This window comes from Neophocaena asiaeorientalis, unplaced genomic scaffold (genome assembly GCF_003031525.2).
Source record: "Neophocaena asiaeorientalis asiaeorientalis breed wild unplaced genomic scaffold, Neophocaena_asiaeorientalis_V1.1 scaffold67, whole genome shotgun sequence".
NCBI lineage: Eukaryota > Metazoa > Chordata > Mammalia > Artiodactyla > Phocoenidae > Neophocaena > Neophocaena asiaeorientalis.
Genome location: NW_020173731.1, coordinates 2230110 through 2374288, shown reverse-complemented (window position 1 = coordinate 2374288; position 144179 = coordinate 2230110). Strand labels below are relative to the sequence as shown.

General features: G+C 37.1%; 1 pseudogene; it reads right to left on the bottom strand.

Moving 5' to 3' along the window:
- Window positions 1-95365: 95365 nt before the first annotated feature.
- Window positions 95366-143899, bottom strand: LOC112403433 (microtubule-associated protein 1S-like; annotated as a pseudogene).
- Between the last annotated feature and the right edge of the window lie 280 nt (window positions 143900-144179).

Genomic DNA, 144179 nt, shown 5'->3' with positions numbered 1-144179 from the left:
CAGGAGTATGAAAGAACACAGCATGCCAGATTCTGGAATCCAGAATGTATTATAGTTAGGTGTAGATGGAATTATTGTGGGAAACAGAGGCTGAGATGAAGTTTGGCATACAGGGTGTTTGTTAGGCATCAATACCTATAGATGAGAGAAGTAAGAATGAGGATTGGGTAGAAAAGTTGAACCTCAAAGTTTTGACCAGACCCACGGGAAGCTTTGGCTGAAAAGCCTAGGCTTTTATACTCCCACTGCAATTATTCATTGGATAAGGGCCACGGTGGGAAGGGTATATCCTTGGGCAAGAGTATTTTCTGCAGCTGAGGTAAATCCTGAAGGAGCTGACAGCATCCCTAGCCATGTTGTCAACAAACTCTTCCTTGAATGGGGATCTGGGTAATACACATTTGTGTCTTTCAAAGGGACAAAGAGATGACAATAAAGAGAAAATAAAGAGAGAACATTTCTCTTCATAAGGTACCTCATATATTATGCTATGGATCTTGGCCTTTATTCTGTATTAGAAATCCATTGAAAGAGTTCAGCTGGGAAGTACAAAGATTATATATATATACATTTTTTAGAGAAGTACTTTTTGTAACTATGAAAGGAGAGAATCTGGAAGTGGGAAGACCATTAGGAAACTCACGACAATCCAGGAAGGAAAGGATGTGAATGTGAACTAATAGAATAGCAAAGAAAATGAGTGGGAAAGAATTATTTCAGGGATAGGGGCAAAATCCACAGGTTTTACAATCTATGCCTTTAGTATATGGCATATGCATCCAAGTAAAATGCATGGACTTGGTAAAATAAGTAGATTTGAAGAAATGGAAGGGGCCAAGGATGCATGAATAGAAAATCATATTGTTAACTGAGAAAAGAAACAGAAAAAGATATGATGGTTAATTTCATGTGTCAAGTAGACTAAGCCACAGTAGTCAGATTTTGATCAAATATGTGTGGATGTTGCTGTGAAGATATTTTTAGATGGAATTAACATTGAAATACTTGAGTAAAGCAGACTACATTCCATAATGTGTTTCGGTCTCATCCAATCATCCAATCAGTTAAAGGTCTGGGAAAAAGGAATTATTCTAGACAGTGGCCTTCAGACTCGAATTGCAACGTATACTCTTCTCTGGGTCTTCAGTCAGCCTGCCTACCCTGCAGATTTTGGAGTTGCCAGCCTCCACAACTGGGTAAGCCAATTCCTCAAAATAAATATCTTTATCTTTCTATCTACATCCCTATATACACACACATTCTATTGGCTCTGTTTCTCTGGAGAACCCTGGATTAGATACAGGAATAGATACAGATTTGGGTAGAAAATCATTTATTCAGTCAATCTGAATAAATCTCCTATGCCAGGCACTATTCTAGGTATTTGAGATAAATCACTGAAAACAAACAAATAAAAATTCTCTTTCTCCTGAAGTTTATACTTTAGAAAAAGATGAACAATAAATAATCATGACCCATCAGCAAATTATAGACTATATTAGAGTGATCAGAGCTATGGAAAAAAATAGAGCAAAGCAAGAAGGATGAAAAGTGCTGAGGAAAAAGTTACAGATTGCAGTTTTAAATAGGATGATTTAAACAGGAGTGAGCCATGTGAATATCTGGGGGCAAGCACGCCAGGTAGGAAAGAATAGCCAGTGAAAGAGCCCTAAGGCAAGTGCTTATTTGGAAGAATGGGGAGAGAGGTCAGAAGTACCTCCAGAAAATTGTCAAACTGAATGGACAAGAGCAGTGTTTCTTAAATCTTTTCCTTCATTTTCATACTCCTCCCCTCGCAGAATCAAATTTTGTTGCCTGGGGGCTTCCCTGGTGGTGCAGTGGTTGAGAGTCCGCCTGCCGATGCAGGGGACACGGGTTCGTGCCCCGGTGTGGGAGGATCCCACGTGCCGCGGAGCGGCTGGGCCCGTGAGCCATGGCCGCTGAGCCTGCGCGTCCGGAGCCTGTGCTCCGCAACGGGAGAGGCCACAACAGTGAGAGGCCCGCGTACCGCGCCAAAAAAAAAAAAAAAAAATTTGTTGCCTGGAGCAATATCACCCCCACTGAGAAAGTATGAACTAGAGAAATATAGCATTATTGCCAGGCAGGCAGCATTTATGAATGTCCTTTCTGTCATTAGCTTCATGGTCATGAACTTAAAGGATAACCAATCAGGCATGTTTTTTCCACTCTCATTCAGCTGTGTGGAGCAAGGCATGAGTAGGCAGAGAGTTCTTTTTAACCCATGTTGTTGCTTTACCAAACAAGCAAAACAAAGTTGAGAGGAACAAAAGAATTAAAGTTATAGGCAAAGAAGGGATTATAATGACTGGCCATGAAATACAAGCTGGATGAGCAAGAAGAAAGAATGTCAAGGGGATGAAAGTGTTTGAATCAATAAATTGAAGGCACTGGTAGGGCAAAGGATATCTGGGGTTTTCCTTCTAGAAGGGTTGAGAGGAGTGGTCTACTCTATTCTCTGGTGGTCTGAGAATAGAATATATGAAATTGAATGTAAGGACAGGTTACAGAATTGACAACATCAAGCTTTGGGGCATGACCAGAGTGCTAAGAAACAGAGGCAAGGACAGGGACAGGTCAATCCTCATCACTGGGCCCCCTCTGACATCAACCCAGGGAAGGGAGGGAGAGGAGACACTGTTACTTGGGGGTGAAGGTGGATGTCCAGGCTCCCCAAGTGGTCTCCAATGACACCTTGGGTTTGAGACTTGTTAGCGCTCTGTGAGGATTAGAGTCTTGCTCCCCACTCAGCCTTTAATGACACCACCCCAGGGGCAGGGAAAGTGTGGTTTGGAGTCTTTTTACAGCCTGGTGAGTGTGGAAGTCTAGGTTCCCCACTTGGCTTTTACTGATCTGGGTAGGGATAAGACCACAGTTTTTTTCTGATATGTAGGCTGGAGTACAGTGGTTATTTTCTAAAAGCTTTAACTTGGCTAAGCTGCCCATTTTCTATTCCTTCTATTCCTTTCTATTCTAGGTTAGTGCTAGAAGGCTTTGTTGGGCTGATTTTTTTGGAGGGGTGGGTGGTTGTACCCACTGGCATTTTCTGATTGCTATCTTCTACACTACCCATTCTGGGATACATGAGTCAAAAAGAAAATCTAGGGAACTCATCACTGTGTCGTTCCTTGGGTCCCAAATTTCCTCAACTGTCTGCCTTTTCTCCATCTGTGTTTGTTTTATATATAATGTCCAGGGGCTATAGTTGTACTTAGTGGGAGGAATAAGAAAAAGTATTTTTATTTCATTTTCCCAGAATTAGATGTCTACTAGATTTTTTAAAACATAAAATGCGTTACAAAATAGAGAAAACACAAAGAAAAGAAAAAAATGCATATAAGAAATACCATCACATGTAATGATAGCTTGTCATGACTATTTAAACTTTTTATTATGGAAAATTTCAAACACATGTAAAAGTAGACAAAGTAGTTGAGTGAACAACTGTGTATGCCTCAACCAGCTACAACAATCAACTCATGCTTCCAGTTTATCCCCCTCCCTTTTCCCCTTGGTAACCATAAGTTTGTTTTCTATGTCTGTGACTCTATTTCTGTTTTGTAAATAAGTTCATTTGTATCATTTTTTTAGATTCCACATATAAGTGATACCATATGATATTTGGGATTGACATATACATACTATATATAAAATAGGTAACTAATAAGGATCTACTGTATAGTACAGGGAACTCTACTCAATACTCTGTTAATGAACTGTATGGGAAAAGAATCTAAAAAAGAGAGTGGATATATCTGTATGTATAACTGATTCACTTTGCTGTACAGCAGAAACTAACACAATATTGTAAATCAACTGTACTCCAATAAAAATTAATTTTAAAAAATCATCAACTCATGTACAATCTTATTTCATCTATACTGCCACTCCATCTCCCCACACCAAACTATTTTGATGAAAATCTCAGACATCTTATCATTTTCATAAGATTTTAGTAATAACATTAAGCTAATTATTTTAATAAAGTCATAACCAGATAATGAAATCCTTAATATAATGCTTCATTTATTTATTACCTAATAAGATGAGAACATTTTCTATCACAGTGTATTTTTCAGAAATACCTACAACACAGTCTCCCAACTTACATGCTCTTATGATTCTATAACTTTGACACTCCTCTTATGGAGAAGTAGGCTTTGTATTCTCTCCATTTATACCTGAGTGACACAGAAGTCTAACTGTGAAACTTCCAAGGATAAATGATACAAAGCAATACAGCTTAAGGCTGGTTCTCTTGGGGTGATTTCTCATGGAATTTAGTTGCCATGCTTTGAGAATCCCAGGCTTTTTGAGGAAAGATTACACGTAGGTGTTCCTGTTAACAGCCCCAGCTAAGATCCCAGCTGACAGCATCAACTGTCAGATGTGTGAATGGCTGAGCCTTCAGATGATTCTAGCCCCCAGCCATTCAGTCACACCCAGCTTTTGCATTTTCCCAACTGAGGTCCCAAATATTGTGGAGCAGAGACAAGCTATCCTCACTGAGCTCTGCCCAAATTGCAGTTTCACATGCTAAATAATTGATTGTTGTTTTAACTTTTTGGATGGTTTGTTAAACAGCAATAGATAACTGCTACACTGCTCTTAGAACATCTATTTTAGAGGTTATCTTCTATTTCTTCTCTTCAGATAATCCCAGAATATCCTTTTGTTTGGTCAGTTAGATACATTTTTATTTTCGCATTTATTACTAAAACAAAACTTCTAAGTTTAGTAGATAACATAGTTAGCTGGGTAGAAGAGAATTGCTGGAAGAGATAATGGCAACAAAGCTGTATATGGGTGACCATTTGAGCAGACACCTGTGGTTCAGAACTAAAGTGAATAATAGAATCAGAAGGGAGAGCTTATCTGTCAGCAAAGTCTAGAAATTAAAGTACAATGGTTGAGGGACTTCCCTGGTGGTCCAGTGGTTAAGAATCTGCCTTCCAATGCAATGGACACAGGTTCAAACACTGGTCAGGGAACTAAGATCCCACATGCCACAGGGCAACTAAGCCTGCGCTCTACAACTAGAGAGAAGCCTGTGCACCACAACGAAGAGCCCGCACGCCACAACTAAGACCTGACGCAGCCAAAAATAATAAACATTTTTTAAGTACAATGGTTGAATATACGTCATAAATCTGTCATATAGACTAACGATCTAGTTACATTAAGTACAATGGTTGATTATAAGTCATAAATCTGTCATACAGACGAACGATCTAGTTACATTAAAGTATTCATGGCACAACAGTAATTGTTTTTATTCCGAGGAAGAAATGATGTGGAATTAACTACATGGTAATCATTTAACTGCAACAAATAACTTCCCTCAAAATAGACACAACTCAAATTGAGACAACTGATTTCTCCCAGGTCTACACCACCACCACCACCTGTCCTGCCTAACACACACCACTGTCTATTAACTGGTTGAGACTTTCTACCCCACCACAATCTATCATTGGATGTGGGCTGCTACAGGGAGGATGAGAATCTGGTCATGTGACTCTCAGGTGAGAGATAAACCCCATGAGTTGGGGTGAGATAAACCCCATGAGTTTACAGCTGGGCCAATAAGTCCTTTCTTGAACGGGACTGGGGCAGTGAATCTATCTCTATGTTCACCAAAACAGGATATTTAATAAAGGCTGGTTGAATGAATGAAACTAGTAAAATATCAAATAACTCCGTGACAATTCAAGCAAAATATTTGGCTTTGTTTCAGTGTTTGTTCATTTTTCAGGAAACATTACCAAATATTTGTAAAATACCCATTTTCCTCAGTTTAATTATTTTATCTTTCCATAGACAACTAACATTGTTTATTAATCACTTTGTTCGTAAGTTTAAGAACTATGGGAAATATTGAATACAAAGAGAAATAGAGAATGTGGTCTTACCATTCAAGCGTGTTAAAGTCTTATTTACTTGCCAGACTATATCCAGACTGCATATACATATCACAGAATGTTAGAACCTTATGGTCTAAAAATCTTAGAACAGAGACATCACTAACTTGGATTAGGACACTTTTATCTTACTACTAAGGGAATAGAGTATCCAGATATACAACTAAAACACCAAGGTTAATAGTCATGCTGGTTCAAAATTATATCTGAATTGATTCATAGCTCTTTATGAGTTGAGTATCAAAGGAGAAATCTATGATTTACAATTTCATAAGGTATAGCAACTCAGGAAACATGGCTACCTAAAGTGACATGCTAATATTAAATGTTAAACTGATTTTAGGTGGTAAAACTGAAATTAGAATTCAATTCTCTTTATTTTCCATTGTTATATATTTTTACTTTTTTCTATTCCCTACCATTATATAGTAACTTTGAGCTATTTATGTTGATTCTTTATGTTCACTTTCTTCTGTGACTTTAGTTAATATATACTACTACACAAAAATCTTCAGTTAATATGACTTATGAGAACAGGATAACACCTCACTTATCCAGGACTTCTTGGTAATAGAATAAAAAGAGCATCAGGAGAACTATATGCTTGCTCCCAGATCTTTCAGGAACTGGGTTACCCTGAACAAGACTCACCATTTTTTCAATTTTTTTCACCTGTTGGACTAAAGGAACATTAAAACTCCTGTGAATTCCCACTTGTCTTCTTTTGCTTTTGTTGCCTGTGCTTTGATGCCATATCCCAAAAAATCACTGCCGAGGCCAATATCAAGAAGCTTTCTCCCTGTTTTCTTCCAGGAGTTTTACAGTTCAGGTTTTACATTTAAATCTTTAAGCCATTTTGAGTTTACTTTTGTATGGTGTAAGATAAGGATCCAATTTCATTCTTTTGCATATGCATATCCAGCTTTCCCAACACTATTTGCTGAAAAGGCTATCCTTTCCGCATTGTGTATTCTTGGCACCCTTGTCAGAGATCAGTTTACCATATAAGACACATATATTTATTTGGGGGTCTCTCTATTCTGTCCCATCAGTCTATATGTCTATCTTTATGCCAGTACCATACTGTCTTAATTACTGTAGTTTTGTAATATATTTTGAAATCAGGAAGTGTGTCTGGTTTCTTTTGTATATCAATTATACCTCAATAAAGTTGTTTATAAAACTCCTGTAGAGTAGAACTTTTTGGAACTCTAAGAAATATTTGATGGGCTTTCATTTACAAAGCAGTTTAAACAATCTGTGCACTTCTAAGGGACACAGTTAGGATCAAAGTTATAAGAAGGCTGGTTTTAGCTCATTAAAGGAAAACTTTTCTAATACATAAAATTGTCCAACAGTAGGCCTTTCTATGGAAAGTAAATTGTTCTCTGTAGAGCAATTTACATTACCTACCCCTTCCTTCCTCCTTCCCTTCCTTCCTTCCTTTTTTTCTTTCTTTCCTTTTTACTTTCTTCTTCCTACCTCTCTTTTCTCCTCCTCCTTTTCCTCCTCCTTCTTAACATGATGTTCAATGTGTAACAGACAGATGAGACAATTTGTTGACCTGGTCCTTATTTTTAAAAATTTGTCTTTAAGCCATTCTTCAATACCTCCATTAAAAGCTATCTACATAGTTTTCAGGACCGTGTGAAAAATAATATTTTTTTTGTGGGAAATCCTTATATATTATAATTTTGACAACAGTGCAACCATTTTTTCCTACTTGAAAGTGCTAGTGCACAATCCCATAAACAAGGCTTATTTTAAGTAAAAACAGATTTTTATGATAGGCTCAAATTATTCAGGTGACTCCATGTGTTAAAATATTTCCAGAACTGAATTTTTTTTTTCAGCTTGACTAATGGTACCAAGTAAACCAGCACTCTACCAAAATGATTATTTAAAGAAAATCTCATTTTGGGCTGCATAATTTTTTTTAACTTCCAAGTGCTCAACGACTTCAAATAGATATTTTTTGAGAACTGAATCTAAAAAGTGAGACTACATATACCTACTGAGTTAGACTGATTAGTTGTTAGGCTGAATATAATGGGCAATTAGACAAAACAATAATTTTAGATTGTCAGTGCAGTGCCAAATGTGGAATGAAAGAAAAGAAGTCCCTACTTTTCATTTTCTGCTTAATTATCAAAGAAACTATTAAAATTAAGTAAGTACAATTAGCTAAGAAAGTCTACTAGAAAAATAAATGGTAAAATCAAAAGATATAAACCAAGATAAAAGTGCAAAGTAAACAATAGAAAAATAAATATAATGTGAAAAAATAAAATAAAAATTAGAATAGCAAATAACAATGAAGAATTTTTAATAACATAAAATATTTATATACAAGATAAAAAAGCAAGGAAACTGCATTATCAATAAAGGTTAACTAAAAGAATGTAGAAGAATAAATAAATAAATTCTAAGGATAAATGGTCAATAAAATTTAAGAAAAAATGTAGACCAAAGCAAAAATAAACTAAAAGATTTTACTTTTGTGAGGAAGTAATTTAAAGTGACCTTCCAAAGTAGAATAAACAAGAGGTGTAACATTCAAACAGACCCTGATCAAACCCATTTTCTTGGTCTGAGGCAGAAGCAGGAACAAGGCAGGCTTTTTATTTAATTTCAAAACTGTCATCAGGATTTCTCTCAAATGATTCCTAAGAATGAAAGTCGCCAGCAGATAACTCCATTGTATAGAAGAACCCTATTCCTCTGGTTCATGAACTTGAAGACGTATTTTTATCTAAAAATAAGGCAATCTCTAATTGGTATGGATTCTCCAGAATCATGCAAGAGGTACATCCAGAGAGACAGTTTGGACTATTTCTCTCATCAAACTGGTAGACTACATTGTAGCCTACTTCAGAACAAATGCAGTAGAAACAATTTTTACAGAACCTAAGCCATCCATGTTACAAATGCATTACACCACACCATACCCCTAAAACTATGCTTAGCCCAAATCTTTTAGAGTTCAAAGACACAGCCCTATTCCTTATCAAGACTAATATAATTTCCAGTGTGCATTTTTTAAACCATAGAGTAGAGAAGGAGTAGCCAAGATGGCAGAATAGGAAGACCCTGAGCTCACCTCCTCCCATGGGCACACCAAAATTACAACTATTTACAGAGCAACTGTCTATAAGAACAACCTGAAGACTAGCAGAAAGGATCTTCTATAACTAAAGTTATATAGAAGAAACCACACAAGATAGGAGGGGTGGAGATGATGTATGCTCTAACCCATATCCCCAGGAAGGCAACCCACAAACAGGATAATTACAATTGCAAAGGTTCTCCCCAAGAAGCAAGGGGTCCAGGAGCCTGTAGGTCCTGCAACAGGAAGAAGAGCCCCCAGAATGTTTGGCTTTGAAGGCCAATGGGGCTTACTTTCAGGAAACCCAGAGGGCTGTGGGAAATAGAGACTCCACTGTTAAAGGATGCACACATAATTTCATATGCACTGAGATGCAGGGCAGAAGCAGGAATTTGAAAAGAGCTTGGGTCAAACCCACCTGCTTATACTGGAGAGCCTCCTGGAGAGGCAGGAGACAAATGGGACTCGCCCTGGGGACACAGGTGCTGGCAGTAGCCAAAACAATCTTAAGAAAGAAGAACAAAGCTGGAGGTATCACAGTCCCTGATTTCAAACTATACTACAAAGCTACAGTAATCAAAGCAGAATGATACTGGCATAAAAATAGAAGCATAGACCAATGGAACAGAAATGAGAGCCCAGAAATGAACCCATGCTTATATGGGTAATTAATTTAAGACAAAGGAGGCAAGAATATATAATGGAGAAAAGACAGCCTCTTCAATAAATTGTGTTGGGAAAACTGGACAGGAACATGTAAAAGAATGAAATTAGAATATTGCCTCATACCATATACAAAAGTAAACTCAAAATGAATTCAAAACTTAAATGTAAGACCTGAAACCATATAAATTCTAGAAGAAAACATAGGCTGTATACTCTTTGACACCTGTCTTCATAATACGTTTTTAGATACCTTTCCTAAGGCAAGGAAAACAAAAGCAAAAATAAACAAATGGAACTATATTAAACTAAGAAGCTTTTGCACAGTGAAGAAAATTATCAACAAAACAAAAAGACAGCCTACCAAATGGGAAAAGATATTTGCAAATGATATATCTGATAAGAAGTTAATATCCAAAATATACAAGGAACACATACAACTCAACATCAAAAAACAAAAACAAAACAGCAACCCAATTTAAAAATGGGCAGAAGACATGAATAGATATTTTTCCAGAGAAGACAAACAGCCAACAGGCATGTGCAAAGATGCTCAACATTACTAATCATCAGGAAAATGCAAATCAAAACCAGAATGAGGTATCTCCTCATACCTGTCAGAATGGCTATTATCAAAAAGACAACAAATAACAAATCTTGGTGAGGATATGGAGAAAAGGGAACACTTGTGCACTGTTGACAGGAATGTAAATTGGTGTTGTCACTATGGAAAACAGAATGGAGGTTCCTTAAAATACTAAAAATAGAACTACCATATGATCCAGTAATTCCAATACTAACTTAAAAAGATATATGCACCCCTATGTTCACTGCAGCATTATTTACAATAACCAAGGTATGGAAGCAACCTAATTGCCCTTCAGTAGATGAATGGATAAAGAAGATGTGGTATATCTATACAATAGAATATTACCCAGTCATAAAAAATGAATGAAATCTTGCCATTTGCAACAACATGGATGGACCTGAGGGTATTACAAAAAGTGAATTAAGTCAGGCAGAGAAAGAAAAACACTGTATGATTTCATTTATATGTGGAATTAAAAAACAAAATAAATGAACAAACATAACTAAACAGAAATAGAGTCATAGATACAGAGAATAGGTGGTTTTTAGAGGAGGGGGTTTTGGGGGGAAGGGGAGAAATAGATAAGGGAGATTAAGAAGTACTAACTTTCAGTTACAAAATGAGTCACGGTATGAAATGTATAGTGTGGGAAATATAGCCAATAATTATGTAATATTTTTGTACAGTGATACATGACAACCAGATTTACCATGTTGATCATTTTTAAATGTACAGAAATATCTAATCACTATGTTGTGTATCAGGAACTAACATAGTGTTGTAGGTCAATTATACTTCAAAAGCAAATAAATGAACAAACTCATAGAAAAATAGGTCAGATTTATGGTTAACAGATGTAGGGGATGATGAGAGGGGGAATTGGATGAAGGTAGTCAAAAGGTACAAACTTGCAGTTGTAAGATAAATAAGTACTGGGGGTGCAATGTACAACATGATAAATATAATTAATACTGCTGTACATTATCTGTGAAAGATTTTAAGAGAGTAATCCTAAGCATCCTCATCACAAGGAAAATTTTTTTTCTGTTTCTTTCATTTTGTATCTATATGAGTTGGTGAATGTTCACTAAAATTATGTGGTAATCATTTTATGATATATGTAAATTAAATCATTATGCTGTATACCTTAAACTTATACAGTGCTGTTTTGCAAATTATATCTCAAAAAAAGGAAGAGAAAAAGGAATCACCTAAAACAACACAAAAAAATTATAGAGTAGAAATGGCTATAGCTTCCTTATTTTAAGGTCTCATACTGTACAGTTTTCACAATGTCTAAAGTTGACCTCATTATATGCTTCTAATTATACTTGATTATTAAACATTATAATAACATAATGGACATATGATAAAATCAGTTACAGCGACTGACTTTACTGCCAATATTTAGTAATTTCCTGTCATCCTGTTAAGTCAGTTATTTCCAACTGTGTGATGGCATTAAGAAGACAATGTTTTTATAAAGATCTTTTCTTTATGAAAATAAAGAAATATCTTCTTTTCTTTATTTCCAATGGGATAAGACATTTTCTACCTCTGCAGTACTTTTTTCTCTCCTATACTCCTAAAGCAACAGCTCGATGAAACATGTTAGAAAAGACAGCGGGAGTTATGTAAGCATACAAGCCAGCTTGTCTGAATTCAGTTAAAAACTGGTTAAGCTTCAGGAGTTACTTGGGGATAAGGAGGAGCTAGAAACTGGGCAAAGGGGGAAGGGTACATCACTCTATACCATTTATATTTTTGGTTTTAAAATAAACATTTATTAACCATTCATTAAATTAATGAATGATTTCAAATGATTTAAATTTAATCTAATAATCTATTTAAAAATAACTGAGATTTCGAGTTTTCTGAATTGTAGCAGCAAATACATAGCCAAAGTGACAGTAGCTAGGACACATCAACCAATACTTCAGACACCTAGAGTTTAGTGTTCCACTGGAGAAGCCACCCAACTGATGCTACTTCACTGTGAATGTTGATGCTAGTACCTAGCAATTGGCTTAAATAAACATCAAGGAATATATTGCTGGATAGAACACAACCTGTTCAGGAATTTGTTCTTGGTCTTGTTTATAAGTGATTTTATTGGTCAGCATTTCTTTTCATTAATTGTTACTAGTACATTTTATAACTGTCTTCTTTTATCATTTGTATGAAGCATATAATTTCTGTATTTTCATTTTATGGAGGAAGATGGTAACAAAACCCAAGAATATTTTGCTACACTTATAAGTTGAGACTAACTTTAGGGAGGCAATAAAGATGTTACAGTTTTTGTTCCCTGGTATTTAATTGGAGCTAGCTCAAAGCCCATTAAAAACAAATATTTTGGGATTTCCCTGTTACTCCAGTGGTTAAGAGACCCTGCTTCCAATGCTGGAGGTGTGGATTCGATCCCTGGTTGGGGAACTAAGATCCTGTATGGCCTGCAGCGTGGCCAGAATAAAAATTAATAGAAAAAAGGATTTTTTTAAACATCTTTATTGGAGTATAATTGCTTTACAATGGTGTGTTAGTTTCTGCTTTATAACAAAGTGAATCAGCTATACATATACATATAGCCCCATATCTCCTCCCTCTTGCATCTCCCTCCCACCCTCCCTATCCCACCCCTCTAGGTAGACACAAAGCACCAAGCTGATCTCCCTGTTCTATGCGGCTGCTTCCCGCTAGCTATCTACTTTACATTTGATGGTGTATATAGGTCCATGCCACTCTCACTTCATCCCAGCTTACCCTTCCCCCTCCCCATGTCCTTAAGTCCATTCTCTACTTCTGCATCTTTATTCCTGTCCTGCCCCTAGGTTCTTCAGAACCCCCTTTTTTTTTTAGATTCCATATATATGTGTTAGCATACAGTATTTGTTTTTCTCTTTCTGACTTACTTCTCTCTGTATGACAGACTCTAGGTCCATCCACCTCACTACAAATAACTCAATTTTGTTTATTTTTATGGCTGAGTAATATTCCACTGTATATATGTGCCACATCTTCTTTATCCATTCATCTGTCGATGGACACTTAGGTTGCTTCCATGTCTGGCTATTGTAAATAGAGCTGCAATAAACACTGTGGTACATGACTCTTTTTGAATTATGGTTTTCTCAGAGTATATGCCCAGTAGTGGGATTGCTGGGTCGTATGGTAGCTCTATTTTTAGTTTCTTAAGGAACCTGCATACTGTTCTCCATAGTGACTGTATCAACTTACATTGCCACCAACAGTGCAAGAGGGTTCCCTTTTCTCCACACCCTCTCCAGCATTTATTGTTTGTAGATATTTTGATGATGGCCATTCTGACAGGTGTGTGGTGATACCTCATTGTAGTTTTGATTTGCGTTTCTCTAATGATTAGTGATGTTGAGCATCCTTTCACGTGTTTGTGGCAATCTGTATATCTTCTTTGGAGAAATGTCTATTTAGGTCTTCTGGCCATTTTTGGATTGGATTGTTTGTTTTTTTTGACATTGAACTGCATAAGCTGCTTGTAAATTTTGTCAGTTGCTTCATTTGCAAATATTTTCTCCCATTCTGAGGGGAGTCTTTTCGTCTTGTTTATGGCTTCCTTTGCTGTGCAAAAGCTTTTAAGTTTCATTAGGTCCCATTTGTTTATTTTTGTTTATATTTCCATTTCTCTAAGAGATGGCTCAAAAACGATCTTGCTGTGATTTATGTGAGTTATGTCATAGAGTGTTCTGCCCATGTTTTCCTCTAAGAGTTTTATAGTGTCTGCCCTTAAATTTAGGTCTTTAATCCATTTTGAGTTTATTTTTGTATATGGTGTTAGGGAGTGTTCTAATTTTATTCTTTTACATGTAGCTGTCCAGTTTTCTCAGCACCACTTATTGAAGAGGCTGTCTTTTCTCCATTGTATATTCTTGCCTCCTTTATCAAAAGTAAGGTGACCATATGTGCATGGGTTTGTCTCTTGCCTTTCTATCCTGTTCTATTGATCTGTATTTCTGTTTTCCTACCAGTACCATACTGTCTTGAGTACTGTAGCTTTGTAGCATAGTCTGAAGTCCAGGAGCCTGATTCGTCCAGCTCCATTTTTCTTTCTCAAGATTGCTTTGGCTCTTTGGGGTCTTTTGTGTTTCCACACATATTGTGAAATTTTTTGTTCTAGTTCTGTCAAAAATGCCATTGGTAGTTTGATAGGGATTGCACTGAATATGTAGATTGCTTTGGGTAGTATAGTCATTTTCATAATGTTGATTCTTCCAATCCAATAACATGGTATATCTCTCCATCTGTTTGTATCATCTTTAATATCTTTCATCAGCGTCTTATATTTCTGTATACAGGTCATTGTCTCCTTAGGTAGGTTTTTGAAAAAAGTATTTTTAAAAATAAACTTATGAGCATAGATTTTTTTTTTATCCCCCTTCTAAAACAGAGTAGCCCCCAGTAAATGTAGAGCTCCATCATTTTTTTCTTTTCCCACTTGTGGTTTGTTTTGGTTCCTTGCGTCACATTTTCCACCAGTTTATTCACAATTACCACTGAGCTAAAAATAAGTAAATAAAGATTTTCTAAATTGCTATAATTAGTAATGCCATTTTATAATGAATTCAGCTCTTGCTTGAGTAAACAACTGATTTACTTAAATGTTTGTCACAGATAGAAAAGCTGAAGTTTTTCTTAATGATAACAGTAAGTCAGTTTTCAGATAAAGCATATGATTCTGACAGAGCAATTAGAAAACAATGTAGCAGGTTTATTAAAAATTATGCTATATTGTTTGAGCCTCCTCTTTATAACTGTGCTTCTATTGAGACACAGAGAGCATGTTAAATAGTACCCAACTGGAGCAAATTGCAAGCCCTCTGTTTGGGATCCTAGGTCCCCTCTTTCCAGATCTTCTACTCTTTTAGGTACCTATAGGACACTATGGAAAATTTCAAATAATATCTTCAGAACAAATATGTATATTAAGTGAGTCTGTTTTCTGGGGCTTTCTTGTTATCTAGAAAGAAATAAAGTCATAGCATTTTAGAACTAGAACATCCTTTTAAAATTACGTAGTCGAAATCTTCCATTTTACAGAGTTCATAATAAGAGCCAGAGACATGAATGGACTTGCCTGGCATCTGGTCAATAGCACTGAGAAATTACTGTAAGTGCCCAACTTCTGCTCACTACTCTTTCCACCACTCTTCAACTCTAGCTCCATACATTTTCTGTCCATTGCTCCCCTTCCCCCACAACAAAATATTCTATAATGAGGTAGGATGCTGCAACTCAGAACCCTCTGGAGGAGAGATTGATCCTGGTTTGCAACAATACTAGAGAAAGCAAATCCTGATGCACCAAGCTAACAACCAAAGAGAGTTGGAGCCACCTCCTTGCAGAGGCCTCACATCTGAGAAAACAATGGCTCATTCATATTGAAAGAAGACAGGATTATATCAGTAACTTCTCCAATTATACTGGCTGAATTCCTGGTAGTGAGTGAGATCACTGGGGAGGAAGGAAAGAAAAAGCTCATTCTGATGACACAGAGCCCCTAAATAATATTCAGAATAATTTCCTCCTAGATAAGAGGAACACACTCCACAGAAGCAGGTGAAAATGCAATTTTACAGCTTTTGATAATGGTTCTGTCTCTGACATGCATTCCTTCCAAAAGAACTGAGCATCTGTTTGGTTATTTTGCAGACAGTGTGTGATAGCAGTAAGGGGATGCAGGGCTGGCAGGGCCCTGATAATGGTAGACAGTCTCTCCTGGAGTCAGCTATAAGAGAAAACCATTACGGTGCTTTGCAAAGGGCAAACAAACAAAACTAATTGAGAAGCGTGGCTGTGAAATGAGGTCATTGTACTGCTGCCTAAAAGTCAGGAATGATACAGGAGTGCTGTGCACAAGGAATGAGGGAGTTCTGTCTGGCTTAGAAAATTTCTTATATTTTTCCAAATGACTTAGCAATGCCCGAAATTTACCTTAAGGTTGTATTCATCCTTAATCTAATTTAAGGGCAATGTCTCTGTAGTCGCAATGTCTATTCAACCCGATCTCTTACTGTCTTCAACATGTTCTGTTCCAGTGACACTCCTCTGCCAGTCATCTTCTACATGCGATGTCCCTGGTGTGCCTTTTCACATAAAATGCCTCTCCCAGCAAAACAACGTCCCTTTTCTTTCCTAATTCATGCCCCTGACCTCTTCAAAATAATATCCACAGGATATCTGTACCAGTAATTCTTTTGATCACTATAGGTTATTTACTATGAAGCTTCCTGACATGCAAGTACATGGATTATACTGCATTGTTTTTGATCTGTAAATACTTTGTAAAATGCTTAAATTTTTGTTATGGATTTTAGATGTATTGTCTCAGGAAATCTGAAAACTCCTTGAAGCTCTTGCTTATTTGCTTTCCACTTTTGCCAGAGAATTTAGCTTATTGCCTTGCATGCAATGGATACCCAATACTAGTTTTTATTGACTGCTTCCAAAGGAAAGCAATCGAATTCTCTAATTTCACTCCTTTTTTCACCATTTCACCACTAGGTATGTTAATGAATCATATTAAGAAAGAAGACAAACCAAGGATAAAAACAGCCAATATACTTTATCTCATTAATTTTTCAAAAATAAAATCTTAACTCTTCATAAACATACTGACTACAAGAGAAGATTAAATATCACCTGCCTCCAACTTAATTTAGAGAGAAACTGATATTATACTATACTATACATGAAAAAGCTACATCAGAGGGCCTTAGAGCAATTTTCTGGTGTCCTCTGAGCTGGTCTGTACCTTCCAAGGCTGGAGACATGGAAGACAGAAATGGAAACTGACCTCTCTCTACCCTACACCTTTTAGAAGGATACTCTGATTTTCATTCCTATTGAAACTCTAGTTTTTATAAAGCATCCTCAAATTTCTAACCTGTAGGTAATGGGCAGGTAAAGCCACTTTAGGCACTTTTTAAATAACCTGCTGCTCTTCAGGTGCCATTAATATGACAGAGTCCCTATTGTTGAAGCTTTTGGGTAATTACTGTTCCAGGGCTTTGTTTTTCAGTCTAGTTACTGCAAAACAGCATTTTGGTAAAAACAAGATGGCAGAATAGGAGGATACTGTGTTCACCTCCCCCTATGAAAACGTCAGAAATAGATCTACATGTGGAAAATTCTCACCAAAAATGAACTGGAGACTGGCAGAAAGATTCTTCCACAACCAGGGCTGTAAAGAAAGATCCACATAGAGTTGAGTAGGAAGGGAGGGGAAGTGATCAGGTTGGGACCTGTGGCCCCAGGAGGAGACACAGAAGAGGAGGGGGTACCACAGGCTGGGAGAACCTCTGTAGAGAGTGAGGGGTTTGAACCACATATTGTGTACCCCAGCCCTGGGGTCTGACACTGGAAAGATGAGTCTCTATAGCTGGTTGGTGGGATTTAAAGAAACCGACACTGCCCTTGAAGAGAACACACACACTTGCTTACTTCTGGGAACAAAGGGAAGTAGATTGAAATTGCCAGGGGTTCTTGCCAGTTTCCTGTGACTGTCCCAGCACAGCCCAGGCCCCTCCAGCTCTGGTGCAGCTCCCCACTAGGGTGAAGGCTGCCATTGCCAAGGAGAGTGCACATTTGGGGCACAGAGCCTTCTGGGAACTGGCACTGCATCTGAATGGGGCAAGGGCAGCCATTACTGACATCACAGAGGTGGTGGATCGGGAGCTGTGTTAAACTTTGACATGCTGGGACTGTTCTCGCATTTGCCTTAGCCCACGCCAAACACTTGCTCTGACCCCTCCTGCTTCAGCACTGTTCCCCTCTGGGGTGAAGGTGCCATTGCTAGGAGGGGGAGAATGCACACTTAGAGGGAACAAAACCAGCTTGGACCCGACGTGCCTCTGATAGGTTGGTGTTGGCCACTGAGCAGAGAAGAAGCCTTGGCTTACACCTCGCTCTGGCTCTACCCCCTCCATCTCTAGCCCCACCTCCCACCAAGGTGACAGCTGCCAGCACACCCTGAGGGGAGGAAAGGCATGAATTGTGTTCACTTCAGATCCAGCTGTCCCACCAAAGCCAGTGGGCACATGCAGATTGTATAGGGATGCTCCCACACAAGGGCACCCACTCAAGACTGGGATAGGTAACTTTCACCTACTTTCATAGAGACAGAGAAAGTTTTAAAAAAATACGAGAAGACAGAGGAATTTGTTTCAAATAAAAGGTCAAGAAAAAAGCCCTGAAAAAACAACTAATTAAACAGAGATAAATAATTTACCAGATAAAGAGTTCAAGGCATTAGTAATAAGAATGCTAATTGAACTTGGGAAAAGAATAGACGAACACAGTGAGAATTTTAACAAGGAACTAGTAAATATAATAAAGAATCATCCAGAGCTGAAGAATACAAAAGCTGAAGTGAAAAACACACTAGAAGGAGATAAAAGCAGACTAGATACAGAAGAACACATAAGTGATCTGGAAGACCTAATAATGGAAATCACCCAATCAGAACAGAAAAAGAAAAACAAATTTTAAAAAATGAGGACAGTTTAAGGGACCTCTGAGACAACATCAAGCATACTAACATCCACATTGTTGGGGTCCCAGAAGGAGAAGAGTGAGAGAAAGGATTCAAAAATGTATTTGATAAAATTATAACTGAAACCTCCTGAACTTGAAGAAGGGAACAGATATCCAAGTACAGGAAGCACAGAGAGTACCAAACAAGATGAACCTTAAGAAACTCACACCAAGACAGATCATAATTAAAATGGCAAAAATTAAAGATTAAGAGAGAATTCTAAAGGGAGCAAGAGAAAAGCAAAGAGCCACATACAAGGGAAACTCCATAAGGCTATGAGCTGATTTTCTGCAGAAACTTTGCAGGCCAGAAGGGAGTGGCATGATATATTTAAAGTGCTGAAAGTGAAAAACCTAAAACCTAGGATACTCTACACAGCAAGGTAATCATTCCGAATTCAAGGAGAGATAAAGAAATTCTCAGACAAGCAAAAACTAAGAGTTCATCAATGTTAAGTTGACCCTAAGTGTTAAATGATCTTCTCTAAGTGGAAAAAAAGGCTACACAGGAGTAATAATTTATAAGAAAGGAAAAATCCCACTAGTAAAGGCAAATATAAAATAAAGGCTGTGGATCAACCACTTAACTAAGCTAGTACAAAGATTAAAAGACAAAAATTATAAAATCAGCTATAATTACAATAAACAGTTAAGGGATAAACATGAAGATGTAAAATATGATATAAAAATATAAAACATGGGAGAAGGGATTAAAAATTTAGATCTTTTAGAATGTGTCTGAATTTAATGACTACCAGTTTAAAACAAGCAGATATATTTACAGGTCAACATATACAAACACCATGGAAACCACAAATCAAAAACCTACAAGAGATACCCAAAACTAGAGAGAAATGACATTACTAAAGAAAATCATCAAATTACAAGGGAAGAAACTAAAAGAAGAACAGAGAAGAAGTGCAAAAACAACCAGAAAACAAATAACAAAGTGGCAATAAGTACATACTTGTCAATAATCACTTTAAATGTCAATGGACTAAATGCTCCAGTCAAAAGACATAAGGTGGCTAATTAGATAAAACAATAAGACCCCTAGATGTGCTGCTTATGAGAGATTCACTTCAGAGTTAACGGCACACAAAGTGAAAGGATGAAAAAAGATATTTCATGCAAATGGAAAAGACAATAAAGCTGAGGTAGCAATATTCACATCACACAAAGTAGACTTTAAAACAAAATCTATAACAAGACACAAAGGAAGGCATTATATAATGATAAAAGGATCAATACAAGAAGATATAAAGTTCATTAACATATATGCACCTAATACAATAGCATATAAACATGTAAAGCAAATATTAACAGGTATAAAGGGAGACACTGACAATAATACAATAATAGTAAGGCACTTTAACACCCCCCTTACATCAGTGGACAGGTTATCCAGACAGGAAATCAATAAGGCAACATGGTTCTTAAATGACACATCAGACCAGCTGAACTTAATAGATACCTACAGGACATTACATCCAAACACAGCAGAATACACATTCTTTTCAAGTGCACATGGAATGTTCTCCAAGATAGATCACATGCTAGGCCACAAAATAAGTCACAACAAATTTAAGAGGACAGAAATTACATCAAGTATTTTTTCCAATTGCAACAGTATGAAACTAGAAATCAATTACAGGAAGAAAAATGGGAAAAACACAAACACATGGAGACTGAACAACATGCTAATAAAACCCCAGTGGGCCAGTGAAGAAATCAAAGAGGGAATCAGTAAATACCTAGAGACAAATGAAAATAAAAATACAACTTTCCAAAATCTATGGGATGCAACAAAAGCAGTTCTAAGAGGGAAGTTTATAGCAATAGAAGTCCACCTCAAGAAATAAGAAAAATCTCAAATAAACAACTAACTTACCATCTAAAGAAATTAGAAAAAGAGAAACAAAGCCCAAGGTCAGCAGAAGGAAATATTAAAGAGCAGAGAAGAAATAAATAAAATAGAGACAAAAAAAGCCAGTAGAATATAAAACAGATAACCAACAGGGACCTACTGTAGAGCACAGGGAACTATATTCAATAGTTTGTAATAACCTATAAGGGAAAAGAACCTGAAAAAGAATATGTGTGTGTGTGCGTGTGTGTGTGCATGTGTGTGTATAACTGAATCACTATGCTGTGTACCTGAAACTAACACGACATTGTAAATCAACTATACTTCATTTTTTTTTAAAAAAAGAGCTTACTACATTAAAAAAAAAAGCCAATAGAAAAGATCAATGAAACCAAGAGCTGATATTTTAAAAGATAAACAAAACTGATAAGCCTTTAGCTAGGCTCATCAAGAAAAAAAAAGGACTCAAATAAGAAATGAAAAAAAAAGCAATGAAAGAAGAGTAAATAGAATATCACAGAGATACAAAAAGCACAAGAGAATACTATGAACAGTTACATGCCAACAAATTGGACAAACTGGAAGAAATGGACAAATTTCTAGAAACAAAGAAACTAATGAATATAACAAAACAGAAACAGACTTACAGATACAGAGAACAAACTTGTGCTTACCAGTGGGGAGAGGGAAGGGAAGAGGGGCAAGTTAGGGGTAAGGAATTTACAGGTATAAACTACTATGTATAAAATAGACAAACTATAAGGTATTATACTGTACAGCGAAAATAGCCAATATTTTATAATAACTTTAAACAGAGTATAATCTATAAAATATTGGATTACTATGTTGTACACCTGAAACTAATATAATATTGTATGTTGACTATACTTCAATAAAAACAAAACAGTAAAAATTTTAAAAAACACACAGCACTTTGACGAAATGCTTACATGGATCTCTCTGGATTCAAATCATTGATCCTACAATAATAATATACCACAGGACTATTTATTTTAAATCTTTGGAACAAAGGATTTGTTTAAGAAAAATCAATCACACCATGGGTAAATATAAAAATTTACTAAGAAAAAAAATAAGATCATTATAATCATCATTCTGGGTTTAGTCAATCACTCATTATTTACTATTTCATTTAACAAATATATCTAAGTACCTGTTTTGTGCCCAAACTGCTCTAAACATTTGGAGGAGGATAAGGGTAAATATGATATGGCCCCCAACTCAAGGAGCTTTTTTTGTAAGACTGATACACAAACAGATGATGTATTCAAGGCTCTCTGGGAACTCACAGAAGATAACCTTTTGGTAGGAGAACTCTAACCACGCAGATTGTCAGTGTTTTATCGCTTCATTACAGGTGAGCTACATCATAAATGGATGAAAAGTTCATATGTTCAAAATTACCCTCAAGGGTCATGAGGATGTTGCCATGTTGGAGATCATCTTACTATTTTCTTGACAGGTCTAACATATTTGTTCTCCTCAAGCTTTGAGCACCAGATGAAGTAGGAATTATGTATTAAAATAAATGTACCTTTAAACTGTACAATCACCCCCAGGATGGCAAAATTTTTGCACTGAGAGGCAGTTACTGCAATAAAAAATTAGATCTGAAGAGAGGTCATGCTTCCCATCTCAGGCTTACTTTAGGGCTTTTGCTCTTTGAGCCCAAAGGAGAACTGAAATTTCTAGTACTCATTGTTTAAATGAGTGTATATAGTTGAATTCTCAATTAAATATAACTTGCTGCAACCCCACCATCCTCTGTCACTCATGTTTTTTACTCATTGCTGTCCTCCGTACTCACATGTCAGTCTTCTCCTTCCTTCCCCGCCCCACCCCCACCTGCCTCTTTCTCTCAGCTATATGTTGCATGGGCTTGCTATTCATTCTAGTCTTTAAATATGGAGCTGCAGAAATATTATGCCATCTCAAGAGTCCAGCTTGTTTCAGCTCTTGTTACTTTTGCTACAACTGTAACTGTTGCTCTTCACCTTGGCTTTAATTCTGCAAATATTAACTGAGCATTTTTGCTTCATGCACTGTGCAAGAACAAAAAGATAAAATAAAACCTCTGAGTTCAAGGGATTTACAGTCCAGAGGCACTATTTTTATTGTGATCATTTTATCTTGCTTTCTTTTATCTCTTCAAAATTCACAGTTTGCATCTCACTATGTTATTCTGAGCTCAGCTCCCCCTCAGGTCACAAAGTTGCCATATTCGTTGCATTGAATTTACACTTTCTAATACAGAGCTCACTCAGAATTCTAAAATACATCTACCCCCTCCCCAACCACGTGGCAGCAGGATCAGTAACTTCCTTGCATTCTTCCTTTCTAGTCATGTCACCATCCTTGCTACCTTGACTGCTGGTGTCAAGTAATTCAATTCAACTTGCTTTATAATGAGGTTACCCTTGCCACCTGGCTTGCCTTCTGCATAATAGAAATGACCATTTCTTTGTTTCTATGGATTTGAGGGCAGCAGGACCAGCTTTCCATGTGAGAAACAGTAGGAGGACTGTCCTTATGGGATATTTTAAAACTCTGAGTCTTAGATGCTTAATTTTCCCATTTCTACTTCAAAGCTTTTCCCCTCCTGTAGCTAAAACACAACATGACTCTTCTTCAAAATATGCCTATACACATTTAACTGCAAGGGTTCCAGAATTTTTTTTTAAAGTCTTACAGATATTTAACTTACATAAATATAATTTAAAGTGACGCCATTTCTAGGAAAACACTTTCTGGAAATTTATTTCTCCTGAAAGATCTGTCTGTGTATTTGAAATTACAGAAGTCAGGCTGAGCAGACCTAGATGGATCCTCTCTGCCTATAGACTCATTGGCTGTGGGTGGATGGGAGGCAACCTGAGAGTGACTCTTGCACAAGCCTCACCAAGGAATCTCTGTCTTCCTTAGTCAAGGAACAAAACAAAGAGTTTTCTGATTAAAAAAAAGAAAAAAACACACATAACCTATTCAGGAGCAACTCCGGTGGGATTTTTCTCAAGGTAGCTACAGAATGTACAAACCTATTTAAAGTGTTACATATGCCAATCAAATAATTTAAAAAATTAATAGAGAAGATGGCAGAGTAGAAGGACATGCATTCACTCCCTCTTGCAAGAGCACCAGAATCACAAATAACTGCTGAACAATCATCAACAGGAAGACACTGGAACTCACCAAAAAAGACACCTCACATCCAAAGACAAAGAAGAAGCCACAATGAGACGGTAGGAGGGGTGCAATCACAGTAAAATCAAATCCCATAACTGCTGGGTGTGTGACTCACAAACTGGAGAACAATTATATCACAGAGCTCCACCCACTGGAGTGAAGGTTCTGAGCCCCACATCAGGCTTCCCAACCTGGGGGTCTGGCAACGGCAGGAGGAATTCCTAGAGAATCAGACTTTGAAGGCTAGTGGGATTTGAATGCAGCACTTCAACAGGACTGGGTGAAACATAGACTCCACTCTTGGAGGGCACACACAAAGTAGTGGGTGCACCAGGATGTAGGGGGAAGGAACAGTGACCCCATAGGAGACTGAACCAGACCTACCTGCTAGTGTTGGAGAGTCTCCTGCAGAGGCGGGGGGCAGCTGTGACTCACCATGGGGACAGGTACACTGGCAGCAGTGGTTCTGGGAAGTACTCCTTGGCATAAGCCCTCCCAAAGTCCACGACTAGTCCCACTGAAGAGCCTGTGGCCTCCAGTGGTGGGTTGCCTCAGGCCAAAAAACGAACAGGGAGGGAACCCAGCCCCACCCATCAGCAGACAAGCAGATTAAAGTTTTACTGAGCTCTGCCAACCAGAGCAACACCCAGCTCCACCCACCACCAGGCCCACCTATCAGGAAGCTTGCACAAGCCTCTTAGATAGCCTCATCCACCAGAGGGGAGACAGGAGAAGCAAGAAGAACTACAATCCTGCAGGCTGTGGAATGAAAACCACATTCACAGAAAGACAGACAAAATGAAAAGGCAGAGGACTTCATACCAGATGAAGGAACAAGATACAACCCCAAAAAACAACAAAGTGAAGTGGAGATAGGTATCCTTCCAGAAAAAGAATTCAGAATAATGAGAGGGAAGATGATCCAGGACCTTGGAAAAAGAATGTAGGCAAAGATCGAGAAGATGCAAGAAATGTTTAACAAAGGCCTCGAAGAAAGGACAAACACCTAGAAGAATTACGGAACAAACAAACAGAGATGAACATTACAATAACTGAAATGAAAAATACACTAGAAGGAGTCAATAGCAGAATAACTCAGGCGGAAGAACAGATAAGTGACCTGGAAGACAGAATGGTGGAATTCACTGCCACAGAACAGAATAAAGAAAAAAGAATGAAAAGAAATGAAGACAGCCTAAGAGACCTCTGGAACAACATTAAATGCACCAACATGCACATTATAGGGGTCCTGGAAGGAGAAGAGAGAGAGAAAGGACCTGAGAAAATATTTGAAGAGATTATAGCTGAAAACTTCCCTAACATGGGAAAGGAAATAGCCACCCAAGTCCAGGAAGTGCAGAGAGTCCCAGGCAGGATAAACCCAAGGAGAAACAGGCCTAGACACATAGTAATCAAATTGACAAGAATTAAAGGCAAAGAAAAATTATTAAAAGCAACAAGGGAAAAACAACAAATAACATACAAAGGAACTCTGATAAGGTTAACAGCTGATTCCTTAGCAGAAACTCTATAAGCCAGAAAGGAGTGGCATGATATATTTAAAGTGATGAAAGGGAAGAAACTACAACCAAGATTACTCTACCTGGCAAAGATCTCATTCAGATTAGATGGAGAAATCAAAAGCTTTACAGACAAGCAAAAGCTAAGAGAATTCAGCACCACCAAACCAGCTCTACAACAAATGCTACAGGAACTTCTCTAAGTGGGAAACACAAGAAAAAAAAAGGACCTACAAAAACAATCCCACAGAACTAAGATGGTAATAGGAACACAGATATCGATAATTACCTTAAATGTGAATGGATTAAATGCTCCAACCAAAAGACCCAGGCTCACTGAATGGATACAAAAATGAGACCTGTATATATGCTGCTTACAAGAGACCCACTTCAGACCTAGGGACACATACAGACTGAAAGTGAGGGGATGAAAAAAGATATTCCATGCAAATGGGAATCAAAAGAAACCTGGAGGAGCAGTACTCATATCAGATAAAATAGACTTTAAAATAAAGAATGTTACAAAAGACATGGAAGGACACTACATAATGATCAAGGAATCAATCCAAGAAGAAGATATAACAATTATAAATATATATGCACCCAACATAGGAGCACCTCAATACATAAGGCAAACGTTAACAGCTCTAACACAGGAAATCAACAGTAACAGAGTAATAATGGGGGACCTTAACACCTCACTCACACCAATGGACAGATCATCTGGACAGAAAATTAACAAAGAAACACAAGCTTTAAATGACACAATAGACCAGAAAGATTTAATTGATAATTACAGGACATTCCATCTGAAAATACCAGATTACACTTTCTCCACAAGTGCACATGGAACATTCTCCAGGATAGATCACATCTTGGGTCACAAATCAAGCCTTGGTAAATTTAATAAAATTGAAATCATATTAAGCATCTTTTCTGACCAGAAGGCTATGAGATCAGAAATCAATTATGGGGAAAAAACGTAAAAATCACAAACACATGGAGGCTAAACAATACATTACTAAATAACCAAGAGATCACTGAAGAAGTCAAAGAGGAAATCAAAAAATGCCTAGAGACAAATGACAATGAAAACACGACAATCCAAAACCTATGGGATGCAGCAAAAGCAGTTCTAAGAGGGAAGTTTATGGCAATACAATCCTACCTCAAGAAACATCTCAAATAAACAATCTAACCTTACACCTAAAGGAACTAGAGAAAGAAGAACAAACAAAATCCAAAGTTATAGTAGGAAAGAAATCATAAAGATCAGAGCAGAAATAAATGAAATAGAAACAAAGAAAACAATAGCAAAGATCAGTAAAACTAAAATCTGGTTCTTTGAGAAGATAAACAAAATTGATAAACCTTCAGCCAGACTCATCAAGAAAAAGAGGGACAGTACTCAAATCGATAAAATTAGAAATGAAAAAGAAGAAGTTAGGATGGACACCTCAGAAATACAAAGCATCATAAGAGACTGCTACAAGCAACTCTATGCCAATAAAATGGACAACCTGGAAGAAATGGGCAAATTCTTAGAAAGGTATAACCTTCCAAGACTGAACCAGGAAGAAATAGAAAATACGAACAGACCAATCACAAGTAATGAAATTGAAACTGGGATTAAAGATCTTCCAACAAGGGCTTCCCTGGTGGCGCAGTGGTTGAGAGTCCGCCTGCTGATGCAGGGGACACGGGTTTGTGCCCTGGTCTGGGAAGATCCCACATGACGCAGAGCAGCTGGGCCCGTGAGCCATGGCCGCTGAGCCTGCGCGTCCGAAGCCTGTGCTCTGCAACGGGAGAGGCCACAACAGTGAGAAGCCCGCGTACTGCAAAAAAAAAAAAAAATCTTCCAAAAAACAAAAGTCCAGGACCAGATCACTTCACAGGTGAATTCTATCAAATGTTTAGAGAAGAGGTAATGCCCATCCTTCTCAAAGTCTTCCAAAAAATTGCAGAGGAAGAACACTCCCAAACTCATTCTATGAGGCCACCATCACCCTGATGCCAAAGCCAGACAAAGATACTCCAAAAAAAGAAAATTACAGACCAATATCACTGATGGATATACATACAAAAACCCTCAACAAAATACTAGCAAACAGAATCCAACAACACAAGGATCATACACCATGATCGAGCGGGATTTACCGCAGGGGTGCAAAAATTCTTCAACATATGCAAATCAATCAATGTGATACACCATATTAACAAACTAAAGAATAAAAACCCTATGATCATCTCAATAGATGCAGAAAAAGCTTTTGACAAAATTCAACACCGATTTATAATAAAAACTCTCCAGAAAGCAGGCATAGAGGAAATCTACCTCAACATGATAAAGGCCATATATGACAACCCGCAGCAAACATCTTTCTCAATGGTGAAACACTGAAAGCATTTCCTCTAAGATCACATACAAAACAAGGACGTCCACTCTCACCACTCTTATTCAACATAGTTTTGCAAGTCCTAGACATGGCAATCAGAGAAGAAAAAGAAATAAAAGGAATGCAAATTGGAAAAAAAGTAAAACTGTCACTGTTTGCAGACGACATGATACTATACATAGACAATCCTAAAGATGCCGCCAGAAAACCACTAGGGCAAATCAATGAATTTGGTAAAGTTTCAGGATACAAAATTAATGAACAGAAATCTCTTGCATTCCTATACACTAACAACAAAAGATCAGAAAGAGAAATTAAGGGAACAATTCCATTCACCACTGAAACAAAAAGAATAAAATACCTAGGAATAAACCTACCTAAGAAGGTAAAAGACCTGTACTCTGAAAACTATAAGAAACTGATGAAGGAAATCATAGATGACACAAACAGATGGAGAGATATACCATGTTCTTGGACTGGAAGAATTAATATTGTGAAAATGACTGCACTACCCAAAGCAATCTACAGATTCAATGCAATCCCCATCAAACTACCAATGGCATTTTTTACAGAGCTAGAATAAAAAATCTTAAAATTTGTATGGAGACACAAAAGACCCCGAATAGCCTAAGCAATATTGTGGGAAAAAAACAGAGCTGGAGGAATCAGACTCCCGGACTTCAGGCTATACTATAAAGCTACAGTAATCAACACAATATGGTACCGGCACAAAACAGAATTATAGATCAATGGAACAGGATAGAAAGCCCAGAGGTAAACCTACACACCTATGGTCAACTAATCTATGACAAAGGAGGCAAGGATATACAATGGAGAAAAGACAGTCTCTACAATCAGTGGTGCTGGGAAAACTGGACAGCTACATGTAAAATAATGAAATTAGTTAGAACACTCCCTAACACCACACACAAAAATAAACTCAAAATGGATTAAAGACCTAAATATAAGACCGGACACTATAAAACTCTTAAGAGGAAAACACATGAAGAACACTCTGACATAAATCACAGCAAGATCTATTTTTGATCCACCTCCTAGAGTAATGGAAATAAAAACAAAAATAAACAAATAGGACCTAATGAAACTTAAATGCTTTTGCACAGCAAAGGAAATGATAAACAAGACGAAAAGACAACTCTCAGAATGGGAGAAGATATTTGCAAATGAATCAACAAAGGATTGATCTCCAAAATTTATAAACAGCTCATGCAGCTCAGTATTATAAAACCAAACAACCCAATCAAAAAATGGGCAAAAGACCTAAAGAGACATTTCTCCAAAGAAGACATACAGATGGCCCAGAGGCACATGAAAAGCTGCTCAACATCACTATTTATTAGAGAAATGCAAATCAAAACTACAATGAGGTACCACCTCACACCAGTTAGAATGGGCATCATTAAAAAGTCTACAAATAATAAATGCTGGAGAGAGTGTGGAGAAAAGAGAACCCTCTTGCACTGTTGGTGGGAATGTAAATTGATACAGCTACTATGGAGAATAGTATGGCGGTTCCTTAAAAAACTAAAAATAGAACTACCACATGACGCAGCATTCTCACTATTGGGCATATACCCAGCGCAAACCATAATTCAAAGACACATGCACCCCAATGTTCACTGCAGCACTATTTACTATAGCCAGGTCACAAAACCACCTAAATGACCACTGACAGACTAATGGATAAAGATGTGGTATATATATACAATGGAATATTACTCAGCCATAAAAAGGAATGAACTTTCGTCATTTGTAGAGATGTGGATGGCCCTGTAGACTGTCATAGAGTGTGAAATAAGTCAGAAAGAGAAAAACAAATATCGTATATTAACGCATATATGTGGAATCTAGAAAAAGGGTACAGATGAACTGGTTTGCAAGGCAGAAATACAGACACAGATATAGGGAACAAACGTATGGACACCAAAGGGGGAAAGTGGTGGGGGTGTGGTAAGATGAATTGGGAGACTGGGATTGACATATATACAGTAATATGTATATAACAGATAACTAATAAAAAAATAGCATCAAAAAGAATAAAATACCTCGGAATAAAGTTAACAAAAGGAAAGTAAGGCATACACACTGAAAACTAAAAAAATTGTTTAAAAGAAATGTATCCCATGTTTATGGATCAGTAGACTTAATTCTGTTAAGATGGCAATATTCCCAAACTGTTCTACAGATTCAGTGCTATACCTATAAAATTTCCAGCTGATGTTTATGGATAAATTTACAAGCTGATTCTAAAATTCATATGGAAATGAAAGGGACCCAGAATAGCTAAAACAATCTTGAAAAAGAAGAACAAAGTTGGAGGACTTAGACTTCGTAAATTCAAAATTTACCACGAATATACACTAATGAAGATGACATGAAGCTGGCATAAGTATACACATATAGATCAGTGGAATATAGTTGAGTCTGAAAATAAACCCTCATATTTATGCTAAATTGATTTTTGACAAGGGTGCCAAACAATTCACTAAGGAAAGAATGGTGCTAGAACACCTGGATAGCCGCAGGCAAACGAATGAAGTTGGACACATCTCACACAGTATGTAAAAATCAACTCAAAATGGATTATAGGTTTAAATGTAAGGGTTAAAACTATAAAAATTGTAGAGAAAAACATAATATAAAACCTTAGTGTTCATGAATTAGGAAATAATTTCTTAGATAAGACACCAGAAGCACAAACAGAAAAAGAACAAATACATAAATTGGACTTAAGCAAAATTAAAAACTTTTGTTCTTCCCAAGACACCATCAAGAAAGTGTAAAGACAACTCAAAAGTGTAAAGACAACACAGAATGGGCTAAAATATTATATAAATATATATATCAGATATAAATCATGTATCTGATAAGGGACTGGTATCCAGAATATATAAAGAACACTTACAACTCAACAGTAAAAGGACAAACAACCCAATGGAAAAATGGAAAAGAGATATGAATAGACATTTCTCCAAAGAAAATATAAACATGTCCAATAAGCATATGAAAAGATGCTCAATGTCATTAATCATCAGGGGAAAGCAATGAGACGCCACAGCAGTGAGACACCACTTCACACTCACTAGGATGGATAGAACAAAAATGATGAACAGTAACAAATGTTGATGAGGATGTAGAGATATTTAAATCCTCAAATATGGAGGAATTGTAAAATTGTGCAGTCACTTTGAAAAACAATTTGGAGTTCCGCAAAATGTTAAACATAGTGTTACCATATGACCCAGACCCAGCCTGAATATACATATTCAACCTCCACACGTATAACTAAGAGAGCTGAAAACTTGTGTCTACAAAAGACCCATAAACGAATGTAGCAGCATTATTCATAATAAACAGAAATGGAAATTACCCAAACATCTATGAACTGATAAATGGATAAATGCAATGTAGTTATCCATACAATGGAATATTATTTGGCCATAACCAGGAATGGAGTATTGACACATGCTACAACACGGATGAATATTAGAAACATTATGTTATGTGAAAAAAGCCAGTCACCAAAGGCCACATATTGAATGATCTCATTCATATGAAATATCTAGCAGAGGCAAATCTATAGAAACAGAAAGTATGTTAGTGGTTGTGAGGGGTTGGAGAGAGAGCGAATGGGGAGTGACAACTAATGGATACAGGGTTTCCTTTACAGGTAATGAAAATATTCCAAAATAAGATAGTGGTGATGGATGCACAATTTTGTAAACATTCTAAATGGTGAGTTTTAAATTATATGAATTATAGATTAATAAAGCTACTATTAAAAAAAGAATTAATAGAATGTAAGTGCTACAACAGTACTATTCAAAAAAATTTTATCGAAGTATAGTTGATTTACAATGTTGTGTTAATTTCTGCTGTACAGCAAAGTGACTCAGTTATACATATATATATTCTTTTTCATATTCTTTTCCATTATAGTTTATCACAGGATATTGAATATAGTTCCCTGTGCTTTACAGTAGGACCCTGTTATTCATCCATCCTATATATAATAGTTTGCATCTACTAATCCCAAACTCCCAATCCTTCCCTCCCCCAGCCCCCTCCCCATTGGCAACTGCAAGTCTATTTCTCTATGTCTGTGAGTCTGTTTCTGTTTTGTAGATATGTTCATTTGTGTCGTATTTTAAATTCCACATATAAGGGATATGATATGGTATTTGTCTTTGTCTGACTTACTTCACTTATGAAGTATGATAATCTCTAGGTCCATCCATGTTGCTGCAAATGACATTATTTCCATTCTTTTTAATGGCTGAGTAATATTCCATTGTGTATCCATATTCCAATGGAATATATATACATAGACCATTATATATGTATGTGTGTATGTATATATATATATATATATATATACACCACATCTTCTTTATTCATTCATCTATTGATGGACATTTAGGTTGTTTCCATTTCTTGGCTATTGTAAATAGTGCTGCTATGAGCATAGAGGTGCCTGTATCTTTTCAAATTATAGCTTTGGGTATATGACCAGGAGTGGGATTGCTGGATCATATGGCAAATCTATTTTTAGTTTTTTGAGGAACCTCCATACTGTTTTCCATAGTGGCTGCACCAATTTACATTCCCACCAACAGTGTAAGAGGGGTCCCTTTTCTCCATACCCTCTCCAGCAATTATTATTTCTAGACTTTTTAATGATGGCCACTCTGACTGCTGTGAGGTGGTACCTCATTGTAGTTTTGATTTGCATTTCTCTAATTAGCAGTGATGAGCATCTTTTCATACAACATAGTTCTTTTTGTCTATGGTATACCTCAACATTTAGAAGCACTCATTAAATATTTGATAAGTGAATGAAACTTTTTATTCAGCAAAGCTAAAGGTAATAGGTGCCCAAATAAAGCAATAATGATCTATGAATGACACTCTAAACTGAATATCAAAGGAAAGCAGGGGAAAATCCTGTATCTGGGCTAAGGGTGTTAAAGGGAAAAATGCCTGGAAAGGGGAGGAGAACCATGCTGTTGTGAATAAAAAAGGAGGTGGCTTTGGGGTATACTCTCAAAGCATTAAACAATTCACTGTCCCCTGATAGCTCCACAGAGCCTGTTCAGGTGCTCAAGACCTTTTAGTTTCACTGTCTGGTGAGGAAAAATAAGAGATCTTGTAAAATCTAGAGAGGAATTCAGTGCTTCTCTTGAGATTAAGATAGGCCCATTTTTACCCTTCCATTTGAGGAATGAGTTGCTATTCTTTCATTTCAAGCCCTCACATTTTCATGTTCCTTTTTATGGTCCTACTCTGGTAGCTTTCGGCCCTGGTAGCACATCAGAATCACCTGTGGAAATTTTTGGAAACACCAATTTCCAGATGCCCAAGTCCTAGCCCAGCCCCATTTTGATTTACTTGGGGTGGGGTGGAGCTCAGGCATTGGTATTTTTAAAAAGCTCCCCAGATGATTCTAATGTGTGTCTAGGACTGAGAAGTTTTGCCCTACCCCAGGTTTTAACCAAGATATATTTTTCTACTTTATCACAGAGAATATATAATAATTTTTCTTACCTCAACAATTATATGTATCTATCCCCTTCCCCTTTTCCTGTGTTGATTTCTGCAGTCTTTAGTGGTCTTCATGAATACACCATCTGATCACTAACTTTCCTTCCTGACCATTCTTACTTCTTGCAAAACATTTAAAAACAGCCTTTTCAAAAGGACTCTAAGATGTTACTTACACACATAAGTACATGCAACGTAGATACCCAATTTTATTCTATTTTGGTTCAGAAGATAACTATCTCAACAAAGAAAAAATGTCAACAAGTGAGCCTTTAAACAATAAACACTGCTGAGTTCACTCAGCTGGAATGTTAGCAAATCTGGAAGAGTAGAGACAAAATAGCTTCATCTTCAAATATATAGTTTTTTCAATCCCCCCCCCTTTTTTAAAAGAAATTAGCTTTGTAGACTCAAAAAAGGTTCTTAAGCCAAAGCAAGGTAGGGGCCTAATTCACTGACTATTAAGCACAGATAGAGTTCTATTAAGAAAATAGATCTTGGATATATCCGGAAAAGATGAAAACTCTAGTTCAAAAAGATACGTGCCCCCCAATGTTCATAGCAGCACTATTTACAATAGCCAAGACATGGAACGGATGAATGGATAAAGAAGATGTGGTATATACATATACAGTGGAAGATTACTCAACCATAAAAAGGAATGAAGTAATGCCATTTGCAGCAACATAGATGGTCTCAGAGACTATCATACTAAGTAAGCCAGAGAAGTATCATATGATATCACTTATATGTGGAATCTAAAAAAAAATAATACAAATGAACTTATTTACAAAACAGAAATAGACTCACAGACATAGAAAACAAACTTATGGTTACCAAAGGGGAAAGGGAGGGAGGAGAGATAAATTGGGGTCTGGGATAAACAGATACACACTACTATATATAAAATAGATAAATAACAAGGACCTACTGTATAACACAGGGAACTATATTGTAATAACCTGTATGTAATAACCTATATCTTGTAATAACCTATAATGGAAAAGAATCTGAGAAAGAACAAATATATATATATATATATATATATATATACACATATACATATATGTGTGTGGCTGAATCACTTTGCTGTACACCCGAAACTAACATAGCATTGTAAATCAACTATACTTCAATTAAATAAACAAGTAAAAAAGAAAATTGTTCTCTTTTAAACAAATAATTTAATTGATCTGTTGCTTGCCTTTCACATCTATGAAATAAAGATCATAGGATATTTCATCCCTAATATTCATAAAATATGATTGATGACTGGTACCCTGATAGAATTCTTTGTTTTGCCAAGTAGTGCAGAATTAAATAGAAATTTTCAAAACCAGAATTTGCTTTTAGACCAGGTACTCTAACTAAAATAAATCCATGTCCCACCTTCTCCTTGGAACTCTACAGCTGGCTCCAGGGTGACATTTATCTTTTGAAGGACACTTTTGATCTTCGGTTCCTTGGTCTTCAACTGTCACTCAAAGCATCTGTTTAATAGGCACACATTTATGAGATATGAATGACTTCCTTCATATTTTGGAGCAAAATGTGCTCTGAAATAGTTAGGACACATTTTGGAATATAAGAGCCTACAGAATTTTTTCAAGAAAATAATTTTGAATCAATCATATTTTGAAGTACAACTAAAATTAAAGTCTAAGGAACAAAAGAAGCAGTTGGCAAAACTTCTGGGACTTGACCTGAGATGGAATTATTAATAGGTATTATTAAGAAAGAGAACCATCCCAAAACACATTGGAAATTCAACAATATAAAAACTCAAAATCTGGCAAGAGTACTCCTACCATTTTCAAGAGACAATAAATGCTTTTATGACATGAGTTAGTTCCACAGTCCAGGACTAAGGAATGAAACTGTTCTTTCTCTGTTTTTCAAAATAAGTATTATCCATATGTCTAAGAAGAAAATGTTTATAAGAGAAACCTGAAGAATTGAGTCCTTGGGCTAAGCGGTGGGGTGGAGAGTGGAGTTGATGAATACCACATGAAGACCATTTTGGTAAACCTAGCACAGTGCAATGAATACCGAGTACTTTCCAATAAAATGCTTTGCTAGTATCCGGTAGCCACAGGAGTATGACATGAAATACACCCACAACTGTACATTCGGTTGTATATAAAAAGCCTTCCTTTAACAGTAAATTGTGTTTTAAATGTGCTTTCCTATATATTACTGAAGAACAAAGGAGGTAAAATTAAAAATTTGGCAAGCTTAAATGAATATGCACCAGTTTTAAAACTTCATTTATTATTGATCACACATAAACTCCAGTCTCATGTTCAACTCTTTATTCAACATTTTCACTTGAATGCCTAATAGCATCTCAAAATTTACATGTCCTAAAACTCAACTTCTGATCTTCCCTCATAACTTGTTAATCCAGTCTTCTCAATTTCAGTTAATGGCAATTACATCTTTCCAGCTGCTCAGGACAAAACCTTGGAGTCATTCTACTTCTCACCCTGCATCCAATCAGACAGTAAACCTTCGAAACTACCACTTCTCACCACCTTCACTCACACCAGAGCCGTAGCTATTCTAATCTCTCACCAAATTATTGCTATAGTTTTCTAACTGTTCCTTCTGCTTTTGCCCTGCCCTTCCCCTCATATAACATACTCTCAACACAGCAGCCAGAGTGATCCTATTAACCTGTAGGTCAAGAATGCCTCCCTGAGGCTCAACAACTTTGAATGGCTTCCCACTGCAGTCAGAATTTATGCTGACTCAGAGGCTCTACAAAATCTAGTCTCAAGCTGCCTTCTGACTTTGTGTCTTACAACTGTCCCCCTTGTTCTCCCCTCTTTGGCCACACTGGCCCCCTGAAGTTCCTCAAATATGTTAAGTACTTCTGTGTTTCAGACAGTTTGCATTTGCTGTTGCTTCTGTCAGGGAAGCTCTTCATCCTGTCTGCATTCTTTATTCCCTCACTTCTTTTAGGATTTTTTTTCTAAAGTCATCCTCCCAGGAAGGCCTTCCCTGACCACCCTATATAAAAATTATGTACATACCAATATGGAGGACTTAACCCTCTTCACAGTTTTATTTTCTCCATAGCACTTATCACATGATGAACTGTATATGGATATATATGTGTGCATGTGTATTTGTTTATTGTCTGTCTCCCCCAATTAGAGTGCAAACTCCATGAGGGCAGGGACTTTCAACTCTTTGAGTCCCTGCCAGATGCCCTAGAATATGTGCCTAGAATAGTGCCTAGACAGAACCTTTACATGGGAGGTTCTCAATCGATGAACTCGTTACATCCAATTTTATACTTTTTGTGATTATTTTATTCTACTTCTTTTCTGGGCCATACAAACTCACATGTCCTTTTCTTTTGTTGTCCTATCATATCTGCCTTAAGATCTAGATCTCTCCCTTAAACTCTTGTTTTTTAGGATGTATTATTTTTCATTAAGTTTTTTGTTTAAATTCATAGTGATACATTTAGTCAAATTTTTCTTCTACTCCATGCCAACATTCTTCTCATAAATATTCTCTACCATTTTGTCTTCTGCTCTTGGCCTACTTTTATCTTGTATTATCTTTGTATGTAGATCCTACACTGGCTTATGTTAATGACTCATCTTCAAATGAATTAGGTCTCCTTGGACCTGCTATTTGCAGGAGGGTCCTGTGGAGGGCAGACCAGGCTATAAGAGTTTTCCTTATAGCACAGGGACCACAGGGATTTATATGTGAGAGTCTTTGCTTCTCTCTCAACCACTGTGACTTTCAGAACTGACCACAATGCCCTCTCTCCTGCATTTCTGCTTCTCCAAACAATGCTTCCTGCAAATAATGAGTGCTCCTCTGATTCCTCACTTACCTTCCCAAGATTATGCAACTCATCACCACGTCCAGGGAAGAACCCATCATGAACCCTCTTATTCTCTCTCAGTATCGTTAGTGTAAGTTGTCAGTTTTGTGACCCAGGGGCTTCATTTCTTTGGAAAAATGCTCTCTGTAAGCTTTTTCTGAGACCTGCAACCATGGACATTCTCTCTTCCCATCTTCATACACCTCACCTTCACTGATTTTGGCAAATCTTCCCTCATAGTGTGATTTGGAGTTTCATATTTTTCTTAGTTTTGTTAAAAATGTAATTCTAAAGTACACGTCTATATGTTAACGTTTGTTAAGCCTAATAATGGAAACACAGGATATATTGTTTTGCTAATTTTTGAGTGTTTGAAGTATTTCATAACTAAATGTATTAATTTTACTTTTGACAGATTTATATAAAGCATGTAAATTAAATGTACTAATTAAAAGTCCTTCAACTCTAGGGACTTCCCTGGTGGTCTAGGGGTTAGGACTCCATGCTTCTGCTACAAGGGGCATGGGTTCGATCCCTGGTTGGGGAACTAAGATCCTGCATGCTGTGTGGTGTGGCCTAAAAAAAAAAAGTCTTTCAACTCTAATTCAAAGCATCCATAATATTTTGGCTTGGTGTCATTAGAATGACTAATTTAGGTAATGTGTAGTAGGTATTCTAATAAGTAAATTTTAATATTTATTGTTGTGTTTGGATAATGGATAAGACCATAGACTCTAGAACCAGATTGCCAGGCCTTAAACTCTCTATTTCTGCCACTATATGAGGTATGTGACCTTAGGCAAGTTATTCAACATCTCTGTGCCTCAGTTTTTCAGTGATGAAATGAGGATAATAATAAGGTTGTTGTGAGAATTAGACAAATTAATATTTATAAAGAATGTAGAACAGTGCTTGACACATAGTACTACACACTTATTCCACATGTAATGGGATTCAAATACAATTTAAGTAGTTTATATAAATATAAAAATTTAATATACATTATTAGAATAGTTCTTTTGGTTATTTTTATTTGGCATGTTAAATAGATGGGGACTCAAGTTTGTATTTTGAAAGTTAGTGAAATTATGGATGTGACAATGATTTAACACCTGGACCTTACGGCCAAGCCATTTAAATAGGCCATTCTCACTGGAAACATTATGATACTGTGTGCCTATTAATTATTAAGTTCCATGGGTCTTTTCCTATGGCTGTATCTGTAGTTCCATAGTTCTGGAGGCTCTAGCATGAAGGGATAAGGTCAATATCATTTATAATGTCTTCTCTCAAGTGAAGCACAGGAAATGGTGAACTAGTGCTTTTCTTCTTCTAATGGCTTCCAACTGTGCATGTAGTAACTTAAGGATGAAGGCAAAATGCCTGTCTTCACCCTTTCATTCACTGAATATATTCACTAAAAATAAGTCTCTATGGAAAGTGGGAACTACAGAGATACATTAAGTAGAATTTCTGCTATTCAATAGCTTCCATCTAGTGGGAGAGATAACATGAGCATATGTTCCTCAGGTACAGTGACTTGTTTAGCTAGTGAAGTAAAAAAAGGGATGGAAGAGCTAATTCTCCTTGGATGCTTCATTGTAGAGCAAATATTTTTTTCTTGTTGATTAATCGTGGTTCTAAGGTAGCCTTCAATTTTGCAGGTTTAGAAAGTTGAGAGCATCTTAAGGATGGTTACATTTCTCAAGTCAGAAGTAGATGAATAGAAAGCTGGTTTTTAATTCTTGTATAGAACTAGAATTTAAATTTATTAATTTATAATTTTATTATTACATATTATATTATTAGTATATTATAATTTCAACATATTAATTTATAATTGTTTATGGGATATGGATTGTTTGTGCCCATTTGATCATTAAGAACTTTTTGGGCCAAGTCTTCTTCTACCTCTACACCTTACTTTTATCAACCCTACCAATGTTTAACCTCTGAATATCCATTTTGTAATGTGGATAAATTCACCTGCTGATTGAATCTTTATTTAGAAGTACTGATCAGGTTGTAACTGAATCTTACAGTTATTGGAGCTCTTCTACCTTTTTAATGTGACTTTGTACATCTCTGCCAATTAATATGAGGTAATCTTACTGTTTAAATGTCAGTCTGAAAATTTAATATCACTTATATTGTGAGAGAACATATTGAAATGAATAATTTATATGCCTTAATTATCTGGTTAAGCCAGTAACTCCAAATAATGGACTTAATAGAGTGGATAAGTGAAATGAATTATAATGACCCATGAATAAACCAGAAAATTATTTTCTTATCTATCAGATATGTCTTAAATATTGCATTTAAATTTGGGTTTCTCTAATGTTGCAGAGTTTCACAAAAATCAAATGAATCAAGATAATTTAACCAAATTCAACATTTAGTTTAAAATGTTAAAAGCAATGTATTCTATGCCCATACTTACAACACTTAAGTCAAAGAGAGAGAGAATGGAATAACAAAGTAGTTGCAATTATCCCATGGGTACAAGGAATTAGGATAATAGTCTTACAGATTATTGACCCTCCAACCCAAAGTCCAACTAGCGGCCTAAAGTTACACAGCATGCCACTATAAAGCATCCTGTCAGGTCTGACCAGATGGACAATTTCCCATTGATACTACAAACAGCCAGTAATCTGACCTACTAATCATTTGGAGACAAAACAGCATAAACGATTTTGACTTTGTTTCAACTCAAGAACCCTTGCCTCTCAAGGGCACCATTCATCAGCTACAGCCTGGCCAGAACTCTAGGAGAAGGAGCCTGGCTAACCAACAACACACTTATAATTTTTTCTTATCTCTGCTTCTCCCCTATCCTTTAACTCTTCCTCTGACACCTCTCCATCTCTGTCTTGTCCAGTCTCAGTTTACTGTTTACCCTAGTGTGCTTCATTAATATCTAAGCACAAGGGGCAAGGTCACCCAGAACCATCATCTCCTGGAAGGTGGAGGCTGCACAGTTAGATTATCTCTTGAAACTTCTGAATAGTCAGTCATGTTACAGTATAATTTTCATCCGGCTATCGAATGTGACCATCAATGCAGATTAGTTCTCCCTCTCACGATAGAAGTCCGAAATATCTGACTCACTTTGAATTCCGTGTATCCACTATTCCCTACTAAATATAATGGAAAATTTATATTTATAATTTAGAGACACATTTAGTAGAGGAAACAGGATGCCCACATAGGTCAACTCAAATCACTGAATACTGACATCACAGTATGATTGTAACTACACTTAAAATTAATTGAAAGGACACAATAAAATAATTTATTACAGAATAAAATAAATCCACTTTGAATCATAATATATTATGTGCTAGATTAAATCTTAATTCAACCAGGTTTTCAGGTACCGAAAACATTCAGCACTGCTTATTTGCAAATCCTTCTTTTCTTGACTATGTCTATTCACTGTCACAAAACTGTCATTGTTTCTATCATTTCAGTTTAAAATTCAATAAATAACTTAAGAAAATCTGTCAAACCAGTTTTATTCTGTGATATGCACAATCAGAAAATGGATTAAATGCTGATTTCACTTTTCTTAGGTGTTACATTTCCTTCCTCTGTCTCCTTTTTTTCTTTCTTTAATGCCTGCTTTGAGATGTTGGGATACTGCAAGTTTTCATCTGTCATCCTCTCATATTCTCATTAAAATTTTTTTCCACACTGCTTAGCTCTTTCCAGACATAGCCTGTCGAATTAAATTTTTTTTTCTGTCTTTATGTCTTTTTTGTCCACCAAACCAAGGATCATCTGAAGGCAAGAAGATGTCTTCTTTATGTTTATACCTCCAGAGTCTATCACGATATCTAGAATTTATCAGGGACTCATATTTTTTCTAGGAACAGATTTTGTTTTTATGTAAGTATTGCAATTAATATGACAAATGTGAATATAGTTTCAATTTCATGACTATCTTCTTGCTTGGCCTGGAACATTAAACACCCAATGTCTGAAAAAAAGTTCTTCTGATTTCTCATACTTTGGTTTACATTAAACTACATTAACCTACAAAAGACATTCAAGATAAGTCTTTTTATACATTACCAGTAACATATGTTTATAATAATTAAAGCCTATATCTTTCTAATATTAAATTTTCTATGCTTGCTCTGTAATGGATTAAAATAATAGTTTAAAAAAGTCTATGAAAATTAGCCCAAAGATCAGCAGAGATGGTGTAAACAGTAATTGGTTACATACAAAAAGGCTGTTTCACTAAAGAAGTTAGCCAATAAAAATTCTTTATGGAGAAATGTCTAATGTTATTAGCCTCAATTCCAATGCTGGCATATGGATATATATAGCATATAATTTTCCTTTGTCTTCATTTTAATAACATTGCTCCAGCTGCCTTCCATGAATTATATTAAATGTGAATATACTACTCATGAATATAATAAACCACAATCACATTTCTACGTATTAGTATTAAGCTTATTCTATTACGTTACAGATATGATGGCTAATTTTTAGATCTCATTCTTACTCATGTTATAATTAGGATAAGCTTCTACTTATTTGAAGTGATATAGTCTTATTTATAGTTCACATATCATTAAGTATCTAATTTTTATTGATCTCCCTTTAGTTTAATAAATTAACATTCTATGCTATTTTCAATACAGAGTAATTAAGAAAGGTAATTTTTTGATTAGAAGAACTCAATATGCAAGGTAAAGCATTTGCTATTTTTCATTTATTCAATTGCACATCTCAAAAATGACATTAAATTTCAATTACAAAAACAAGTTGATTTAATTTTCAATGAATATTAAACCAGACATACTTTTTAAATGCCTGAGGTTTAGACTGTTTTAAGGATGAAATTATGTCGATATTTTCCTTTAACAGACATTAAATTTATGCTCAGAACTATCCTGTTGTAACTTCAGAGAGAAGTTACACCCATGTTCATTGTAGCATTATTCATAGTAGCTAAAGTAAGAGGTGGAAGTAACATAAATATCTACTGAAGGATGAAGGGATAAAGAAAATGTGGTATGTACTTCCAATAACATATCATTCAACCTTAAAAATAAGGAGATCCTTTATGTATAACTGATTCACTTTGTTATAAAGCAGAAACTAACACACCATTGTAAGGCAATTATACTCCAATAAAGATGTAAAAAAATAATAATAAGGAAATCCTCTTGTATGCTACAACTTGAAGATGGAGGACATTGTGCTAAGTGAAATAAGTCAATCACAAAGAGACCAACAATTCCATGATTCCACTTATATGAGGTACCTAAAGTAGTCAAACTCTTAGAAACAAAACTTAGAATGGTGGCTTCCAGGGAAAAGGGGCAGGAAAAGTGGAGTTGTTGCACAATGGGTATAGAGTTCCAGTTCTGCAAGATAAAAAATTCTAGAGATCTGCTGTACAATATTGTGATTATAGATAACACTGTTGAACTGGATATTTAAAAATGGTTAAGATGGTAAATTTTATGTTATGTGTTTATTTTACCACAATGTTTAAAAAAAACCCAAACTAAGCACCCTGATTAATACAATTTTTTAAAGTTAAAAACAAACAAACTATCCTGTTGTAGACCCCTAGAACTTAAAGAATGTTCTTAACTAACTGGGGATAGATGAGCTCTCTTAGAGTGGGATACTTCTCCTTGGACATCCTGTAAACTTCAGTGCCTTTGTGTGGAAGAGGAGTCTTTCCTATAAGCTCGCTTAGTTTTCCCTCTGTAGGTTAGTGTCTCCCAGGCACCCGTCTTTTTAGAACCTGGTTGAGCTGCCTGAAGGAATCAGAACAGCGCCCCCAACTCTTCAGTATCAGAAGCCTCAATCTCAGAGATCTAGTTGCCTTCTGGGGCTGGTCTTAGATCAATTTTAAGCACTTCTCTTTGTTTCTTCTGTTGGTTACTTCCAGGTTTCCAGTAATGAAAGTAATGCTTTCATTACTATTTCTCGTTTATTTAATTTCTGATTATCTCTCAACTCCCTATCTTAAAAGATTTAGGCTACTTAAAATCCTCCCTCATACATACATCAGAATTATACACTTTATCCCTTAACTTAATTATTTTTTGCTCCATTAGTCATATCCCTTACAGAATCATAGCATTTTCCACACAAAATTATTTTTGCCATTTTCTTATACAAGCCTTTCATTCAGTATACTGAGACTCAGAGTGATTCAAATTAATTGAGAATTACAATAGGGAAGAAGTTTGAAACTTAGAGTTTGTGTCAAGCCCTGTGTAATTGTAAAGAGGGAGTTGTGAAGAGTGAATCTTACTTCTTTCATCACTTGGGTAAAAAGACTTCAGTACATAGATATGCATGAGTTTTCTTCTTTCCATACCCTCTGTTAACCTCATAGTCTAGTCCATTAATATCTTTTACTGAGAAAACTACACAGAGTTGCTAGTGTTAATTACCCCAAAACACAAATCCGATTATATCATTTTCTTACTTAAATGTTTCAGCAAAACTTAGCATGGCTTACAAGCTATTGTATTTTTCATTTTATAGAGGAGAAAACTAAGAACACGACTCTAATAACTTTCCTAAAAAGAAATGACTAATAAAAGGCCAGAACCAGATTCAAACTTAGCTTTGTCAGTATTGACATGTTGAGGGCTAGTGAAATGATCTGAGACAGCTGAAAGAAAAAAACCGGAACTTTCAAATTTTTATCTGGTACCTGCCACACAACAGGCACTTTGTTAATTTCTGATGCTACAAAAATAAGTAAAATATTAGTCCCAGTGCAAGGTAAGGAAGGAGTAAAGGAAAGTATTAGCCTTTATGTCATTTAGTTTTCTTTCCTGTTAATCAAGGAGACTATACCGTGAGTAATTTATTAAGTTTCCTATGATATGACTGTGGACTCTAGCCCAGCTCCATACAGTGTAGCTGTGGAGATTAAAAGTGATAATTCATGCAAAATTATTAGTCCAGTCCTGGTAAATAATACGTTTTCAGTCCATAGCAGCTATCGTTAAATGAGTTTTTACTTATCTGTCTTCCTCCTGAACAGCAGGATTCAGAAAGGGACTGTATCTTTAATAATAGAATTTTTAGCGTCTGACAATGCATAGACTATATATAGTACCAATTCGATAAACATTACTTGGACAAATGGCATGAATTATGGCACATAATTCTTTGCATGTACAAAAACAAAGACTCCCGAGAGGGTAAAACTGTTTCGAGTAGCTTAGTATGGATGGAGGCAGTGGAAGAAGCATGGGCTGTAAAGGTAGACAGATATACCTTGAACAGCTTTATAAGCCACATAAAGAAGAATGAGCTTCATTCTGAACAGGGGAACATGTAAAGCATTTTATGCTTAAACAGCACAATCCAATTTCAAAATTTTAAGCACAAACACTTTGACTGCTAAATGAAGGCATTACTGGAGAGGAGGCTGATGGGAAGCATGGAGAACAGTTAAGAGGACACTGATATAATTCAGGTAAGAATGCAAGGAAAGCCTTATGCAAGGCAGTGGCAATACAGGCATCCTTGTGAACTACTTGAAGGAAAAAATTCACAGAACTCTTTTGTGAATTATTGGGGTGCTAAAAAATAGGAAGAAGTCTATATAGTAATTCTTGAATACCAGTGTTTAGACTTGCAAAATCAAAACCACTCTGAGGAGCTTTTTAAGAAGGCAGTTTCCTGGGCTCATCCACAGAGACTTAATTCAGTATATCAAAGGTACTCCTAAGTTACAGCTTTTATGCATTGTTTAAACTTGAACTGCACAATGTTCTAGGTTTTATTTTATTGCCGTAATACATGAATGGCAAAATTATCAATTTCATGCAGCCAATGGCTAGCTCTGTTCTAGGTGAAGTGGTGCATACAAGAGAAATGAAGACAATTCTTAATTCAAGTACTTTGCAATTTGACTGAGAGGACAAAGAGAACATACATTATACAACTAGAGACCTAACTGCTAAACCATAAACCACTGGTGATGGATGGTATAAATGTTTTAGAGACACGAGATCATCATGGGAATTGGAGCAGATGTAAATTGAATGGACCCATAACAGGGAGAGTATTAGAAAATTAAAGGAGGAAACATGACAGCCCAACTACAACATGACCAGCACAAATTGAGCCACTCGTGGAGAAGAATGAGAAGAAAGCCATGAATGGAGTGAAGGGAGAGTCAGAGAGTAAATGGAAATCAGTATGATTTGATAGGCTGGGTAAGATAATGGGAAACTTCAAGGAAATAATATTCTAGGAAAACTGAATGGAAGAATGGAGAAACTGGGAGGAGGCAGACTAGCCTGGGGTGGGGGTGGGTATGTTTCAATAATTTCAAGCATGAGGTGATGAAAGCTTAGGTCTAAGTTAAATATATAAATTGAAAGGAAAGTGTGATCATTAATTTTATGTGTTAACTTGGCAAACCTGTGGTACACAATTGTTTGGTCAAACAGCAGTCTAGGTGTTGCTGTTAAGGAATTTTTAGATATGATTAACATTTAGAACATTAACATTGGGCTTCCCTGGTAGCGCAGTGGTTGAGAGTCTGCCTGCCGATGCAGGGGACACGGGTTCGTGCCCTGGTCCAGGAAGATCCCACATGCCGCAGAGCCGCTGGGCCTGCGTGTTCGGAGCCTGTGCTCCACAACGGGAGAGGCCGCAACAGTGAGAGGCCCGCATACCGCAAAAACAAACAAACAAACAAAAAAAAACATTAACATTGTCAGGCTTTGAGTAAAGCAGATTACCCTCCAGAATGTGGATAAGCCTCATCCAAACAGTTGAAGGCCTTAAGAGCAAAGACTGAGCTTTCTCAAAGAAGAAGGAATTCTCCTCAAGAATGCAACATAGAAACCCTGCCTCAGTCTCAAGCCTGGTGCCCTATGGAATTCAGACTCAAGACTGTAACATCAACTCTGACTTGAATTTCCAGCCTGCTGGTCTGCCCTACAGACTTTGGAGTTGCCAGTCCCCACCATCGTATGAGCCAATTTCTTAAACTCTCTTTCTCTATGTATATATTCTATTAATTCTGTTTCTCTAGAGAACCCTACTAAACAGAAAGAATGAATACCAGAGAGATACTATGAAGGGAAAAAAACTGAGAATAAAAAGAACACTAAAAAAAAAATCAAAGGTAACTTCAAAGTTTCTAGAAGACTGATAACAGCTGCAGCTTCAGGAGCTGGCTACAATCTATTGCCTTCATGTGCTTCCCTCAAAGGAGTTTTGCTCCCCTGAGTATTTAATGATGCTGGGTAGATGAGCTGTATTATATCACTGTGCTGTCAGCAATCCCATTGACCTTTTAAGAATCTGGTTTCTTTTATTGTCAGTACTACACAATTTGGAATTTTCTTCTAAATTTTTAATGTTTTCTAATTTTAGTATGTTTCAAATATCCCGTTCAACTTAAATATAAGCTTAATTGCCTTGGAATTTAAATTTTGAGTTCCCCTTTATAAATATTTAAAAGAACTAGCAGAAGCTATTCCCCCTGGATTACAGAACAGGGAAGTAGACCCAGAAGGCAATATAATATCTCTGCTTTGATGTCAATGAGAGGGTGAGCACAAATGTAATGCTGGAGTAACCAATTATTCTTACTTGAAATTATGATTCAGTTCTTGTATAATATCATTCTGCCTCAGATCCATCAAGTACATTTTTCAATTCTCTCCTGTTCATACCAACCTCTGATGAATGTTTCCTATAATGGAAAGCCAAGGGGGAAAAAAATCTCAAAAGCCTTGTGTGGTGCTGTAATTTTCCTTACATATGGCACTATATGCCAGTAAAGTACTCTGTTGAGTGCTTGTTCAATCTAATTCACCACTCCTGCCAATTTCAGCGCATTTCAGCTAAACATCTAGTCTCATTATGCACCTTATAATTCCCAATGTGCTTAGAGAATTCAACAAAAGTTTTTGAATTAATCAACTATAATTTTTAATAATACCATCAACAAAATTATATCTTAGTCACCTGCAATAGATGTAATAACTATGGTTCTTTTCAGCTTAGGAGATGACTGCAGCAGAGTACTCTATTTGTTAATCTACATGCAAACACGTATTTTATAAACTGCTTGCTGTAGAAGCACATGTAGCAGACACCACTTCCCTTGAAAACCAATCCACCCCTTTTTTGGAAACTCCAATTTTACTTAGGTATCTAGTCTCAGCTATTTGCTTCAGGGAAGGCTGGTAAGTCTAAAACACTTCTGCCCAAAAGAACATTCTGTAATGATGAAAGTATTCTATATCCATGTTGTCCAATATGGTAGCCTCATGTCACATGTGACTATCGAGCATTTGAAATGTGGCTAAATGCAACTGAAGAACTAAACAGCCACATGTGGAGGGTGGTTATCATGTTGGACAGCATAAGAAAGCAATGATGATGGTATTCTTTTAATAATCTTGCAAGTGCTGGGTTTAAATATACATGGTTATAAGACAATGCTGACCAATAATGTGAAATGGAAAGTCTGAAGGGGGATTTATGAGAATATTTTAGCATATATACTAGAAATACAAGTCAACTAATACTAAGTGAGCAAGAATGTGGATCACCTAGAATTCTCATGTAAAATTTTCATAGGAGACTAAATAAATACAACAACTTTGGAGGAAATAAGTTTTATCTTGTAAAAGCTGTACTTCTTTATACCTAATGATCAAGCAATACTTTAGGTTTATACTTTAGAGAAATGTTTGTGCATATTCATGAGAAACAAAAAAAGAATAATCAAAGCATCACTGTTTGAAATTGCAAAAATTAGAAACAGCCATATCAATCAAGAGAGAACTAAAGAAAGGCATCGAAGAATCCTACATATCAGTGAAAATGAGTAAAGGACAACCGAATATGCCAACAGAGATAAAATTTAGAATCATAATTTTTTACCTGAGAAAAAAGATAGTTACAGATGACAATATAAATCATGACAGTATTTTTATAAAGTAAAAATAAAACAAAATTAAAAGGTATACATTTTATGGATGCATACATATATGGCAAAACTAAAGAAAATCAAGGAAATCTTTTATTTAATTGAAGACACCTGAGGAGTTAGGGGTGAATAGGGCTAGAATCTGGGTGAAGTAAACATACAGGTTCTGCAGGGTTGTAAATATTCTAAGTTGTCACTGTGCTTCATAAATCCCATGTATATTACATACATTGTTTTGAATGTATGAAATCTTTCTTGCTTAAAAGAAAAAAGGAGACAAACAAGAGACAGGTATTTTACTGCATCAAAAATCAACAAGGGAAAACATCCAGAATCGAGATGATACAATACATTGCCTAAAATTTCTAGGTTTTAGTAAAAACTTTATGAGAGAAGCAAATAAATGGGAAAGTGTGACCAATACTGAGGGGAGAAAGCAGTGAATAGAAATTTACTCCAAGCTGTTCCAGATCATGGATGGAGCAGACATCAAAGCAGCTGTTATAAATTTATTCAAATAATTAAACTATATGAAGAATGAAAGGAAACTATGATGACAATAACTCATCTCATTGCGTTAAAGTAATCTCAAAAAAAGAAATACAAACTATTAAAAGTTGAAAATTACAATAACTGAGCTCAACAGTAGATTTGAACTGAAAAATGAATCATCGAGCTTGAAGATAGATCATAAAAATTATCAATTAGAAGAACACAAAGAGAAAGACTGAAAAACAAAAAGAACTCAGTCTCAGTTATTTATGGGACAATATCAGGTATATCACCATATATATAATGGAAGTTTCAGAGTAGACGAGATAGAGAAAATGGTATACACAAAAAAATTAAAGAAATATGGCCAAAAACCTCCTAAATGTTATGAAAAAACATTACATCTTGAACATTTAGATCCAAGGAAGTCAGTGACATTCAAGTAGGAGAAACACCAAGAGATTCACTCCTAAACACATCACAGTCAAATTTTTGAAAGTCAAAAACAAAGAGAAAATCTTGAAAACAAAGAGAAAAGCAAATGAAAACTGACTTCTTATCAGAAATAACAGAAGCAGTGGAATCATATATTCAAAGTGCTGAGAGGACACACTTCTGGAATATAGTTTGCAGTTTCTCAAAAAGCTAAGCATAAAGTTATCATATGACCCAGCATTCCACTCCCAGGTATATACCCAAGAAAAATGAAAGCATATGTCCACACAAAAACTTTTGTATGAATATTCACGGCAGCATTATTCATACTATTCAAAAGTCAGAAACAACCAAATTTCCATCAGTTGATAGATAAACATGTGTTATACTCAAACAATTGAATATTATTCAGCTATGAGAAAGAAATGAAATTCTTATATATGCCACAAGATGAATAAAACCTGAAAACATTATGGTAAGTGAAAGAACCCAGTCACAAAAGGCCATATGTTGTACTTTTACATTTACTGAAATAACCAGAATAGGAAAACCTATAGAAAAAGAAAGATTAGTGGTTTCTAGGTTCGAAATAGAACCTAACAGAAGCTGGGTAACTTATGAAAACAAGTTCAAAGACTTTTTTTGGTATGATAGAATGTTATAAAATTGGATTGTGATGATGAATGCACAACTCTATAAATTTACTAAATGTCATTGAATTGTATACTTATACAATGGGCAATTTACAGTTTGCAAATTATACTCCAATAAAGCTGTTAAAACACATATGCAAAAATATTCAACCAAATTCAGTATTCCTTCCATTTCAGTTTTAACTGTAACTTGTCAATTCAAAAGTTATCTAAGTTTCAGCAAACTGCTAAGGGAGTTCAATCATAAATAAATAAGCTGCCTGAAAAACCTAAAGTTAATTAACTAATTATTCATTTTTAACTCAGGTTTTGTATTGACAAAAATACTCTTTGAAAGCACTGAAATTAAACTGTGATTAAAAATGTTCCAAAAAACAAAAGCCCAGGACCAGATGGCTTCACAGGCGAATTCTATTAAACATTTAGAGAAGACCTAACACCTATCCTTCTCAAACTCTTCCAAAATAAAGCAGAGGGAGGATCACTCCCAAACTCATTCTACGAGGCCACCATCACCCTGATATCAAAACCAGACAAAGATGTCACAAAGAAAGAAAACTACAGGCCAATACCACTGATGAACATAGATGCAAAAATGCTCAACAAAATACTAGCAAACAGAATCCAACAGCACAGTAAAAGGATCATACACCATGATCAAGTGGGGTTTATCCCAGGAATGCAAGGATTCTGCAATATACGCAAATCAATGTGATACACCATATTAACGAACTGAAGGAGAAAAACCATATGATCATCTCAAGTCATGCAGAGAAAGCTTTTGACAAAACTGAACACCAATTTATGATAAAAACCCTCCAGAAAGTAGGCATAGAGGGAACTTGCCTCAACATAATAAACGCCATATATGACAAACCCACAGCCAACATCGTCCTCAATGGTGAAAAACTGAAAGCATTTCCATGAAGAACAGGAACAAGACAAGGCTGCCCACTATCATCACTATTACTCAACACAGTTTTGGATTACAAGCAGCTCATTCAGCTCAATAACAAAAAAAAAAACAACCCAATCCAAAAATGCGCAGAAGACCTAAATAGACATTTCTCCAAAGAAGACATACAGATTGCCAACAATCACATGAAAGGATGCTCAACCCCATTAATCATCAGAGAAATGCAAAATAAAACTACAATGAAATATCATCTCACACTGTGAAGTAAGTCAGAAAGAGAAAAACAAATACTGTATGCTAACACATATATATGGAATCTAAGAAAAAAAAAGGTCATGAAGAACCTAAGGGCAAGATGGGAAATAAAGACACAGACCTACTACAGAATGGACTTGAGGATATGGGGAGGCGGAAAGGTAAGCTGTGACAAAGTGAGAGTGGCATGGACATATATACACTACCAAATGTAAAACAGATAGCCAGTGGGAAGCAGCCACATAGCACAGGGAGATCAGCTCGGTGCTTTGTGACCACCTAGAGGGGTGGGATAGGGAGGGTGGGAGGGAGGGAGACGCAAGAGGGAAGAGATATGGGAACATATGTATATGTATAACTGATTCACTTTGTTATAAAGCGGAAACTAACACACCACTGTAAAGCAATTATACTCCAATAATGATGTTAAAAAAAAAAACTCTTTGAAAGATCCATCATTATTGACAAATTGATTTAATGTGAAATTGCCTAATTACGATTTCTTTCTGCATTGTACATGTACAATTATCCTAGGTATGTATTCAAATTCTATGCAAGAATAATAACATGAAATCACGTTGTAATTTACAAAATAAAATATAGTTAAAAAATAGATATTATCTAGCTATCTTTTTGAATGGCTTCAATTAACTCCCTACTTTTATACAGCCTATCTCTGTTATTTGCAGGAAATTTAACCTTAAATGCTTTTCTAAAATGAACTTTCCACATTAATTAATTCTAATTGTTCATGGCTCCAACATCAGATCAGCATTACTGACTTTTAAAGATAATTGTATGTTAATATAATCAGAAGTTTACTACTTAAATACCTTGATCCTATCTAGAATTTGGAACTGGAAAGGGTATATAAGTGTATGCAGTCTGGAACGGATTACTGGCAAATATTTAACAACTGGATCTTCAGAGAAAAAATTCTGATTTATAAGATTGCCCAATTTTCATAAATAATATCACCAAAGCCAATTTCAAGCTGGTGATGTCAACCAACTTGCAAAATTCCTGCACATTTAATAATTGTCTCTTACAAGCTAGTACAAATAAATTCCAGCATTCCACTTCCAGAATGTCTCTTTTTGCTTTACTAAAATGGGAACTGTCTTGATTTGCACTTATTTTCAGAATCTTTGATTCATGATGCTGTATTATGTTTCCCCAGTAGAAGGGTAAGTTCATTGAGGGTAGGAATTCACACAGAACTCTTCACAGAGAGCATTTTTTTTCCTGACCATTTGCATTCCTGAAGGGTATGTTTAAGGATGTAGAGATAGTTGATATGATCATCAGAACCCTGATTGAATTCACTCTGTTAGAATTCTTGTCCCAGCTCCCAGGTGTGATTAGATTCTGAAGCTGGAAGCCTTCTATGAAGAGAGGTCTAAAGACCCTGATACATCTCCAAAGGAAAAGTTGAACCTCTTACCAAGGTCATACAAGAGACTGTTAACAGTCGCACTTCCGCTGCTAGCCAATTCTTATACCTATATTTCCCAGAATCACCTTCCTTGAGTGGTTCAAGATTAAAGTTTACCAATGAAAGAAACTGGTGTAAGATTAAAATGTAGAAGGGAAGTGAAAGCCATTAGTCTTAGGAGACTGTGGTGGTCTCTCATGATGACATCAGACAGCGAAGTACAGACTGATGTGGTAGCTTTATAGACCTCCCCACTGCCCACCTCTCTAACACCTACATTATGGTCCCACTTTGGTGACCAAATACTGTGACCTCTCAGACTGCCCCCACATATTCCGGCTTTTACACCTGCTCCAGTACTTCAAGATGTAGCAATTAATGATTTGTATCATCCTCCAACACCCCCTTCCAAATCTTCAATTCCACAATTCCTCTCACATTTATGTAAGTCCTAATTCTTAAACCCCTCATTCTTGTAAAACATGTGTTATTGTTGCTAATTATTGCTATTATTACTCTTCCTTGGCTGAATCTAGACTGATACTGTCTTTAGTACCAGTAGCAGTCCTAGGAGGACAAAATTTAAAAGATGGGAATCTAGAATTAGTTATCTGCTATGATCAGATTTAAAGGCATCATCATTGGTAATGATAAATGGGACACTGATTGTTCATTAACTGAAGTGGCAAATCAGTTACTTAAATTATAACCTTTAATCACTTTAGAAAAAAGAATATAAAGTTGTGGGATGTGATAGCTATTAACTGTGATGGAGAGCTTAGAGAAAGAAAAGGATGAGCTCATGTTTTTCAGGACTTCTATGTATGCCCAGAAACAGTCCCGTATATTTTGTATCTGCAGATTGAGATTTCTGAAAACCAAACCAAAGTCGAATCCTGCAATTGGTTGAATTATAATACAAGTTAAATTCAAACTCTTGAGTCTCTTATGTTAAAGTTTTGGTATTGATTAAGAATGAGAGGGACCCTTAAAACTGAAATGGAGACGTTTGGATAGATACCAACTTTGTTGAAGACTTTTAGCTCCCAGATTCTACTGAGCCTCCCTTGCTAGTAGAAACAACTTTTCCCTTTCTAAGGATATCCATTTTCCTGGGCGGGGGGAGAAAAAAGCAACTGTAATTACCTATCCTGAGAGAAATGCCTTATAGAGAGTCTACCTATACTATCTGCCATTGCTTCTAAGCCTATAACTAGATTCAAATCCCAGCAGCCCCAGAAGAATAGGTACAAAGTCTGACCTGAAAGGAAATGCAAAATTGCAAAATGTTACCAATTTCTATCAATAAAAACAGAGAGAATTTGTATGGCATTCAGTCAAGGTAGAATGGACATAATATTGAATGAAGCCAACTTTACTGACATGAATACTACTAGTAAAAGATTCTAGATTTAATGTATTGTCTCAAGCAGCTGGGAGTAGATTTTAGAGGTTAGTTTTGCTGGTTGATTAAAACCTGTACTTAATGATGGCTTACATTAAATCAAGTTTATATATCAGAACTTCTTCGTTGTACTTGGTTGTACTTGGTTGTACTGCAGCAGCTTCCCACAGGCCATCCATTTTATATTTGGTAGTGTATATATGTCAATGCTACTCTCTCAATCGTTCCAGCTTCCCCTTCCCCACTGTGCCCTCAAGTCCGTTCTCTACATCTGCGTCTTTATTCCTGCCTTGCCACTAGGTTCTTCATGACCTTTTTTTTAGATTCCATATATGTGCACTAACATCCGGTATTTGTTTTTCTCTCTCTGACTTACTTCACTCTGTATGACAGACTCTAGGTCCATCCACTTCACTACAAATAACTAAATTTTGTTTCTTTTTATGGCTGAGTAATATTCCATTGTATATATGTGTCACATCTTCTTTATCCATTCATCTGTCAATGGGCATTTAGGTTGCTTCCATGACTTGGCTATTGTTAATAGAGCTGCAATGAACATTGGGGTACATGTATCTTTTTGAATTATGGTTTTCTCAGGGTATATGCCCATAGTGGGATTGATGGGTCATATGGTAGTTCTATCTTTAGTGTTTTAAGGAAGCTCCATACTGTTTTCCATAGTGGCTGTATCAATTTACATTCCCACCAACAATGCAAGAGGGTCCCTTTTCTCCACACCCTCTCCAGCACTTATTGTTTGTAGATTTTTTGATGATGGCCATTCTGACCGGTGTGAGGTGATACCTCATTGTGGTTTTGATTTGGATTTCTCTAATGATTAGTGATGTTGAGCATCCTTTCATGTGTTTGTTGGCAATCTGTATGTCTTCTTGGGAGAAATGTCTATTTAGGTCTTCTGCCCATTTTTGGACTGGATTGTTTTTTTGATATTGAGCTGCATGAGCTGCTTGTATATTTTGGAGATTAATCCTTTGTCAGTTGCTTCATTTGCAAATATTTTCTCCCATTCTGAGGGTTCTCTTTTCATCTTGTTTATGGTTTCCTCTGCTGTGCAAAACCTTTAAGTTTCATTAGGACCCATTTGTTTATTTTATTTCCATTACTCTAGGAGGTGGGTCAAAAAAGATCTTGCTGTGATTTATGTCAAAGAGTGCTCTGCCTATGTTTTCCTCTAAGAGTTTTATAGTGTCTGGTTTTACATTTAGGTCTTTAATCCATTTTGAGTTTCTTTTTTTGTATGGTGTTAGGAAGTGTTCTAATTTCATTCTTTTACATGTAGCTGTCCACTTTTCCCAGCTCCACTTATTGAAGAGGCTGTCTTTTCTCCATTGTATATTCTTGCCTCCTTTGTCAAAGATAAGGTGACCATATGTGCATGGGTTTATCTCTGGGCTTTCTATCCTGTTCCACTGATCTGTATTTCTGTTTGTGCCAGTACCATACTGTCTTGATTACTGTAGCTTTGTAGTATAGTCTGAAGTCAGGGAGCCTGATTCCTCCAGCTGCGTTTTTCTTTGTCAAGATTGCTCTGACTATTCTTGGTCTTTTGTGTTTCCATACAAATTATAAAATTTTTTGTTCTAGTTCTGTGGAAAACGTCAGTGGTAATTTTATAGGAATTGCATTGAATCTGTAGATTGCTTTGGGTAGTATAGTCATTTTCACAACGTTGATTCTTCCAATCCAAGAATATTCATTTCATTTAAAATGTCTAATTTGTGGGCATGTAAATTGTTCAGAATAGTCTCTTATGGTCCTCTGTATTTCTGAGGTTTGAGTTGCAACACCTCTTTCATTTATAATTTTATTAATTTGAGTCATATCTCTCTCTTTTTTAATCTAGCAAAGGTTTCTCAATATTGTTTATCTTTAAACAACTCTTAGTCTCATTGACCTTTTCTATTGTTTTCTAGTCTCTATTTCATTATTTTTGTTCTAATCTTTGTTATTTCCTTCCTTCTGCTAACTTTGGGTTTAGTTGGTTCTTCCTTTTCTAGTTCCCTGAGGTGTAAGGATGGCTTGTTTGAGATCTTTATTTTTCCTTAATGTAGGTATTCATTGCTATAAAGTTCCCTCTTGGAAGTGCTTTTGCTGATTCCCATCAGTTTTGGAATGTTGTATTTCCATTTTCATTTGTCTCATGATAGTTTTTAAATTTTTTTATCTCTTCTTTGATCCACCTGTTGTTCAAAAGTGTGGTGTTTAATTTCCACATATTTGTGAATTTCCCAACTTTCTTATTGTTACTTATTTCTAATTTTATACTGTTGTGGTCAGAAAAGTTAAACAATATAATTTCAATCTTTCTGAATTTGTTAAGACCTGTTTTGTGACCCAACACATGATCTATCTTGGAGAATGTTCTGTGTGGACTTAATGTGTATCCTTCTGCTGTTGGAGGGAATGTTCTATATATGTCTGTTAGGTCAATTTGGTCTAAAATGATTCAAGTCCAGCGTTTCCTGGTTGATTTTCTCTCTGGATGATCTATCTGTTGTTGAAAATGGGGTACTGAAACCCCCTACTATTGTTGCATTGCTGTGTATTTTTGCCTTCAGATTCTTTAGTAATTCTTTAATATGTTTAGGTGTTCCAGTATTTGTTGTGTATATGTTTACAATTGTTACATCCTCTCAGTGAACTGACACCTACATTATCATATAATGACTTGATCTCTTGTTTCAGTTTTTGATTGAAAATTTATTTTGTCTGATATAAGTATGGCTACCCCTGCTCTCTTTTGGTTTCCACTTGCATGGAATATCTTTATTCATCCTGATACTTTCAGCTGAGGTTGCTGTTGAAGCTCTCTATTGCATTTTTATTTCATTTGTTGTATTCTTCAGGCTCCAGAATATCTGTTTGATTCTTTTAAATAATTTCTATTTGTAGAATTCTTTCCCAGTTAACTCAGAGATCTCTATTTCTTTGATGTCAGTTACTGGAAAATTACTTGGTAGTACCATGTTTCCTTGCCTTTTCATGCTTTTCATGGCTTTGCATTTATGTCTGCACATTTGAGGGCACAGTCACCTCTTCCTGGGAAGGCACAGCGGTGTAGTCTCTGTGTATCTCCATCAGCTGAGGTCACTTGGCACAGACTACAGGGGTCTTCTGTGGTCAAGAATGTGTTGGGCTGTGGATGGCAGTAGTGGCTAGCACTATTGGGATCCTCAAAGGTGCTGCTGGGATCTTCCTGTTCTCCTTTTTCTGCCCATGGGAGGAAGTTCTAGCCAAGGAGATTCCTCTTGGCACCTGGTCTGGTGTGCTGTCACTTGGACTAGTAGCAAAGCCAGGGGCCTGGGGTCAGGTGCACATAATATTAACACAGCACCTTGGTCCTGGAGCACAGGTGTACTTGCTGCAGCAGTGGCACTGGTGTCGAAGGTGTAAGCATGTGCAGATCATCAACAGAACCAGGGTCTGAGTCTCTGCAGGTCAGAGATTCCAGCTGGGGTGGATACAACTGCAGCGTGGGCCCTGGAATGACAAGATGCACCAGTGACTTGGACCTAGGGGGGCAGGTGGCAGTGTGGGGATGGTGGGTCAAAGTCCCAACTCTGACTCTAAGTGGCAGTCACACGACAGAAGCATCATGTCCAAAGTGGTGGCCTATTAAAGCCACATGTCAGGAACCAGGGAGTAGAGCTCAGAGTAGCAGCAGTATGGTTGGGTAATGACAGGTCAGAGCCATGACCTGGGACGCAGGGGCAGAGGTCAGGGTAGTGGCAGTTCTGGTTTCATAGATGATATGGTATTGTGGCTACCGAATCCCAGAGAGCAAGGCACAGCAGCCACTGGGACCCCTGGGAGCAGATTTGCCCACATTGATAGCTCCAGCCCCAGGGAGAGGAAGCAGTCAGGAGACTCTGGGTAGTTCCATCAGCTGGAATCAGGTTGGTGTAGACTGCGGGAGACCTCAGCAGCAGACTGTAAACTGTCACAGTGGTGAGGCTTGCTTGGGTTCTTGTGCTCTCTTTTTCTTCATGGGGTGAACATTCTCTGAGGAGATCTCTCCTGGCACCAAGTTGCTCTGGATTGTGGGGTGGGGGTGATACAGATAAAATGCTTCCTGTACTTTTTATGTACTTTTTATGTACTTTTATGTACTTGTTATGTAGCCTCAGTTTTTGAGCTCTGCTGGATTTTTGCTGCTTCTTCGTTGTAGTCCAGAGCTCTCTCTGAGCTATTAACATTGGTGTGTAGTTGTTTATGTATTGTTTTTGTGGGGGAGACGAATGTTGGGACTTCCTAGCCCTCCATCTTGCTAACCTCTTAACAGCATTTTAAATCTTTTCTGTGACTTGTACAGTCATCATTTTTATACATTTTCAATTATTTTATTAACTTTTTATTGATTTTTAAGAACTCTAAGTCTTGAAGATATTTACAATTTTATTTGTTGCAAGTAATTTTTTCCGATGTCACTGAATATTAGCTATTGGTAATACTGCTCAAACCTTTCTTTTTTCCTTTGATGCAAATGGCTGGCAGTATAGAATAACTACTTACCTTGAGATTAATCACTTACCTGAATCCTGGCATAGTTTTCACCACTTACATGCTGAGTAGGACAGTAAGCAAGCAAATTAACTTCTCTAATTTTCTTTCCTCATTTGTAAAATTAAATGTTTAATAGAGAACGCTAAGATACCTTCCAACTCTAAAATCCTAAGGCCTTTTATGAAATGTAGTGCATAACTGCCATACGTTGAATTTCCTAGGCACTTTGGAATGCCCTCCCCATAACCTTCAAATAATTAATAATGAATTTTCTTCCCTCTATAAGAAGCTCTGATATGTTAATTGTATTCTAATAACCATAATTGCATTATACAACTCTCTGCACTTCTCTGAAGCACTTTAAAGCATCACAGCTTTTCAAAGCTGTAAGAATCTTAAAAATCATATCCCCTAACTATCTCATTTCACAAACAAGAGAATGTTGGCTCAAAAAGATTAAGCAGATTGCCTAAGGCTTCCCAGCTGTGATATCAGATTAGAACCTACATTTTATGATTCTGAACCCAGTGTTGTTTTCACTATTTTTCATTGCCTCTGCTTTGGAGCTTTACCATTCTTTTGATTATTATAGTTGCCTTTAATATTTTAATCTTCATATCATTATATACAAAAATATTATTAAAAAATATTTCATGGCTATTTCTAGGGTTTCTAAAGTACTGGGCAGTTTTACGACCTGACACATATCTTTAAGGAGCTTATATTTTGAAAGAAACTTTCAAAACTTTCCATTCTTTGCTTACTTATTGACTTTTAAGACTACTTTTCATGATTCTGACTTGATTTTTGGGGAAACCCCAAGTCAATCTTGTTCTTTCTGTTTAGACAGATATCCAGACATCTGAGCATATAATACATGAATCTGAGAGCTCTAGTATAATTGTGGCTAGCTCTAGATGTGGACGTTCACAGTTATCCAAAGGGCTCTTATACTGCCATACCTGGTCCTATTTAAGCTCTATTAACTTAAGCAGCTTATCAGAGTGAAACCAGAAACGGAAAAAAAAGTATGACTCAAGCACAAAGAGTTCAAGGGGCCAATTGTGATAGGATTGTTTACCATGAATCAGAGTACTTTGCTGGGAGTTAGAGACATGGAGATGATAGACATACATCTTGTTCACAAAGAGATCAATTTGGTGGAAAGAATATACAAAATATAGCTAAGTAATAATGTGATTATTCTATGATAGAAGAATAACAACATGCGCTTATCTGTTAATAAGTTTGGATAAGTCACATAAATCAGATGAATATTAAATTGCAAATACTATTAAAGCATTAGAAAGCAGAAGCATGCATACAGTCAGGTGTAGTTAATCTACTGAGGGCTTCTCAGGTGAGTGATTCCAGATGAAGCAAGGCTTTTGAAAAAGGAAATAGACAAGAATTGGTGGAGAAGACTAAATAAGGAGGACAGCATGTTCAAGATGGACAACTCAGTTTGACTGGAGCCCATTTTGGCAAGTAACCATAAAGAAGTTAAGGAGACAGTGGGGATCTAAAATCATGGGAAATAAGAGGAGCAACTTCCTTTTTCCCCACGGTTTTATCCCAGGATATGAAAACATCTAACTAGATGAATTCAAATTAGTCCAACATCATTAATAGGAAGTTCAAATATCACTAAAGAGCATCTATTTAATTGGTGTACCCTACAGGTGTTGGAACTGATTCTGTCATCTGTGACTTTCTTTCACTTATTTTGGAATAAAATTTTGCTTTGAGATTTGATGTTTTTTAAAACCTGTGAAGTAAAGCCAAAATGTATAGTTTGCGTTCACTAAATTTATTTAGACAAGAAAACATTTCCTTTGGGAGATCTCTTGATCACAGAAACAATTAACTTGGCATAATAAACAGGACAGCAAAAACCCTTCAAATGATGTGAAGTAATAGATATTGTAAAATCATATTTTTGAATCCTCACTATGTAATTTAAAACAACTTTCAAAACTGTTAGCTTTAATCTTCTTCCCAGCACCATGGTGACATGGACTGGTCTGTGACTATGAGGAAATTGCAATGGCTAATTAGGATGCTTGGAAACTGGAATCATTATTTAAGCTTCAAGAGTCATGATAGAACATGTATTATTTTTTGTTTCAAATATAGTTATTTATAAGAGTTTAAAATAAAAAATTAGAGTTATTGGCAACTCTAACACCCTCAGAAATGTATAGCTTGACAAACACATTCAAACATTTAAAGCAATACAGGTGTCAGAAAATGTATGTTTAATGTGTATTATTAAAAGGTAGAGGCCAGACTAAAATTGTGAAACTTAAACCAGATTTAAAATATGTTGGGATTCACCATTTTCACAAATTTATTGATAAATTCATCTGTAAATTTTAACCTTTTCACTTGTGTTGCTGTTATTACTTGTTTACAAGTTACTCCTATAAAATCTGTCAGATTATATCATCTTATATTAGAAGAAAATGGATTTCTACATACCTATGAAGAAAATATATTTCTTAAATGTCCTCAAGATGTAAATGTTGATGGTTATTTCACAGATTGTATGAATTTTGATTTTGTTTTCACAGCTTTTCTTTTTTAATTTATTTATTTATTTTTCATGGAAAGGCATTTTATTTTAAATACAGCAGTGTGTACATGTCAATCCCAAACTCCAAATCTATCCCTCCCGCCCTCCCTTCCCCCTGGTAACCATAAGTTCATTCTTGAAGTCTGTGAGTCTGTTTTGTAAATAAGTTCATTTGTATCATTTTTTCTTTTTGATTCTGCATGTAAGTCATATCATATGAGATTTGTCTTTCTCTGTCTGACTTACTTCACTTAGTATGATAATCTCCAGGTCCATCCATGTTGCTGCAAATGACACTATTTCATTATTTTTAATGGCTGAGTAATATTCCATTGTATATATGTACCACATCTTCTTTATTCATTCATCTGTCAATGGACATTTAGGCTGCCTCCATGTCTTGGCTATAGTAAATAGTGCTGCAGTGAACATTGGGGTGCATGTATCCTTTTGAACCATGTTTTTCTCTGGATATATGCCCCAAAGTGGGATTGCTGGAACATATAGTAGCTCTATTTTTAGTAGCAATTTACATTTCCACCAACAGTGTAAGAGGGTTCCCTTTTCTCCACACCCTCTCCAGCATTTATTGTTTGCAGATTTTTTGATGATGGCCATTTTGACCAGTGTGAGGTAATATCTCACTGTAGTCTTGATTTGCATTTCTGTAATAATTAGCAACGTTGAGCATCTTTTCATGTGCCTCTTGGCCATCTGTAGGTCGTCTTTGGAGAATGTCTCTTTAGGTCTTCTGCCCACTTTTTGATTCGGTTGTTTGTTTTTTTGATATTGAGCTGCATGAGCTGTTTGTAAATTTTGGAGACCAACCCCTTGTCGGTTGCATCGTTTGTGAATATTTTCTCCCATTCTGTGGGCTGTCTTTTTGTTTTGTTTACGGTTTCCTTTGCTGTGCAAAAGCTTTTGAGTTTAATTAGGTTCCATTTGTTTGTTTATTTTTGTTTTTATTTCCATTACTCGGGGAGACAGATCAAAAAAGATCTTGCTGCGATTCATGTCAGAGTGTTTTGCCTATGTCTTCCTCTAAGAGTTTTATAGTATCTGGTCTTACATTTAGGTCTTTAATCCATTTTGAGTCTATTTTTGTGTATGGTGTTAAAGAAGAAAATATCTATTTTTGACATCCTATCCTATAACACTTCACTCATAAAAGTAAAACAATTATGAAACCTTCAACAGAAATATATATTTGTGTAAGTAAACATAAATGAATATGTATATAAATAAGTGGAAAATAGAATATAATGACATAATTTCATGTACACTGTCAATGAAATAAGTTTGCTATCCAGAAATCCTCAAAAGCGTTTTCACAAATAGCCACATATATCCATGTTTTTCTCTTTCTCTACTGCCCTTTTCAGAACATTATTCTTCCATCTGGAGGCTTCCTTGAAGTTTAGGTCACTTGTCTATCTAATCTTCAATCTCTGATTTTTGTGTTATCTATTAGGCTCCTTTTCTCTACCAAGGCTACAATACCAGTCTCAATACCAGTTTTCTTCTCTATTCCCAAGTCTTGCCTAATTTCCAGTGATTTTAACTTCCTGTTGACTTATCCAATACTCTGGCCTCCCAGTTCACTCATGTTTAAATTTCCAGGGATCTTTATCTCTACTCTAAACATCCACAGAAACTTCTTGGTCATTAACTGGAACACTCCACTTCTATAATCTTCATGAAAGACCCCTCATTTACTAATCACACTTCTGTGCTTCTTTTCTCTCACTTATATATTTTTGGTTCTTTGCAAAGGGACCTGTGGTCATTTGACCCTTCTGCTTTCTCCTCTTGTCCTCATTTCCTTTCCTATTTAGTTATATTTATTGGTTCATCATTATACTAGTATCTTGTTGGTATTTCAAATCTCTTTTTTTAAATTGAACTATAGTTGATTTACAACAATGTGTTAGTTTCTGGTGTACAGCAAAGTGATTCAGTTAAACATATATATATTCTTTTCCATTATGGTTTATTACAGGATATCGAATATAGTTCTCTGTGCTATACAGTAGGACCTTGTTGTTTATCTATTTCATATATCACAGTTTGTATCTGCTTATTCCAAACTCCTAATTTATCCCTCCCCCACTCCCTTTCTGCTTTGGTAACCATATGTTTGTTTCCTATTTCTGTGAATCTATTTCTGTTTTGTAAGTAAGTTCATTTATGTCACATTTTAGATTCCACATATAAGTGACCGCATATGATATTTGTCTTTCTCTGTCTGACTTACTTCACTAAGTATGATAATCTCTAGGTTCATCCATGTTGCTGCAAATGGCATTATTTCATTCTAGTATTTCAAATCTCTTGATGAACTATCTTTCTGTAGAGCAAACTCTGAAGTGTAAATTCATCAAATTATCTGCCTTTTCCACACCTATGTGACTGGATACTGCTCTTTCCAATTACCTTCAAACTTACTTCAATTCATACCCATTCTGTCTGTTACATTAGTACAAATATCTATCATCCTATCAAAAGTTAATCTTCCTATTCTCTGGACCCTAGGTTTACCTGCTTATTCAGGACAAATCACCATCAGTCATCTCTTTGCATTCCTTGGATTTTCCTCACATTTCAATCTCTAGTTCTCTCCCTTTCTGTCAGAAGAAAACGTCTCAACTCCACATTCTTTCTTGGATTTCCAAACTATACGTGTCTTCCCTAACAATTACACTTTTGAAAGAGTTTACACTTTGTCTTCACTCCCTTATTTTCAATTCAGCCATTACAATCTGACTTGTCTTTACACCATCCTACAAAATCCAAACTCAACCAGTTCCCCTAGGAGAACCTCTTTATTGCTAAGTTCAATGGACACATTTTATTATTTAATATCTCAGAATCTTTTTTTGGTGCTGTTCACTTGTTTGAAACACTTGCTCCCCCCGCTTACCTTCAGGATGTCACAACTGCATAATTTCCTTTCTATTTCATAAAAGCTTCCTATTAATTCCTTATTTGGGTCTGCCTTTGCCTGCTCTTAAGAGCTTACCTCAATCCATCCCTCTTTCACTCTATGACTTTCTTTGAGTGGCTCATCTACACCCATGATTTCTGACAACTTACATGTGATGTTATCCAAAATTCCTGATCTCTCCCCTCAGCTAGAACCACATGTCCAACTTTCCACTGGGTACCTCTACTTGGCAGTTTCATAGATGCTTCAAATTTCAACATGCTATATGTGAACACATCATGTTCTACCAGGATTTTATGTTTCTGGTATCCTCTGTCCTCATAAATAGTACCACTATTAGTTGTACAGTTACCTATACAAGAAAGATTTTATGCCTCACTGCCTACATCTATCTCATTATCAAACCTAGTTAATTCTACATCCTAAATATTTCTCAAATCCATTCACTGCCTCCGTAACCATTTACACTACCATAATTCAAGTCATATTCTTGACTCTTCTGTATTACTCCATCAGGCTCATATCAGAACTTCTCATTCTAGTCTTGGACCCCTTCAATCCATTTTCCACATAGTAATAAGAGTATATTTCCCAAAATTCAAAACAGATATCACTTATCTGCTTATAACAATTTACTGGCTCCTGATTACCCTTTGGCTAAAATTTCAATTCTTAAATACAGTGTTTAAGATTCTTCATACTATTTGACTACTGATTATCCTTACAGGATTATTCAAGTCACTGTGCCTTATGATCAATACTTCAGCCAACAATAACTCAAAATTTTCTCAAATTCAACAATCTTTCTCTCATCCCGAAGTCATTGTACATGTTATTTTCTCAACCAGGAAAACTCTCCCTCTTGCCTCTTCATCCGACTGTGTGAAAATCATTCTTTAGGTATCAGCTTAATGACACTTTTATAGAAAGCCTTTAAGGATTCTATCAAATGTGGCTTAGATGCTCTTCCTATGGCTTCAGGACACCTCACAAGCACATTTATCATATTTTTCTCACAAATGCATTTATCATAGTTTGTTTATATATCCAGCATATTCCACTAAGCTTCTTGAAACTAGAAAGATTGTGAATCTTGTTCACCACTATCCTAACAGCTAGCATAGCTGTTTGTACCCAGTAGTTGAGTAAACAGATGAACATATACATAAACTTTAAAAACTCTATTACATTCTAGAATTGCAGAGCCCCATTGGGTGATAGTTGCACCTATGATAGCACCATTGTATTTCCTGTTTAGGTTGTAGTAATCAATGCTATAGAAGAGAAGTCATAAACATAAATGCCAGAAAGGACCAGGTAGGAAGCATACATGAATATAACCAGCTGGATGGGACTACAGTAAGCAAAAGAGTGGATTCTCTGAATAAAGGGAGTAGTCACTTATTAGCCATAGTTGATTGCCATGTGTAAATTAGAACTCAGTGTTGCTAGAGCTTCTGTTTTTTAAAATAATCAAGAAATCAAACTTTTATGTTAAATCCTCATTTTTGTGGTAGTGATTGGAAAATGTGCAGGTCAAATAAGACATGTCTGTAGTATAGATTCAATTCTTGAGACTCAGTTTATAACCATTCTAAAACAGTGTCATAAAAAGAGTGAGGTACTCACCAAACTAAGGAGCTCCTGTACAGCAAAATCCATCAACAAAATGAAATGGCAATTATGGAATAGGAGAAAATACATGCAAAGCATATACCTGATAAGGGGTTAATATCCAAAATATATAAAGAACTCATACAACTCAATAGGAAAAAAACAAACAATCCAATTTAAAAATGGGCAAAAGATTTAACTAGACATTTTTCCAAACGAGACAAATGGTCAACAGGTACATGAAAAAGTACTCAACATCATTAATGGACAGGGAAATGCAAATCAAAACCACAATGAGATATCATCTCACACCTGTTAGAATGGTTATTACCAAAAAGACAGAATAATGAGTGTTGGTAAGGATGTGGAGAAAAGGGAACCCTTGTGCATTGTTGGTGGGAATGTAAATTGATGTAACCACTATGGAAAACAGTATGGAGGTCCTTCAAAAAATTGAAAATAGAACTATCACATGTCCAGCAATTCTACTTCTGTGTATTTATCTGAAGGAAATAAAGTTAATATCTCAAAAAGATATCTGTACCTTCATATCCATTGCAGCCTAATTTACAATAGCCAAGAAATGGAAACAACCTAAGTGTCCACTGATGAATAAATAGATACGGAAAATGATACACACACACATACACTGAAATATTACTCAGCCACAGAAAGAAGAAAATCTTGTTATTTGCAACAACATGGATGGATCTTGAGAACATTATGCTAAGTGAAATTAATTCAGACAGAGAATAACAAATACTGTATGATCTCAATTATATCTGGAATCTATAAAACACAACAAAATTGTTTATAAAAACGTAACTCATAAATAGAGAACAAACTGGCGGTTGCCAGAGGTGGGGGGTTGGGGGTAGGTGAAATGAGGGATGGTGGTAAAATCTACAAACTTCCAGTTATAAATATGTCCTGGTAATGTAATGTACAGCATGATCATTACAGTTAACTGTTGTATGTTTGAAAACTGCTACAAGAGTAGATCTTAAAAGTTCTTATCACACAAAAGAATTGTAACTATATATGGTGATGGATGTTTACACTTACTGTGGTAATCATTTTGCAATATATACATATATCAAACCACTATGTTGTATGCCTAAAACGAATACAAAGTTACATGTCAATCATATCTCAATTATAAAAAAGAAGAAAGACACTAAAAATTTACCTTTTCCAGGTTTCTCTTTCATGTAGAGATGGATATCTAAGATGATAAGATGCAAACATGATTCAACATTTTTACTTTGCCTCAACTCTCACAATGGAATATGTTTTCATCTATGTGCACAGGTAAACTCATTTGAATATTAATATATGAATATTAATTTGTGAATATTAATATATGACAGGGAAAATAATTATGAAGACACTGCTATGCACATACTGCTTTTGAAAACTTTCCTTCTGATTGTCTTTGCCTAGTCTGTTCCCTTCTATTATACGATATTGTTGATTCCTAAGGATTTTACTATCATCCCCCTATTTATAATATTCATCTGTTCCTTTCTAACCTTCTTGCTAGCTCTCTTTGCATAACATGACAGCAAGCAATTAAGAATTTTGGTAGAATTTGTGTGTGAGTGCACAAGGGTGTGTACATGCATACATAGGCATGTAAACATGACTGGACAGACAAGCCAGAGAGCCGTTGTAATAGCAAGTAGAAGTGTTGCTGGAATCTTCTAAAATTGAGAAACACTCCACTATAGCACTATTTTTCTAGAGCACTACTTTTTTTTCACCCCACTACTCAGATGTCATTATACTAGGATACAATTCTGAATAAAAAACTCTGCTCATTTTGGATGTCAGACCTGATCTCATTTTCTCTCTCTGACTTCTTTATAAATTAAGTTCACCTGGGCTTCCAGAATAACATGTGGTCCAGTTATTTCTGATATGTCTAGACTTGTGCTACTGTAAGGCATAAAATGATAGGTAATTTAAGCAAAGTATTTTATATCATTTTTAAAGGATCTGTAGAATATTTTTGAAAAGTGGAAAGAAAAGCAACCTCAGAGCCATAGAGAATTGACATAAATTAAGTTTACACAGTCGGGCAAAAAATGCTCAGTGCAAAATTTTTACACTTAATTGGCTCACACAGGGCTGAGAATAGTTCATATTCCCACCAGTCAGAAAGGAAAAACCGAGTAACAGTAAGAAATCAACCAAAAAAAAAAAGGCTAGAACTAATAAGTTAAAGTAGTAAATCTGCAAGATGCAGGATCAATATACAAAATCTATTGTATTTCTAAATGCAAACAATGAGTAGTTGGAAATTGAAATTAAAGTTCCATTTACAATAGCATCAAATTATGAAATTGAAATAAATTTGCCAAAATAAGAAAAAGACCAATACAAAAACTTCACTACTATGATAAATTAAAGAAGAGTGAACTAAAAGGAGAGTTATGTTTATGGATTAGAAATTCAATATTGATAAAAACCAATTCTTCCTAAACTGATCTATAGATTTAATGCCATCTCAATTAAAATCTCTCAGGCATTTTTGTAGAAATTGACAAAGCTGATGGCTTAAAATAAAATTAAAAAACCCACACCTGTTGACTTTTATTTCAACTGAAACTTGAAGACTTAGAAATCATTTTATTTTATTCCTGAGATACGGCATCATTGAGTAGAAAGACCAGAAGATGAAACCAGAAAATATTCTCTATTGTTGACTAATTATTTGACCTTAGATAGTTTAATTAACCCCTTGGTCTTCAACTTCCTTATCTATTGAACACCAGTACTTTATACCTCATACGTATCTGTAGTGACAAAATGAGAACAAACTTTGATCTTGCAAATCAAATATTTTGAACTCAAATTCTTTCAGGTGCTGAGAAAATACCATAAATGAAAAAGGCAGGCAGAATATAAAGTGTAGAGAACTGACATACTATCTAGGTGGGGGAAAAGATGGCAGTTATTGCTCAGCTTTGACCAATCATTGTCATGAAACCATCCGCAAAGTGAAAATGAGATCCCTCTGTTGCCAGATCATCCAAATTCTCAAGAAAAGTAGAAATACGGATTTTTATATAACACACCCCATTCAAAAATGTTGGCAATCAATTAAAATGATTATACGTAGTATGGGCCAACAAAACATGTCTGTAGGCTGTGTTCAGTGAGTGAGAACCTATCTGTTTCTGCTATCATGAACTGTTGTACAAATGTTGGGTATTATTAACATAATGATAACAATATTCATAATGAAAGCTGTGCCAAACACATAAGTGGCTCTAAGCAATAGCAGAATGCAACTGATAAAACATACGAATACTCACGGGGTGATCAATATCAAATGAGAGATTCATATTTGAGCCTGGAACAATGGATAATATTTTAAAGAAAATTAGGCTGATTTCTAATTGCCAGGACATTTCCTGGTTGGACCTACAAGTTGTTGACTCTGATTTTCAATTAGTAAAGCAAATTCTAAAGAAAGCAACTATCATGGGACAGAAGGTGAGGGTGGTCAACCCTTGCTTAAGTAAACTACTCCACCAAAATAATCACATGTACATCCAGGCAGCTAACTCACATTGTCAAGGATTCAGAAAATCACTGACATCACCCAATTTCAACTCTTCTCTTTTTAAGTCCAGATAGCTCAGTATACAGTATCTCAATCACTGCATGAATATAATTTCTTTTCCATTAATTTTCAGCCCTCTTTCTATAATGGTGTCTAATCAATGGTTGTATGTAAATTTTCTTCTCTCTCTTATGTTATTATAATCATTCCGTGGGATTATTCCCTACTCATATTCTACCCGCCAGAATTTTTTTGCATAATTCTTTTTTATAAGTGCAATGTAAGTACTGAATATATAAATTTGATCAATCTAGAATCCATCACTAAGTTGAAGAAAATTAGTTAAATAAGTAAAATCTATTAATCCATTAATTCAGATAACCATTTAATAAGTAAAAAGTGAGACTTTGCTTGTATAAAATAGTTGATTAACCCTTTTCTTCCTACAACTTCCTCATGAAGTAAAAAGAGGAGAGTGAGAGAAAGGAGGGAGAAGCAGAATGAAATTCAAATTTTTTCCAGCTTTCAAAAAATGAAACTGAAAAATATCTCTTTAGTGAGCTGTATTTTACAGCAAGTAACTGGAATAGCTGAGGCTAGAACATAACCAAGCATACAGATTCAAAACGGAAGCTATAATCTCTTGCCGTATTTATCAGACTTATTACTACATTGAAATGAAAATAGCATCACCAAAAGAAGATCCTTGAACAGAGTAAGAAACAACAGCTTTTTACTTCCACCAACTTGCAGGAAAGAGTCCTAGATTAAATCTGAATACCTTCAGGACTGAATTTCGACTCAAGAGCAGTAAGTAATCAGATAGCTACTGTTTCCTTAAAAGAAAAAAAACCTGTCAAAAGATCCTTTTTACTGTAGCTGAGTATCATGTGCTAAATCTCACCCATAAAGGAACATAGCACTAGCACTAGTTGGGATCTCTCCTAGGAGACTGGATTGTGAATCCAAAAAGTTACAGAGAGAGAGAAAAATAGATTATACTACTTGGAATGTCTACATGTGCCATTTCCCTAAGCCTCCCATCTGTAGATACTCAGTAAGCACCCTTACTCCTTATTGTGTTTCCCTCTTCCCTTTGAGCACTGGGGATTTATGAAGGCCAAAGTGGGGGGAATATGAATGAAAGAAATAAAGCAGAAGATGCCAAGAAATTTTTCCATCAAAGTTAAAATGAAAACTCTTTGGATATCAGAGGACCAAGAAGCAAGAGCAAGGGACTGGAAAAAAATAAAAGAGAACTCCAAAGATGCCCTGGTCATTGTACTCCAGTCAGTAAAAGAAAATGTATTGAGTCTTTGTTGATTACAGGATCTAATTCCATGAAAGAAGTGTCTTATCACTGAAATCCTTAAAAATATGTATAAAGCAGTGCAGACACAAAATAAGGAACCATTGTAATTGGTCTAGAAATGTTAAACTTTGGAAAGAATCATTTGAAGTCACATTATCTGGGCTCCTCATTTTTCAGGTGTGAAAACTGAGACTGCCTTGAACTAAAATGAATTACCTAAGGTAACACAGGTAATTAGCAGCTGAGCCAGGACTAAAAGCCTCATCTTCAGATGCCTGGACATATGTTCTGCTCCAGTGCTATTGCAACTGCAATGATTAGTGAGTGTTTAGTAGCTGGGAGAGAATACCAATAAAAATTTTAAAAATCAGATAAAGTAAAAATTAGCTTGAAAAAGAATATTGTTACTGAGGAATCAATTAACTAATGCTCTTGCTTCTTTAAAAACATTATATTTCAAATTCCAATAAAATCATGTATTTAGAAATACACGTGCCACAATTCTAATTAACGATAGGGCCTCCAGAGAAACACATTTTCCTCTGCTTCTCACAATGCAGAAGCTGCCTAGTCACTGTTTATATTTCTGGAGATAAAAAAGGAACCCAGTTGGCTAAAGTTGCCTTCTTTATTCTGCCTCTAGCTTTTCATCATTAACTTTTCCTCACATTGATCAATAACCCTTGAGTAACAAACAAGCAAAAGTGTATCTTCTGTAAATGAGTTACTCAAGAAAGTTAAGGTTTTGATTAAATGGTTTTACATATAATACTTCATGAGGACTTGGCTCCAACTAGTCTTTATTGAGGGTGTAATAGATGCCAGGCACTGTGTTAGCCGCTTTTTTATCTATTAGCTCATTTTCCTTTCTGAGCTTCTGAGCACACTCTGCACATATATTTTGGTGGACTATAAACCATAATTATGAGTTCTTCCTCTTAATATACTTTACTGGTCTCTTTCAATCCCTTTCTATCTCAAGTTCCCCAGTATAATGGATCTGTAGTTCCCTTAATTCTTCATTTTGTTTGGCAAATAGTTTGTTTGAAAAGGTATAAAATGCAGAGAGGAATATATAAACAAATGGTATAAACAGAAAAAGATAGATGTTTGAGACCCAGCCTTATGTTTTACCAGTTATGGGGCCTTGGGAGAACCACTTCACATCTTTAGGGCTTAGTTTTCTTATCTATAAAATTAACCCAACAACTTCTCTTCCTGTATTATAGGCAGACTGTGAAGCACTAATGTGATGATAGTGACCCATTATTCAAAGGCAAAATATAAAATTTTCTCACTAAGAAGAAGACATGAATTTAATTAGCAACAAGAGTTTTTTTTAAGTTCAGAAAACTCGATATACGTTTTATATCAGACATCATGATTTGATCAATTTTGGGCCCTTACTGTTGAAATTGAATCTTATCACTAAATTTCACTTCTTTGTCACGAACAATCCTGAAACTTAATTCTGTTGTGCAAAAGAATTTTGCAATGACCTAATTTTTAAAGTAAATACTGTTCAAAATTACCAGGAAAGCATGCTGTCCTACAAAACACTTTATGGGGCAAAGAAGCACACTCAGAGCCGGACCATCACTTTCCACTTTTTTCCATGACCTTAAAAAAATTACACACTTGAAAACTAATAATCACATTCTTCTTGCTCATAGGAGAACGTGACCAGCTGAATACAAGCTCAGTCATGTTGAACTTGGTTCTTTGAGAACACAATACAACATTCTCATACTTAAATATAAATTCTGTATTTTATATATATAGACTATTTAACCATCATTGACCTGTACTATACCTCAAAAAAAGTGTGATAAAAACTGAGGAAAGAATTCAACAGGGAATCAATAAAGATAAATTATTTTTCCTGGTTGCAATGATTTCTTCTCATAGACTAAGTCATAGCCTTTAGCTTTTTCTTATATGAAATATTCACTTCTACTCTATATTAATTAGGGTAGCCTATTTGCTATAATAAATAGACCCCCAAAATTTGTAATGACTCAAACACAACAGAGGTTTTTAAAAAACTTATGCTCACATAAGAGAACCTGCCTGGTAAATACCTCGGTGGGATTGTCCTTTTTCACACAGCTATTGGGTGAACCAGACTGACAAGCCTCTGCTATCAACAACACATGGTTTTCAAGGCCATGCTGGGATCATCTCCATATCAGCTAGGTGGAGAGAGGAAAGATTATGAGTGAACACATATACAAGGTTTTTACGGACCAAGCCTGGGAGTTGAACCTATCACTTCTACTTACATCTTATTGACTAGGACTCAGTCATATAGCCACATATAACTGCAAGGGAGCCTAGGAAATACATGCTGGCTGTGTCCCAGGAAGAAGAAAACATGAACTTAGTGAGCACACAGTCACATCTCCTGAATACTTAAATGGACATTATCTTGAATTTTGATAAATAGATTAAAGCCATTTTACACTCCAGCGCTGTATGTCATTCAGTAAATATTTCTTAAACATCCACTGCATATCTTTTCTATATAGGTAATGATTTTGTGTGTAGATGCGTATTCTAGACTCAATGGAGAAGAATCAAGCCCAACAGCCAAATTTATACTTAGAGAACTCAGAGCAACGACAATTGATGTTTCCACACTGATTTTACGTTTTTGACCAAAAGTAATTCTCAAAACTCCAGGCTATAAATAATGAGAAAGTTTTCTATGGGGTGTTTATTCTATCAAAACTTGCATGATCTCTTATAATGAAATCTTCATATTCTTGATTATGGGCTCAGCCAGGAAAGTCTGAAGGAGCAAAGTGCTTTCATGTGATGGAGAAGAGCTAGAAAATGAGGTCATCATACTTGGTTGATGCAGGAATTCTTTCTTCAGTTTGAAATAAAGCAGCATATTTCAAATGAACACAGTGTTATATGTGTTCCAAAGAAGTAAAAGTTTCAAGAAATATCCCCATCATTTGTGAATCACTGATACTTTCTATTCTATTCATTAAATTAAAAAAACAAAAACAACAAAAAAACACCAGCCACAATTTTATGACCAATGAGTCACAACTAAAGATTAAAAAAGCCATGGTGGAAAGAATAGAGCAAGGGCTTTGGACCTGTATGGAGTTAAATTCTTATCCCTGGGGCAAGTTAATGTGGTTTTAGCTTTAGATTTTTTTCTTTTGTATGATGATCCTACTCTTTATTGGGTGATATTATGAATTAAATGACCACTAATTTGTAATGTGATTGGTACATGTAACATATTCATTAAGTGTTTGTCTCCCAATAAATTTTAGACTCTTCTTATTCTCCCCCTCTTCAAATTTTCCCTTTGTTTCTATACTTTCTTACTGTGTTAATTACATGGTAAGCTAGAATTGGAAAAAAAGGGTTATCACTGAGATCTAAAAACTAGATACTACAATTGGGCTTGTCAGGATAATTGTGGCAATTCCTATCTCAACTGTCTTGGTAGTTTTTTTCCTTTGAACTTTAAGTGTTTTTTTTGTTATTTTGGGGTTGTTTTTTTTTTCCTGAGCACTGAAAATCTTAAGTGAAATAGAGAATATGTTCCGTATCATAGTAGTCATTGGTACTGTTCACTTACATTTCAGGTTGTCTTCCATCTAGGTATACGGTAGGGGTTACACTCCCTCCCCACCCTCCTTGAAGCGGAATATGAGTAGAGGCGACATGTGCTACTTCCCAGTGGAAGTCTTTGAAACCAGAAACAATTTTCCCTTTCCTTCACATTATCACAGTGATCAGGAGTGTTCCACGTTTGAAGACTCCAGCTCCTCTCTGAGAACAACTAGGAGGAGAGCCCCCTACTGACTGTAAATGGACATACAACATGAGCTAGAAACAAATTTTTTCTAAGACACTGAGAATTGAAGGTTATTACCAAAGCATAGCCTCGCGTATTTTGACTGATTAAAACAATTTTCCCTTATTTATATAAGTAATTATATTAATTTTCTTGGGTTGTCATAAGAAAGTACCATAGACTGGGTGGCACAAATAACAGAATTTTATTTTCTCACAGACCTGGAGGCTAGAAGTCCGAGATCAAGGTGTTGGCAAGGTTTGTTTCTTCTGAGATCTCTCTCCTTGGCTTGTAAAGGGCCATCTTTTCCCTGTGTCTTCACATGGTCTTCCCTTTGTACTTGTATGCCTTCTGATCTCTTATAAGGACACCAGTCATTTTGGATAGGGATTGACCTATCCTATTGACCTCATTTTAATTCAATTGCCTTATGTCTAAATACAGTTACATTCTGAGATACTAGGGGTTAGGATTTCAACATATGAATTTTGAGGGACACATCAATGACCATAACAGTAATATTTATTCACCTAGCCTAAGGTGCATTATTTTATATGCTTAGCCTTAAGGCTAAGCAGAAATGTAAACTTCCATTGTAACCTCGATTTTGACCAGAGGCTAGAAATTAATTTGAGATGATACCCCATGAATATCTAAACCAATTTAACTTACTATCAGTTTTGGGTCACAAAGCCATAAGCATTTATTTCTACTTTTCATAGACCAGCAATATCTAATAGTTGCATTCATATAGATCTAAAACCATAAAAATATGAATAATTGATCAAATAAAGAATTGTTTTTCATTTCATTTAATAGAATGTAACCTCTAGGAAAGTAAGGATTTCATGTTATTTTTCATTGAACAAAGACTGTCTGATAGTAGCTACTCAAATGAATAAATATATGAATTCGTAAACAAGAACCAAAAATCCAAAAGCTGTCACTGAATTGATTTGCATAGCCTGGGAATATTATGTATAACTTCTCCCAAACGATATTTCTATATGAAGACTGGGCAAATACGTGAGAGATAATGTATCAGTAGGAAGTACACTTCTAGAAGGTTAATACAAACAGCTTCATAAATTCTTATCTACTTCTTCCAATTACTCCTCTCCTATCAATAATAAGTTGGATAACCAAGACTGTTGAAAGGATTGAAAGTTAAAAAAAAATTTCTGGTGTCCCAAAACACAGCCAGATTTTGAGGTATAGGAAGAATGCCAAAGAAAAGGGAACAACAGTTGTCCCTATCAGAATGACACTATTTGGTAATAATAGCAATGATACCTGGTATAACAACTTTGGCCCCTCCCAATGTTTATGAATTATGGGCATTTCTCTGACCTACTGGGTGGAGGAAGAGCTGCCCACCCTACCAATGCTCCCAGGGGAATGTGTCTGATGAAAATGTATTTATGGCTGATAAATACTGTGCTCTAGTTATGTATTTTTTCCATTTTAAAACTACTGTTCTACAAGTTTTAATTCATCAGTGACTTGAATATGGAGGAGACAGTATAGTACAATTTAAGGGAGGAACTGAACTAGAAGTCAGGAATCCGGTTTTCTGGTTCATCTGTGTGGTAAATTAGGTAAGTGATCTTGAGTGAGTCACTTAACCTCTCTGGGCCCCAATTTCTTCATTCATAAAACTGGAAGCCCAACACAAGAGCCGATGAGACTCTTCTCTGGTTGAAGTAATGGATGGCGGGGAGGCAAAGCCTGGCTCTTTTGGCCAACTTGCCCCCAGACCTTGCCTCGATACCATCAGTGTTCTATGGGGCCCCTTCGTGGAACCCAGGGCTCCTCAGACCAATGAACACAGGCTGTCTAAGAGCTCGCTATGGTCCTCTCACTCACAAAAATTCTACAACCTATAGGAGTTTTTCTTTTGTCATTAAGTTTCTGAGTATAAGCTGAAGTCCATTTTATAGTTTTTCTGGAGAAACAAATTAGCCTAAATTTTGGGTGGGACACTAGCTTATGTTTTTTAAACATTTGGATGTCTACTGTTTCCTCTCCCTAAAATTTATTGCTTCCTTTTATCCTCCCTTCCTATAACACATTCACTATTTCTACTAGGGAAACTCCTATTTGACCTTAAAAAACCCTGTTCAGGGATTCCTACCTCTGCTAGTAAGCCTTTCCTGACTACCATTTAAGCCTTTGCTGACCCTCAAATCAATTCCTCCATTTTACTATCCTTCTACCATGTCCAGATCCCTATGATTACATGAACCTCACTGTCTTGTGATTGCTTCTTTATGTAACCACTTGCCTTCCTCTGGCATGAGCTCCTTAATGGATGAAACTATGCCACACTTAACACTGTGCTTAGTGGTTATTAATATACACTCAGAAGTTATTTATTGAACTAAAAAGATATTCTGGACATTAAGCAACCCTGTAATAGTAGTACACAGAAGTCAGTTGAGAGGTGAAACTGAATTCACAGAAACTTCCACATGGAGCTGAATTTACTGATCTGACAATAATCAGGTCTGAATTCCTCCCTAATACATTCAGTATTAGGGAAACAGGATGAGAATGGGGGTAGGCTAATGCTAAATCACAGCAATGCTAAATCACAGAGTTCGAAAGAATATTTCCCCTTTGTAAAAGTGTTACTTTATTTATTCCCCTTTAGTCATTATTTTTTCTGGGAAATTGAGAATTTTCATTTGAAAATCAATTTTTTTTCTGGAGTACCCACCCTGGACTTAAGCATGATGTTCTAGAACAAAATATTTCCTGGAGAGATTTGAGTGAGGCAGAAACAAGATCATTTTCAAAACAGCTTCAAAAGTTAGTCTGCCTTCATGGCTCTTCCCAGAAGTAAGACCCAAGAGCTAAAAAGGAGTGCTCTAGGTTAAACCACTGATTTCCTAAATGTAGTTGCACATTTTACATACAGGCATTGCTCATTATTAAAATGTGGAATATGTTGACTTTTATCTGGGGGTTAGGTGGGATGGGACTGTAAAAGCATCTATTAGTGCTAATTATACCTTGCCTTTCATCTCATTAGCAAAGCAAACCTAAAATTTAAGGTCCTTGACAGAATGGCATTTTGATTGGGCACTCTTTATTTTAGTAGCTTATGATTTTTCACTTTCAGTAGCAGAGAAAACAATCAATTTGTCAAGGATAAAATGTTAAAACTGAAAACACTGCAGCTATTACAGAGGAGCAAGCCAGCAGCTGATTTAGCCATCATCTAAAAAGCAGCAACATCCTGGCCGTGGAATTCAGATCATCTAGTGAGAAAGTCCTGACTTGTCCTGGAAATCATTGGTGAGGGTGATGAATGTTGTGACCTTGCCTAAATAGGAAACCCTGTGAAGAGGGAAGGATAGAGTAGGCCTGAGGGACACTGCGGATTTAGAGTCAAATAAATTGACAACAGTACTTTGATCTTTTTATTCTTTGGCCAGTACAGAGAAAGGTCTAGGTAAAAGGTCAAAGCTAGGTAAATTAGGAACAGATACTTCTCTTCTTAAATTTGAAATCCCGTGGATAGAGGGAAAGCAGCTAACTGGAGTGAAATGAACACTAGAGCATCAGAATATGAATTTGGCAATGTGATTTCACTAAGCCTTATACCATTTTCTTATTAAAAAAGAATATTTTAATTCATGCAAATGGCTTCAACTGTATCTTATATCTGTGCCCCTTATATTAGTGATAAAGAGGGCTTGGTCTTTTATGAAGGGTTGAACATGGAGTATCTCATTTAACCCTCATAACTACTTTCTGGTGTAAGACTATTATTAGTCCCACTGTGTCAATAAGGCACAGAGATGATAAGTAATTTATCCAATTTTACCTTGGATAAATTTTTTAGAGTAAATTTATATTACAAGTAAAATTTATTTGGAGTAAATAAATTAGACTCCAAAGTCAACACTTTGCTGCTTTCATAGGAAAAATGGGAAAGATACAGACCGTGTATGAATTTCTACGGAACCCATGAAATAAATATTAGAACAAATGCATTTTATTAGTGCTCTGAGCATCTTCAAAGAGGCAACAACATAATTGGTCATAACCACCAAGGAATTTGAAATTTACCCTTCTGATGTCTTTTAAATATGTTGAGGAGACCCAAACCCTGAAAATGATGGTATTTGTCTTAGAACATCATAAAATAGTGATGTAAACAAAGGATGTCACTTGAAGTAAGAAAAATTTTACTCTCAGAAAATATATTTGCATTCTGTGTGTAGATCTGTTCCTGTCAGTAGGACTAATAGTAGATATATGTTATGGATTGGATGTTTGTGTACCTTCAAAATTCATATGTTGAAGGTGTAACCCCCAGTGTGGCTGCATTTGGAGGTAAGGCCTCTGAGGAAGTAATTAAGGTTACACGGGGTCATAAGTGTGGAGTCCTGATCCGATAGGGTTAGTGTCCTCTGAAGAAGAGGCATCAGAGAGTTCAAAGGAACGGCCATGTGAGGACAAAGCAGCCATCCTCAAGACAGGAAGACAGTTCTTATCATAAACTGAACCCGGCTGGAACCTTGATTTTGGATTTTTCAGCCTCCAAAATTGAGAGAAAATGAATTTCTGTTGTTTAAGCCACCCAGTTTGTGGTATTTTATTATGACAGCCTGAGCAGACTTACACAATAAAATGTTTGGAGAAATCACATTTTCAAGCTTTTAACTTTAATATTTTTGTGTTAGTCATTCCTTTTGCCCTCTGCTAGCAGCAGACAAGTAGTAGCAGGTCTCAAAGATTTAAGAAAATCAGATACCAAATAAACAATACTCTGTATTGATTCATTTTTCTATAATTCTGGGAAAGAACATCATTTTTATTTCAAGTCAATAAGCTTGTTCAGTTCCTGGAATACCACTATCTCTCAGGGGACAACCAGGAGCCACTGGACAGATGAGAAATGTCCTAAGCTTTGTCATTTTGAGAATATCTTTTGGTATGAACGCTTTTGTGTTTTTATATTGTTGTTTATTTTGAAAACAATTTTATAACTAATGAATATTTATTGGAAATTTCCAAGGAATAAAGGTACCCATAGTACCACTACCCAGACATTCTGGTAACACTGGAGGAATTATAGTCTAAAGATACACGTCCTGCTTATACTATCCTCCTTTATAGAGGAGATACTTCAGAGCATGGGTTCAGAGGATTGAATCTGTGCCAAGCTTTGTCACAAACTCCTCGTGAACTCAAGGAAAGTGTGCTCTTCCTGGTCTCAATAGAGAAATACTAGTAATCTATGTTAACTACCAATTTCCAGGACTCTTTATATGAATGTATTTTTACATAATAGTAGAGCTTGATCCTTCTCAAAGAGGGAATAACATAAACGTCAATGTTATCATCAGTGACAGGCAGCCCCTAGGGTAGGTGGAACAGTATGATTTGTGCAGAACCCAACTTCTTAGTAGGTCCAAAAAAAACCCAAACAAACCAGAAATACTGGAAATTTTACAGAGCTGGACTTCTAATTCACAGTAAGTTATTCAGCATATATTTAGCACCAACTGTGTAAGCAAAGCAACCATAATCTTACTTGGTGCTATTAATGGAAGTGGGAGAAAGGAAAAACAGAGAATCTACTTTACTGTCTAACCCACTATTCCTTATATATTTTCTTATATTTACTCCTATATTAAATATCTTAGGAGTTGAAGATCAGCTCTAATTCTCTCCATTCCTCAGAGTCTTGGAATCACACACACAAAGAAAATAAAGTATGAGATGGAAGGAGGCTGCTCTTCACTATACACACAAGTCTAGAAGTCTATAACATATGGCAAACTCAAAGGCATAATTCTTCAGGTTTACTTATGGGCATTACTAAATAATAAAACCTAGTTTTTTCTTTGTAAGGCTACTTTTTAAGGTATTTTTTAAAGGAGGGTTAACAAAGCCTTAAGGAGTGCACTGTACCTGGCATGCTATGACAGAAAAACTCTTGTAACACCAGCAGCTCCTATTCTCCAGGTATTACAGACCACAAAGAACATGCTACATTATGGCTTCAAACTCAATACAAAATCATAAAAGAACCAGCTTCAGACTACTGTTTCATCATTATTCTCTCACTAGGCTCTAGTGAGAGAATAATGGGCAAGTTGCTTAATATCTCTTAAGTGTCTGTTTCCTCATTGTAAAATGAACATAATAATGTCTTTTTCCATATTGCAATAAGAATGAGATGAAAGAACATTTGTGGGTATATCTTTCAATGTCCATCAGGAAAACAGAAACCATTCTAGAGATTTCAAACAGAGAGGGCTTTAATGCAGGGAGTTGATTACAATGACTTAAAAAGCGTTGTAAATGTAAAAGGCAGAGAGGTCGACTGTGCTGCGATAGGAAAGCAGCTATCACCACTGCTGCCACCTTCTGTCACTGTTATAACTGAACAGGAACCCAGGAGTCCACACTCCATTAAGGAGCCCACACACAATCTCACTGCTGCTGCAAAAAGCACTGCTACTTCTGCTGTTAGAACTGCTCTGCCACCACTTGGTGAGAATCCAGGTACTTAGATCACCACTGAGGACCTAGCTCTCCCATTGCTCCTCCTGTCCAAAATGCCTCCAAAAGCAGGGGGGAAAATGGCTTCCTCCTTCCTTTTGCCTTACCAATCTTCTACCAAGACATCATGCAGAACCATCTGTAAATCAGGTCTCAAGTTTTTCTTCTTCTACCAATTGACCAGAGGAAGCAAGTCAGGAGCTGTTTCCCAAAGGGACAGCACTTGCTTGCAGAAGTGGCCATGGCTTTGCTCCAAACTACCCATGAAATGTTAGGTGTGGATTGAGGGAAGATAGCAATAAAGCAGAAGTAGGAGTTACACAAGTCTGAGTCACTGGTCATGCAATTTACTTGTATTTTTAGGATCTTATCAAGGCTAATCTCATATACCCTGCTTCTAATTAATGACAGAAGAGTGCTGCCTTATATACCCCTGTTTAGAGCCTGGTGAACCAGATAATACCCAGTTTATAGTGGGCAGTTCAGATACTCAAGGATCAAGCATTGGTTTTTACCCGGGCCCACAAGAAAATCGGGAACTGTTTTTAGAGATGGTGGTTGTTTGTATAAGGCGTCATAGCTTTCCCCATAAACCCTCAGGATCTGCCCTAGAAGTCCCTACTGGAGCATGTCAGAACCTCCATAGAGCATCCCAATCTGTGATAGACATTTGGACAGCCATTGAATCTTCTGTCATAAAACCCAAGTGCAAGAGCCTTGAGCGCCACTATTTTGGTAGCCTTGCAAAGTTACTCAGTAAATACTCAAAACAGCACACTGCAATGTGGTATTATTTACCTCAACAATGCAAAGATGAACACAAATCATTGCACCTCTTTCATAGTGGTGAATAGCGCAAGATGCAGCAACTTGTCTTTTTTATTATGTAAAAGATGCCCCAGAAGATTAGACTCCTCAACTCCACCAAGATGCCAGACCCTTGAGTTTTTATGTGGCTTATCCCCTGCCTTCTCACACACATGTGATTTTCAAAGGCTGGGATTCTCAAACTTTAGCACTCATCAGAACTACCCTTAAGGCTTGTTAAAACACAGATTGATCCACCTACTGATTCAGTACGTTTGGGGTGGGTCTGAGGCTGAAGAATTTTTATAACATCCCCAGGTGGTGTTGATACTGCTGGTCCAAGGATCACACTTTGTGAACCACTTTCTTAAGTCACTGCTTTCTGATCACCAGGATCGATCAGCTTGTTATGATCTATGCAATGGATCTTCATTATGTTCCAAAGAATGTCGAGATAATCAAGGTCTCTGTAGACTAGATTATGATCAAGAGAACATAACAATTAACAAAGTCCTAAGTGAAGATGTACTTTTGTTCTTGCCAGATAGAAGCAAAATGTTCTTTGTAAATTGTATAGAAAAGAAAAAAATTGCCAGATCAATAACTATATACCATGTGCAAAAAGTTATATTGTTTTGCTCCACAACTTATATTTATAATTAGAATTATTTATAACCTAATTACTAAACAAAACCCTACATTCTCCAAGATCCACCTGCATTTTTCACAAAAGACAATATTAATTAGGTTGGTGACAAGGATGAATACTTCTGAATTTTTTAAATGTTTGACAGGGACATTAATCTCTGTGATTCCTCCCATGCATGAGATATTGCTTTCAGTTTGTATTTTGGTAGGGATGAGAAGTTTCAAGGGCTTCCACTTGGTCCTGCTTACAATAATAGCCCTCAATCCGCAGTTCATGAGTCCATGGTGGGGATTCTATTTATTGCCAAAAATGTCGTTTCAACTTGTATTTGAGAACTGTGAAATCACAACAACATGGGTCCACGGACCTATTAAACCCACTGTGACATGTAGTAAAACCAAAACTCCATACACTTTTAGTTGGATTAAAATGATATTTGACATCATCAGGGAATAGCAACTCAGAAATATTGATTTATGATGTTCTAAAAGTCTGGGTATTCCCCTTTCCTCAAGTACATAGCCATCCTGGTAGATAGATTCAGATCCCTCTGGGAAAGAATTTGAAGAGGATTACAGTATTTACTTATTACAGTGTCCCAGGGCCTTCTTCAAAGATACCTAACTTTCCCTTCATTTAGGTGGGTCTGGGTCTTTGAACTGCCTCATGTCTGGAAACGGGATGAGAGAGTATGACTATCTTTTCTGCAGATTCGAACCAGTCTTTTCTCCCTAGTCTTAGGGTTTCACTAATTATAAGATAAGCTGCCAATATATTTTACACTCAAAGACTTTGTAAAAAATTAGTTATTGCTAAGAAACTTTGCAAGCTGAAACTGACTGTCACTGTAGCCCCAACTTAAAATATACCTAAAACTAAACACTGCTATATGGCCTCTGCCTTGGCCTTTTGGGATCTCATCAATACTACTGAACAAGAGGGTCCATTATATTCAGTCCTTCTTGGGGTACCCACTGAAAAGCCATTTCTATACATATTCTCTAGTTCTTCTTTTTTCCAGTATAAGCTGGCAAAATGTTATCATTCTTTTAATGTGAATCCCTTGGAACACTCTGGGATTTCTCCTAATTATGAGTCTAGAGACAGATGGGTGTGAAAGAGAAAGCCTGTGCACGGCAATGAAGACCCAACCCAGCCAAAAATTTTTTTAAAAATTAAAAAGGGCTTCCCTGGTGGCGCAGTGGTTTGAGAGTCCACCTGCCGATGCAGGGGACACGGGTTCAGGCCCCGGTCCGGGAAGATCCCACATGCCGCGGAGCGGCTGGGCCCGTGAGCCATGGCCGTTGAGCCTGCGTGTCTAGAGCCTGTGCTCCGCAACGGGAGAGGCCACAACAGTGAGAGGCCCACATAGCGCAAAATAAATAAACAAAAATTTTAAAAATATTTTAAGCAAATGAAAATTAAAATACAACCTATCAAAATTTGTAGGATGCAATGGAAACAGTGTTTAGATGCAAACTGATAATACTGGATACATACATCAGGAAAGATAAAAGATTTAAAATGAATAATCTAAGTTTTCACCTTCAGAAACTAGAAAAAGAAGAAAATTTAATCTTAAAGAAGCAGAAGAAAAGAAATCATAAAAATAAGAACAGAAATCAATAAAATTCAAAACAGGAAAGCAACAGAGAAAATCAATAAAACCAAAAGCTGTTTTTTTGGAAAAAAATCAATAAAAATGATAAACCTGTAGGCAGGCTAGCCAAGAAAAAGAGAACACAGAATGCAAATGCCAATATCAGAAATTAGAGTGGGGTCATCACTACTAGTTTCACGGACATTCATGGATAATATGCACTTTAAATAAATATGATTATATTTGTCAATTATTCCACAATAAAGTTTTTTTTAAAAGATAGTAAAGGAATACTGTGAACAACTCTATGACACAAATTTGATAACAAGTGAAATGGACCAGTTCCTCGAAAGACACAAATTACCAAATTCACACAGGGAGAAAAAGACTATCTGATTAGGCCTATATCTGTTAAAGGAATTGAATCAATAATTAATAAAATTCCAGAAAAAGAAAACATCAGACCCAGATGGTTTCACTGACAAAGTCTACCAAAATTTTAAGGAAGAAATAGCATTAATTCTCCACAATCTCTTCCAGAAAACAGAAGCAAAGAAAATACTTCCTAACCAATTCTATGAAGCTATCATTATTCTAATGTGAAACTAAACTGTTAGTGACTAAATTTGCCACCCCTCCAAGGAGATTTTTAATATAAAGATTAGACCTCTACTACTATGACTATCACTCTTTGTAGTATCTAGATGCCTTTGGACCTTCTTAATGTCACAAAGGTGACTCTGGGCAAAAAACTGATCTTTGAGCTATGGAAACTATGAAGAATCTTAAGCCATATAGGACAGAGCTGATGAAATTCATTTCTTGAATGTTCATTTGTTTATAAGTTTGAAAACCCTTGGCGAATTCTTGATAACATTAGAGGTATCTAGCCTTCATGTCAACAAAGCCAAAATCTAACAATAGCCTGAACACAATGGTCTTGCTCTGACTTCAGCCCTGTCATATGCCCTTAACCTCCACATCCTGGGAACTTCCTGTGTGTGGTCTGGCCTGCACCCTCTCCCCTGTTCCTCCTTCCCTGGTTTCCCCTCAGATCTCAATAGTCCTGGTTCTTCTCTTTCTCCCTACTTCTCCTGCCACCCACGGTCCTGGCACAGAGCACATCATCCAGATGTGTTGTCTTCCCCATTTCAAACATCCAGATATCTGGATACCATACAATGAACTGAATTTTTCATTTTCCTTCCAAGGGGTGGTAGCCTGTGATCCAGACAGAGTCTCTGTTTTGTCTGATTCAGCTCTGAAATTGTCTAATTATCTATAAAGAGGAATAAAACAGACATGAGGGTGAGGGAATCCAGTGGGTTTAAAGAGATCACCCTAATCTTGACCTCTGCAGTCAATGTTACTGTGGTAAGTAACATGTGCAAAATCTGTATCTCCATACTAACATGTCTTTTGTTTAGAAACTCAGCCTTTGAGGGGGTGAGGTCAGGGAACAGTCACAGAATTGTTTCTCCTTGTAATATGCTAAGAACTTCTATCCCAGAGAGGGGTAGGAAGATAAACTTCCTCTTTAAAAGCTATTAAGCATATCCCTGGAAAAAGCAGAAACTTGGACTGAATGAGACAATGCAATGGAATTCCATATTCTTTGATGACTGGGAAAATACCGATTCTGAATATAGGCAATGGGTCACATTGTTTCCATCTGACTCTTCCAAAGATGCCACCACCATATTTGGGAATTGGGAACTGGAAATGAGAATTTAGAAAAATATGATCTGGAAATTACAAGTAAGAAATGATTCACAAATTGAAAATAAATAATCCTAAGAAATATATGCAAGCTTTATGAACATTAGCTTAATTCAATTCCTTGATATTTATTAAATATCAACAATACAACGACCAAAACTTCTTATCTCAGTTCTTCCTCCAAAAATCAATTAATAAATAACCCTACAAACAACAAACCCACAAAGCACTAAAACAATTCTTGATACGAAATTTACAGAGATTTTTGGTTTTTCCAACCAGAGCTTCCAGGGAAAGGCTTCTCATTTAATTCTACAGCAATTATTTATTGTTTTTAACTATGAGATAATCAAATATTGCCTTATGTAGGTAGATATTGCTTCTAGGTGATTTTACCCTTAACATTACAAAACAATGACTACAAGCTAAATCCCAAACCTCTGACATTTGAGTTTAAGGTAAGGACAGCTGACATGCACCATTTCAAGTATGATTCACTATAAATAAAGATCATGATGCCCAGAATTTGGAGGCAACTACAAAGTCCCTGAACTACATAGGTTTCTGTTTCCTTTTAAAAATTTTTGTTATTTTTTTTATTAAGCTAAAAAACACACAACAAAAATTTACTCTCCAAACAATTTTTAAGTGTACATTACTCTCTTAACTATGCACATTGTGGTACAGCAGATCTCTAGAACTTTTTCACCTTGCGTGACTGAAACTATCCCATTGAACAACTTCCTGTTTCCCCCTCCCCCCAGGCCCTGGCAACCACCATTCTTCTTTCTGCTTCCATGAGTTTGATTACTTTAGATCCATCACACAAGTAGACATAGGTCTCTTTTTGTAATTTCTTACTATGTCATGATGACCAATATTTAACACATACCCATTATGGTATAGTTTTATCATACAGTTGTAGTGGGCATGATGGACTGTTTTGCTCAACTTTATTTCTTGTTGGTTGTGTCTTCTTGGACTACAGACAGTGGAAAACTAAAATTAAGATTTCCCACACCCACAGCTGAGTTCTAGTTGTGATTTTACTTCTGCCGCTTAGATCCATTCATGTAAGATTTGGAAGCAGAAGTGAGACAGGGGCTGTGTTTCCAGCAGGCAAAGATACTGGAGACTTAGACTTTTCTGCAATGGCAAAGCAGGGTCCAGTCATTTTCTTTGTGGGTGTTGAAAGGCAGTGTGGTAGTACCGGTGGCAACTGGAATCCATGTTCCAGCATCAAGTTACCAACTTTGTTGTGGTCAAGAAGCAGTTGGAGCTTCCTGATCCTGATTGCAACTACAACAGACTGTTCTTGAATTCACCAGTTCTAGTGGTCCCTCCTGACCCTCCAACTTCCTGATTCCACAGTCAGGCCAGCTGTTTCACTGGCAGTTTAGTTCAGCTGTTTTATTCTAGGAGTCTTTCACAGAGATGCAGCCTCATGTAATTCTTTGTAGCAAACCACTTTCCACTTCAAATTACCAAAGTGTGCCTCATTCCTCCAAATGACCCTTGGCCGATTCACCAACTAGAGGATGATAGCATGTTTTAACTAGATTCCAGCTTTAAAGCCCCTCCCTCTGCCCTCAGTTTATTAGATGCTTTTGGCTTTAATTAAAGCCAAGTAGAGATGGAAACTCAAGACCAGTCATTTTAATGCTAGTCTTCCCAATTGCGCTGATTACATTACTGCAGCAAAATGATCAACTAGCATTTCAATATTTCTTCATTATTTGAAATAATATACCAATACCAGCATTTTATTTTAAAAGTATTTAGAATTCACAATATTTTTAAACCAACGAAACTTAAAAATGTAATAGATTTTAAATAAAAAACTGTCTAAAATTTAACTTAGTGTGTGTGTAAATATTAAGCACATATTCTAACTCTGAATTAACTATTAGATTATTAAATTAATGCAAAAAGTATTATCAAGTTAGCAAGCTAAATACTCATGTAAGATAAAGATAACACAATAAATAGTAGAAACTTTAAAACAAAACATTATTTCAGCTATTTTTTTTAAATTTAGCCTTTTTGCGATTTATAAGAAATATACATATTTGATACAAACAGCTCATGTAACTCAACAACAAAAAAACAAACAACCCAATTGAAAAATGGGAAGAAGATCTAAATAGACATTTCTCCAAAGAAGACATACAGAATATGGTACATATTCATGGTACATACTAATAAGTACCAGCCTATTCACAGCCCTCATCACATTCACCACCCTCACTCCATTAACCATCCTCGAATTCGCTGTCGCCTTAATTCAAGCCTACGTATTCACTCTACTAGTAAGCTTATACTTGCATGACAACACATAATGACCCACCAAACCCACTCATATCACATAGTAAATCCCAGTCCTTGACCCTTACAGGAGCTCTCTTAGCACTTCTTATAACATCAGGCCTAATCATATGATTCCACTTCAACTCAATAATCCTACTAACTTTAAGTTTACTAACAAACATTCTAACAATATACCAATGATGACGAGATATTATCTGAGAAAGCACTTTCCAAGGCCACCACACACCAACCGTCCAAAAAGGACTTCGATATGGAATAATCTTATTTATCCTATCAGAAGTCCTATGTTTTACAGGCTTCTTCTGAGCCTTTTACCACTCAAGCCTTGCCCCCACTCCTGAACTAGGCGGATGCTGACCACCAACCGGTATCCACCCCCTAAATCCCCTAGAAGTCCCACTTCTCAATACCTCTGTATTATTAGCCTCTGGCGTATCTATCACCTGAGCCCATCACAGTCTCATAGAAGGAAACCGCAAACACATACTTCAAGCTCTTTTCGTCACAATCATGCTCGGCCTTTATTTTACCCTACTCCAAGCATCAGAATACTATGAAGCCCCATTCACAATCTCAGACGGAATATACGGACCCACTTTCTTTGTGGCCACAGGCTTCCATGGTCTACACGTTATCATCGGATCCACCTTCCTCATTGTTTGCTTTATACGGCAAATAAAATTCCACTTTACATCAAGCCACCACTTTGGCTTCGAAGCCGCTGCTTGATACTGACATTTTGTAGACGTTGTATGGCTATTTCTCTATGTATCTATCTATTGATGAGGTTCATAGTCCTTTTAGTATTAACAAGTACAACTGACTTCCAATCAGTTAGCTTCGGTGCACCCCGAAAAAGAACACTAAATCTCCTACTAACCCTATTAACAAATACAGCTCTAGCCTTACTACTCGTATTTATCGCTTTCTGACTCCCTCAGCTAAACGTATACGCGGAAAAAACAAGTCCCTACGAATGTGGTTTCGACCCAATAGGGTCCGCTCGCCTACCCTTCTCCATAAAATTCTTCCTGGTAGCAATTACTTTCCTCCTCTTTGACCTAGAAATCGCCCTCCTACTCCCCCTACCCTGAGCAACCCAAACAAATAACCTAAAAATAATACTCACCATGACCCTATTCTTAATCTCCCTACTAGCAGCTAGCCTAGCCTACGAATGAACCCGAAAGGGCTTAGAATGAGATAAATATGGTACTTAGTTTAAAATAAAACAAGCGATTTCGACCCACTAGACTGTGATCCAAACTCACAAATACCAAGTGTCTCTAATCCATATAAATATCCTAATAGCCTTCACCATATCCCTCACAGGGTTATTAATATACCGATCCCACCTAATATCCGCGTTACTCTGCTTAGAAGGCATAATACTATCACTATTCATTCTAGCAGCCCTCACAATCCTAAACTCACACTTCACTCTAGCCAGCATGATACCAATTACCTCCTAGCATTTGCAGCTGTGAAGCAGCTAGCGGACTAGCCCTATTAGTCGTAATCTCCAACACATACGGCACTGACTACGTACAAAACCTTAACCTCCTCCAGTGCTAAAATTCATTATTCCTACCATCATACTGATACCCCTAATTTGATTATCAAAACACAGCTCTATCTGAATACCACAACCCACAGTTTACTAATCAGCTTTACAAACCTACTCCTACTTAATCAATTCAACGATAACAGTCTCAATTACTCTCTGATATTCTTCTCTGACCCCCCTTTCTATACCACTCTTAATCCTGACAATATGACTCCTCCCCTTAATACTAATAGCAAGCCAATTCCACCTTCTCAAAGAATCACTTGTCCGAAAAAAACTTTACATTACGATACTAATTATATTACAAACTCTTCTAATTATAACATTCACCGCCACAGAACTAATCCTATTCTACATCATATTTGAAGCTACACTAATCCCCACTCTTATCATTATCACCTGATGAGGTAACCAAACAGAACGACTCAATGCAGGACTCTACTCCCTATTCTACACGCTCACAGGATCACCCCCCTTGCTAGTAGCACTAACATACTTACAAAACACATCAGGATCTCTAAACTTTCTACTATTACAACACTGAGCCCAACCACTACCCACTTCCTGATCTAATATCCTCATATGGCTAGCCTGCAGAATAGCTTTTCTAGTAAAAATACCCCTTTACGGTCTACACCTTTGATTACCCAAAGCACACGTAGAAGCCCCCATCGCAGGTTCAATAGTCCTTGCGGCTGTATTACTAAAACTCAGAGGCTACGGCATGCTACGAATTACATCAATTCTTAACCCTCTAACAGAACATATAGCTTACCCCTTCCTCATGCTATCCTTATGAGGAATAATCATAACCAGCTCCATCTGTTTACGTCAAACAGACCTAAAATGACTCATCGCATACTCCTCAGTCAGCCACATAGCACTCGTTATCGCAGCTATCCTCATCCAAACCCCTTGAAGCTACATAGGAGCTACCGCTCTAATAATCGCCCACGGCCTTACATCCTCTATACTGTTCTGTCTAGCAAACTGGAACTATGAACGAATCCACAGCCGAACCATAATCCTAGCACGAGGCCTACAAATCTTTCTCCCACTAATAACGACCTGACTACTAGCAAGCCTAACAAACCTCGCTCTACCCCCCACCATCAACCTGATCGGAGAACTACTTGTAGTTATATCAGCTTTCTCACGATCAAACCTCACTATTATCCTAATAGGAACAAATATTGTAATCACAGCCCTTTACTCCCTATACATGTTAATCACGACACAACGCAGCAAACATACTCATCATATTAACAACCTCACCCCCTCTTTCACACGAGAACACGCCTTAATAGCCCTACACATCATTCCCTTACTACTCTTATCAAGTCCCCAAATCATCTTAGGCCCCCTTTATTGTAAGTATAGTTTAAAAAGAACACTAGTTTGTGAAGCTAGTAATAGAAGATCAAAACTTCTTACTTACTGAAAAAGTACTGCAAGAACTGCTAATTCATGCCCCCCACATCTAACAGTGTGGCTTTTTCAAACTTTTAAAGGATAACAGTTATCCATCGGTCTTAGGAACCAAAAAATGGGTGCAACTCCAAATAAAAGTAATAAACCTATTTACTTCCTCTGCTTTACTCACATTACTAATATTAACTGCCCCCATTGTAATATCTAACACAAACCTCTACAAAAGCGACAAGTACCAACACTATGTAAAAAATATTACCCTTTCCGCCTTCATCACTAGCCTGATCCCAATAATAATATTTATTCACACAAACCAAGAAGCACTCATTTCAAACTGACACTGAATTACCATCCAAACCCTTAAACTATCACTTAGCTTCAAAATAGACTACTTCTCACTCATATTCATACCTGTAGCACTATTTATTACATGATCTATCATGGAATTCTCAGTATGATATATATGCTCTGACCCCCACATCAACCAATTCCTCAAATACCTACTTATTTTCCTCATCACCATACTCATCGTCATCACAGCTAATAATCTTTTCCAACTATTCACTGGGTGAGAAGGAGTAGGTATTATATCCTTCTTGCTAATTGGCTGATGATTCGGACGGACAGACGCTAATACAGCTGCCCTCCAAGCAATCTTATATAATCGCATCGGAGACATCGGATTCCTCATGTCAACAGCATGACCCTTATTTAACATAAACGCATGAGACTTACAACAATTTTCATACTCAACCAAAACTCCTCAAATCTTCCCCTCGTAGGACTTGTACTAGCCGCAGCTGGAAAATCAGCCCAATTTGGACTACACCCCTGACTCCCTTCAGCAATAGAAGGTCCCACCCCAGTCTCGGCCTTACTCCATTCAAGCACACTAGTCGGAGCAGGGATTTTCCTACTTATCCGTTTCTACCCTTTAATAGAAAATAACAAACTCATTCAAACAGTAAACCTTCTCTAGGTGCCCTCGCCACTTTCTTCACAGCCATTTGCACTCTCACCCAAAATGACATCAAAAAAAGTATTGCTTTCTCCACCTCCAGCCAACTTGGCCTAATAATAGTAACAATCAGTCTTAACCAACCTCACCTAGCATGCCTATGCATTTGAGCACACGCCTTCTTCAACGCCATATTATTCTTATGCTCCGGCTCCATCATTCTTAACCTAAACAACAAGACATTCGAAAAATAGGAGGGCTATACAAAATTCTTCCCTTCACCACAACCGCCCTTAACATTGGCTGTTTCGCACTTACAGGAATACCATTCCTCACAGGATTCTACTCCAAGGACCCTATCATCGAAGCCGCCACTTCGTCTTATACCAACGCCTGAGCCCTATTACTAACCTTAACCGCTACCTCCCTCACAGCTATTTACGGCACTCGCATTGTCTTCTTTACTAGGACAACCTCGCTTCCCTCCCCTCATAAACATTAATGAAAATAACCCTATATTAATTAACCCTATCAAACGCCTATTAATTGGAAGTATCTTTGCCGGATTTATCCTCTCCAACAATAACCACCCCCTTAATAACTATACCCTTACACCTAAAACTACCAGCTCTCACAATAACAACCTTAGGCTTTATTCTCGCATTCGAAATTAACATCTACACACAAAACTTAAAATACCTATATCCATCAAACTCCACTAAATTTTCCACTTTATTAGGATATTTCCCCACAATTATACATCGCCTACCCCCTCACCTAAACCTAATAATAAGCCAAAAACTAGCAACTTCCTTACTAGACCTAACCTGAATAGAAACCATCCTACCAAAAACTACAGCCTCCATTCAACTAAAGGCTTCCACACTAACCCCAAACCAAAAAGGCCTTATCAAACTCTACTTCCTGTCTTTCCTCATCACTATTACCCTTAGCATAATCTTATTTAATTACCCCGAGTAATCTCCATAATAACTACAAGACCAATAAACAATGATCAACCTGTAACAATAACCCATCAAGTATCACAGCTATATAAAGCAGCAACTCCTATAGCCTCCTCACTAAAAAATCCAAAATCCCCCGTATCATAAATAACCCAATCCCCCAACCCATTAAATTCAAATACAATATCCACCTTCTCACTCTCTAAAACGTACAATACCACTAAAAACTCCGTCATTAAACCTAAAAGAAATCCCCCTAACACAACTTTATTAGAAACCCAAACCTCAGGATATTGCTCAGTGGCTATAGCTGTAGTATAACCAAATACAACTAACACTCCTCCCAAATAAATCAAAAGTACTATTAATCCTAAAAATGAACCACCAAAACTGAAAACAATCCCACACCCTACGGCACCACCCACAATCAACCCTAAACCCCTATAAATAGGCGAAGGCTTTGAAGAAACCCCCACAAGACTAATTACAAAAATAATGCTTATAATAAAAACAATGTACGTCATCATTATTCTCACATGGACTTCAAGAATGACCAATGACCAACATTCGAAAAACACACCCACTAATCAAAATCCTCAATGATACATTTATTGATCTCCCCACCCCATCAAATATCTCTTCATGATGAAATTTTGGCTCCCTACTCGGTCTCTGCCTAATCATACAAATCTTAACAGGCCTATTCCTAGCAATACGCTACACACCAGACACCTCAACTGCCTTCTCATCCGTCACACACATCTGCCGAGACGTTAATTACGGCTGAATCATTCGATACCTACATGCAGACGGAGCCTCTATATTCTTCATCTGCCTTTATGCTCACATTGGACGTGGCCTATACTCTGGCTCCCACGCCTTCCACGAAACATGAAACATTGGTGTACTATTATTATTCAGTTATAGCTCCCGCATTCGTAGGTCACGTCCTACCTTGAGGACAAATATCATTCTGAAGCGCAACCGTTCTTACTAACCTCCTATCAGCAATCCCCTATATCGGGACTACTTCAGTAGAACGAATTTGAGGTGGGTTTGCCGTAGACAAAGCAACACTAACACGCTTCTTCGCCTTCCACTTTATCCTTCCATTTATCATTACAGCACTAGCAGCCGTCCACCTACTATTCCTTCACGAAAGGGGATCTGATAATCCCACAGGAATTCCATCCAATATAGACAAAATCCCATTCCATTCCTACTACACAATCAAAGACATTCTAGGTGCTTTATTAACCCTACTCGCACTAACCCTGTTCACACCCGACCTACTAGGAGACCCTGACAACTACACCCCAGCAAACCCACTAAGCACCCCAGCACACATTAAACCAGAATGATACTTTCTATTTGCATACGCAATTCTACAATCAATCCCTAATAAACTAGGAGGAGTACTAGCACTACTACTTTCCATCCTCATCCTAATATTCATCCCAATACTCCAAACATCTAAGCAACGAAGCATAATATAACATGAAAAGATGCTCAACATCGCTAATTACTAGAGAAATGCAAATCAAAAGTACAATGAGCTACCACCTCACACCAGTCAGAAAGGGCATCATTAAAAAGTCTACAGATAACAAATGCTGGAGAGGGTGTAGAAAAAAGGGAACCCTCCTACACCATTGGTGGGAATGTAATTTGGTATAGCCACTGTGGAAAACAGTATGGAGGTTCCTCAGAAAACTAAAAATAGAATTACCATATGATCCAGCAATCCCACTCCTGGGCATATATCCAGACAAAACTCTAATTCAAAAAGATACACGCACCCGTTGTTCATAGCAGCACTATTTACAATAGCCAAAACATGGAAACAACCTAATCATCCATCGACAGATGAATGGATAAAGAAGATGTGGTGCATATATACAATGGAGTACTACTCAGCCATGAAAAAGAATGCAATAATGCCATTTGCAGCAACATGGATGGACCTAGAGATTATCATACTAAGTAAAGTCAGTCAGAAAAAGACAAATACCATATGATATCACTTATATGTGGAATCTAACCTATGACACAAATGAACCTATCTAGGAAATAGAAACAGACTCACAGATATAGAGAATGGACTTGTGGTTGCCAAGTGGGAAGGAAGGTGGGGGAGGGACGGATTGGGAGTTTGGGGTTAGTAGATGCAAACCATTAAATATAGAATGGATATACATTTTTTTTGATATTCTTTTCCATTATGTTTTATCACAGGATATTGGATATAGTTCCCTGTGCTATACAGTAGGTCCTACTGTAGGTCCAATATCCTGTGATAAAACATAACGGAAAAGAATATGAAAAAGAATGTACATATATGTGTAACTGAATCACTTTGCTGTACACCAGAAACTAACACAACACTGTAAATCAACTATACTTCAATTAAAAAAAAAAAGAAATATACATATTTGGTCATTCTCAGATGTATTTGGTCTTCTTCCACAGTTCCCGGCTCACAGCTCCCCAAACCCTTGGAATTTTCTGATCAGTAAGAGCAATGGGAGCATCTCTTGTTATATTTGGTCTCTTGTCCTAACTCCATGAAACACTTCAGGGCCAAAAAGGTGAAATGGGTGTCTTGTTTTTCATAACAAGCCCTTTCCATCACAACTGGGTTTTACGTTAACGAAGGTGACTTTGGATCCCACCCCAGGGTGTGGGGCCGGTTGCCGGGAGAACCAACCTCATGATCAGAGGGTTGGAACTTTGAGTCCTGCCCCCTGATTTCTGGGGAAAGGAAAGGAGCTTGAGGTTGGATCAATTGCCATTGGCCAATGATTTAGTCAATCATGACTATGTAATGAACCCTCCATAAAAGCCCCAAAGGACAGCTTTTTGGCCCTTTTTCAGAGAGCTTCCACATTGGGGAACCAGAACACTTCTGCATGCCACTTTTCAGGGCCCCAAGTTCCACGAGGACATAAGTAAGATCTCTTGTTCAGGACCTCGCTCTATGTATCTCTTCATCTGGTTGTTGATTTGTATTCTTTAGTATCCTTTTATAATAAATCAGTAATCTAGTGAATAAATGGGTTTCCCTCAGTCTGTCAGCTGCTCTGGCAAATTAAACCCAAAGAGAGGGGTCATAGGAACCTCGATTTATAGCCAGTTAGTCAGAAGCACAGGCATCAACCTGGACTTATGATAGGCACCTGAAGTGGAGGGTGCTCAGGGGATGGAGCCCTTTACCTGTAGAAGTGATTTTATCTCTGGGTAGATAGTGTCAGAATTGAGGGAAATTGTATGACACCCAGCTAGTGTCCAAGAATTGGATCCAAGAATCCTTTTTCAGTATATGTGTGAGGCAGAGGGTGCCTGCATGACCAGCCCCAATAGAAACCCTGTGCCCTGAGTCTCTAAGGAGCTTCCCTGACAGAGGGCATTTCCTGGTGTCAGAGAATCAAGCATGTGGTATGTGACTCCACTGAGAGAAGGCTCCAGAAGCCTGTGCTTGGTTTCCCCCAGGGGCTTCTCCCCAAGCCTTTTTCCTTTGCTGATCCTGCTAAGTATCCTTTTGCTATAATAAATTTAGCTGTGAGTATGACCACACACCGAGTACTCCTAGCCAATCATGGAACCTAGGGGCGGTCTTTGGAACCGCGACACAAATGGGTTTCATAAAATATACTAATAAATTTCACCTGTTTCTTTTTGCTTAACGCGGCTGCTGGAAAATTCATCATGATGGATGTGCTCACATTATGTTTCCATTGACGTTACTGCTCCAGCACCTTGGAATGGCAAATGCTGAAGCAGTGAGGCCAGAGCTTCCATTTTATAGGAGAAACTGAGGCGCAGAAGGGGTGGTGGGTGTGGCTGTGACCACAGATCAAGGAGGGAATAGGAGGACGTGAGCAGGGAGCCTGCTGCAGGACTCCAGCCCCCAGGTACTTACCGGATGGACCTCGAGTAGTCGTCTTGAGGACTGAGGACTTTCTGGACAGGGGTGTCCGACTTCCTTTGTCACTGGACTCACTCCGGGCGCTGAGTGGCCACCTGGCCCAGTCCCCACTGGCCAGCCCCTTGATTTTGGCAGCAGTCACTGGAGTGGTTTTGGGGGTGTCAGTGCCAGGGTTTGGGTGGGTGGGTGACTTCCGGGCATGGCCGAGGCGCTCTCTCAGCCGGGAGGCAGCGTCTAAGGGTCCACCATGCAGATACTACGCTGCGTGGGCAGAGATGGGGCGATCTTGAGGGGTCAGGAGTGTGTCCTCATCTGAGTCCGAGGTGCTGGGAGCGGCAGGCAAGGGGTCTGAGTTAAGACAGGGTGGGCAGACACTTGCTGACAGACGTGGGTGATGTCTCCTGGACTCCTGGAGCGCCCGCCAGCTCCTGGGACCGAGCGCTGCTGTCGTTGGCGCTGCCAGGGGCCACGTGTGCCAGAGCCATGAGCACGGCCACCCGTTGCTCAAACTCACAGGATGACACCAGGCACAGGGCCATGTCGTGCGGGGAGGCCCTGGGCCGTGCTCGAGGGCCGCAGAGTGCGAGGTTCAGCCCGGCTTCACTCATGGCGGCAGGTGGTAGTGGTAACACCTGCTCAAGGGAGACGAACAGGGACTCGTCCACCTCTGTGGAGCGTGGGGAGCCCACCTCGGTGGGCAGCAAGAGCGTGGTCACTGAGGGGGGGGCATCCGGCCTGGCCTCCCCACCCCGCAGCAGGCTCAGTGATAGTGGCCCACAGTTCTCACCTGGCCCCTGGTGGGCCCCGACGGGCGAGGGTGTGCATGGCTGGGGCGTGCTGGGGGCCAACAGCAGCTGCAGGGTTTTCTCCTCCAAGACGCCATCCTCCTTCCAGCCGGTCTCAGCCCCAGCTCCGGACTGCTCTCCTGGCTGCTCTCCTGGCTGGGCGTGGCCACCACGGTGGGTGGTCTGGCGTCTCCGCACCGGAAGCGGAGGGGCGGGGGCTTCGGGACCCATTCTCTACTGTCGGGACACCTGTGCGGGTTTCATTAGGTGCTCTGCGGGGCTTGGGAGCTAGCTGGCCGTCTGCCTTCTTGCTGCCGACCACAGTGGAGGCAGCCCGGCACCTCCTGTGGTCGGGGTCCTTCTTCACCTCCGTGGAGGTGGGCAGGAGTGAGGGGCGGCTTCGAAAAATGCAGGCTTAAAAGACAGAGTGCAACAAGCACGCACGCATTGAGGTGTCAGCTATTTTGTGCAAAATATTTTAAGCTTCAGTTAAGAATTCTGATTTTTTATCTATAAGTAGAATGTCGAGGAGACAGTGTTATGTCAATCCAAACTTGTAATTATATAATTGTATATACATATATAATAATTTTTTGAAGACTTACTTGGGGGGAAGGGATCAGAGACAAATCTTTACATGGATGTTCTTGTTTAAAGAAAGCTTTTCTAATCTGTCTTCCTCTTCCTTAGTTTCACTGTGTATAGATGGAGATTCTGATTTAGAATTACCTGTGTCAATTTTGATACTCTCATACTTTCCATGTTCGAAAGTCTTCTAACTAAAATAAAATTTATTCTTCCAGTAGAAGCTTTCTGGTACCCTAATATGGCCGCTTATTAAGCTCATACAAGCTGGAATGTGCCTAAACCTGTGGACTGCATATCGACTTGGTCTTCGTGCACACAAAAACTCAGTCATTTAACTTAATCTCAAGATGTTAAATTACTTGAATTTCAGATTTTTTTTAAATAACAATTTATACCCACAAAAATACAGTTCTCCAACACATCTCCCACAAGGACTTCATTTCTCCCTGCGCCCCAAATGCATTTCTCTGCTCTACCTCTCTGACACCCTCAATCCCACCCTCTACCCTTCCCGTCTGTCAAAGGATTGCACTCTCCTTCCTTATTGTAAAATTAGAAGCCTTCTAAGAAAAAACCTTGCATGATGATTTCTCATCACTCCAAACCCTTTTGTCTTCACGAGTTTCTTTTCTCCCGTTCCGTTCCAGGGGAACAGGTGCTTTTCATCTCACCTGCTTCTAATTCTTCCTGTTTCCTGGGAAACTTATTCCGTTAATTATCCATCCCCCTTCCCAATTTTCCATCATTTCTAACTTCTTTCTCTCTGTTTCCAAATATGTCAGTTGTCCTCATATTTTTAAAATCACCGTTGATCCAGTTATCTCCTATCCATCTCTTGTTTCTTTTACACAAGCAGTAGAGTAAGTGGGTCCTGGCTAGATAGTCTGCTGCCCATCTTCCTGGGTTTGCAGCCCAGCTCCACCACCTGTTAGCTATGTGACCACAAGCAAGTTACTTAATCTCTGAGTGTAAAATGCAGATGACCATACTGCTTTTATTAGCTCATTATTATATTTTTATTTTCAAAAAGATTAACCATATTTCCCCCTATCTTTTTTTCTGTGGCCTCTCTTCCCTACCAAGTGTAGAAGGTTGGAAATTTAAAGTCAAAACATAGATATGCAAAAATGCAACTTCATTTTCTCACAGGTGAATTTAACTTACTCATAAGCCCGGTTTCTACTCCATGAAATTAGCCCTTGGAGGAAAATGAGGAGCTGCTGATTTTAAAGGTTGTCTGGTGCATCAAAGCTCAATTTAAGCCTCTTCCATTGTATGTGCCTAATTACATCTAAGGGAAGAGAAGGACGCTCAGGGCAGTCCTATCAATAGCCTTCTAGGTGAAAAAGAATGTGTAGCAGGTTTAGCCTTAGAATCAGAGACAGAAATTTTTATCTCTACAGCTCAATGTCAATTTCATTGACAAAGACAATGAGGTGTAGCCTGTGAGGGTATGCTTTTGATCACAGCATTATTATCTGAGAAAATAATTTTCCTGTGCAACTGCTGGGTGTATCTTTCCAAAGGATGGACAAGAATAGGAACAATACTGTAAACAGTATTTCATTATTCTGAATTTTTTAGCTGACTCTTCTGCAATATTCTCTATTATATGTTAACACTCATCTAGCAAAATACATACATATTTACTAAAACAAAAAGCTTAGAACTTTTTAATAAATATACTTTAATACATTGTGGTATAAGGAAGTCTTAGCATCAAGTGCATTCTAAACAGTAGCTGCTAAATTGACCCACACCAAAAGAACAGCAAAACATAATCTTGGAGAGTTAATCTCTGACTGCTCAACCTTTTCTCACGGTGGGGTGAGAAAGGATTAAAGACTGCATTCCTCAGACCCTGCTTTTTCTCATGCGTTGAATCTTGTCTCAGGATACTGGAGCAATGCCTACAATAGCCTGAATTGCAGGAGGTAAGGCAGCTTAAATCAGAGAGACCATTCTGATTAGATGAGACTTGTTGCAAAATTCACCAGGTTTCAATTAGACTGAGGTTCTAGAATGAAGGGGGGAGGTAATTAAGCAGCTTGTGGACGGAAGATTATTTCTACTCCAAGGAAAAATGTGCTTTGGGATTTTCTTCCCTCCTAAAGTCAGCCAAAACTCAGCTCCCCTCCCTCTTCACTTTTTCCTATTTACTGCCTAAAGGAAATAGTATTCACAAAGACCAATTACACAATTATTTAATTATTTGGATGGCCACCTTCCCTGAACAAAATGATAGTATCAGGTGCTCATCCAGAGTGCAGCTTATGCAAGAGTGAAGACATCTGGTCATTTGGGTCACCGTGACACAGAGCTCAGATGTGGGGATGGGTGTGTACTGTGACACCAAGCCTAACTGATGGTCAGCCATTAAACCACAGCCGATAAAAAAACATCATTTTATAGTTGAGTCATGATTATTGCATTTTCCTGTAGGCATTTGAAAAGAAATAAATGTGAAGTAATCTGTTCAGAACTACGGGAAATAAGTGAGCAATTCATGTACTAAAAATAATTGTCCCCTTTATTATTGAAAAAAATGTTCATTTCACTAAATATGTCTGCTAATTTCTCTGATAAATATTTTAATAAAGTAGATTTCGTAGAATCTTAATATATGACACAAATTCTCAAACCATCCATTAGCCAAGCTCATTTGTTTATTTATAGAAATACTAAAACATTTTCCATTACTAACAGAAGTTGGTAGGTCAAGACTATCCCTGCAGGCATGGCTAACACAAGATATCAGGAAGTATAGCCTACATATTATTTTTTTTAAGTTTTAAGTCAAGAAAATGCACAAATCATAAGTATACAGCTCAAAGAATTTTTACAGAAGGAAACATACCCGTCCAACTACCACACAGATCATGACACAGAACATTACCAGAATCCCAGGAACTTCCTTTGGGTCACATCTCTGTAACTACCACTTAGAAGGGAATTGCTCATCTAACTTCTATCACCACACTTCAGTTTTCACTGGTTTTGAACTTTAAATGGAATCATACAAAGCGCATATACATGTGCTCTTACGCGTCTAATTTCTTTTACTCGATAGTTTGTGAGATTTATCTATGGTATCACAGTAGTTTTCATTGTTGCATAGCTCCCTTGTGGAAATATACCCAAATTTATTTATCCATTGGTGACATCTGAGTTGCTTTGGGCTGTTACAAACAATGATGCTCTGAACATTCTGGTACATGTCTTCTGGTATACATGCATAAGCATTTATCTTGGGAATAAACCTAGGAGAGAAATTGCTGAGTCATAGATTATGTGTACAGTTTTCCAAAGAGGTCTTGCAAATTTAAACTCCCACCATTAGAATACAGAAGTTCCAGTTGTTCTACATTCTCACCAACTCTTGGCATTGTAAGATTTTTAATTTTTGCCATTCTGGTAGATGTGTAGTAGTATCTCATCATGTTTTAATTTATATTTCCCTGATGACTAAAAATTTGAGTGTCTTTAATGCTTATTGGTCATTTGGATATATTCCTTTGGGAAGTTCTGGTTCAAGACTTTTCCTACGTATTAATTAGAATGTCCTATTTTTTATTGATTTGTCAGACTTAATTAAATAATCTGGATGAGTCATCTATTGTATATAATATATAGCAAATTTCTTCCTCCACGCTGTGGATTGTCTTTCATTCTCGTCATGATAATTTTTAAAAAGAGGAGCTCTTAATTTTAATTAAATTAAATTTAGTAAACTTTTCTTTTATGATTATTGCTGCTTGCTCTCCGCTTGTGAAATCTTTGTTTAATAAATCTTTGCCTACCACAAGGTCATAAAGATATTTTCTCTCTTATATTATCTTCTAGAAGTTTTATTGTTTTATTTTGTTCTATTTCACCTGCATTTGATTTTTGAGGCTTGTATGAGGTGGGGATCAATGTCCATTTTTTCCCACATTGGTAGCTAGTTGATTGAGCACTATTTGGACCTGAAACCATCTATTGCAATAATATTTTGTTTTTAATCAGTTGACCAAATATGTGTGAATCTGTTTCTAAATTACTCATCCTACTTTATTGGCCTAGTTCTCTATCCTTGGGCCAGTATCCTACTCTTGATTATTATTACTTTTAGCAAGACTTGATATCTAGTAGTCTAAGTCCTCCAACTTTGTTCATCAATGTTCCCATATCTATACTCAATTCTTTGCTTTTTGATATGAATTTTAGGATCAGCTTTATATTTCCTAAAAAAAAGCCTACTGGAGTCTATAGATCAATATAGGGACAAATTATATCATTGTAATATTTAATAATTTTATCCATAAACACAAGTTATTATTCCATGTATTTAGGTCTTTAATTTCTCTCATTAATGTTTTAAGCTTTTGTATTCTTTTTTTTTTTTAAAGTATCATTAGACTTTAATACTTTTTTTTTCATGAAAGAATCAGCAATTGATTTTGGGTTTTTTCTGGCTCCAATCTCATTGCAGAGTTTGTTGGAACCATTTTCAAAACTGCTCAGCTTTGTAATTCAGAATGCTGCCTTCACTTTGGCCCACCTGGTGCAGGTGTGTGGCTTATGTTATTGAGCTTTCACTAAGGTAAGGTTGCATGTGTGTATGTGTCCCTGGGAAACAAACAGCTGGAAGAAACATATTCTTTCTAATCAGTATCAAATCCCTCTTAGGTTAATTGCCTTGATATAGTTAAAAGTGAGTAATTCTACTGAGGTCTAATAAAAATCATTAGAAGGAAACACCTTGCACACACAAATATATAAACTATATGTTAAATATGCAAATTTGGAGAACTGAGGGTCATGTGGTTTAGAAGAGAAGAGGTATTTTGAATGAAGTGAGATTATGGTCTAAATGACCTCTAATGTCCTTTTCAAGTTCACCATCCTATGATTAGTGGGCAAGCCATCAGTACATGTCAATTTTATACCCAGAGTAGAAAAATATCAGCTTGTCATTGGAAGAAGACTGTGGAGAGCTCCTTAATTCTCATCATTTGTCTGTCTCCCCAGTTCTGGGTTCTTGGCCTCTGAGATTGTAATCTCATCTTTTGTCATCTTGCTTTGATAATGGTTTCTCTATTGCATAATCTTTAGTATCCCCTGCTCCACTACTGAGGAAGTGGAAAAGCACTGCTTGCCCAGCGCATATAGCAGCCTTGTTCGTGCTGGTAGACACTGTCCTAATGGAAAAGAAGAAGGCAGGGCAAGTTGAGAACGTTTCTGTCCTTAAGAACAATGCACAAATGTTACTTTTCCAATTTCCAAATTTTCCAAGTTTATTTTCAGTGGGGTTTCTGTTTCTGTTGTTCCCTCTTTTTTATTTTTTGCTTTTTATTTTTTCAATTTTACTTATTTTTAAAAATGTATTTATTTTTGACTGTGTTGGGTCTTTTACTGTTGTGCATGGGCTTTCTCTAGTTGCTGCGAGCTGGGGCTACTCTTTGTTGCAGTGTGCAGGCTTCTTATTGTGGTAAGCCTTTGTATTCTTATATGTCTTCAATAGATTTATTCCTAGGTCTTTGATATTTAAAATTTTCATTTAAAAACTAAACTTACAATTTTAAAGAAGTTAAACTTCATTTTAAATAGTTCATTACTAATATATAGAAATACCACTGAAGAAATTTGTACAAGATTAGTGCTATTTCTGTCTTAAACATTTGGGGTAATTTATGAACAAAGCTTTCTGGGCTGAAAAATTTCTTTATGGAAGGTTTTAAGTTATGGATTCAACTTCATTAATAGATATAAAATTCAGGATTTAAATTTCTTCTTATGTTAATTTTATTTATTGTGTTTTGCAATAAATGTGTCCATTTTATCTTAATTGTCAAATTTATTGGCAAGATGTTGTTCAAATATCTTTAATTTCTAAAGTTTCTATAGGATCCATAGTGAGTTAACCTTTTTCCATTTCTGATATTGGTAATCTATACTTTTTCTCTTTTTTTAAACAATTTTTCTAAGATTTATAATTTCAACTCTTTGAATTTTGTTGAAATTTGTTTTACAGACACTTGAAAAATGATGCATATCCTGCAGTTTTCAGTACGGTGGTCCATGTGTGTCACTTAAGCCAAGTTTTAAAATTTAGTTATTTAAATCTTAACTTTCCTATATTCATCTGACCTTTTTTTTCTTTTTTTTGTGGGGGGGGTCTATACATTCGTTACTGAAAAAAAGTGTGTTAAATCTCCAAATCTAATAGATTTGTATATTTCTATTTTTCTTCTTAGCTCTATGTCAGAGAGAGAGACAGGAAGACAGAGGGAGACAGAGAGAAAAGCAGAGTAATAGAGAGAGAGAGAGGGTGAGAAGGAGGAGAAGGAGAAGATTCTTTGACATAAATCATAACAATAATTTTTTGGATCTGTTACCAAAGACAAAGGAAACAAAAGCAAAAATAAAGAAATGTGACCTAATTAAATGTAAAAGCTTTAGTGCAACAAAGGAAACCATTGAAAAAACAAAAAGACAACCTACTTAATGGGATCAGTTCTAAGAGGGAAGTTTATAGCAATATAATCCTACCTCAAGAAACAACAAACATCTCAAATAAACAATCTAACATTACACCTGAAGGAACTAAAGAAAGAAGAACAAACAAGACCCAAAGTTAGTAGAAGGAAAGAAATCATAAAGCTCAGGGCAGAAATAAATGAAATAGAAACAAAGAAAGCAATAGCAAAGATCAATAAAACTAAAAGCTGGTTCTTTGAGAAGATAAACAAAGATAAACCATTAGCCAGACTCATCAAGAAAAAGAGAGGACTCAAATCAATAAAATTAGAAATGAAAAAGGAGAAGTTAAAACAGACACCGCAGATATCAATAAAGTTAGAAATGAAAAAGGAGTAGTTAAAACAGACACTGCAGAAAGCATCCTAAGAGACTACTACAAGCAACTCTATGCCAATAAAATGGACAACCTGGAAGAAATGGACAAATTCTTAGAAAAGTATAACCTTCCAGGTCTGAACCAGGAAGAAATAGAAAATATGAACAGACCAATCACAAGTAATGAAACTGAAACTGGGATTAAAAATCTTCCAACAAACAAAAGGCCAGGACCAGATGGCTTCACAGGTGAATTCTATCAAACATTTAGAGAAGAGCTAACACCCAACCTTCTCAAACTCTTCCAAAAAATTGCAGAGTAAGGAACACTCCCAAACTCATTCTATGAGGCCACCATCACCTTGATACCAAAACCAGACAAAGATACTAGAAAAAAAGAAAATTACAGACCAATATCACTGATGAATATAGATGCAAAAATTCTCAACAAAATATTAGCAAACAGAATCCAACAACACATTTAAAGGATCATACACCATGATCAAATGGGATTTATCCCAGGGATTCAAGGATTCTTCAACATACACAAATCAATCAATGTGTTACACCGTATTAACAAATTGAAGAAGAAAAACCATATGATCATCTAAAGAGATGCAGAAAAAGCTTTTGACAAAATTCAACACCCATTTATGATAAAAAACTCTCCAGAAAGTGGGCATAGAGGGAACCTACCTCAACATAATAAAGGCCATATACAACAAACCCACAGCAAACATCATTCTCAATGGTGAAAAAAGCATTTCCTCTAAGATTAGGAACAAGACAAGGATGTCCACGCTCACTGCTATATTCAAGATAGTTTGGAAGTCATAGGCATGGAAATCAGAGAAGAAAAAGAAATAAAAGGAATACAAACTGGAAAAGAAGTAAAACTGGCACTGTTTGCAGATGACATGATATTATACATAGAGAATCCTAAAGATGCCACCAGAAAACTACTAGAGCTAATCAATGAATTTGGTAAAGTTGCAGGACACAAAATTAATGCACAGAAATCTCTTGCATTCCTATACACTAATGATAAAAAATCTGAAAGAGAAATTAAGGAAACACTCCCATTTACCACTGCAACAAAAAGAATAAAATATCTAGGAATAAACCTACCTAAGGAGACAAAAGACCTGTATGCAGAAAACTATAAGACACTGATGTAAGAAGTTAAAGATGATACAATCAGATGGAGCGATATACCATGTTCTTGGATTGGAAGAATCAACATTGTGAAAATGACTCTACTACCCAAAGCAATCTACAGATTCAGTGCAATCCCTATCAAATTACCAATGACATTGTTTACAAAACTAGAATAAAAAATCTTAAAATTTGTATGGAGACACATAAGACCCTGAATAGCCAAAGCGTTCCTGAGGGAAAACAACGGAGCTGGAGGAATCAGGCTCCCTGACTTCAGACTATACTACAAAGCTACAGTAATCAAGACAATATGGTACTGGCACAAAAAAAGACATGTAGATCGATAGAACAGGATAGAAAGCCCAGAGGTAAACCCACACACCTATGGTCAACTAATCTATGACAAAGGAGGCAAGGATATACAATGGAGAAAAGACAGTCTCTTCAGTAAATGCTGCTGGGAAAACTGGACAGCTACACGTAAAAGAATGAAATTAGAACACTCTCTAACACCATACACAAAAATAAACTCAAAATGGTTTAGAGACCTAAATGTAAGCCCAGACACTATAAAACTCTTAGAGGAAAACATAGGAAGAAAACTCTTTGACATAAATCACAGCAAGATCTTTTTTGATCCACCTCCTAGAGTAATGGAAATAAAAACAAAAATAAACAAATGGGACCTAATGAAACTTGATAGCCTTTGCACTGCAAAGAAAACTACAAACAAGATGAAAAGCAGCCTTCAGAATGGGAGAAAATATTTGCAAATAAATCAACAGACAAAGGATTAATCTCCAAAATATATAAACAGCTCATGCAGCTCAATATTAAAAAACAATCAACCCAATCCAAAAATGAGCAGAAAACCTAAATAGACATTTCTCCGAAGAAGACATACAGATGGCCAAGAAGCACATGAAAAGCTGCTCAACATCACTGAAATGCAAATCAAAACTACAATGAGGTATCACCTCACACCAGTTAGAACGGGCATCCTCAGAAAATATACAAACAACAAATGCTGGAGAGGGTGTGGAGAAAAGGGAACCCTCTTGTGCTGTTGGTGGGAATGTAAATTGATACAGCCTCTATGGAGAACAGTATGGAGGTTCCTTAAAAAACTAAAAATAGAACTACCATATGACCCAGCAATCCCACTACTGGGCATATACCCAGAGAAAACCATAATTCAAAAAGACACATGTACCCCAATGTTCATTGCAGCACTATTTACAATAGCCAGGTCATGGAAGCAACCTAAATGCCCATCGACAGACAAGTGGTTAAAGAAGATGTGGTACATATATACAATGGAATATTACTCAGCCATAAAAAGGATCAAAATTGGGTCATTTGTAGAGACATGGATGGATTTAGAGACTGTCATACAGAGTGAAGTAAGTCAGAAAGAGAAAAACAAATATTGTATATTAACACATGTATGTGGAACCTAGAAAAATGGTACAGATGAACCGGTTTGCAGGGCAGAAATTAAGACACAGATGTAGAGAACAAACATATGGACACCAAAGGGGGAAAGTGGTGGGGAGGGGGTGATGGTGTGATGAATTGGGATATTGGGATTGACATATATACACTAATATGTTTAAAATGGATAACTAATAAGAGCCTGCTGTATAAAAAAATAAATAAAATTCAAACAAAAACACTTCAATATTGTTAAAATCAAGTAATCTACATATTTGGTTTTTTATTGTATCACACATAGAAGTTATGAAATATCAATGGTTGTGGAATCAGAGTATCTAATTTTTATATAAATGTAAGTATAAATAATTTTCTGTTTGTTTATTGTATTACCTTGTTAAATAGAAAAATATAATTTCTTAAATACACTGATACATGTTAGTTGAATATTTTCTAATATGAAAATCATAAAAGCAAACCAAGTGATAGGTCACAAAATCTCTGCCTTAAATTTTCCATAACTTGTTTAGGGTGACAAGCACTGTTTACAAAATTTTAAAAAAGAAGTGAAATCTTCTATCGCTTATAATTTTCTTGGGGAAGGAAAAAAACATTTGCATATGAAAGTATCTCGAGCAAGACTTAAAAGCAACTTAAAATGCAGTAGAAATTAACATATTGCAGTTGAAATAGAAACACAATTAAGAAGATTGAGTAATAATTAACATTTTTATAGATTACACAGCACTTTCACCTGTACTATCTCATCTGATCCTGGCAACCACCCTCAGAGCAAGGTATTATCTTCCACACTATCATTGACAGAGTCAGCCAGTAGAGAGACCTGGGCTGAAACACAGGTCTTCTCATACATTCATCCTATCTCCCAAAAGTAATGACAACTTACCAATGGTGGGCTTTAGCTATGACAGGAGACACATTACAAAGAATAAGACTCAAGTAGACACTGCTCTCCTGGAGCTTATGAATCATGAGGGAGGCAGACAATAAATCAATGGTCACAATACATAGTGATAAAATCTGTGATGGTGGCAGTGTGAGGTCATATGAGAAATGAAGGGGACCTAAATCAGATCTGGAAGACAGATGATCAGGGAAGTCTATTCTATAGAAAGAAGCCTCTAAGAAAGATGAAATAAAACCCAGAGCTGGGAAAGTACAGCCTGTCTGATGGGCTGAAAGGAGACCCTCGTGGCTGGAATATAGATGTAGGGCCCCCCGGCCATGATGAGGCTGGACATTTCAAAATCGGTATTGTTACTTTATACTATAGGGTTAATAAAAGAATACTACCAATTATTGTAAGTATTTAAGAGATTTATAGGAATACTAGTAAGTATATTAGATTGTATTAATGGATTGTAGTTCTCAAAGCAGATTTACTTAATTTCTAATTATAAGCTTATTGATAAAAATTCTAAAAGGACTGTTCTACTCAGATATTTTGGGGGCTCTGCAGAGATTAGCAGAGACTTAGTGGGTTCTTGATACATATTTGTGAGGTTGAATTATCAGAAATTATAACTGAGTGCCAGAAGTATAAGATGAAACATATCATGCACCCTAGGAGGGCCAGGTGAAGCTGAGAATTAGAACTGTAGGCAAGATTGGAGCATGTACCACATTTCTAGAATGCTGTCTCAATCAATCAAAAGGAAGTTAACCAAGAAAGCATCAGAACTCTAATTCCAGGAAGCAAGACTGCAGTTGTAAAAATTAAGAACAGACTAGTACACTTGGACCACACAGGAAGCCTGATGTTGAAACAGGAAGGCTTTCAGATCCTATGCCTCTTTATAGTGAAACTGCACGATCTCCAAAACACCTGGGTAAATCCTTTTGCGAGATCCCTTAGGATTCCAAGAGGAATCTGGCTTCTTCCAGTCAAGGGCTTGCACTTGCAATGCAGATCTTGTCTCTAAGCCACAAAATGTGCAAAGGCATTTTTGGCCATTTTCAGTCACATAGCCAGCCCAGAGAACTCTTCTGGGAAAAGTGCGTTCCTGGGAGCAAAATGGTCCCTTAATTGGGCAGCTGTGAGAATGCACTGGACTAGTGGGCCACTTTAACTAGGATCCCATCAAGGTTGCAAACTTGGAGTGAGCAAGCAGTGCCTTGTGGAAGGAGATAACTCTTCCTAAGACAGGGAAAGGACGGCATCAGTCAAGCCCATGTTATGAATCCTGTTCATTTACTTTACCTCATATTCTATCACCCCTTTCCATTGCTGAATAGTGCTCATTATGATGCTCCAGGTACATTCCAGGAAATTTTGTACCAAGCCTCTTCTATCGTCATCCTTGTAGCTCCTAGCCTGGGTGCAGATGTCACTGTCAATATTCATTTCATGCCATTCTAAAGGCTTACTTTAAACATTACTTCTGGAATTTATGAGTGAATTAACGTATTTCTTAGGTTTAGAAAGCCCAACTATTTGAACAAATACAATTTTGGATCTATAATTTCAGATCCTGAAGATTATTTTAATAAGTCAAAATAATAAATGTTTTCCAAAATTTTAATTCAACCTCGCACTCATGACTTGATAAAATCTTTCTCATTCACAGTCATGCAATATGTGCTTATATCTTCAAAGGAAGCAGGATAGTCCTAAAAAGGATAATAAGCTAAGGCAACTGCAGAGATATCGAAGGTTTGGTATCACCTTTTAATTCCCTCTGTATTGGCTTTCACACTGGGAAGGTTGTAAACAAACCATTATTCAAGTCGCTTAATATCATGAACCCAGATTGGTAAAAAACTGGTGAGTTGACTCGTCTATAACAACCTGTTGATTGACTTAATTGTTCCATTTTCCAATCCTGTTAAAACTCTTTTGGTGTCTATGTGAAGGTACTCAATGCATCTCCATTGGCAGATTACTATTCCTGGACATACGCTAATGTGACATGAAGAGCACCTTAGTCTAAATTCTCCAAGAGTGCTACATAATTTCATTCCTTAGACTTCCCCTATCTGATCATTCTAGTGCAGAAACAGCATGGAGTCAGATGGGTCAGATCTAAGCCCTGGCTCTGCCACTTTTCAGCAGATATTACTTCACCTCTAGGAGTTTCAGTTACTTCATCTATGAAGTAATAGTGATATCAAAGTACCTTGTAGAATACTGAGTGGATTAAATGAGATGTTTATGAATCCTCCAAAAACCTGTTTGGTACAAAATAGCGAGACAGTATATACTAATTTTTTCTGTCAATGGCTGGAATCTACAACCTAATATCTTCTCTTAATGCTTTCTCCACCTCCCTTGCCTTAAATAAAACAAACTCTCCCCAGAGCCATCACTCAAGTGCTTATTCTTCCTTGTTTCCATCTGGTCAGGTAAGAAGAGGCTATTTTTTTAAGAAGAGGCCATTTTCCCACCTGCTTACTAGCTCTTCCAGACCTTATTCTTCTACCCTCCCTTGAAGACCTTTCTTTCCATAACTTCTTCCTCTTCCCCTCTGTTGATTTATTTCCTTCACCTGTGGTCATATTCAAACATTTCTTATCTTAAAAAAATAGCTAAATAAATAAAAAGTGTTACCCTTGACTCTGTGCCCTTAATTACCATAACAATCCCTTCCTTGACGTAAAAGATAAGCATATTCCTCTTCCAGATCCTGTGCTAAGAGCTGAAAGTGAAATGAGTAAGTCAGAATTCTTGCCCTGAATTTGTTCATGGTCCTGGAAGTAATGTATCTCTATTATCATATTTAGTACATTGTATTTCCATTCTGTTTCCTCACTTGTAAACAGGAGATAATAAAATTGAGGTTTTGCTCATGCAAATCTGATATGGATCTGGTAGCCTTCCACAGATTGCATGCCTGGGGAAAAGAAAGCTTCAGGTCCTATGGGATGTTCTGAAGGACCTGGTCTGCCACTCACTTACATCACTTATGCCCACATCCAACAGACAGAACTAAGTCACAAGTCCCCAACCTAATGGAAAGTACAAGGAAGCCTGAAAATGCAGTTTTTATGTGTTCCCTGGAAGAGAAAACTGTGGTAAACATACACCGTTATCTCTGCTTAACATTAATATCGTCTTTTAAATTACTGTTTCTTTCAGGAGTATGTACTCTCTTAAGGGAAACGTACTCATCTTTACTAATTTTTTTTTTTTTTTTTTTGCTTCTCTACAGTACATGGCAAGCACTCAGTGAATGTTTGTTAAATGACTGACAGACTCATTGACTGAATGAATGAGTGACTTGAGAATGAATGAATGGTTGATTGTCTGAAGTCATTTGCTGATGGTTAAAACTAGAACACAATATCACAAATACTCCTATTGGGAGACAATTCCCCATGGGTCTTTCACGTTTCTATACATCTTACAAGTGAGTCACTGGCTACCCTTTTTTCTAGTCCATCTCAAGGATATTCACCTAACAATCAGCCTTATAAGATAGAGATAATGTCTCCCTCCAGAGCTCAGAGAAGTTTTGTTCACAGCCTTTTAAGACAGAGATGATGCTCTGAAACAAAGGGCAGGCATGACTACTCTTCAGTAAAATAAAGTAATGCCTAACTCCGGAGCAAAAGGGAAGCATGCTTACTGCCCTTTATAAAAGATTCAGGTGCTTAAGTGCCCAAAGCTCAGAATTCCTCTCCTATAATGCAACCCATTGTATGTGCAGGTGTCATTTGGCCCTATTCACATCACAATATGGGAATAGGGCCTCAGGAAAGCACCAAAATGCAGATACTCTGGCTACTGCTATTGCTGTGAGTAATAAATAGGCCTTCATCTTTGACCCCAGGAGTCTCATTTCTTCTGCCAGCATCCATGAAACTGTCAGACTAACTTGTTAGCTTACTGTAAGCAAAGGAAAATCTCAGACCCTTCACAGTTCTAGACAACTCCTTCCACTAGAAATTTGCATTGTTTTGTTTTATGTCCATTTTGCTTTTAGCTTGCCTTGTTTTGCATGACTTTTGTACATAAAGTTAAAAATCCAGCTCCTCCCCCCAAATGTTTTGCATATCTTTGCTTCCTTTGTCCTTGTTTTGCAGATAAATGTAAAAGCAGTTTCCTGCGTTTATTTACCAAAAAATATCCATTTTGTTACAAATGTAAAAAAAATTGTCATGCTGCAGACAATTATATATTTTTGAGGTCCAACAGAACTGTTGATGTCATTACTCCCCCTTGCTAAAGTTACAAAAGTTCCTGTTCACAAAAGGCATTAGCAGACATTGTGATTAGAATGATCTAACACACAGAGGGTCTGTTAACGCATGGGATGTTCCAAGCAGTTTGGAGTGTTTCAGCATGCCTTTCCGCCTCCCCTTTGCTCTCGTGAACACAGTCTTTGCTAGAGTGCAGGTGTGTTCCTGAGATGCTTGTCCTTGAAGGGAGCAAGCACTGTGCCAGAACCCAGCAGAAGCATTTTTCCAATTTCCCACAGGAAAAAGCGAATGGAATGGTAAATTGTTTGTGAAGCCAGATGAAAGCAATGCATTAATGCATGGATTTGTACCATTCTTTGTTCTCTTAGACGCCCACTAGTTTGTCTTGCTGCAAATGGCTCACTGGAGCCAAAAGAGAATGAATACAAATTTCTTAAGAATCAGATGAGTTTTCCATTGGCTGACATTGATGAATTCTCAGTCTCTAAAGAGTTCTTCACACTCAGTTCTTCAACATTGATTCTCTCAGAATCTTACAGAGTAAAATCTTTCTCTGTGGTCTTAATAAGAGTGGAAAGATTCAAGCTACTATCTGAGAGAGTGGAAGAGGGATGATGTTGTCCTCTCTAAACCACTGGTGAGCAAGACTAGAAGCACCGTGATTTACACTTCAGTAATTTGTTTGTAATAGAAAAACAATTTCCCTTTGATTAATGGAAGATTCTTAATGGATTCAGCTATTTATTAATTTCCAGCAAGGACAATGTTGTTTTCCTGAAAGAAATTAAATCAAAGCAGCCGTAAAAGCTAGGATTTGGGGAGTTCTAGAAAAAATTTTTCTCTTTTAATTTAAAATAAGAATTACACATCTATAATGTCCCGAAAGAGTCTCAGAAAGAAACAACTGCTGTAAGTCCCCTACATACGAATGAGTTCCATGCCGAGAGTGCGTTCGTAAATCCAATTTGTTCATAAATCCAACAAAGTTAGCCTAGGTACCCAACTAACACAATCGGCTATATAGCACTGTACTGTAATAGGTTTATAATATGTTTCACACAAATAATACATAAAAAAACAAACACAGAAAACATGTTTAATCTTACAGCACAGCACCTTGAAAAGCAGAGTAGTACAATACAACAGCTGGCATACAGGGGCTGGCATCGAGTGAACAGACCAGAAGAGTTACTGACTGGAGGAGGGAGAGGAGGTGGGAGGTAGTAGAGCTGAAGGATCGTCAGCAATGGGAGATGGAGGGCAAGCTGCCATTTCACTCACGCCTGGTTCTGGTTCCTTAATGGAATCAATTCTATCTACCCACTTGAAAAAATGATCCAGTGACATCTGGGTCATAGCTCTTTTTTCTTGTCATAGATGACACGATAGCACTGGATTGCATTCTGAACGGCTGCTGCCACCTTCATGTAAAGTTTAACGTTCGGGTCCTGTGACTCAAAAACTAACAGTGCCTCCTCAAATAAAGAAAATCCCCTTGCTATTTCCTGCGATGTGATCTCTTCGGTTCCTCAGTTACTTCTTCTTCCTCTTGTCTCTCTTTGTCCTTTCTCTGGGCCTCCGATTCCATCAGGTCTTCATTAGTAAGCTCCTCCTTGTGCTGCACGGCAAGTTTCATCGTTATCGCTTGACTCTTCTTAGCAGTACCATCTACATCACTGCTGATTTTACGCTTGCTTCTAAACATCCTGGGCTTGAAATAAAGATACTTTACTACTGTACTCTGTACAGGACTGTACAGTAAAGTACACATAAGCACAACCACTTGTAGAGGATGCACGCACATGACCGTGCACGCCAGACATGTGAACTAACTTATGTAATTGGACATGCGAATGCACGTTTGCATCTTTGAAAGTCCTCAACTTGAAGGTTCGTACGTAGGGGACTTACTACAGTTTAATTTTTCATGGATTAGGTTTCTTAACACGGTATAAAAAATCATGTTTCTATCAACAGCTTTTGATGCTCAAGGCACCATAAGACGAAAAAGAAGTTTATAAAACACAAATAATAAGGGATTTATCTTATAGGGCTTTATCTCTGAATTTACACTTTTAAAACTGATGAAAAGTAACAGATATCCAGTACATATAAGCATATTGATTGTCCACAGCACGAACCCATCACAAGCTGTACTACTGTCTCCGTCAGGTTCTTGCTCTGTGGTTTGGCCCAGGCTACCAGCAAGTCTGTCTAGTTCCTTACTTAGTGCTAGAAGACAATCATATTTTTATGTTACTCAAGCGTGAGACTCAGTAAATAATTGTAAAATTGTGTTAAGATGTCTAAGCAAAATTCTTCCACTGCTTCTGGCACAGTGCTTTGTCCCCTTCAAGGATGACCACCTAGGGAACACACCTGCACTCTAGCAAAGATTGTGTTCACCAGAACAAAGGGGAGGTAGAAAGATATTCTGAAACATTCCAAACTGCTTGGAATATGCCATGTATTAACAGATCCTCTTGTGTATCGGATCATTCTCATCACAATGTCTGCCAATGCCTTTTGCAAACAGGAACCTCATATAAAATCAAAACGAGATCAATGAACGGTCCTTTCCACTCTCCTGTTGTACAAATGCGCTCTTTGCGAACTGACTGGAAAAAGGGCGTTAGTATGTGGTGAGGGGTGGGTGGGGACGAGGAAAATGAGGTCTTCTCAGATGTTCTACTCAGGTCCAGAAGATACAGATGACTACTTACTGGTTGTTTTTTAGAGCTATCACTCAATACAAGTTATTTTGGGGTTTTCATTTATTTGCTTATATAACTAATACACATTTATTGTAGAATGACTAAAACACCTAGAAAAGCAAAAATACCTAGCACCCCCTGAAATCATTTGATTATCCTACCAACATAGATGGCTACAATTGTATGTTGGCATAATAAGAGTGTCCTAGTCAGTTTGGGCTGCTGTAACAGAATACATACCATAGACTGGGTAGGTAATAAACAACAGAAATTGATTTGTTACAGTTCTGGAGGTTGGAAGTCTAAGATTTGGATGCCAGTATAGTTGGGTTCTAGTGAGTGTCCTCTTCTAGGTTGCAGAAGGCCACTTCTCATCGTATATTTACATGACAGAAGGAGCAAGGGAGCTCTCTGGAGTTTCTTTGTAAGGGCACTAATCCCATTCAGGAAGGCTCCACCCTCATAAACTAATCACCTTCCAAAGCCCTCACCTCTTAGTACCATCACATTGGTCATTAGGCTTCAGTTATGAATTTTGGAGGTATACATTCAGTCCCTAGTAAAGAGTAATCAAGTCTTTAAGTGGTTACAGAGTATCTACAGCTGCATACTCTAGAAAATTCCAGGCCCCATCTACAAACACACCTTCCTACTTATACACGCCTCTGATTTTCCTTTCCCCTTTTCTTTGCTCAATCCCTCAGGAACAAAGGGGAGGGATGCCAAGGAAATATTGTCCTGATGACTATCTAGGGAGAGTCACTCTCACTGTCATTCTTACTGTAGCCCCACTGGCTCAGAAGTCTGCCCTTCACCATGGATCCAACCCGGAGATGAGAGGACCAGGCTCTTCCTATATGGTTAAGTGAATGGACATTCCCCTGTCACTTTTATAAATTCAAGATTTCCCTCTGCCCAGAGATTTGGTAGAATAGAAGCTCACCATATATGGATGAATGAAATTCAAGAATTTGCTTTCTGCCTAAAATTCCCTCCTATTAACTGTGGACAGACTGGTACATACCAAGTGATAAACCAACCACTGTGTCCCACAGCCAGTTTGGCTCAGAGCAGATGGTGGTGCCAGACATGAGAGATGAATAGGTTGAACTAACCTCCTCTGGCCTTTGAGTTATATTCAAGTGAAGCTTGTCTTCCCATCATAATTCTTATTCAATGCCAGGGGTATGGGCCTGATTCTAAAATATCAGCTCTGTGAGCCCCACCCTTGCTACCCTTTCAACACTCTCATTTCTCACTTCCTACTCCTTCAGGGGACTTTTTTTTTCAGTTTGAATAACTGAATCAGGAATTTCTGTCTAGCATGCAAAGCCAAGAAATCAATTTGGTTTAGGACAAGCTGAGCTAGAGTCTGCACCACTTTTCACTGCCACACTGTGGCTCTGCATTTTCCATCAAACCACACACGACAATGGATTTACCTGTTTTAAAAAATGCTTCCTGGCCAGGCAGCCAAACTTTCAGTGTCACTGACCTCTGACCAAAGACCTGCACCCCTTTCCTCTTTGCTTCTGTCTTCTTGGTTTCCTCTTCAGTCCCAGAAAACCTCTCTAGTGAAGGTGACTTGTTTTGATTTTATCCGTACAAAGCGGCAGTAGCAAAGGTAATGCCTTGTCCTTCCCCACCTCATCATAAGCTTTTCCTTGGAGCAGTTCCTGTTATATTGGCAAAGTTACTATACCAGGAAGTCGGAGTCCTGGACTGAGCCATCTGTCACTTTGGTGCCAGAGTCACTGCAGGAGCATTGCACTGTTTTCTTCTACTGACACTGATAGCAAGGTGGTTATCCTCTATGCTTGAGTATTATTTTAAGAAAAATGCATTACAACCTAAAAATCCTACTTATAGAACGTGGTCTCCTCTTTAGAAAAGGTGTGATCTGTTTTTTTTGATGCCTCCAATAACGTATGTATCCACCAACATGTCTATTCCTACAACGATAGGTCTGAATTAGTTACATTTGTACATCACGATCTTAAAAATGATCATTAAAACCAGTGGAATTCTCAGGCTGTTTAAATAGAGTTCCAAACTGTAGCTGTTTCACATAAATACTGAAACAGGTTTGGAAACAGACAAGCCCAGATTCAGATATTAGCTCTGCCACTTATTAGTTCTTAGACCTTGGGCAAGTTTCAGATTCAATTCCCACATCTGTAAAATGGAGACTAGGAAAACCACCATAGTGAACAAGCAGTAAGTCCTACTGTATCCCAAGAACTATGCTTAGTGTTTTATAGCCATTATATCATTTAATCCTCACAGCAAGCCTGTGACTCAGACAGTTATTATACCCATTTTACAAAGGTGAACACTGAGGCTTTGGGTGTCCTCATTGTGTTGATGTGGGGATGAGCTGAGGGGAACCATGTGAAGGGCTTCACACACTGGCAAGTTATTGCTGCTGTTGCTGTTGTCATCATCGTTATTGATCCCCTTCTCAAAGATGTCCTTTAAATACTTTAGTCCAACTGTATACTCACTTCTTGGAACACACCTTTGTTGTTTGTCAAAGTCTTTTCCTTCCTCTCTCACAGCCAACACTCTATAAGATTTTTTCATTTCCCTTTCTTTCTACTTTCCTTAACTTGTTGGAAGTGAGATGATCAAGGTCTGTGGAGCAAAAATTGTAACTTGTATTCTTCAGTTTCTTAAAGTAAAAGGCACCTTCTCTATTAATTGAACATATGGTGAATAAACACTTAAGCTGATGTGTTTTATGTTTTTAGATTTATGGATCCACCAGATAAGCCTCCACTTAGGCAACCGTTGGAGTCCCCTTGAGTTTTATTATTTATTTTCTGATTACCAAAATTATACAAAATTCAAACATTACAGAAGTAATTAATTTTAAAAAGGAAAGTCCTCCTCACCAAAAATCCACCTTCAGAGATGACCACTGTTAAAAGAATGTAACATATTGTATCCCTCCATCTTTTTTTTCTTTTATTTACTCACAAATATACAGGTATAAATGTACCTCATTGTTTTCAACAACTGTTTAGTATTCTGTTTTGTGAATATACCTAATGATTCATGTAATTCTCATAATTTGCCTCTTAGGAAGTCAAGCATCTCTGGAGTACGCGCGCGCACACACACACACACACACACAGATGAAATATCCCCTATAAACCTGTTTCTGCTGCTGGGGAAGTCTATTGTTATTTGTTATGAAAATACCGTATCTCTGGTTGTGTTCTATTCCAATGCAGGTACCCTGAGTACTCAGGTACCCTGAGTCAATAATTCATTAAATGATTAACACTTAGAGCTTGGCGCCTGGATAAATTGAGAGGAAGAGGACAGAAAATAAAAATGGAAGGTACAAAAGAAAAACCTTTGCCATTACAGTTGTTTTCTGAGTGGTTGTTTTCACTGGGCCCATACAGTTGCCTGGGGTCAGGGTGCAAGAGAATGACTACTAAGAGGCATAAGGCAACTTTTTGGGGTGATTGGAAGGGTGGTTATATGTGTAGTTACACGGTTGTCAAAACTTATATAACAGTATAAAATGAATGCAGTTTCTTGTATGTAAATTACACCTCAATAAAGTTCTGTTTAATGGTATGTGTTGTCTATTATTTTCTCAGGGGCTGCTTTATAACTTTTTTTACACAGATTTTTAAAATAACTTTAAATGTTTACTGATGACTTTTCTCCTAATCTGTAAATCTCTTTGCTGTTTCTATATAGCTCTCCACAATCAAATTTACATATAAAAATTATCTCTCTAACTGGTCACCTAATGATCAGTAGCTCTAATCCTTAGAATGTGTACTTAGGACTAACCTTCTCTCCCCACATCAGTCATAGGCATTAATATACTTATTATCTTTGCCAGTTAGGCAACATATACTATTTAAAAGAAGTGTGCAGTTTTCCCAGCACCACTTATAGAAAAGTTTCTGAAGAACCTAGGGGCAGGACAGGAATAGAGATGCAGATGTAAAGAATGGACTTGAGGACACAGGGAGGGGGAAGGGTAAGCTGGGACAAAGTGAGAGAGTGGCATGGACATATATTCACTACCAAATGTAAAACAGCTAGTGGGAAGCGGCCGCATGGCACAGGGAGATCAGCTCGGTGCTTTGTGACCACCTAGAGGGATGGGATAGGGAGGGTGGGAGGGAGATACAAGAGGGAGGAGATATGGGGATATATGTATATGTATAGCTGATTCACTTTGTTATACAGCAGAAACTAACACACCATTGTAAAGCAATTATACTCCAATAAAGATGTTAAAAAAATAAAATAAGTGTACATTTCTCTATTTGGTAGAGAAGTTGAATGTGTTTTTTCCTAAGCTTTCTGAATATTGAATCTGAACTTGGTGACCAGTCCCCCTGTAACTTTAATTGAGATTAACTTAAATTTATCAATTTATTCAGGAAGAATTGTCAACTTTTCAGTTTTAACATATTTAGGTTTCCTATCTAGGAAAATGGTCTCTCCTCTCAAGCTTTGTTTTATGTGACTCAGGACTTTTTCATTAGCTTTCTTGAGTATTTTCTTAAGTATTTCTTATTGATATTGTACTTGAGTTTTCTTTTTTTATACTTCTGAGTTGGTTTTCGCTGATAAGGAGAAAACTGTTGTTTTTATGATAGTATGTTTACTTTGTAATTATTGATTTTTTTCCATATCCTAGTTTTCAGTCACAATATCTGCAAATAATAATATACTTTTCATTTCCACCTCCAATATTTACAATTCTTATGCATTTTACTTGCTTATAACATTAGCTAGCATTTCCAAAATAATATTAAATAAAAGTCGTAATATCCTTGTCTCTGATTATACTGACAATCAATGCCTACTGTGTTTATCACTAAATAAATGTTGGCTATTGGTTTGGAGAATAGTTTCCTTACCAAAACAGCCAAATGGTTTACAAAGCCACTTTACCAGGAATTGATGTTTTAGAAATATCGTCAGCACTGAGACAAATAAAATAGCCCCCATGCTTAAACTGCTCCAGAGCCTTCTCATTATACTTGGAAGAAAATCCTAAATTCCTTACTATAGTCTGTAAGACCTGAAGTGTTCTTGTCATCGTCAAGCCCTTCAACCTTATCTCTCCCTCTGGCTCTGACTCATTAACTCTAGCCTTATTGTCTTTCTGTTCATAGAACATGCCAAGGTTGTTCTTAACTCAGGACCTTTGCACCTACTATTCTCTCTGCCTAAAGCAAATTACTTCCAGATTATTTCATACCTGAATGTTTCTTTTCATTTAGATTGTTTCTCAAATATCCTCTCCTTAGAAACATCCAGTATAAAGAAATTATCCAAAGCCTGGTCCCTATCTAACATATCTAGTTTTATTTAATTTACACTTGACACAATCTAATATTATCTTGTTTATTGAATACATGCATTATTTTTCTGTCCCAACAGCCTCCCAACTCATCCCAACTAGAATATAAGCTCCATGAGAATAGTCTAGTCCAGGGTTTGGCAAAAGTTTTGGAGAAAGGGCCAGACAGTAAATTTTGTATGCAGTATTATGGGCCCTATGGTGTGTATTGCAACTACTTACTCTGCCCTTATAGCATAAAAGAAACTATAGACAGCACATAAATGAATGGTCATGGCTGTGCTCAAATAAAACTTTATTTAACAAACAGGTGGTGTACAAATTTGTCCCATGTACCCATTTGGCCAACTCCTGTCTTGTCACTCTTGCTCTTTGCTTCATCCTCAATGCCTAGAAAAGTATCTGGCTCATAGCAGGTAATCAATAATATTTATGGGAAGCATGAATGGTTATCAAAAATTTATATTTTTATACAATTACTTAGTCTTGTAGAATCTGGTGTGTTTATCATTTTTATTTTTAACTAATTTTATTTTTAAAAATATAATTTTAATATTTTTCACTTAAAAATCTTTTATTCTGAAAATACATACTTTATATTTAATTTCAATCTGAGCTTTTTTAAATTCAAGTAGAGTTGATTTACAATATTATATTAGTTTCAGGTGTACAACATAATGATTTAATATTTTTATAGATTATACTCCAAAGTTTATTATAAAATATTGGCTATATTCCCTTTGCTGTGCAACATACCCGTGTAGCTTATTTATTTTATACATAGTAGTTTGTACCTTGTAATCCCCTACCTCTATTGGGAGCCCCCATAGGCCTGATGCAGCATCTGAGTAGGGAGAGGACAGCCATTGATGGTGCTCGAAGAGGCAGCAGATTGGGAGCAGTCCAGAACTATGACTGGAGCCAGCACCACACCAGTCTGCACCCCAACCCACGCTGAGCACCTACTCCAGCCCATCTTGCTCCAGCACTGCTCCCCTCTAGAGCGAGGGTCCTGGTGCTGGGAGTGAGGAGAGCACACATAGCCAACTCAGACCTGACCCTCAGGCTTATGCCACAGCAAGTTGGGGACTGACTCTGCCCCCGTTAGGTTGGCTGCTGGTCATTGAACAGAAGAGAAGCCCTGGCTCACACCTGGCTCTGCCCTAGCCCCTCCATCTCCAGCCCCGCCTCATACCAAGGTGATAGCTGCCAGCACACCCTGGGGAAAGATGTAACTTGTGCTCACTTCAGATACAGTTCTCCCACCAAAGCCACTGGGCAGACTGTATAGGGATGCTCCCACACAAGGACACCTCTTCAAGACCGGGATGGGTAACTGTTTCATCTAATTTCATTGAGACAGAGAAAGTTAAGTAAAATGAGAAGGCAGAGGAATTTGTTTCAAAGGAAAGAACAAGGAAAATCAACCTGAAAAAACAACTAATGAAACAGAGGTAAATAATTTATCAAATAAACAGTTCAATCAAGGCTTTAAAAAAATAATGCTACTATGCAATGAAATTTTGATAAAAGCATTGTTTTTTTTTGTTTTTTTTTTTTGCATTACGCGGGCCTCTCAGTTGTGGCCTCTCCCATTGCGGAGCACAGGCTCTGGATGTGCAGGATCAGCGGCCATGGCCCACGGGCCCAGCCGCTCCGCGGCACGTGGGATCCTCCCGGACCGGGGCACGAACCCGCGTCCCCTGCATCGGCAGACGGACTCGCAACCACTGCGCCACCAGGGAAGCCCAAAAGCATTGTTTTAAAAGTGTTTAAGTGTCTATCAGTGTTTAGCTGTACAGAATTGTGCAAAATCACTGATGGAGTATTTTTGAAAGAAGAAAATAATAATTATTGTCAACTATAATAATTACAGCTTAAAATAGTTTATTGTGTTACACCCTCTACTAAGCAATTAACAAATCTATCATTTTATTATAATTTGTTAAAAGTTCCTAAGAAATAAAAATTAAACTCAATAAATGTATCCCAGTGCAGATTTCATATTTTTCAAGTAGGATGTCTTCTTTCAAGTATTACTCTCATAAATGTAGTTGAAAAGATCTCTACTCTCATAATTATTGAAGAACAAAAAATAAAACATAAATCAATATGAAAGTTAGCTGTCCTATTGCTACTATTTTGTAAAGATTAAATTTACTGAAATCAGCTAAGTGGTCATTTGACTGTATACAGATAGACACTGAGTATGCAGTTTGTAGATTATCCCGGTCCATTACTCCCTCCTTTTCTTCCTTTCTTTCTTCCTTCCCTCTCTCCTTCCTCCTTACCTCTCTTTCTCCCTCCTTCTTTCTGTCTGTCTCTCTCTCCTCCCCATCCATCTCTCTTATTTAGTTGCTGGAACTGATCAGAAGATATAAATCATGTGAAGATAATATCAGACATTTGTCAATACTTTGGTAGTCCTGACAAGACAGTTGGCAGGCAAAAGACCTAATAAAACCTTAAATAATATTTTATTTGTGTATATTCCCTTTATTTAATGTGCATTTCAATTATCTAAGCTGACTATATTCACAGTGAATGAATAAATGAGCTGGTATCTATTGCCAGAAGACAAGAAAAGTATGTAGTAGTGTAACAAACAAGTTTGAAAACAGTATATTTTGTTTAAAACAATTTTGCTTTACATTTTAATCCTGAAATTTATCAAGACAAAAAATACTGTTAGTAGACAAAGCTAACCTGGTCAACCTTCTTAATGTGACAAAGAAACAAGGGGTATGAGTCACATTATCTAGACCAGTTACTAAGGAAAATTTTTTTTAATTGTATGTTTTTTAAAATTTATTTATTTTATTTTTGGCTGCGTTGGGACTTCATGCTGTGTGCAGCTTTTCTCTAGTTGTGGCAAGTGGGGGCTACTCTTTGTTGCAGTGCATGGGCTTCTCATTGTGGTGACTTCTTTTTTTGCAGGGCACGGGCTCTAGGCACGCAGTCTCAGTAGTTGTAGCACACAGGCTCAGTAGTTGTGGCTCACAGGCTCTAGAGCGCAGGCTTAGTAGTTGTGGCTCATAGGCTTAGTTGCTCCGCAGCATGTGAGATCTTCCCAGACCAGGGTTCGAACCTGTGTCCCCTGCACTGACAGGTGGATTCTTAACCACTATGCCACTAGGGAAGCCCCAAAATTGTATGTTTAAAGTAATTAACTTAAGGACATGTTACAGTTTATTATACAGTATTCATATAAGTTTCACAAATTTTTACCTCTAAAATAATTCTTATACATTTATATATGACCAGCAATCCTAGTCCTAGTTACTTACTCAAGAAAAATGAAAACTTCTGCTTTCATACAAAAATGTGCATGGAAATACCCTGGTGGTCCAGTGGTTAGGACTCTGTCCTTCCACTGCTGGGGGCCCTGGTCAGGGAACTAAGATCCAGCAAGCCACATGGCATGGCCAAAAAAATAAATAAATAAAAATTTAATAATTAATTAATGAAATAAAATAAAATTTTAAATAAATAAATTTATTTTATTTATTTAAAATAAAAAAGAACTGAGAAAGGCCTATTCAACAAAAACTTTAAAAAAATGTGTATATAAATGTTTACAGTGGCTTTATTCAGAATCACAAAAAAACTAGAAACAACTGAAATGTTTTTCAACTGGTGAATGATGAATGGATAAACAACTGAGTTATATCCACAAAACAGGATACTGCTTAGCAATTAAAATGAGGAAATTGCTAATATACTCGACAACATAAATAAACTGCAGATGCATTCTTTTAAGTGAAAAAAGCCAGATTCAAAAGGTTAGATATTGTATGATACCATTTATGTGACAAAAATATAGGGACATACATTTAATGTAATCCCAATCAAAATTCTAGCACGTTATTTTGTGGATATCAACAAACTGATTCTAAAGCTTGTATGGAGAGGCAAAAAACCCAGAATAGACGACACATGCCAATGGAAAGAAGAACAAAGTTAGAGAACTGATACTATCAGACTTCAAGACTTATTATAATTCTACAGTAATCAAGACAGTATGGTGTTGGTGATAGAACAGAAAAATAAATCAATGGAACAGAATATAGAGCCCAGAAACAGACCCACATAAATATAGAAAACTGATCTTTGATGAAGGAGCAAAGGCAATAAAATGGAGCAAAGATAGTCTCTTTAACAAATGGTTTTGGAACAAGTAGACAGCCACGTGCAAAAATATGAATATAGACACAGAACTTACACCCTTTATAAAAATTCACTCAAAATGAATCACAGACCTAAATGTAAAATGCTGAGCTGTAAAACTCCTAGATGATAACATAGAAGAAAACTTAAATGACTTTGGATATGACCTTTAGGTGAACACCAAAGACACAATCCATGAAACAAATAATTGATAAGCTAGACTTCACTGAAATTAAAAACTTCTGCTCCACAAAAGACAATGTCAAGAGAATGATAGTTAAGACAAGCCACAATGGTAGAAAATATATGCAAAAGACACATAAGATAAAGGACTGTGATTCAAAATATACAAAGAACTCTTAAAACTCAACAGTAAGAGAACAAATACTTAATTGAAAAATTAGCTAAAGACCTTAACAGACACCTCACCAAAGAAGATATATAAATGGCAAATAAGCATATGAAAGATGCTCTACATCATATGTCACCAAGCAAATGCAAATTGAAACAACAATAAAATACCACTATATACCTATTAGAATGGCCAAAATCCAGAACACTGACAACACCATATGCTGGCAAAGATGTGGAGTAACAGGAACCCTCATTCATTGCTAGTGGGAATGCAAAGTGGAACAGTTGCTTTGGAAGACAGTCAGGCAATTTCCCACAAAACTAAGCATATTCTTAACCATTTGATTTAGCAATTCCTCTCCTTAGTAATTATCCAAAGAAGTTGCAAACTTATGTCCACAGAGAAACACAAATATGTGTGTGTGTGTGTGTGTGTGTGTGTGAACAGAAAACAGATGACTAGTTCTCAGGAGTTAGGATTGGGGAGATGATAATTACAAGAAGCAGAAGGAAATTTGAGGGTATGATGGAATTTTTTGATATCTTGATTGTGCTGGTGATTAAATGACTATATGCTTCTGTCAGACTCAGGGAACCATCACTAAAAAGGACTGACATATATACACTAATATGTATAAAATAGATAACTAATAAGAACCTGCTGCATAAAAAATTAAATTAAATTTTAAAAAGAGGGAATTCTGCATGTAAATTATACTCAATGAAACTGACTGAAAATAGAAATAATTAAGGTAATTTAAGTATGACAGATTTTTCATATATTATTTATAACTTTGAGAATTTTATTTTGATCATAAAACAAGAATCAAGAGAATATCAGGAGCTTACATTTGTTTAATCTTTGGTTTTAACTAATAAATGTCTGCAATTTCTAGACTGTGTAGCAACCAGTATAAAATATATTTTCTCTACCAATATAATGGCATAGAACTCAGAATATGGTCTATTTAGCTGAGTTCCGAGGAGTAAAATGAAAAAGTATTTCAAATGTCAATGAATGCTCATGTTCCCCTTTGTGTATCTGCATAACACTGCCCTCAGGTGTGCATGAGTTTCCTCAGTACTTCTGGTCCTGCATACAACTGACAGCAATTCTCCTCAGTAAAAACTTCCCCAGAGACAGTTTAGTGGAAAGAAAAGCCGAGGAAACTATTTTTAGCAGTGCAGGTTGATGATGCTTTTCCAATATCAAGCATTTTGGGAATTAATAATTCTAACCACAATTGTATACTTTGGCAAATATATATATAAGTATTATTATTATTATCACAGCCACTTGATATAATCACTTTGATTTACAGTTTTATCTTCCTATAGTTAAAATTGCTGCTTTTACGGGATTCGTCTCTTAAGTCATAGAGATTCAATATAAGACCAATTTAACACTGACTTATAATTTCACACTATCAAATGACTTTGGCGTCTAAACGTTGTGGAGCCATAGTACTTCCATGACATTTCTTTAGTCTTCTTTTTATTACTACTGGGTAGTCCTATTTCTGTTGCACTGAGAAAAGATGAAGTGCATTGATATCACATGTGGAATGCTTTAATTAAGCATATATTGGCTGTATTTTGAATTTCTTCTGATAACTCCAGGGAAAAGGGTTTTTGAATAAAATCATTGTGTGTTCAGAAAAATACAAAAAGCTGTGATTTTGAGATAATGTTTTAATTCAGTAAATATATTTGTCTTCATTAGCACATTTAAATTGTAATGTCTGACCAGTTGTCAGGTTTTTTTTTAAGGAACACCAAAGCCAACTATGTCTTAAATACATGACACCAAAGCCAACTTCATAAATGAGATGAACTAAGTATCTCTTAAATATAGAACCAATGCTTACAGATTGATGGGGCATATGACAGCAGAAAAAATGCCACATGGCTCATAGTAAGCAACCAGAGGACAAATGAGTTTACCAATTCATCAGACAAGAACTAGGTCAGTAGCCACTGATATTAATAGTAGCACAGGCCTGCCTTAGACTGAAAATATGCACAATGCTGTACCACATGAGTCCCTAAGCAGGTGTCTAAAAATGTAAAATATTGACCCTAAATCATGTTCAACAAGGGGTTTCAGTATAAATAGTAGTTTACCAAAGATCGTTTTAGCCCTCAGTTTTGCAGCATATTCACAGCTTTGCATGTTGATCTGCAATGGCTCCTAGAAATCCAGATTTTTGCTATCATAAACTGCTCTTGTGAACTGCTAAGAGTTGAAAGAAAGTTGCAAAGACAGTCATATGTTTATAATCTTAGTCCTATTTTATGTTTCCAGTCTCATACTGTGTGAGATAATAATTTAGGTCAATTTTTGTTAGCTGTTTCAATTTACCCACTAAGAGTTTATTTATGATGACAGTGAAGAAATGAAAACCCATTTTAGGGGTGTTTCATGTATCTCATTTTTTATGGTCACTCAGTAAAAAAAATTCTGAATCAGGAGATTCAGGATGCATGTTATAATGACAAAAAAAGTGACAAAAATAACTAGAAATAACCATTGGATTGACTGAAAAGGAAGTAAAGATTTAAAAAAAAATTTAGTAACATATTGGTTAATAAATATCAATATTTTAGAATCTACTGATTGAGACCTTTTTTTCTTTAAGCTACATCATAAATGTAGCTGATGGTGGTGTATCTTTTATTAAACAATAAAAAAAAGCTAAAAAGGATCATGGTGGGGTTATCTTGGAGGGCAATAAAGAATTGTTGATTTGTGTAAAAGGTAGCATGATTTACACTCTGACAAACTTAAAATAAAACAGCTTTTCCAAACTTTATCTAAGGTCAGGTTTTCAGGGTTAGAATTATGTGGTATACTATGATTTCCCAGCAAGGCCTAGCAGTTTATTCAAAACACAACACAGAAAGCATGAGGAAGGACTGCAAACCTTTCCACTAGGCAAAGATTTAAATAGGAGCCAAGCCCACATCATGATGGGTGAGGCATATCTCTCTATGGTCTTGGCAACCTCCAGTTACAATCTGGGCAAAGAATGACCCCTTCAGTGTCCACCTAGAAGCCGTAGCATTTCCCTTCCAGAAGAGGACAAGCAATGGGGAACCTAAAATGGAGGTCAAAAGAGAAACTTATCCTGTGAACTTGGCTTAGGGCAAGGCTCCAACTTACGTCTTGGATGCAGGAGCACTGAAAATAAAATAGAAATGTTGCATTTCTAGGGATTTGGGCAGTTAGAAGGGAGATTGACAGTTATCTGCAAAGTGGAGAGTAACAAACGGTGCCAATGGTGAGCTCCAGGCCAGCCTCTCTGTGGCAGTTAGTTAACTGGTAAGATTCAATAGACAGCATTTATTCTGTACCAACACTCATCTCTGATTCTATCTGGTAGATCGTCAAGGACATAATGATATAATGAGAAGAGCAGAGACTTTGTAGGCAGAAAACTTGAGTTCAAATTCTGGGTCTTCTACCTACAGACTATGACCAAAACTGCTGGCTATTCACCAAAATACTATTTCTTTTTCCTGGACACCCAGTAAGGTTGCATTTCCCAGCTTCTCTCAGTTAGTCACATCACATATGACTGGGTTCTAGCTAATATAATGACAACAAAAATGATGCTGATGTGATTTTGACAAAAACAAAGATGCTTAAGTGTTGTCTTAGAAGGCAATTAGGCATTTGCCAGGTGGTCTATTGTAGGGCATGTGCTGTGCACATACTCAAAAAATAAAAATGGAAGAACCCTCATGGTTCTCCCAAACTCTATCTTCTCATTCAAGAACAAACTGAGTACATGCTGCTAGTCCCTCTTTTCACCATGGAAAGAAAAGAGAGAAGGTTTTTAATGTACTAATTCATAACCTACAGGAGAGATTTTTACCCATTTTTAACTCACTGAAAGCACTCCTTGTTTGACACATGGGACAGAGTTAAAGAAGACCAGAATTTCAAACTCTCAAAGGAGTTTATGACTGCTGAGGTAGAGCCAGGTTCCAGAGCTCTCTGGTGATTAATTTGGGTACTTCAACAGAAAGTACCCAGTTGAACCAAGCAGTTCAACTCTTCGTCACCATGCCCACTCATGGGCAGAGGAGTGAGCCGCAGAGGTGTCTTCCTCAAGCAGGAAGCAGGGATAGGAGTAGACGACTCAGAGAAGCAAGATAGTCTCCTCAGTATCTGGCAACATCCACCATATTCAAAAGATCACACAGCCGAGTGCAAAAGCCAATGCCAAAACTATAAAAAACTAGCCTAAGCAAATGATTACAAACCAAGTCAATGATGTGTATCTTAGGAAAACTAAAAATGAACTTCATTAACCAATAAAAGTATTTACAAACTACCAAAAGTAATCACACTTAACATTTGATGAAAATCAGAAATTTTTTTCTTTGCTATCACTTCTTAATTAAAACACTATAATAGAGCATTTTGCCAGAGCAATAAGACAATAAATGAAAAGTATCTTTCAAACTCTGTAAAATAGAAATTAACTAAAATATGCAAGACTTTGTTTAAGGAAACTATAAAATTATCCAGAATGGCAGAAATAATAATCTGAATAAATGAAGAAATTTATTATAATTCTCAAAAAAAAAAGTCTTAAACTTAGCATATTCTGAATCCAAATTCCAACAGGATTTGTAAAGGAATTTGACAGACTGATTCAAAATTTCATGTAGGAGGCTTTAACTATAAGAATATCAGAGACATTTTTGAAAAAGAAGAAAAAAGTGTATTATCAAAGCATATCTAAACAGCATACAGAAATTAAGCTGACTAGGATCAAAATAAGAGTAGCATATCAATCAATCAAAACAAAGAATCAAGAAACAGACTCAAAAAAAAAAAAAAAAGAAACAGACTCATTTATATGTGTAGATTTTGTAAAAAATAAAGTTGGTGTTTTAAACTGCTAAGGAAATGACACATTATTCAATAAATGGGGTTGGAACAGTTGAGTATTAATTTTTAAAAATGATAAAGTTAAGAGCCTACCTGAGTTCTAAATTAATTCAAGATATAAATCTAAGGCAAATTTTAAGATAATTATGAAAAATATAGCTATAAGCCTGGAATAAGTGATGTTGTCACTTAAAAACAAAATATTAAGGGAGTAATAAATTTGACTACATCAAAATTAAAGACTTATCTATGCTAAAAGTTTCCATAAAAAATTTTTTAAACCAAACAACAGAAAAGGGAAATACATTTGAAATTTCTATAACAAGCAAAAAGTTAGTATCTAGCATATAAAAATAACTCTTACACATTAATATTTTAAAGGTCCACAAAAATGAGGAAAGAATATAAATTGGCAATTCCAAAGGTGAAATCTAAGTAGCCAGTAAGCAAGAGAAGACATGCAGCCTCACTGGTCAGGGAGGAAATGGGAATTAAAGCAAGCATGGGATACCATTTTTTAAAAACAATCTAATGCAGGGAAAATGTTATATCAAAAGCTGCTGAGCCTAAAGGGGAAAAGGAACTCTCTGAAGTGGCTAGTAGTAAATTGGTGCAGCCACTTTGGAAAGCAATTTTGTGGCATTTGTTAGATTTCTGAAGCACATCTCCTGTGTCTTGTCACTTCCAGCCCTAGAGAACCACTCCAATAAGTGTGCAAAGAGGCAAGTGTGAGGTATTGTAGCATCAGTTAAAACTGCTTAATTAAAAAAAAGGGAAATAAGCATATTAATCAACAGAAGAATGATAATTATACCAACATATTATAGCCATTCTATCAACTTTTAGTATATTATGGACAAACGTTACTTGAACATAGAAATGTACAGTATATTATCATTTATGTCTTTTAAAAAATAATACTATGTATCATTTTTGTATAGAGACACTTATTTTATGCAGATATGTAGAAAGGCCTCATAGCATACAGGGTACTCATTGATAATAATGGTTACCTGGAGGGAAGGGCCTGGACATTAAATGTGATGGTGAAGTAAGACTCAGCTTTGTCATAATATTTGCATATTTTACAATGAGAATGCATTTATATATTCATTATTTGTTGTGTAATAAAATAAAACTTTAAAATATTTTGGCCTGTTTAGACTCAGCTGGAATGGGTTTCAGGAGGTATCTTTATCCAGCAGCTTAGATAGTGTGGCAGACAGAATAATGGTCCCCCAAAATGTGCATGTCCTAATCCTTGGAACATGTGAATATGTTACCTTACATTGAAATGGGGACTTTACAGATGTGTTAATTTAAGGATCTTGAATTGTGAGATTACCCTGGAATATCTGGGCGGGTACAATGTAGTCACAAGGGTCCTTATAAGAGGGAGGAAGGAGGGCCAATCAAAAGCCTATGTGACATAGCACAGGGAGATCAGCTCAGTGATTTGTGACCACCTAGAGGGGTGGGATAGGGAGGGAGGCTCAAGACGGAGGAGAAATGGGGATATATGTATATGTATAGCTGATTCACTTTGTTATACAGCAGAAACTAACACACCATTGTAAAGCAATTATACTCCAATAAAGATGTTTAAAAAATAAATCAATAAATAAAAACTCTCAAATTTATATACTTGGGAAAAAAAAGCCTATGTGACAATGGAATTAGAGAGAGAGATGGGATGCTACACTGGCTGCTGGCTTTGAAGATGGAGGAAGGGGCCACGAGCCAAGGAATGCAGGTGGCCTCTGGAAGCTGGAAAACGAAAGGAACCAGATTCTCCCCTAGCATGTCCAGGAGGAATGCAGCCCTGATGATCCATTTAGATCTTCTAACTTCCAGAATTGTAATATAATAAATTTGTCTTTGTATAAACCTCTGAGTTTGTGGCAATTTGTTACAACAGCAATAGGAAACCAACACAACTAGTTACGATAATAATTTATGAGTCAGTAAATAAATAACCAGACATCAAAAAAATAAGGGAGGCTGCCATAATTATTAAGTAGCTTCTACTCTACCTCATACAAAAAAAGGTGTTAATTTCAGGTGTTTAATAAAAGTTCCCAAATACAGAGATAGTATATCAAAATACAGATAAAAGAGGGAATATAAATTATTAACATCAGCAACTATTTTCATTAAAAATGCTGTATATCACTTTTTTATTCCTGTCAATGTTTATTCCTGTGATGTTACCTTGCTTCTGGTCAAGTTGCAAAGATATTTTTTAGTACTGTCTATGAATAAGTTCTCCTCAGTTCCAACAAATACATATCTTACTTACCAGCTTGTTCAACTTTTTATCAGATACTGGTTTTACCTGAGATACAAGGCAAAGATTTTGTAGTTCTTCCACAGGCAGAAACCAGACTTCCAGACAGGCTAGGAACACACAAGGCTACAGAATGCATCTATATGGCAGGGGGAAATTTTCTCAGCAAACTTTGCAGGTCACTGTCAGCTGCTTTATCTTCTTAAATAACAGCAGAAAATATAAGTATATATATATATATATTTTAAACATCTTTATTGGAGTATAATTGCTTTACAATGGTGTGTTAGTTTCTGCTTTACAACAAAATGAATCAGTTATACATATACATATGTTCCCATATCTCTTCCCTCTTGCGTCTCCCTCCCTCCCACCCTCCCTATCCCACCCCTCCAGGCAGTCACAAAGCACCGAGCTGATCTCCCTGTGCTATACGGCTGCTTCCAACTAGCTATCTTAGAGTAGCTTAAGGTTCACATCAAAATTGAGAGGAAGGTACAGAGATTTCCCGTACATTCCCTGTCTCCACACAGGCACAACCTCCCTCATTATCAGCATCCCCCATCACAAACTAGTGAATATAACAAAGAAGAAACAGACTCACAGATATAGAAAACAAATTAGTGGTTACCAGTGGGGAGAGGGAAGGGGGAGTCACAAGATAGGGATAGGGGATTAAGAGGTACAAACTAGTATGTATAAAATAAATAAGCTACAAGAATGTATTGTACAACACAGGGTATACAGCCAGTATTTTGTAGTAACTATAAATGGAATGTAAACTTTTAAAATTGTGAATCACTATGCTGTACACCTGTAACTTACGTATCAATAATATTGTACATCAACTACCCTTCAATTTTAAAAAATGAAAAAAAAAATCCCTCACCAGAGGAGTACATTTGTTACAACTGATAAACCTACGTTGACACGCCATTATCTCCCAAAGTCCACAGGTTACATTAGGGTTCACTCATGGTGTTGTATATTCTAAGGGTTTTGACAAATGTAGAATGCCATGTACCCATCATTATAGTATTATACATATAGTGTTTTCACTCCCTTAAAAATCCTCTAAGCTTTGCTTACTCATTCCTCCTTCCCCTCGAGTCCCTGGCAACCACTGATCTTTTTACTGTCTCCATAGTTTTGCCAAGTATAATTTATTTTAAAAAGATTAACAAAGAGTATTTTTAAAATCCTGTTTGATTTTCCTTATGTTAAAATCAGACTGATCAGACAAGATCGGGCGCGTTCAGGGTGGTATGGCCGTAGACAAAGAGGGAAGACATATGGGAACATTTGTATATGTATAACTGATTCACTTTGTTATAAAGCAGAAACTAACACACCACTGTAAAGCAATTATACCCCAATAAAGATGTTAAAAAAAAAATCAGACTGATCAAATTCACCAGTTGCATTTTTCCACTGACAGTATTTTTCCATATTGTTGTCTCCTGATTTATTTTTCATTGTCAAAAAGCACTTAAAATATCAATGACCCGCTCCAGAACAAGTTCATGGATGAAAGCCCTGATTGGCTACTAATGTATCTGGTTTATAGTCTGACTTTTTTTTTCTTCTTTAAAGCATTATCTCCAAGTCCAAGGGTTTCAAAAAGACTACTTTTTATAGAATACTTTGGAAAGTCTAGAGTGGGAGATGATATCTGGGGGAGAGGAGAGAAGAGGTTTAAGATAAACTTTTCCATTGATGGGATTAGTCTATTATCTTGAAATTGAAACATAAGACAAATTGCCCTCCTTTCCACTTCTGCTATTAATGTCATTTTTCAATTTATATTATTATGGTTCTTGAGAAAACTGTTCTGCTGCTAGTCTCTCAGGCAGAAATTGCACCAAGTCCAGAGAGAAAGGGGGCAGGTTATGAGAATGATAGAACACAGAGTGGCAGTCTCTGTAAACCAAACACTGAGGAAGGCTTTTTTTTTTAATTTGAACAGGTCATATATTATTTTATATTTTCAAGACAATTCAACTTAATCATTTATTGAGCTCCCTCAAGTAGATGTGGTTTTGTTCTCTTTCAATAGCTTCAGCGTAAGCAGATCAGGAAGACGGAATTTGAAATCAAGGGAATCGGATTTTGAATTACATCTCTGCCAGGTCCTAGCTGCTGCCCTAGGATAGGTTTCATACCATGGTTTAAGATTTTGTTTCCTCATCTGTTAAATGGCAATGGGAATAACTCCTTCACTTGGCTGTATCATGTGAGATAGAAGCCTCTTTGCACTATGTCGGCACATACTAAGGACTCAATACACAACAAATGTTATTATTCAATTTGTATTTTTGAAGTCACTATGATGATCAGGAAAATGTATTGCTGTGACTAATAAAATCCATCCACTCCTTTTAAGCCTATTTCTTCTTGCTTAAATCTCTGCAGTCCTATACTGAACACACAACATTACACCTACTTAATTATGCTAATTGGGCAAGCAGTAATTTAATCCATAAGACCAGTCAAATCCACTTATTGATGGAATTGACTGAAACAAACAGCTATGTTGGATTAGATAATAAACCTGAAGAAGATATCTTTTATGTATCACATTTCTCCAGTAATGGAATACTCCAACTGAATCTCTATCAAGACCACAGATTGATAAGCTAACATTAAATTCTGTTGCTTGAGCTACCCTCTGCTCACTGAGACATTTATCCTCAAAAAAGGGAATAAACCAAAAGAGGCAGTATGGTAAAAGGCTCCAGGTTAAAGTGTGGGTCTGTGAATAATTAGTCTCATTTATTCATTTAATCAATAAGTATATTTTGAACACCTACTAGTCAGGCATAATTCTAGCTGCTGGAAATAGAGCAGAGAATGAAACAAAGCCCTTTCCCTTACAACACACATTGGAGACAAGCTATAAACAGATAAATGTATAGGTCATATTCTAATATGTACTACTCTCAAAAGTCATGCAAGATAGGGTTGATAAGGGGTGCCAGCTTGGTAGTGGGAGTTGCGGGGGTCAGAGACAGCCTTTCTGAAAATATGCTAATTGAGCGGAAGTGCAAAGGAGGGTGCCATGCACGTATCTAGGGGTAAATGTTCCTGGCTAGGATTCTTGCACTAACCACAAACATTGTATTTAGTGGCTAAATGGCAGTGACTTGACCTCAACTAAAAATCTTCTAGAAAAAGTAAAACAGCATTCTGAATTTGTATAATTCATGACTTAAAAAATAATATTTCCATTTTTACAATTCAGTGACAGAACGAAGCCAGCAAGAATGGAATCTTAGAATGTGTATAATTTTCCAGTACTTCATGGTAAAAACAGTCTGCATGGGACAGTGCAAATAATCAACTGCAGAGTAATGCCCAATGAGCTGTTTTATTGTGGACTGGAGGCGATTCCAAACTGGAAAACAGGAAAATGCTTCACCATAGTATGTGGATAGACGGTAAAGTACAATGGTGACAGGGCACTTTGTGTCAACCTTAAGGGGTGACATTGTTCCATTGGAGAAAAATTTTCAGGCCAACCAAAAGACAAAAATCTTAAGTAGTCTCAGCAGCTTTAGACAGGAGCTGCAATTGTTCTTCAACAAGTGAACCTAACACACATTCAATGAGAAAAGGCACAGTTGCACAAACAGCAGCTTGTTCTAAAAAGACAATAATACAAAAATGCCCTTTCTCAATCCCCAAGCAAACACACAAGTTTATGCTATTGCATATGTCTTGGTCACACACTTGATAGGCATTCAATTCTCAATGCTATAAGATGCTGTGTGATATGAAACATTGTATTTAAGGTAGAAGAAACAGGTTAGCCTTAATCACCAGGCAGTTTTATGATAGGAAGTCTTGTGTTTGTTTTTTTTTTTTGACATCTTTATTGGAGTATTATTGCTTTACAATGGTGTGTTAGTTTCTGCTTTATAACAAAGTGAATCAGCTATACATATACATATATCCCCGTATCTCCTCCCTCTTGCATCTCCCTCCCACCCTCCCTATCCCACCCCTCTAGGTGGTCACAAAGCACTGAGCTGATCTCCTCTAGGTGGTCACAAAGCACTGAGCTGATCTCCCTGTGCTATGTGGCTGCTTCCCACTAGCTATCTATTTTACATTTGGTAGTGTATATATGTCCATGCCACTCTCTCACTTCGTCCCAGCTTCCTCCTCCACATGTCCTCTAGTCCATTTTGAGTCATAAAAACCCTGTCTTAATATTCTCTGCCATCATTTGGCTTGAGAAGACCTCGGTGTCAGTTTTGCCTCGGGCTTTGATCTCATATCTTTATGGGTTGTATTTTCAAAGTAATGCAGGTGGCTGCCAATCTATCTGACACATGCCGATCAAGAACTACACCTCAAGCAATCTGTTAATGCAAAATTTAATAATATGACTGCAAAACTTACATATGTTCATACTAGAGAAGGTTTGCTTGTCTGATTCTGTGTCTACTTTCCAGGACTAATCAAATGTCTTGCCACATCTCCTTAGTTTCTTCCTATTCAGTACCACAGACTCCTGGGCTTCTTGGGAATGTTGTCTGAATTCACTGACTAGAGGAGTCATGAAACACATGTCAGATGTTTCATGTTTACTGTGGATTATCAGTGGTTGAAGGTGGTGTCATATTGCATAAGGCAGAAGCTATGAGGCCATTTATACATGAAAATCACATGTTAAATTTAAAGAGCAGCACCCAGGATGAGCCAGGCCCTGTGCTAGGTAAAGAACAAAGTGAGAAAAAAAAAAAAAAAACTAATCATAGGTTGATTGTGTTGATTTAAACAGTTTACTAGATTCTAGCTTGTCAGTAATATTCTAAATGTAAGTTTAGATAATTGTATTTTTAAAAAACTAGATTGTATTATAGCTTAGAATATAATAAGGATACCGAATTGAAGATGAAGATCAACAGAATAAGGACCAAGCTAACATAGTGTGAAAGTGTCAATTACCAATTTCAGATTGTATCTCTCTATCAAATTTCACAGCCATATTACATTAAATGATGGAGAAAAGTTATCACTAAGGCAATCTGCAATCAAATGCAATTTACTGCAGACATAAACGTTGTGTTTGAAATTGCAGAGTTTCTATAAATTGTTCTAGCATTGCAAAGCCCTGAAATGGATGGGAAAATGGAGAAAGATGGGGGCCCAGGACATTTCATCAATTATTGACAACTTGCAGGACTTGAGAGAACCGAATAAATTAGTGCTTTTAAAACACTAAGATTTCCCTTAAAACTTAGAGAACCTGAGCTTCTGAAACAAACAAGATGGGGCATGTTTGAGTGATCAATTACGGGACACCTCAGATTGCTAAAGTCAAGATATCACTATGCCTGGGGAATTAATTGACAATTAAGGCTTGTCTGGTCAATCTATTTAAACATGGATTTTTTTTTAATTCATTGAGGATCTTGGTATCGTGAAAATTTTTAAATAAAGTCTAGTGTGGTTAAGTCCTACATGATGGAATCATAAGCAAATGTAGAACCTGAGAAAACAATTCTAAACCAGCATTTTGCTTTCTGGCAAAGAAGGAAAAGTGAATTTTAAAAATACAAATATATACACACATTGCACCATTCTTTATGTTTCTTTATTCCATCCATTGTCTTAAATCATCTTTTTAATTTAATTAATGCTAGCCCATATTAAAAGTGACTTCACAACCCTAGATTAGGGTCATACCAAATTAGTAGTGCTGAATCTACAGCATCTCAATTAATCCTCACAATAACCCTATAAGACATCACCATACCACTCCTGTCAGATGGGTTATTCAGTGAAACTATACTTGACTTCAACAGCATGATTACTAACAAGTGTGACAAGGCACGTTGGACTGAGCAGATGGGCTGTTGTATCCAGCAAGGAGCCCCTACTAGATCATGGCATAGCTCTTACTTTTACCGTTCAAAACTGGTGAGGATGGCATGTTTCAGCAGTTAATTATTTTCTTGGCTTCCTCTGGAAATGTATAATTTAAGCACTAATGTTCAAAACATTAAATTTAGACCAGGGAAAATCCAGCAATGGGAACAACAGAACCTAAGTTCAATGAGGGTAAGGATTCACTGATATTTTCCAAATGCCTAGGACAGTACCCAGTGCATACACAGTAGGTACACAATAAATATTTGTTCAATAAAAGGGCTTATGGATTCAAATATATTGTTTGAATGTAAAGTTTTATGTTGTATGTGCACATGTTTCAGGCAGGGGTCCATACCTTTCATGAGATTCTCAAAAGGGTCTGTGAAATGAATTATGACCCACTGCTAGAAGAAAGGGATTTATGTGTTGAGCAGCAAGTGGGACTAGATGACCTCTAAGGACTTTTCAACCCTAACATTTGACCTCAAAATACATATATCTTTTAAAATGTTAATATGCCTACACCTCAAATGCATCAGTCTTTAAAGCCCAACTTCTACCCATGAGATTGAAGTTTCTCTTCTTATAAAGGAGTTATAAATTGTATTGAACCAGAGGGGGACCTGATGGAATTCTAGAAACCTATGATATAGGGGACCTCCAGCTGTGCTATTATAGGAAGTCCTGCCCTTCTGTCTTGTTTCCCATCAAGATCAGGCCACCAGGGCTTCCCTGGTGGCGCAGTGGTTGAGAGCCCCCCTGCCGATGCAGGGGACACGGGTTCGTGCCCCGGTCCGGGAAGATCCCACATGCTGCGGAGCACCTGGGCCCGTGAGCCATGGCCGCTGAGCCTGCGCGTCCGGAGCCTGTGCTCCGCAACGGGAGAGGCCACAACAGTGAGAGGCCCGCGTACCGCAAAAAAAAAAAAAGATCAGGCCACCAGAACAGCCTCAGCCACAATCCACATGTTGTGAATTTCCAGGAATGTGAGTAGATTTAATTTATGGCAACTGCATTTTCTAGACTATTGTTTCATATAACTAATTACACTACTATGTATACTTTCTAAGCAACTAATTAATGCCTAGAGTCCATAAATATTTTTCTGACTTGTGTTTATATAAAAAGCCTCTTATTGTCATAAAAATAACAAATCCTCTTTACTTAAAAGAAGAATGGATTTGTGGTGATTATAAACTGGAAATTTGGGACACGAAGTCAATAATTTTGATTTGCAAATGTATTATTCTAAAGCCCTATAAACCCTAAAGGTGAAACCATCTTAAATTATACCTTTAGTATTTGCATGTGTGTCTTATGGTTCACAGGTAAAGAGAAGAAATTACAGATTTTATATACATATAGCCTAAAATTATCATTGTGTGCCTGACTCTGATTCCAATCTTCTGTAAAGGCTAAGAAAAGAGGAAACAGCAGGAAGTCAAGAAATTGAAATTTCTCTGAAGTGTGGATTGAAGAAAGCCAGAACAATGAGAAGGACAGGAAGGAGGTCTGGGACATGGGAGATGCTTTCCCTAGATGAGCAAGGATTTCTTTGAATCCTCTGGCTCTAAGTTCAGTTCCTCCCTCATGACTTGCCCCGATCGCCACTGTCTCCTGGTTGATTCCTTTCCCTCCTTCTGCATCTTCCCCTCTTTGTTCTTAAGGAAATTCTTCTAATGTCATGTAAGGATCTCTATTCACAGTGCAAGCTTGGCACATGCTGTTTAACTAAACAAATTTTATACCATTTAATCCTATTATGCAGTCCTAAGCTAAAGTTATTACAAAGCTTGTATTATTCCCAGTGTGAGAGGAGTGTCATCCTTGAACTCGGAGCTGCGTAAAAGGAAATCACGTGAAACTATTATGTCTCTGTGAGTGCCTCATTATCTCAGCCAAGGAAATGAATGTTTTCTGACTATTCTCTGCTGTTCTCCAGCATGAAGTCTGTGTCTCATGTTTACTGACACTTTTATAGTTGACCTTCAAGCTAGTTGACAGATTTCAACAGTGATGTTTAACAATGAGAAATAAATCACTCTCCATACCAACACTGTGCTATTGACGGTTCCCGCTCTTCACTTTCTTAGCTCTATGATTTATTATCATCTCCTAATATAAATAAAGAACTAAAAGTGGATTCATGTAACGTTGGCCTGTGAATGCTATTAGGAAAAGTGTAGCTTACTCAATATTATTGAAAAATAGAGCAAAACACTAAAGAAAATGCTTTTCTAAAATAATAAGGTTTAAAGCAGATGCTTTTGAGTCTGTATTTTGTATTTACAAATCCTGGCAGATATGGACCAATGTTTATCTATAGAGACTTTTCTATGGCAATAGATTTTGTCATTTTTCAGAAAGCACAAATATACAGAACAGGTTAAATTTCACTTCTCTTGTTATAATATCCAAGTTCTTCCTATTTCATATGTTTATATGTATTATACTGAATATACATGTGTGTATCATTCTTAACTGCATATTTATATCTAGTTACATATATCAACTTTACACACATGTTTTAGGGTATTTGTTATTTTAGAACACTTACAGAAATGTGAATGCTTAAGACTGTTTAAAACTATATTGAAAACCATCAAAATGTTACTTAATATTTGAACTGAAGGAAGTGGTCTTTGAAAAGAGCAAAAAGCTGAGAGCACTTAAATTTCACATTATTTTGTATAAATACTCATGAATTTAAGTCCTTTCCTGTGATCAGAGTATCCTGCTAATAAACATATTCATATGGAGAATAATGTACTCTAGACTGCACTTATATACTTATAATGGGCAATTATATTAAATTAAAATAATGAATTAAAACATTTGATAAAAGCACAGACCATAGCCTCTGTGTATTTTGCCAGAAGGAAGCAGAGAGCTGACAAAAGAATCTGACTTGAAAATTCATCTAAAATGGTCTAAATGTTGAAAAGAAGGTAGAATGTGAGAGACTTGAATGTCATGAAAGAAATTTAAAACTAGCTAGGGATACCATAGGTTTTAGCTATACAGTTTCAGAAAAAAAAAAAATTCAGTCAGTTGTGTGTGTGTTTTGTCTACCCAATGCCAGAGACGATTTATACGAAAGCACTTTAAAAAAGTGTATGCCTGTGACTAAACAGAACTTTTCTAATTGTAAACATTTTTAGACCTTGGAACAGGTTACTAAGATAAAAGAGTGGAATTTTCTTCCCTGGATACTGTTAATGCAGAATAAAGAGTTGTCTGGACCCCTTCCTAAACAGAGGGTATTATTCTACACAACTTTTGAGGTTCCTTTTCATCTTGCCATTTTATAAAATTTTCTAAGGTGACAGGATTAATATTGACATTCTGCAAGCTCTCTTGGACTTTTATTTCCATTTTCTTTAACAAGGGGGAATCCAATCTAAGAAGTAAATGATGGCTTCCGGCTTTAGTACTTCAAGATTTTCTCCTATCTCTTTACTGTTTATTGTAAAACACACAGCAATGCCTCATAGAAGAAAGCTGTGAGCTTTCTATGGTATTCCTGGAACAAATGGATCTTGCATGCTGTCCTTGGTACTCCTTGATTGTTGCCCACGTTTTGAATCTTGATTCATTGGAGCATCACGTCGATAACCCTCATAAATTCAGTATGACTGATGGACAACCATGTAACCCAAATGTTCATGGAGTCCCTAACCATGATGAGGTGAAGCCCAGCCATTATGCCCTCTACAGAGAAATGATCTGTGATGTGGTCTCACTAGCTTAATTAACATAAAGCAATTTCACACATTGACCATCATTTCAATTTGGGTGAGAAAAAATTGGAGAATAATGACCTGGGTGGCTATGCGTTTGCTCAGTTCCCTTAGACCACAATTACAGTATAATTTATTGTCCAATTTAGGACCCTTTTGAAAGTAAAGCAAAGGATGGGGGAATCATTAGTATAACCCTGGGACCATACATATGTAGATGGGGACTACCCCAGGAAGATGGGAAAACGTGGCTGCCCTGCTTTGACCCGAGCCATGCTGCAATAACAGACAAGAAACACTACCGTGCTCGTGCAGGCACAATATTAGAGAAGTTTATCACTCGTAGTTATTTACTGACAAGGAAAGCTTCAAAGTGGGAAGACACAGGACAAGCATCCATCACTTCCGTTATGCTCTATAACCCTTGCGCTATTTTTACAAAATATAACACATATTCCTAAAATTTAATTTCAACGATGTCTACCTTTTCTACAGTTAAGGTGTTTGCTTTTATTTTAAGGGCTTTGATTTAGGAATCAAAACATCTTGCATAATAAACCACCTCAAACATAGCAGCATAAAACAGAAACAATCACTTCTTGTCTCTTCCAGTTCTGGTAGTTGACTGGACCGAGCTAAGTAGTTCTTACTCCATGGACTTTCTTGAAGTTGCAGTCAGGTGGTGTGTGGTCCTAGTGTCATCTCAAAGGCTTCCCCCCCTTACATGACAGGTAGTCATTGCTGACTGTCAGCCAGAACTTCAGCTGGGCTTGTCAGCCAGAAGCCCTCACACAGGCCTCTGCACGTGGCCTGGGCATCCTCTTAGTGTGAATTCTGGGTTCCAAAATTAAGTGACCCAAGATAAAGAGCTAGGAGAAAGCTGTCTCTCCTTTTATGGCCCAGTCTTGGAAGTCACATAGCATCATACTGACACCAGATGATAAGCACGGGGATTCACCCAGTCTCAAGGGGAAGATAAATAGACACCACCTCTTGATGGGGAACAACAAGGTCATATGTGTAATATGAGCATATGAGTAGAGAGGAGCTTCAAGATGGCAGATGAGTAGATACATCAGAAATACATCTACACGTGGAACAACTCCTACAGAACACCTACTGAACGCTGGCAGAAGACCTCAGACCTCCCAAAAGGCAAGAAACCCCCCACGTACCTGGGTAGGGCAAAAGAAAAAAGAAACAACAGAGACAAAAGGATAGGGACGGGACCTGCACCAGTGGGAGGGAGCTGTGGAGGAGGAAGGCTTTCCACACAGTAGGAAGCCCCTTCGCGGGCGGAGACTGCGGGTGGCAGAGGGGGGAAGCTTCGGAGCCGTGGAGGAGATCACAGCCAACAGGGGTGCGGAAGGCAAAGCAGAGAGATTCCCACACAGAGGATCAGGGCCGACCGGCACTCACCAGCCCGAGAGGCTTGTCTGCTCCCCCGCCACGGCAGGCGGGGCTGGGAGCTGAGGCTCGGGCTTCAGTGGGAGCGCAGGGAGAGGACTGGGGTTGTCGGCGTGAACACAACCTGCAGGGGGTTAGTGCACCACGGCTAGCTGGGAGGGAGTCCGGGAAAAAGTCTGGACCTGCCGAAGAGGCAAGAGACTTTTTCTTCCCTCTTTGTTTCCTGGTGCGCGAGGAGAGGGGATTAAGAGCGCCGCTTAAAGGAGCTCCAGAGACAGGCGCGAGCCGCGGCTAAAAGCACGGACCCGAGAGACAGGCATACGACTCTAAGGCCGCTGCTGCCGCCACCAAGAAGCCTGTGTGCGAGCACAGGTCACTATCCCCACCTCCCCTCCCAGGAGCCTGTGCAGCCCGCCAATGACAGGGTCCCGTGATCCAGGGACAACTTACCCGGGAGAACTCACAGCGCGCCTCGGGCTGGTGCAACGTCATGCCGGCCTCTGCCGCCGCAGGCCCGCCCCCTCCCTCCCCGCGGCCCGAGTGAGCCAGAGGCTCTGAATAAGCTGCTCCTTTAACCCTGTCCTGTCTCAGAGAAGAACAGACACCCTCCGGCGACCTACACGCAGGGGCGGGGCCAAATACAAAGCTGAACCCCAGGAGCTGTGAGAACAAAGAAGAGGAAGGGAAATCTCTCCCAGCAGCCTCAGGAGCAGCGGATTAAAGCTCCACAATCAACTTGGTGCACCCTGCATCTGTGGAATACCTGAATAGA